A 144,179-nucleotide genomic window follows, 5' to 3' on the forward strand; every position below is an offset into this window, starting at 1 on the left:
ATAACAAAAAATGCTCAGATGCTATTATGAGACTTTGATGGCCCAAGGTCCTCCAGGAGGCAGTGGGAGTCTGAGAGCTGGCTGAGCTGAAGAGCCCACGCTCCATCCATCACCTTCACAGCAGCATCCTGGGCAGGAGCGCTTCCCCGGTGGGCTCCACGGGCAAACAGGCCTGCCATTTGCATTTCTTTGTTGAGCTGTTTGCATTTTGCACTTTACCACCTGTCTACCCAAAGGTAGAAGTTCATTAAAATATTCTCCAGCCTGCACAGTCTTCCTTCTCAGGAGATAGGGTTTCCCTTTCCCACAGGGCTCTCCTCCCGGGCAAGGCCTAACCTCAGGGAAGCTCAGTCAGCACTTTCCTTCAAGACAAAGAAACTTTTCCTTCAGAAGCTTCTCTTTTGTTTTCTAACCCCCTTCCTCTTCTCATTTTTATCAGTAGTTCATGCCTCCTCACGTGTGCCTACGCACTCTAAAAAGGCTCCCTTGACTGTGCATTAGAGGGAGTTAGCCCTTGATGATCGTCACTTAAACATTCAGATGGACAGTGGGTCTGACTCGACGGACCGGACCGTGTGAGCAAACCAACACAACTCCCCAGACACAAGCCCCGCGCCTGCAAGCCCAGCATCTTTGTTCCCAGAGGCATCTTTCTGGAGGCAATGAGCACTGACTCCCGCGGAGCGGAGTATTTTTCTTTAATATTTCTATGTCATCTCTAGCTACTTCTGGACCTATCCACAGATGGCACCCCACGAAGGCAAGCCCCTCACATAGTTCCCAGAATGTTTGGATGAGTTTTTTAAACTTTTCTTAAAGGCTACTTGGCTGTGTTTACCAAATTCTATTGATCTGCCACCTACAACTAGGATAAAAGTGAAACAAATTGTAATCGCTGTTCCATAATGATACCTGTGACCTTTAACATATTTTGAACTAGAACATTTTCCATAGGAATGGTGACAGCATTTTCTGAAACAAACATCACGATGCAAACTCTGACAAAATGGCAAGATGTTTAGAAATGGTTTTGTTAGAGAATATCTGAGATGTGTGTGATTACAACACAAATGTTCTCATAAAAGATGTTTTAACCTGTCTCAGTCCCAACTCCTAAAAAAATATAAACAACATTCCTTTTTTCAAAATTAATTGTAAAGTTTCCATTTAATTTAGCAGAAAGTTCAATATGTTCTAAAACTCTCGTGCAAACTACTTAAACTCTCTGCATCTCAGTGTTTTCCCTTTGAAATTTGGGAATAATGATGATGCCTTCCTTACCAGGACTTGGGGACCAAATCAGATAATATGTGAAAGTGCTTTGCAATACAATATTTGATAGTGATTCATTTCCTTGGAATCATTGTGTGGGAAGGAGAGAATCGCCATAACTAGACTTCGTTATACTCTGCCATCAAGCAAAGTATTCATGTCTTGAGTTTATAGGTATTTAATGGAGTTGCACTTTTCCTAAGAAATCTGGTAAGATGTGTGTAAAGCTTCCTTCAGAAGCTTTCATTTTACAGCCTGTTCATTTTACAACCACAAAACGAAGCTGAGTCTGAATGCTTTTATGCCTCAGACATGAAAACTTGGGAGCTAGAATGTGAACAGAGAGTATGAAGCTTATGTGGCTAAGCCATTGAATCTCCCTGGCCTTAGTTTCCTGATCTGTAAAATGACCTTGGGCTAAGCATAAACCTTCCAGACTCCAATATGGGATGATTTTTAATGACCCATTTTAGGAAGGAGGGTAATGGTAGTAAAAGCCACAGTACTGAGCACTTTCCACATGCCAAGAACTTAGCTGTTTACATGTACTGGCTCATCTGTCCTTACAACAACTCCCCTTGGCAAGTACCACTGTTGTGTTTATGTCAAGGATGAGGAAAGTAAGGCAAGAAAGGTTAGATGACTTGGCTAAGCTCGCACAGAGTAAGTGTTGAAGCCAGGGTACGAATCCTGGCAGTCTGGATTCAGAGTTGGAAATTTTAGCCACACCCTAGGCTGAGTATAAGTTATGTATCTGTCACATTTTTGTTTATTTAACTTTCTCACTGAGACTAACCTATGAGAACATTCTTATAAGAAATTAGAACTTTCCTGATAAAGCTAAAGTACTCCTTGATCAACCCCATGCCATGCCAGGCCCTTCCCAGATGTACCCACTGATAGACATTTGGTGTGAATCTTTCTAAGTCTGTTTCTACACATTTACAATAATACCTGTGTACTATGGACATATGTGCTATGTTGTGTGTGTGATAACCTGCATGTGTCATGTTTTATGAATTAGTCTACAAGTTTTCTTCACATAATTTATCTTTAAAAACATTGTTTTCCCTCTTCTTAGCATATGGGAATGAGTTAGTAAGTACAGTTTATTTATTTAACCAGTATTGGTGTCATCTCATCATTGTATGTCAGCACTGCCATGATCGCTAGTAAGGACTAGAGTCAAAATAAGGAGGGAGGTGCAATTGTATGGGGAATATCACCAAAATGAAAATGCATACATTGTGCAATGATAAAAAAAAATATAAGAATTATATAAAATAAAATATTTAAATAAAAAATAAATAAAAAGTAATGAAATATTTCAATAACAAAAAAAAGAATGAGGATCCTTTTATATGCTGAGTTAGCCTCTATAGTATTTCTTATGTGAATTAACTATTCATATTTTTTATTGGCTTGTCTTTTTCTTATTCATTTCTAGGAGCTCTTTATATATATTTCATACTAATAATTTGTTCTCTCCTAGTTTCTTGGGTGCATAATTTTAAAAATACCATTTATGAATGCTTAGTATACGCTGGGCCTTGGCATATATTGTTAACGGTACTCACAGCCCTGCAAACTCACAGTTACTGTCTTCTTTAGTTTTATAGGAGAGGAACAAGAGATGCAAAGGATTAAGCACCTTACCACAAGTCACACATAAATGGCACAGTCAGAATTTGAAGCCAGATCTAGTCTTTTCTACCTCTCTTGACTTTGTCTATTGTAGCAGACCCACCTAGCCAATGCTAGGATTGTTCTTTTAAACTTCAGGTCATTCTTAGACAATGAATATAAACTCTTTAACTCAGTTCTTATGTTCTCACTTACCTTCCATTTATGACATTTGATGAACAAGCAGATCCAGGAAGTATAAATCAAACTACAAACCCTTCAAAGGGTGGAGCCAAGTGTTGTTATTGTGTTACTCCAGAGCCCACTGCAGTGCCATGGAGCTGTGGGGAATTGATGAAGTGAAAGAGTATGTCTCTAGCAGACTTCTACTTGCCTGTTTCAACCATCGAAGGATTTGTTTTCTTCAATGTCCATGGGGAGATCTTTCCAACAGTGCATCCCTACCCAGTCCCTGGGCTGAGTGCTATGTGACTAGATCCTGCCCTGTAATGGATTTCCTCTTCCTTTCCATTCACAGGTACTCCTCAACTCCAGCAGAGTAAGCGCAGTCCACTGGCCAGCCTGGAACACCAGAGAAGCTTCGATTCAGTTCATGACCATAAGGTAACAGAACAAAGGAGAAGTGAACCCTAGAACTGAGTTTATCTTAAAGTGCCCTCTTCTAGAACATGACCCAACCACCTCCTTCCCAGGTCCATTCAGAATTTCAGGGGAGAAATTCACCTGAATGGAAATTCCATTCATCATTGCCATTTGTTGCCATCAATTCCTGTTCGCCCCTGCTCCTTTCTGCATTGGTCTTCAGGCTCTCCCAGTACTTCACTGCTTTACCTATGCACAATTAAGATCAACCCTTGCTAGATGAACATATAGTTTCCCCTGGAGGTTGGTTCATGCACTTTGGGGTTTTCTTTCATTGCTTATATTTCTACTCCCCCAAGGCCCCCCGCAGTTGCTATCCTAGAGGGAATTTTCAGGTTAAGTGGATTTTGAGCTTTGGACAGTCTTCTGATTCTTCTCCCTGTTTGCCACTGGGTAAATAAAAAGTGCCTGAAGGGTAGTAGGTGACATATTAAGTTATTATGTTCTTACTTTCTTATCCCTGCCCTATCTTTACTCTTCTAAAATCTTTTTTAGAAGCAAAAGCTGTTTTGAAAAAAACCCTCAAATTCACCTTCTCTATAAAATGCCCCCCCAAACTCACCTCAGCCCCTGCTTCCCTGTCAGAATGTATCACTTTCTTTTTCTGTCTTGCCACTGCACTGCAGCTCTTCTACCCGCACAGCACTCCTGGTGATATTGCAGGGATTTCTCTCTCTCGCCCATGTTAGAGTGTGAACTCGGGATGACACTTCTCACGACTAGGTAGTCCCAGGACCCAGGACAGTGACTTATACCGAGCCTGGGGGGGTCACCTTGTGGAAAGTATGAGTGAATGACAGAAGGAAAGGACTTCAGGGGAGGGGGATTAGGCTCTGGGGAGAACGAGCTGGTGCCAGTGACCGGAGGGAGATTGAGAATGATGACAAAGGCATGAGTTGGGGTTTGAGGAGGAGATGAGTGCAAAGTTGGGGGTGGCAGTAGGGAGGCTGGGATCTCCTCACCCCTGCTCATGCCAATGAACAGCTTGTTGCTCCACGCCCAATGCCTGGAGAAGGACTGGACTCTGATTCCTGCATTGTGGCTTCTGAGTTCTGTCAAAATCTCACTGTCATCCATGAAATGTACTTCCTTGTGCCTCTCACTCAAGGTAGTGATAGTGATGAGATTTAAGTGGAACGATGTGATGTGAAGAAATTACGCAAAAGAGAAACTGATTTGTGGAAGGAGGATGTGGGCCGAGGACATGAGGACAGCTCGCAGCTGGGCCCAGAACCAGGTGCCTGGACTTCTTGTCAGGGCCCCTCCCACCACATTGGGCTGCCCCCCCCCGCCCCCCAGCTCCAGAGCCAGGAACATTTTGGATTTTAAGTAATGGAAAGGAATTCCTTGTATGCTCACACACAAAGCCCATACTCATTGGCAGCTCCGAGGCGAACCAATTGGATGCTGAGAAACAGGAAACAACCAAGCTATGAAGAAAACTGATCCAAGTGTTGAAAAGATAATTTGTCTAAGAACAGACCCCTGGTGAAGCTTCATTGTGTTATTTATTAGCTAAAGGCAGGAATATGTGGAAATGAGGGGTTGCTGGGACCATTCCTACAAGAGCTTTAAGGCCATTACTGACTCAAATATCAGGAATGAAGGCTCTTTACTCTCTAGAATTTCCAGTTCCTTCTCCGGGAAGCTTTTTCAGATATGAAATAAGTCAACTTTGGGAAATAGTCCCTGTGTTTAAATTTAACTTTGATGTCACAAGGACAGAGAGGCAGGGAAGCAGTAATACCCAAGATGGGGACTTGGGGAGCACATTTTTTAGCTTTTTAAATTTTCTTTTGGGGTACCTGAGGGTCCTGTGGTCACTCGCCCAGCAATCCCAAAGTGACTGTGGTTGTTGGAGCTCTGAGCTCAGGAGAGGTCCTTTCCTGGCTCAGTTCCACGACAAGCGCAGAATCCAGCTCTCCACTCTGTGGGAAAAGAGAGAGTCCCAGGCAGCCATTGCCTTCAGGACGACAGTGACAACAGCAAACACAGGCAGGGGGCTTGGGACATGCCAAGCATAGAGTGAAGAGCGCCAGATATTATATATTGTATAGCAAAGCGTTTCCCAACACTCTGTGAGGCCTGGCACTTTTCTGTCTCTAAGCCTCAGCCTCCCTCATCTCCCCAGCTTGAGGAGACTCTACAGCAGGGACCCTATGTGCCTGTCCTGAGCTGCACCACAGTCACTTGGACTACTTGTCAAAAATGTCAATGACATCTTTGGAAAGGTACCAAGAAACTGATACTGGATTTGCTTCTGGAAAGAGTGCTGAGGATTGAGAACCAGGCAGCGGAAAGGAATCTTCCAATATACTAACACTCTTTTTTTTTGTTGGGGGGGGTGTTGAATTTTAAACCTGCATATAATTAGCTATTAGAAATAATTAAAACAATTAATTTTTAGACTAAGATAGACCACAGATTTCCAGCCCTCACCCTAGTTCAATCAAATCAGAATCCTGGGAGGAAACAGGGCAGCTGTTTCTATCCAATTTTCCAAAATGACTCTGATGCCAAATTGTTCAAGGATGACTTTTCCTTCCCTTCCAACAGCCCCTATTTTACAGGTAAGAAAACTGATCTCTGAGCGGGACAGGGATGGGGCAAAGTCAAAGAGTTGCTTAGAAACAGAAAAGCAAGTAAAATCTGGGTTTCCGGTGCCCATGATGCTCCTCATCTTTACCCCACTGTGGACTCCACCAGCCCCTCTCAATCCTGCTTCTCTACATAGGAAAGATTTTTCTTGTTCCAGACCCCTTGTGTTCTTCAAACCCTGTGATCCTCAAGCTAATTTGGTAAACTAAGTAATGATGTGTTTAGTGGGTTCTTCAGGGCTCAAGTGCTTTATTGAAAGATACTACATGGGATTCCCTGGTAATGTAGGGGGTAAGTCTCAGCATTATCACTGCTACGGCCTGAGTTAGATCCCTGGCCAGGGAGCCCACATGGCATAGCAGACCTCTACAGTCTCGCCCACTGCTCCCCTTAGCACTGTATTTCAGTACATCCACCTGTTCTGCTCCCCACTCTTTCTCTGGTGAATCTTCTCACACCCCCCAGCCACACCTTTGGCCTACTCCCAGGTCTTCTATGCAAAAAAAAAAAAAAACCAAAAAAAAAAACCACACCGCATGAACTCTTGTAGAAACAGGATATTAGTGACTCTTTTACTTCTGTAAAGTAATATGGGTTCTTCAGTTAAGCAATTTCACCAAAACTCTATCCCTGAAGAAAAGAGTGTTGGATTTAAGACCCAAGACCTGGGTTGAAAGGTTTACCGTGAAGAAACCATTTCTTTTTTGGCTCATTTTCTACATCTATAAAATGAGGGCATTAGACTGAATAATCCCAAAGGTCCCTTTGAACTTTTAAAGTTTTATTATATAACCCCCATCTATATCTTTCTTTTCCATTTATATTTGCAACAATAGGCACAGGAAGATATAATTGTCCTTTTGAAAAACAATTCACAGTAACACTGATATTTTTGCAGCTCCCAGCTCTGGCAGTGTGATGTCAGCCACATTGGGATTTGGTGGTCAGCAAAGGGGAGTATCTAGTGCAAATGACAGCCTCCATCGTGAGGAAGACCAGCTTGGGATTCGATGAAAGAAAGAGAAACCGAACAAAAATCAAAAATGGAAAGCAGCCTGCTGGAATTGGAGAAGGCCCAGCCTGGGAAGGTATGTGTTGACATGGATGTGCCCGACCTCTAGTGATCGCTGTTCCTGAACGGGGAGGGAAGCGAGGCAGAGTCCGAGAAAGGGACTGTCAAGAAGAGATGCTTTACTGTCCATTCCTCAAAGGAGCCTTGATTTCTGTCCTGCTGAAATGCAAATGTCCAGAGACAGCAATACTTTGTCTTATCAACACACCCTCCCGAGCACATAGGAATTTATCAAGTCTCTATATGAGCATGGTTTTTGTTAATGTGGTAAAATATACATAACATAATGTGTACTATTTAAACCACTTTAAATGTATAGTTCTGTATGTGACACTATGTATATTCATTATTGTACAACCAACCCCACTATCCATCTCCACAATGCTTTCATCCTCACCAACTGAAACTCCGAACCCATTAAACTACATCTCCCTCCCTCTTTCCCAAACCCCAACCACTATTTTCTACTTTTTCTCTCTATGGATATGACTATTCTAATCCTATTATATAAATGGAATCATCCAGTGGTATCTTTTATGTCTGGCTTGTTTCACTAAACATAATGTCATCAAGGTTTATCCATGTTGGAGCATATGTCAGAACTAACTACCTTTTTATGGCCAAATAATATTCCATCATATGTACATACCACTTCTTGTTTTTTATTCATCCTTCAATGGACACCTGAGTTGCTTCCATCACTATTGTAAATGTTGCTGCTGTGTCTATGGGTGCATAAATATCTATTCCAGTCCTGCTATGAATACTTTGATAGATATAGGAGAACCATACCTGGCAGGTTGGGATATTGAGGACCAACTCACTACTCCAGTGATTTTCACTCTTCCCGTAGGGCAGATCCCTGCTCCACTTCCTCACTTTGGGTCTGTTCACACCCTGGTTCCCGCCCACCTGTAAGGCTGCCCTAGTGGGCAGCTGTGCCCAACACCTCCAGGTTCTCCTTCCTGACAAGGGAGTGCTTGGCTTGACACAGTTTGGTAGCTCTTGGGAATGTTTCCTCACAAGTGTGGGCCTTCGGGCCTCCTCAGCTGAGCACACGGATGCATGATTCAAAGCCATGACTGAGCATATCTCCCAAAGTCTTACTGACCTTCAAAATAGGAAAGAATTTAATTGGAGAGTATGGGAACCTCTCTCCTAGAAAAGGGCTTTAAAGGTTACCAAAACATTTCTGAACAATGTGTTGAATAGACAAGACTAAAACTGTGGTTTAGTTTCCTGAAAAGAATTCCTGACAAGCTTATTTATTACAAAGCCCTTGATATTGCTGAGGGTAAGTGGAAAAAAAAAAAAATGACAAGTGTTTCCAATATGTATGTGGCTTTGCGCATTAATTTATTTGTTATCTTTGAGAGGGAAAGGAAAAAGAACAGATCAGAATCCTGGGTCATCATGCCCCAAGCTGAGCCCTTGGGATTGAGTGAATTTCCAGGGTGGGTTTATTTTTCCCCAGGTTTTTTAAGGTTGTCGATTCTTTCTTGTAACTAGTTTGTAAGAATAACAGTTTCTTGTGGGAATGAAACAGAACAAAGAGGCATCAGAGAATGTATTCTGGGTATTTTTCAGTTTTGCTCTCTGCTGTCCTTTGGGCTGGCTGATTTTATGTAGGTCCCTGCTTGGGAGAGGGTTCCTGCGTTCACCATCTGGGCCAGAGCAGCCCCCCTCTTCTGAAAGGGCCAGTGGCTTGGGAGAGTCAGACTTTGTAGCTCTGGGGAGAGGAGATACCTTTTCAGAGATGCTGCTCGTCCTGAGATGTTACCATCCCCTTCCTGAGAGTCTCTGCTGGGCTTCAACTTAAGTATTCAAACCAGACTAGTGAATCCCTCCACTACCTTCCCCTCCAGGCAAGAATGTTCCTTGAGCTAGGTAACAAAAACAATAATAATAACCTCAACATCATTAATGCTTATTCAATACAACATGGCAAAACCTTCTAAGTTAGCTTTTATCTCCTTCACCATTGTGCCGTTTCTTGCCATCCATACTTTTAAGCAAATGTTAGCCAGACATTTGCTTAATACTCCGTGTTAAGAGTATCTAGAACTCAATGACTTGGCAGGCTGAGCAGAATGGACCAGGCACATGTGAATTTTAAATGACCATGATTGGGTCAACCTGCCAGCATTCACCAGTGTTCCCGTTCCCGTCCCCTAGTTCAAGGCCACCTCAGCGTAGTTGTCCTCCTGCCTGTCTTCTGCATAGGAACCCAAAGCCATGGGTGTGCAAGACCAATATCCCCAGGGAATGTGAGATTTACAACCTCTTTGGGAATACAGCTTTAGTGAATATTGACTGATTAACTCATTTTTTAAACTACTTTTTTGGGGCTCTTTAAGTGGGTACTTCTTGAGCATGTTACGCTACCCTCATGAACTATGAGCTAGGCAATTTTATGACCCCATTTTCCAGGAAAGGAAACTGAGGATTCAGATGGTTAACTAATTTTCCAAGAGTGCACAGCTAGTAAGTAGTGGAACATTTTAAACTTTCCTTTTGGCCACTGTGTGTGTGTGGGGTTGGGGGAGCTCTTTATGTTACTAGACTTCCCTTTCTGGTATTAGTACGTGTCAAGTCTGAACTTAAGAGACTGCACACATGATGGGTGGACAGTTCTTTCCATGCATGTGCCCCAAACACTTTGTCCCCAGCCTGTGACCACAGGCCCTGTCCCCAGCTCCCCTTGGCGGGGCTGGCATTTCTTGTAGCGCACACAATTAGGAGCTGGGAGTGGGCATGGCTGCAGGATCTGAGAGTGTTTGTGGGCATTACACCTCCCTCAGGGCCACCAGGGAGCATGAGCTAATTGTATTAACAAGTGGCATCTGGAATTTATTCAATTTTACATGAATCCTGTGTTGTTTATGAATGAACCTAACTTGGGAAATGGAGACTGAGATCTCAGCTGTTTAACAAACAGACCCTGCCCTTGGGGATGCTGAGTTCTGGCAAGCTAGAGAGCACCATGGGTTCTTGTCGTTTGCCACTCAACAACAAGGGGGTCTTGAGACTTATCACTCTAGGTTACCACCAGGAGGAACGAGGGAAGGCTCTACCATAACTTTCCATGAATTGGGTTATCTGCTCAGAATCAGAAAGACTAAGGTCTTCCCAGGGCCCTGGAATCCCTGCACTGGACTCCAGTGGACTCCAATCCCTGCATTGGCCCTGGAATCCCTGCATTTGGACTCTCTGATTCTCTATAAGAATCATAGAGGTCACTATTTTTGCAGCTCAGGCATGCTTGCTTGGTGTAACTTTTACCCTGCTCAGAATATAAAGTTTGAAATCAGTAGTGACTCTGAAAAAAAGAGCAAGGAGACTATGTTGTAAAATAAATCAGGCAACGCAAGTCCACTTGATAAATAACATCCACTTCATGAGAAGGAGAAGGACAGGGACCTGCTCTTGAGAAACAAACAGAAAGCAAGCAAGGTCAAAAGACCTTGAAACCATTAAGAGGCACTCGTGTTCCAGCAGGACTGGGGTCCAGGCCAGGCTGGTTTCAGGTTCCTTCTTGCTACATAGATAAATGTCCAAAGGAAACATTATCCAAGCAGTTTCACATCAAAGGCTAAATGGCAAGCTGATCTTCCTTTTAATCTGGCCAATAACCAAGTGAGAATTAGACAATGTACATGTTTAGGAAGAGGGCTTCATGCCGCTCCAGAGTGGACTTTCCCATGCTCTCAGCCCAGCCGGTTCCCATTGAGGAGCAGTTGTTGTGTAAGCGATTCGGGGTGGCACCGGCAGCCCCGGCAGCGCCTGCGGGTCTTATAATCACCCTACAGCGTGACTGAACAATGTGTTTTGTATCCGGGACCCAAACTCGGGAAATAGAGCTGCATGCATCCCTCCTGCCCCGTGCTGGCTTGAGGAAGTCAGATGAGGTCGGCCTCCAGGCAGGCCTCCCTGGAAAGCCACAGGAAATCTCTCCTGGAGTCAGGACCTACAAGGTAGCTTCAAAATTGGATTAGAAACGATGAAGGAGTTCTGTTGCTCCAGGCACTGATAGCAAAGCAGCCAGGAGTCATTTTGTCTTAACTTTCTGTAGTCGTTTAGTTGTGTGTGCAACCTGATGTCTCAGAACAACTGAAGAGTATTACCACCCGTGAGAATGTTTAACCTCACACAACTTTGTGAGATGGAAGGGACCACCCGCCAAGGGACCTGGGAAGGTTCTGTGTTATCCTTTCATAAACTGATTTAAGTGCCAGGTGAGGAGTTATAGTGAGAGAGCAAAGAAAGCCACTGAATCTTGGCTGAGTTAGCACATTAGGTGCTGAGCTCTACAAAGATGGTGGCCATGAGCCGAAGCCAGCGCCCGGGGGGCAGGCGGAGGGGCAGAACAAGGGTTAGTTTCTTAGGATCATTTATTGCCGTCTCAACTCTTCTCACCAGATAACAGGGACCCCTAAGAAGGGTGACAGAACTTTGTGCAGTATGTGTTTTCCAGAATCATTCTGGCTTCATTTGTTCCCTACCTTTGTTTTGTTATTTACTCCTACTTTTAATCCATGGGAGTTTGTTGTTCCAGTTAAAACATTTTTGTGACTGACTTTAAATATTTCTGGGATATCAGACAACCAAAACAACTAGAAAAATAAATAAGACTATATAAATACATCCAGCTGGCGAGGAGCATTTCTGTTCTGGTTGTGCCTGCACCCTCCCCTTGCCAAGAATGCAGCCTATGTGCAGTAAGAGTCCATGTTGGGTTCTCTCTCACAGTCTTGCTATCCCTCCTCTTTACACCTCTCCCAATTCTACTCGTCCTTTAACACCTATTCCGTGGCCAGTGTCCTCCTGACCTCAGCCAGTAAGCTAGCTCTAGTTTCTTCTGTTAATGTGGCATGCGTCAACCTTGTGCTATGTCATCTCTTTCTATGGGGATCCGAGCCCCGCCAAGAGTGTGGAACAGAGCAGGTAGAGCAGGTGCTCTGTCTACACTGGCTTTCTGATAACAAACCTGCACTTGGCTCCGGAGAGGCCTGGGGATGGTGGTGGCTGCCCCTGAGTAAGGGCTGCCCCTGTCTCTCCATGTAAAGGGCACATGACCTGCCCTGCTCCTCATCTCCCTCAGTGAATGACACTTCCCTACTTCAGAAGTGAAGAGAGCAATTTAAAATTCTCCAAGCCCCCCAAACCATCCTTCAGCTCTCAGCCTCTCTTCCTGTCCTTGAGCTGTCTCCTCTGTATTTCCCCTATTTCTTCTCCATGCAGTCGCCATTTCTCTTCCTGCTTTCTGACTCCGGTTTGGTCTTTCTTTCATTCCTTGTACACAGAACTGATTCTTGTTATGTTCATGCCATGGTCCAGCCACCTGAGAGAAGTTCCAATTCTTATCTCCAATTACCTGCTGGAGATTTTTGTCTAGACATCCCCTCCTCACCATCAGACTAACATGTCCAAAGCCTGAAGTCAAGATCTTTCCCCAACATTTTGTTCTGTTTCAGCTTCTGTGGCAGTGGCAATGCTGTTTCCTTACTCAACTAGGGTTAAAAACTTATCTTGGGCCTCCCCGGTGGTGCAGCGGTTGAGCGCTGGGTTGCGAAGCTGCCCGCAGCCTCTGCGGCGCCGGTTCGATCCCCAGCTGCTCCCCGGCCACCGGAGGAGGGTCCCACATGGCGCGCAGACCTCTCCTGCCGCCCGCTGCTCCCCTCAGCAGTGTCCTTCGGTCCTTCTGCCTGCTCTGCTCCCCGCTCTGGCTCTGGTGAATTCTCTCACCCTCCCGCGCTTCTGACTCTACCCAGTGCATGTATAAACAAAACAAACAAATAAATAAATAAAACATGCCTCTATAAAAAAACAAACAAACAAACAAAAAAACTTATCTTTCTGTCCTTTTATACTCACTCGCCAGTTTCTGGTGACCTCTCCACTCATGTGTTTCCTTCTCCATCCATATGACCCAAGCCAGTGTCACACCAAGTTCATCTTGCCATCAGGCTTGACTTTCCTCCCATCCACTCTGCGCCAGACCAGTATGCTCTCACCACCGCTTCATCACTCTGCGGCTCTCAAAAACCACTGGGGACTCAGTTTTCTATGCCAGTTCCATAGCACTGGCTGGCCATGACACCCTTGGCAACTTGACCAGTTGTCAGCACTTGGAATCTCTCTTGCTAGTTCATCCCCTCTTTCTCATGTAAGGATGTCTCTGCAGGATACTCCTTTTACCAGGTACACCTTCCTCTTGTTCCTCAGTTTATTGTGGTGCTGATGTACTGACACAAATGACCAGTGAACTGTCGGTGTTAGTCTCATAAATGACATTTGTTTTGCTGTCTTAATCTGTCCTGATTTCAGGATCATAAAGACATGAGGTTTGAGACACTTTAGGCTTTGAAGAACCATGAAATTATTTCTATCTTACCCTTATTATGCTACCTATAAACTGCAATGGCACCTTTCCAGAGAGGTTTAAATTGATTACTCTATGCCCATTCTCATTCTCATTTTCTTCCTGATGGCTCAGGATACTGAAAATGAGGTAGATTTGAAGGCAGCTCACATCAGAGTTCAACCCAGCATCCCGGGGACTGCACTCTCCCACGCCCAGTTTAGTTCTCTGAGGGACAAGATGTCAGCAATCTGAGCAATGAACCCCACTGCAGAGCAACACATCTCTCCCCAAACCCGATTCCTTCTGCGGCCCTCTTCCCCGTCAGGGAAATGCAAATCAAAACCACAGTGAGATAACATCTCATTTTTGTTTCTATCTCACTTGACCAGGACTTGAGTGGAGATTCCAAGGTTTGGAGGGGGATATGCAGGTCTAAAGAGTAGAAACCAATCCTTAAAAGCTCATCTCTGAGAATGCAGGAAGAGCAACAAGCTATAGCTGGTCTTACAGTCACCATTTACAGCCTCGTTTTTACAGCTGCAAAAATATTGCATCAGGTTTTGAGCTTTTGACTTCATTTCACTTTGGTAAATGAAAATAAAGCTACTGCTAAATGCCATCCACACCGGGAGCGCCTGTCGTGTGGTCTGTGTTGTGGGAACCAGACCCTAAAATCTCCTCTACATTTCAGTTTTCACGGAGGATATTTTTGAATGAAGATTGTCATTTCATGTATCCCCATACATGCTTGTAGCTGTTTTCCCCACCTAACTGTGTGTACACGTGGATTTTTAAATAGTGTCAGAGAATCAGGAACCAGAGAGCAAAACCCAAGAGCTGAGAGAAGGGCCCAAATGTACCAAAAATCACAAAGATGTATAAACACAGCCAAGTAATCCCAAGGAGTACACAATATAAATGCTTTATTGCTAGCACAGAGGTTTCTTTTTAAGTAAATTAAAAGAAATAAATCTTCATTTTCACAGTCTATATTGCAGTTCAAAGGTAACTAGCTGGTTAATGGGTATGTTCACTTGGACACACGCTACAGAAGGAGAGCATGGCATTCACATGAAAGGACTCAGAAATGTGGCATCTCTCGAGGCATCAGGCCACTGAATGCACTGTCATTTGTAAGTAACAGCAAGTAGAGATTTCTTTAAACATCATAGACAAGGGTTATAAATAGAAAACTGGTATGGTTAGAAGCAGAAAACTGTTAAATACAGCAGGCTATATATGTGTTCCCTTACTTCTTATACTCTAGGTTATGTCTGGTACTTTTAAATATATGGTCTTCATCTAGGTTAGAGAGTGAATTGGATTAGGCAGCTGGAAAGGGGGAAGAAGGAGAAGAAGCCAACATTGCCCTCATGAAGCTGGTGGATTCACTGGAAAGCAAAAGAGGTGGGAGTGGCCGAGAGGAAAGAGAGGTGGCAACTCCAGGGCCCCCGCGGCAGGTGAGAGGCAGGACGCTGTGACCGCCCCTGGGCTTGCTGGGGGAGCCTGGGTGGAGCACGGTGATGGGGCTGCTGGACTCTGCAGCTGGAAAAGGAAACCTCTAGGCTTGGTTAGACTTTCCAAGGTTACTGCCAAGGGATTTAGGGCACATTGGAGCACAATAAGCCAAAGTCATCCCCCAAAACACTGAAAATAGCAGGTGTTGCTGGGGAACAGGAAAGTTATAAAGCTAATTGCAAAGATAATTCACTTAGTAAGAATTGTCAGGAATCATTTCTGCAAGGAACCCAGCATTACTGTTTTCAAATTCTTGAGGCTACTTAGATTGTTTTTTGGTTGCTCTTAAAGATAAACTTTGGAAAAGATCTTATCAATCTATGAAAAACAATCCATCCCCTGCTTTATTCCAGAATAACCAAGAAAAATTAAATGTACATGTACACACACACACACACACACACACACACACCTCTCCCAAAACCATGCAGCAAGTTCAGAAGCTATGACCTACACATGATGATCTCCATCTTCCTGGTCTTTCACTCACTGATGGATGTAAGAAAACCAGATTGGGTCAGGAATATCCCAAGTTCTTACTTCTTAGTAAATCTGCAGTGTACCAGCTCCTGGCATTTTCAGTCTGGTCTGGCTCTAACTAAAACCATTTCATGTTTTGCTTTGAAGAAATGGATAACATGAAACGGTAATTTGGCTGCAAAACCTTGGAAAATTGTTCCCGGCCCAAACATCTGCCCCAAATGAGTTTAGCTAGATCTTCTTGGAGGAGCAGGAGGGGTGGGTGAGCCTAGAGAGCCTGGAAGGGGGAAAATGAAGACAATGGAGAGGCTACCTTTCCTCAAAAGGAAAGTTCTTTGTGACAAAAGGCATCAAATAATAGGGCTCCCTTATTCAACCCCTCAGTCTGGACACTGAATGTGCCCAAGAGCTACTCCTCTTTCCTTCACCCCACTTTCCCGAATATTTGGTATCTTTAAGGTGATCCCATACAGAGTGCCAAGAAACCCTGTCCAGCTGGTTTGCTTTAGTAATGCAGTGACCGGCCTGGCCTACATGTTATCATTTAAATCTTTAAATAAGAACCGAGTATCGACTTTGGATTCCTGAGAGCTGGGCTCCACAGGGAAAGCAGAGGGAAAGTCATGTAGGCTGGCTTTCACGATCCTTCTTGGTCTTCTTAAGAGTTCTTCTGGGGGATCTTTACTGTCACAGTCTTGACTTCAGAGTATTCTCGCAAACCAAATTCTCCCCTGAAAATAGAAACAGGCAGCATCAGAGACCAGAGGTCCAGGCGGGTGGGCTTCTGTTGGTCAGTCTTGAGAAGGTGCAGTTTGTCATCTGCTAACACTAGAGGCTGAACTTTTATGTAAAAATTCCTATGAAAAATTCCAGCCTGCCTTTGCCGGGCAGAGAAGCTGCAATGTCATGAGTAGTTAATGTTTTTTCAAAGGTAAGAGATGATTTTGTCTTCACATTATTGCACAGAGAGGCAACAATCCCCCCAACTACTTGGAGAAACATACCTGGGGGTTAGCCTGGGCTAGCTGTGGGGGCCATAGCCTGGCTGTGCCTCTGGCTGGGCAGGGTGAACAGCAGGAGACCCAGGTCCTAGGTCTCTAATGCCAATGCTGTATTTCTACCCCAATGTGGCACTTGCTCTTCAAGGCAACTTTGTATCTTTCTCTCTGAAGACCCTATTCTTAAATGTAACCAAATGGGGGAAAGTATTCGTGCATGTGCATCATATATCTAACAAGAGACTAATATCCAAGACCTACAAAGAACTCATACAAATCAAAAACAAGAAAACAACCCAACCAAAAAAATAGGCAGAAGAGCTAAATAAATACTTCTTCAAATGAGACACGCAGATGGCCAAGGGCACGTGAAATAAATGCTCATTGTCACTCATCAGCAGGAAATGCCAATTAAAACTACAATGAGATACCATCTCATGCCCGCAAGAATGGCCTATGTCAAAAAGACCAGAAACAATGGGTGTTGGTGAGTTGTGCACTGTTGGTGGAAATGTAGACTGATCTAGCCTCCATGGAAAATAATATCAACATTAAAATAGATCTGCCATATGCTCCAGCAATCCCAATCCTAGTACCTGCTCAAAGAATGCAAAAACACCAACTTGAAGGGATATATGCACGCCTGTGTTCATTACTGCACTATAAGCTTACAATAGCCAAGCTATTGGAAACACTCTAAGTGCCCCATGACAGGTGAGTGGATTAAGTGACGGTATATAGACACAGTGGAATACGACTCAGAAAAAAAAAAAAAAAGATGACTTCTTGCCATTTGTGACAACATAGATGGATCTGGAAGGGATTATGCTAAGCAAAATAAGTTAGAAGGAAAAATACTGGATGATTTCACTCATACATGGAATATAAAGAAATAAAGCAAACAGAGCAAAGTGGGTCAGGGCCCAATGGACTGCAGTGGAGGATTATGAGTGCTCTGGTGGTGGGTGTGATGTGGTAACATACATTTGAAGAGGTGTGGACCTGCCTACCCATAAAACATCAGTATTGTAAATCAATGTTACCTTAATAAAAATGATAAAAACTGAAACAAATAAAACCATTACGGGACACTTTTGATGTGTCTGTGTTCTCATCACTCTACTAGCTTCTAGTCCACTTTAATTGAAGGAAAACTGAGGTTTCCAGCTAGGATTCTCTCAGTATGGTATAAACGGTTATCCAAAGGCTTGCCACAGAAAAACACAAATCACCTGAAAAGTCTTAAAAACATAATCCTGAGCCCCCAGAGTTGAGGCAAAGAGTTAGGAAATCAAAACCACCAATTAACAAAGAAATGGGAAGCGGTAGTAAGCTGTCCCCAAGACTCCTTTGGCCACTTCCTTCCTGGCTCAGAGTCCTCTGGATCAAGGATTGTCATTCATTTGGTTTAAGCCAACATTTTTGAGCTTCCTCCGGGGGAGCACTGTGCTGGATGGAATGGAGAAAATAAAGAATTGGAGGTGTTTGCAGGTAGCAGAGGGGAGTGGGTGGGGGCTGGGTCACCTGTTCAGGAGTGATTGGGCAGGCCTTATCCTGCCCGATGGGCACTTGGGTCATTTTCCAGCCCTGCTCTCAGGGTGCCAGGGTGAGAGGTGAAGGACCACGCCTCCTCACTAACACAGCTCCTAACCCCCCCCCACCTTCTCTTCCTTAGTCACTTCTCATTTTAATCTCCTTTTAATTGTCTTCCTCCCCTTTCGCTATTTCATTGTAAAACCAAGCATATACCCCAAGGTTTTTTCTTTAAAATATTTGAAGTTTTTTCTTTCTATTCTTTTTAAAGTCACACCTCTTGTGAAGCATTTCCTGACACTTGGCAGAAGGCTCTCCCCCGATAGCCCCCCATTCTGGTACACACCTCCAGCACAGCGCTGCCACTGAGGGGGACTGGGGTGGGGGGGAGCTGCCGGGGCCTCTCTGTCTCCCCCTCTGGAGTGGTGTCTTGCTAATCTTGCTCTCTGCCCTCCACCAAACCTAATGTATAGCTGCGAAATCAGCTTTAAAAAGGTACCTGGGAACTATGGAAGGGAGAGCTTCTTCCTCTCCTCCCTGCCCACCATTTTACCCTGTTGCCAGATCATCCCTTCCAGAAAAAAAAGGAGAAATATACTTAAATAAGGATTAAGAATTTCTTTTAAAAGTCATGTATAAAAGGTACAAAGTTCCTGTGTCTGGGTTTGCAATGGAGACCTGCTGTAAATGAGTTATTTTGCTTCCTTCCAAGAATTCTCAGAGCGAGCCCTACACAAAACTCATCTGAAACTCAAGGACACCTGATGTCCCCTTCACTCCCCAGGGACATCAGAGGGCAGAGGCTGAGGCAGCAGGCCATTCGCTCATGTGCACTGGCCACTTTGCTTACAGGAATGAGAGAATAGGCTTAGGCCTGTCCCACACAGGGTATGGTTCCCTCATTAGCTCCTTTGAGGCTCTGAGGCTCTTCATTACCCTCATTAGCTCCGTTCAGGCTCTGAGGCTCTGGCGCTCTCTGGCCTTTTTCCTGCCCTTGGGCAATTCTGAATATGTCTCTTCATCACAGACATCATCTGCCTCCTGTTTGAAGTGAGGTTCCTCCCTTCTTGTTTCCTGGCTTGTGCACGCACTCGGGACAGACCTTGAACCACTTTCCTCCCACTCAGATCTCTCACTAGGCTGTGAGAAATGTAAGGCAGTCTACAGAGTCAGAGAGCTTGCAGTACTGGTGCTTTCAAGTCTGCCTGCTGGAGCCCATAATCTTTAGTTGCAAGATGCAGGAGAAAGTTTTGCAGGACCTGAGGGACTCCTCTCCCAGGTCCAAGGCCACTGTGTGCTGCCAGCGTCCACACAGCACCTGCACACAACCAAGACAGAGGAGACCTCAAATCCACCACAGACGTGCTACCCTTGAGCCCAGGGAAGGACAGCCGGTGAGATGTGTGAGGGCAGTGCTTGGGGCAGAGAAACAACAGTGCTGGGGTCAGCAGACAGAAGCGCCAACGGGGCTATGGTGGTGTGACTGCAGCTAATCACCCCCATTGTCTTGGTCCCCAGTCCTTTCTCAGGCAGCAGGTCTAGAGCTTCTGCACACGTAACACCCAGGGAGTTTGCTCAAACTGTAGATTCCTGACAACACCCCCCCCCACCTCCCACCTGCACCAAAGCCTCTGTTTCAGTAGGGCTGTGGAGGAACTCAGGAGACTCTGAGAGAGGCCTATCCTTTGAGAAACACTGCTGTGAGGTCCCTGAAAGCCCAGAAGTTTGAATTCTGTAATTATTTCACCTTCTCATTCTAGGGTCTTTCTCTCAAGTCTACTTAACCCAGTTAAATTCTGTAGTTTCGGAGATAAAGAAATTCATGCCTCGAGGCAGACATGCCAATACTGATGTGCCCCAATCAATCTTTTTGTACAGTCACCGTCATCCCTGGACAGTGTGTCAGGGCGCTGGCACATTTAGACGCCTGTATTAGAAGCCACACTAGGTTACATTTCTTAAGATGAAAACACTTGGCGTATTTCATAAGTAAGGTAAGATATGAGAATATGGTGCTTCTCAGGCAGATGTTTTAGGAAATCACTCAGACTTACCTATAAAATAAATATGATTCCTGTTTAGGGCGTATATTTTCCTGTCTTTTTCTGTGGCTTATGGCAGCATTTTCTCAAAGTCAAGTCCCAGACCACCTGCATCAGAGTCATTCCAGAAGCTTGTTCAAGATGCAGATCCTGGGTCCTAGCCCAGATCTACTAAGTCAGAATCTCTGTGCAGACCCCCAGCTAGGCATGCTAAACCAGCCCTTTCCCTTCCTCGGGCTAAGGTGACTTCTGTGCACGTGTGTGCTGTGTAGGTAAATACATGCACACATGCACACGTGCACGCACAAACATGAGAGTCCCTCAGTAAGAGTATCCTAATAATGCTGCTCATCTTCAAAGCCCGTGTCTTTTAGTTTTTAAAATGCTGGGGGCTACAGTTTCCTTCCATCTCCTCCATTTGTGACATATATTTTATAGCTTGGGCTCTAGGACCCTTTGTCTCAGGGGGACCTGAAATGAAGCTGAGGAAAAAGACAGGAAGAGTGAAACACACAGACAGGCAGAACCCAGAGAAAGTCGGGTCTCTGACCCGGGAGTTAGCAGCCAGCCCGTCAGGTGACCTGTAGAGGGCAGCCCTCTCCACGGCTCGCTGTGGGGGAGAACCTGGGCTCCCAGAGCTCTCCTAGAGTTCATTTCCAGGAAGTGCTACCTCTCTTCTCTGTTCCTCTTAGAAGGGGGCAAGGAGGTGTCAGAGGCCAAAGCTGCATGGAGTTAGTACGTCATGAGATAAATAATTCTGTCCAGATGAAGGATTAAGTGGAATTTATGCGACTGTATTACATAGGGGAAAAAAAAAAGCAGGGGACCACAACAGGTCCTTTTATTTGAATCATTTCCTACCACTCCAGAACACTGAAGAAAGAGAAAACATGTTTTAGGAGCAACTCGGGACAAAGAACCATGTAATTTAGACAAGATGAAGTGAGTCTCATCAAAGAGCACCGTTTCCTAATCATTTTTCAGCGGCACTGGAAGGCCAAATCACAAAAGTACCTACAAGACAAGTCGCGAGACGCTGTTCTTCAGACTCGGGTCACTGCTCTGTGTGGTTCTGACAAGTCTGTCTCCTAGACCAGCTTTCCAGGCAAGGGGAACATTTCTGATAGGAACAGAATGGAGCTGGACAATGTCACCAGCCTGAATCCCAGGCAGGAGGGCTGGCCGTGATGAGAGTTCAGGGTTGTTAGCCTGGTTTAGGCACCATCCAGCAGCAATTATTTGTTAGCATATTTTATGCCCATGATTCACTCTGCTAATGATCTGTAACAGGAGTCAATGTGAGCAGCATTCCCAGAACCAGTGATTTCCCCAACATCTCAGAGACCAAGCAAGCAGGAACACAGAGACAGGAAATGAAATAACAAGTCGAATGCATCTTGAAAAGTAGAAGCAGAAAGTTAAGGCCATATGCAAGTTAAGAAGGGATACCTGGAGTACATGAAGACTTCATAACAGCTGAAGGATACCAATAAAGAGGAAACAGGATCCAGATTGGTTATGTGTTCTGGCTATAAAGTAAGTGAGAAAAGAAGCAAAGCTTCAAGCAGAAGTGGATTCTCCTGGGCATTACCAGACACAGAGCATAAACTAGTGATACTAACTGGAATTTAGGAAGAATTCTGGCATATTTCTAAAAAATACATCTATTTTGATTAAAAAGGATCACAAACATAATACTCATTTACTTGATTAATAATGATGATAGCAGCTAATATTTTCTGAGTGTCCCAGATAGTCTACTGGGAGTTTGGCTTACTTAATCCTAGCATTTGATCCTCACAGCAACCCTTTGGAGGATGGTATTATAATTATTCCCATTTTATGGATGAAGAAACTGAGGCTTAATGAGATTTAGTAATTCATCCAACGCTGCGTAGGTGGTAAGTGGCAGAGTCCAAGTACCAAGCTGAGCAGTGTGATTCCAGAAATTCTGTTCTTAGTCTCAAAGCTATACCTACTTTAGGGTTAAAAGACAATGGGCTAGAAATTACCAGTGAAAGTGTCTGAAGAATGCAAATCCTCTGAGCTGGTCTTATGGGTTCCCTGCATTTCCCTCAAGCACCATGCTTATTCCTCCCACAATGCTTTTTACTCACTCTTCCCCACTGCTATTTTGTTTTGCCCATCAACCCTGCAAAAACATCCCTCTCTTGCCATCTACCCCAAACATTCCTCTCCTTTAAAAGTTAATTCAAATCCCCATTTTAGGTCATATCTAAAGGTTTCCAGAACTTTCGAAGCTCACAATCATCTCCCCTAACCCTGAATTCCTCTATCACTTCACAGTCTTCTCTGGAATTCTTCTGACTCTTTTAGTGTTGTAAATTTCATTTAACAAAATTTTAAGTGTCTTAATGAGTTGCATCTTCCTCCCCCCCCCCCCGCCCCACCAAGGACAGTGTTTTGCACAGAGTAGATGCTTAATACTTGTTTATAGTTTGATTGTGAACTAAGTGCTCAAAAAAAAGAATGCTTTCGGAAATGACAGAGGCACTGGGCATGGAAGATGTTTCACTCATGGGTCACAGGAATTAGAAAACATGAGAGAAAATGGGCTTTTTTTGGGGGGTGGGGATGGAAAACCCTGGCTACCAATCATCTTCTGAATGTCCCTCGAAAATACATTTGTATATATTAAGGATGCAAATTAAATCCCTCTGAAGTCTAGTTTTCCTCTGCTATAATCACAACTGTCAGGTCCTTAACATCCCAGGAGGACTTGGTCCAACTCTGATTCAGTCCCTAAGAAGTCCTGGAGCTTGGCCCCTTTGTTTCCTTGCCTGAGTGTCATGGGAACTAAGGGCATTCAGAGCTACTAATACCTAGGTTCAAATCTTAGATTGCCAAGTGGCTGGCCAGTGACTCAGGCAAGTTACTTAACCATTCTAAATACCAGTTCCTCATCTGAAACATCTGCAATATCAAGCTAAATGTGTCTATCTCATTTAGTAATTGTGAAAGTCAAATGAGACAGAGCAGGAATTTAATTAATGATATCTACTAATGTTTTTGTAAAAGCCTTCCAACATGTCTTCTTCCTTCAGCCTCTATCAAGACACCCTCTATATGCCAGAAATCTTGGCTTTAAAAAACATTGGTATCTCCTCTGCTCCCACCCATTGGCCTTTAAGAACCCTTTGAGAATGAGTTTAAACCAATCTTTCCACTTGTATTTTCAGCAAGTTTCCTCTATTCAGTCCCAGAGTCAAAGAATCTATTGGGCAGGTGACAGAAACAGTAAGCTGGGTGTGTACGAGGCAAATAATCACTGATATTCATCCCAGGAGCATCAGGAGTGGTAGGGAACATGGCAAACTGCAGTGCTCAAAACAGTAGCAACTTTGCTATGGGAGAATGAAAATAAACAAGAAATCTAGATTTTATGTAAAACTTCCTCATTTTCAAATGCCCATTAAAAATTTTTAAATGTGAAGCAAAACATTTCTACAGCCACATTTGGCCATTGGGCTGGCAATTAGGGACTGCTGTTTTGAACACAACACCCTCCATTTTGTTTTCAACTCGTGTATATTCACAGTGACTTCACACCTTTGCTCTTATTATTCTTTCCATATGGAGTGCCTGCTCCTAAAAACTGAAATGTAATTTTACTCTGTGAAGTCTCCTCTGGCCTCATTAGGCAAAACTGATTTTTTTCTCTGTACTTATAAACGCCCATATTATATGGAATTACTGGTACATTAATTGTTCTCTATTCCCATTTAAAGTGAGAGAACTGAGCTTTAGTCATCTTGGTAATAGTACTCAGATTCAAAGAGCAGGTGCTCAACAAAATGTTTAATGAATGGATGAGAGTAAGAGTTAAATAGTTGTGTAAGTACTCCTCTATGCAGACAGTCTCAACTATGCTGGTGTCTTTGTAGACACCAGCAATTTTGAACACTCACATTTCTCTCCCATTTCCAGACATCTTGAATCCCCCAAAGGGGCTTTGGGCATTCAAGGCATTGTAACAATTGATCCTAAAAAAAGGAAACACAGAACTGTTAGTGTGAGCTCTGCTTGCAAAGAAATAATCCCACTGGTATATTTCTTTTACCATTTTATTTTTTAATTCCCCTTTTCTAGATGAAAAATATATAATTTAAGGTTTACTTTGATATCCTGATTTTGCCAGTCAGGAGTATATCCCTTCTCAGGGTGAAGGCTGGTTGCCTTTGGCTTCCCCATCCCTCCAGAGGCTATGTGTTTCTTTTACCCAGACTCAGGAGAATTACAAGGCCCCTATGCCACCAGTGGAATGTGTAATGGCAGAACAATGAGACTGACTGATCTTACCAAACAGTCCCAGCTTGCATGGCAGAAGATACTGTGAGGGCTTTGTTGATGTCATTAGTGAAGACAGCTGCTACGAGTCCAAACTCTGAGTTATTGGCCCTTTCAATAACTTCATCCATGGTCTTAAACCTCAGAATTTCCTGAACAGGGCCAAAGATCTGCAAAAAACAGTGCAACCCAATATGGTCACTTTGGCATCTTGTACGTGCTCTCTACATTTCAAAGTCAGTTTATTCTGCCTTCTTATTTAAATGACATTTAAGTTTAGTGGCACAAAACTAAATATCCAACTTTCCCATAATAAGATTACATAAGACTCTACCGTTAGAATTGAACACCCCTGTCCTCCACCTCTCTCTCATCACTTGACTTCACTGTGTGACTAATGCAGCTTTCTCCGTGAGCCCAGACACTGCTCCAGAGTGAAGAACTACTGCTCTGGATTGTTGGGTCACCTGCATCTGGTCCCTCTACGGCACAAACATGAGGATGCTTGGATGCCTTCTCTTTCTTGGTAATGGCCCAGGGGCAAAGTGGACTATTGGGGAAACTGGACTATTGGGGAAACTGAACTGTTGCTAGTGTAATCTTGTGGCCAAACATTAGCTATTACAACTGTTCTGTTAGCTAATAATAGTTGTAATCATGTCACCTGGACTCCATCTACTTGCTTGCTTTTTGTTTAACATATTTTGAAAGTAGGGTTTTCATAGCCATGTTTATTGCCCTTACAGAGTGTATATAAAATATAAAGAGCTAAAACTCTAATCATCTACTGGAAGTGCCCTGGAAACCATCCCAAGGATGGTATGTCTTTTGTTAGAACCCCAAACTATACCTCCTCCTTGGCAATCCGCATGTCATCAGTGACGTTGGAAAACACTGTGGGCTCAATGAAAAATCCCTTTCGACCCAGTCCTTTGCCTCCACACTCCAGCTTGGCACCCTCAGCCACTCCACTCTGGATGAGCTCCAGGATCTTGTTGTACTGTTTCTTATCAATCTATAGAAGAAATTACCTAATGACTTCATTGTAAAATCTTTTATGAAAACGGAAATAAGCATGTTCTCAAGAATCTTTCATCTTTCATTTTTTTTCAAATCATCTGGAATTGCTGTTAACCATTACTGACACATGAAAAATCTCAATTTTGTATGATTCAAACTAATATACTAAGAATTCCAATAAACATCTTGCTCTAATGATACTGCTGAAGCAGAAGTGCCAGTTGAAGATTTAGGCAATGTTTCTGCATTTTGAGCCACGAAGACAGAGTGAAGCATAAGGAGGCGGCAGAAAAACAGAGCTACTACTATGCTTGCCAGGATTAAGTGAAGAAAGGAATGATGATGATTTCCCTACCTGGGGTCCTTGCTCAGTGGTAGGGTCAAAAGGACTCCCCACTATGCGTCTCTTGGCCCGCTCCACGCTCCGTCTCACAAACTCCTCGTAGATGGACTCCTCCACAAAGATGCGAGACCCCGCGGTGCAGCACTGGCCTTGGTTGAAGAACACACCTTGGTGAGCCTGCTCCACAGCATAGTCCACTGCAAGAGGAAATAGCCACATTCTCAACACTGCTGCACCGCAGAGCAGCCTGTCAACAGAGCCTCCAAAACCTTCCCTCTCCAAAACCTTCCCACAGAGCATGCCATGAGTAGCTTAGTGAAAAACACTAAGTTGAGAATGCAACTTGGTTCTCGTTCTAACTAGACCCCCACATGACTTGCTATGCGAACCTGGACAACTTCACTTCTTGGTGTCTCTTTCTTCTTCTGTAAAAAGGGATTGGACCATGTCACCTGTAACAGAAGTCTCAAACCCCAATATGCCAAGGGGCTGGAGATAATGTGATGGTATGAATCGAGCAGTAAAAGGATGTGGTGAGACTTAGAATGCCATTATGTTTGGCTGTTGTGATGCAGAATATAAGCCAATGGCAAGTATTTACAATTTTTTAAAAAAGAAATCAGTATTTTTAATGTGCAGTTTTGTTTTTTTAAAGTACAGTTTAATATTAAGACAGGCAATCTAAATTTGGCCAGTGCCGTAGCAGTTTGCAGCTCCTAAGGGCCTGGACCTATAGGGCTTCATAGCTGCATGTTTAGTTAGTATTTTGGTGAATTAAAGTCCATGGCTGGTGAGCCATGGACATCTCTGAAAACACTACCTTTCCTCTATATTTACATAGAGTTGCAAAATAGCATATAATTCTTTCATTTTCCTCTTATTCTTCAAGATAGCACTAATGAATCCAATATATGCCAGTTGCTAAATGACTAAATGTCCTGCCAGTGGAGTGCCTACTCCTCAAGAGGAATTCAGATAGAAGGATTCTGATTCTCTTGACAGCTAAGATAAAGCTGAAGCTGAACTCTTTTGCAAATTCCAAGCTGAAGCCGAAATTCAGGCAATCTATTTTCTGATCTCTCCAGCATCGAAACTGGAAAAGCCACTCTGCCTGGCAGGATGTGAAGAAGAAAAAGGACGTTTGAAAGAGATTCTGGAATTTCATTCCCCGGAATGGCATCCTGCCTGGAGACACGGGATTCCCTAGGTCACTGCTCCAAGTCTCTGTGGAGCTCCACGGCTGAAGCATAACCACCTCCGATGCAAGTCTCTTCACACAGAACTACCCAAAGTGCACCGTCATCCTGACAGGAAGTCAGGGGAGCAACAGAAAGAGGTTGGCAAGAAAAAACCCAGAAGGGGACGTGAACTTGGGAAAATGTTGGCTGGGCTAATAAAACGGAAGTTTAAAAAATGATCTGCAGGAGGAGGGCGGAGCAACATGGCGGCGAGGAGACGCTGCGAGTAAGATCTCCCATTAAAAAAAGTTAATAGGGAGGAAAAGCGGCAGGTCCCAGTGAGAACCGGGACACGGAAGATAAACGGACGACGCCAGCAAACTGCCCGAAGAAGAAAGTGGCCATAAAAGAGGACGAGAAGGGAGGGAAGCGCAGAACCCTGCTCCCCTCCCCCGCCCACAAAGTCGGCACTCTCCGACCGGCAGAAAGGAGGGAAACAACAAACCAAAACGGCCAACAAGAAAAACGGACGCAGCAAGTGGGACTGTGAGTGGAAAGGAACTATTGCAGCCACCACACCCCGTGAACGGGAGAGGCGAACCCTGCAGGATCCGCCGCGGAGGTGAGCTCCAGGCGCCATTAAAGAGAGCCACGCCCCCCAGGAGGAGACCAGCACCAGCACACAGCCCCGGCCGCCCGGTAAGGTTGCGTGCGGAAAGCGGCGCGGATCCGGACCGGATCGCAGCTGCCCAGGTCCCCGCGCCTGCGACCTAGGCTTGCGGGGAGACGGTGGAGGCCCTCCCTGAGTGAGCAGGAACAAGGCGCCCAGGCAGGGGAGCGGGATTCAAAAGGCGCCATTCCCGCGCCACTGATCTGGGCTACAGCCTGCGTCCTGGAACTGAGGGCTTTGGAACTGAGACCCGGGGCACGAAATTAGGGGGAGACTGCGGAGGCCCTCCCTGAGTGAGCAGGAACAAGGCGCCCAGGCAGGGGAGCGGGATTCAAAAGGCGCCATTCCCGCGCCACTGATCTGGGCTACAGCCCGCGTCCTGGAACTGAGGGCTTTGGAACTGAGACCCGGGGCACGAAATTAGGGGGAGACTGCGGAGGCCCTCCCTGAGTGAGCAGGAACAAGGCGCCCAGGCAAGGGAGCTGGATTCAAAAGGCACCATTCCCGCGCCACTGATCTGGGCTACAGCCTGCGTCCTGGAACTGAGGGCTTTGGAACTGAGACCCGGGGCACGAAATTAGGGGAAGACTGCGGAGGCCCTCCCTGAGTGAGCAGGAACAAGGCGCCCAGGCAAGGGAGCTGGACTCAAAAGGCGCCATTCCCGCGCCACTGATCTGGGCTACAGCCCGCATCCTGGAACTGAGGGCTTTGGAACTGAGACCTGGGCACGAAATTAGGGGGAGACAGCGGAGGCCCATCCTGAGTGAGCAGGAACAAGGCGCCCAGGCAGGGGAGCAGGATTCAAAAGGCGCCATTCCCGCCCCACTGATCTGGGCTACAGCCCGCGTCCTGGAACTGAGGGCTTTGGAACAGAGACCCGGGGCACGAAATTAGGGGCGTGGGTTCCCCACGACGGTGGGGCACAAGGCAGACACAGCACCCCAAAGCCGTTGAGGTGTACCCTACCATCCCCGCTCTGCTCCCTGTCCCACGGGGTGGAAAATCAGCTCCCCAAGGGCTCTAGGAGAGATCTCTGGCACCACCTAGCGACTTGAAGCCAGCAGAGGCTCCTGAAGGAGCTAGTGGCCAGCTGGGGAGTTTGCCCACACCGGGCCCCTTCCGAACAAGTAGTCTGAGCCCACAGGGAGAGCGAGCACCCACAGCCGGGGCAGACCAGGTGCGCAGAAGAGTGTGCCTGAGACCAGACACGCAGGGAGTGTGTCCCACATCACCATTTTAGAACAGGGACATTTCTTCAGTAAAGACTACCTGCAGAAGGCTTCCTCAGGAGCCAGAGGTGAGCGGGGGAAGTTCGCCCACGCCAGACCCCCTCTGGCCTGCAGTCCAAGCCCAGAGGGGAGCAGGAACCCACCGCCGGGGCAGACCAGGCGCACAGGGGAGTGTGTCCCTACATCGGCATTTTAGAACAGGGACCTTTCTCCAGTAAAGACTGCTTGAAACTGACAGATGACTCCTGGAAGAACCAGAGGGGAACAGAGAAGCCCACCCAAGATGCCGGCCAGTCCCAACTACACAGTGTCCCAACGCATACGGCAAATTAGAAAACAGACAGTAGGGAAGAGAAGAACCACACGCAACCTAGCAACTCTCCAGAGAAAAAGCACACCACAAAAAGAAAGCCAGCCCCCAGATTGCAAAGACAATAACTTGGAAGAATTTCTGAGCCTTCCAGAAAGAGAATTTAAAATTGCCGTGATTAAAAAACTAACAGAAGTCATAAAGGAAAACAATGATAAGGGAAAAATAATCAATGATCAGAAGAATGCAATTGAGTCCCTAGAGAGGGAAAACAATGGTCAGAAGAAAGAAATTGAGTCCCTAAAGAGGGAAGTAAAAGAAATGCAGGAGATCAAAGAATTAATGGAAGAACTAAAGAATTCTGGGAAAAGCAATGAAAGCAGAATAGATGAAATGGAAGAACGAATAAGTAATCTTGAAGACATAGAAATAAAAAGAACCAAAACAGAAAAGGAAAGAGAAGTACGAAGGAAAAAGAACGAAGAAAGACTTCGGGAACTATCTGACTCCATGAGGAAAGGAAATATAAGAGTTATAGGAATACCAGAAGGAGAGGAGAGAGATGTAGGAACAGAGAAAATATTCAAAGAGATAATTGAAGAGAACTTCCCAAATGTGAAGAAGGAGCTGAAAATTGATATACAAGAAGCAAGAAGAACACCAAACTTCCACGACGAAAGGAAAAATACAGCAAGACACATAATAGTAAAGCTCCCAAGAATCCAGGACAAGGAAAAAATAATGAAGCTGGCAAGAGGGAAGAAACAGATAACATTCAAAGGAAAACCAATCAGGCTGACATCAGACTTCTCCGAAGAAACACTACGGGCAAGGAGAGAGTGGAGGGACATAGTCAACAGACTCCAAGAAAACAGATGCCAACCAAGAATACTCTATCCCGCAAAGCTCTCCTTCCTCTTTGAAGAAAGAATATGGACCTTTCCAGACAAACAGAAACTCCGGAATTTCATTGCAACTAAACCCCCACTCCAAAAAATACTACAAGGAGTCCTAAAGCCAGAACCTCAGAGGGACGAATAACAACGAAAGAAGGCCAAAAAAAAAAGTTATTAAAAGAATAAATAAATAAAATCAAAGGAAAGACAAACACAATGGCAAATACAGATGTTAACATATCAATAATAACTCTGAATGTAAATGGACTAAACTCTTCAATAAAAAGACACAGAGTTGCAGCCTGGATTAAGAAACAAAACCCAACCTTTTGCTGTCTCCAGGAAACACATTTAGCTACAAAAGATAAAAATAGGCTCAAAGTTAAAGGATGGAAAACAATCCTACAAGCAAATGGACCAAAAAAGAAAGCAGGAACAGCTATACTTATATCAGATAAAACAGATTTCAAACTCAAAAAGATAAAAAGAGACCCCAAGGGTCACTACATTATGATCAAGGGGACAATACTTCAAGAAGAAATAACACTCATTAACATATACTCACCAAACGAAGGAGCACCAAAATATATCAGACAACTGTTGTCCTCTCTGAAAACAGACATCAGAGAAAACACATACGTAGTGGGAGACTTCAACACACCACTATCAACAATGGATAGATCAACAAGACAAAAAATAAGTAAAGAAACTAAAGCTCTAAATAAGGACCTAGAGCAATTGGGCTTAACAGACATCTATAGAACACTAAACCCCAAAAAAACGGAGTACACATTTTTCTCAAGCGCACACGGATCATTCTCCAGGATCGATCACATACTGGGGCACAAGACAAACATCAACAGATACACCAAGATTGAAATCATATCAACCATCTTTTCTGACCATGAAGGCATCAAACTAGAAATAAACCATAAAAAGAAGGCAAGGAACTTTCCTACCTCATGGAGATTAAAAACCACACTACTGGAAGACCATTGGACTAATGAGGAGATCAAAGAAGAAATTAAAAAATTTTTTGAATTGAACGACAAGGAGGACACCAATATCCTAAATGTATGGGATGCAGCAAAAGCAGTAATAAGAGGAAAATATATAGCAATAGAAGCTCACATCAAGAAACAAGAAAGAACGCAAAGAAACAACCTAATCTCGAAGCTCAAAGATCTAGAAAAAGAACAACAAAAAAACCCCAAAACCAGTAGAAGAAAAGAAATAATAAAAACCAAAGCAGAAATAAATGAAATTGAAACTAAAAAAACAATCCAAAAGATCAATGAAACCAAGAGCTGGTTCTTTGAAAAAATCAATAAAATAGACAAACCCCTAGCCAGGCTCACAAAGGAAAAAAGGGAGAAAGCACAAATAAACAGGATCATCAATGAAAGAGGAGAAATCACAACGGACACAGCAGAAATCAAAAGAATAATCAGTAACTACTATGAACAGTTATATGGAAACAAGTTCAACAATCTAGAGGAGATGGACAAATTCCTACAACTCTACAATCACCCAAAGCTAGATAAAGAAGAAATAGAACACCTAAACAGACCAATTACAATTAGCGAAATTGAAATGGTAATAAAAAACCTCCCCAAAAACAAAAGCCCAGGACCTGATGGATTTACAAATGAATTCTACCAAACATTCAGAGACGAATTAGTGCCTATCCTTCACAAACTCTTCCAAAAAATTGAGAAGGAAGGGACAATACCAAACACGTTTTATGAAGCCAACATTACACTAATACCAAAAGCGAACAAGGACAACACAAAAAAGGAAAACTACAGGCCAATCTCCCTAATGAACACTGATGCAAAAATCCTCAATAAAATTTTAGCTATCAGAATCCAACAATGTATCCATAAGATAATTCACCACGACCAAGTTGGATTCATTCCAGGGGCACAAGGATGGTTTAACATCCGAAAATCAATCAACGTTATCCAACACATCAACAAAAAGAAATATAAAAACCATATGATAATATCAATAGATGCTGAGAAAGCTTTCGACAAAGTGCAACACCCATTCATGATAAAAGCCCTTGAAATTCTTGGGATACAAGGAACATACCTCAACATCATAAAGGCCATCTATGACAAGCCAACAGCCAGTATCATTCTCAATGGTGAAAAGCTGAAAGCAATTCCATTAAGATCTGGAACAAGACAAGGATGTCCACTCTCACCATTGCTTTTCAATATAATACTGGAAGTCCTAGCCAGGGCAATAAGACAAGAGAAAGACATCCAAGGAATCCAAATAGGAAAAGAAGAAGTCAAACTATCACTATTTGCAGACGATATGATATTATATATAGAGAACCCCAAAAACTCCACAGAAAAGCTAATTCAACTCATCAATCAGTTCAGTAAAGTGGCAGGATACAAAATCAACACGCAAAAGTCAGTAGCCTTCCTATACACAAACAATAAATCCGAAGAAGAAGAAATCAAAAAGACCATCCCTTTTGTTATTGAAACAAAAAAAATCAAATATTTGGGAATAAATCTAACAAAAGAGGTAAAGGACCTATACAAAGAAAACTATAAAACGCTGTTAAAAGAAATAGAAGAAGACACAAAGAAATGGAGAGACATCCCCTGCTCATGGATTGGAAGAATAAACATTATTAAAATGGCCATCCTTCCAAAAGCAATATACAGATTCAATGCTATTCCAATCAAAATTTCAATGTCATTCTTCAAAGAAATAGAACAATTATTGATGAAATTCATATGGAATCACAAAAAACCCCGAATAGCCAAAGCTCTCCTGAAAAAAAAAGAAGGGAATGGAGGCATCACACTCCCAGACTTCAAACTATACTACAAAGCCATAATCATCAAAACTGCATGGTATTGGAACAAGAACAGACATACAGACCAATGGAATCGAATAGAAAATCCAGAAATAAACCCACAGATTTATGGTCAACTAATCTTTGACAAAGGAGCAAAGACTATGCATTGGAGCAAAGAAAGTTTGTTCAATAAATGGTGCTGGGAAAACTGGGTCGCTACATGCAAAAGAATGAAGCTTGACCACCACCTCACACCATACACAAAAATCAACTCAAAATGGATTAAAGAACTAGACATAAGACCTGAAACCATAAAATATATAGAAGGAAATATAGGCGAAACACTACGTGATTTGCACATCAAAGACATCTTTACAGACACATCACCCAAAGCAGTGATAGTGAAGGCAAAGATAAACAGCTGGGACTACATCAAATTAAAGAGCTTTTGCACAGCAAAAGAGACAATAACAAAAACAAAGAGAAACCCCACCAACTGGGAGAACATTTTTGCACCCAACACTAATGATAAAGGACTGATCACAAAAATCTGCAAAGAGCTGATGAGACTCAACAACAACAAAGAAAATAATCCAGTCAAAAAATGGGCAGAAGAGCTTAAAAGAAACTTCTCTGAAGAGGAAATGCAAATGGCCAACAGGCATATGAAAAAATGTTCAACATCACTTGTCATCAGGGAAATGCAAATCAAAACTACCATGAGATACCATCTTACACCAGTGAGAATGGCACATATTAAAAAAACTAGCAACAACAAATGTTGGCGAGGGTGTGGAGAAAAAGGAACTCTTCTGCACTGTTGGTGGGAGTGCAAACTGGTCCAACCACTGTGGAAAGCTGTGTGGAGATTTCTGGACCTACTAAACATAGAGCTTCCATATGATCCAGCAATTCCACTCCTAGGTATTTACCCAAAGGACACAGAAACATCAATTCCAAAGAACACCTGCACCCCTATGTTTATAGCAGCACTGTTTACAATAGCTAAGCTTTGGAAACAACCCAAATGCCCAAAAATAGATGACTGGATCAAGAAGATGTGGTACATATATACCATGGAATATTACTCAGCATTCAAAAAAGATAAACACATGCAATTTGCAGCAACATGGATGGCGCTGGAAGGGATCATGCTCAGCGAAATAAGCCAAAAAGAAAAAGAAAAATACCGGATGGTCTCACTCATAGCAGGAATCTAGAAAACTTAAATAAGGGACCAGGAAAATGAATAACTATAAGATAGTGAAAATCAAAATCAACAAAAAACTATGAACCAGAGACACTTTTAGGGGGGCGGGAGGGGAGGGATTGGGGTCAGAATGGGGGGGCTGCAATTGTATGGGGAATATAACAATAAAATTTATTTAAAAAAAAAAAAAAATTCCTAAGAAAAAAAAAAAAAAAAAAAAATGATCTGCAGAGGTGTAGGCCATTTCTCTTTTCACTATATGGCACAGACCAAGCCTTCTCATCTTTTAGCCTGTTCTACATCACTAAGCCAATATGACTCATAGGTATCTAGAAAACAAACTGTTCAGTTGTCAACTACTAAGTGCTGTTTTCCAAAATTAAACTATTTTCTCCTTAGGACAAAGGCTTCAGGTTTTTGTCTTTGCATGTCTTTTAGCTTCAAAGATCTTTTTCTTAGTGTGCCATGAAAAGTGGAGATACAAACGAGAGCATCAAAAGGCAGGATGGCAGACATGGATGAGATCTGTGGTTGACTTACAATCAGCATCTGCAAAAATAATATTGGGACTTTTCCCTCCAAGTTCTAGAGTTACTCGCTTCAAATTACTTCTTCCAGCTGCTTCTTGGATAAGCTTTCCAACCTGAAAGAAAGGAAATGGAGACAAGGATTGCACACTGTGCAGTTGAGATGTTCAGTCGTCAAAGCCAGCTCTGGTAACGGTGGGCTGCAGCAATTAAGGATCATGCCAGGCAAACTCAGGAACAACTCCTGTGGTCAGCTTGTGTGGATAAGATGTAAGTGACTTTGGGTGCCCTATAATGTCTATGTTGAATCAATCTGGAAGACTTTTTTGTACTATGATGCTTGCAGAAGGAAGGAAAAGGAGGTTGAATCTAGAATCTTAATCATGGAAAGATTTTATTAAAGACAACTGGGAAGGTAAATGTGATTAGAGGATTTTCTCATCACTTCATGGTGGCTTTTAGCTTTGGACTCTGGCCTCCAGGAAAAAAAAAATCAACTAGCTTCACTTGAAATAAACTCTTCGTGTATTCCAAAAATGCTAGGTATGACTCTAAGCACAGAACCCAGAGAAACTATAGACATTATACCTTCGCTGTGCCTCCAGAGAGCTGAAAATCTGTCTTTAGTTGTGCATTTCCTAGTTATTGAGAATCCAAGCAGAGCACAGGCTGAGTCTGGAGAAAGCATGTACTATTGTGTGGACTCACATTTACAATGAAATGGAAAGTGTCAAAATGGAAAGAGAGAAGCACCACCTGGAGACCTCTGCCAAGAAAGAATACATTCCCAGTGACGAGGAACATTGTCAGCTTTTTAGAGGCTGCCTCAGCTGACACCTTCCCCGAGTGGCCCACATCCACTGACTGATAATGGTCGTGAGAATAAAAGCCCTTTTGGCCAAAACAACATGCTCCACCACATTATGGTTCGACTTCTCCTCGTGCCCACTCCCCTCTAGCCAGGCTCCCTAATAAGTAATCCGCATACCATGCCATCTCAGAGATTGCTTCCAGAGGAAGCACTGCCAATTTCTCTGGAATTTCTTTCAGAGAAATGTACTGCCCTGTAACGGGTGCTGCTCTACTAGTGGCAGAGTTCAAATTATGGAAAATGTTGAGCCACCATATGGCCCATATAGACAGTTTGCCCTTTTTTAAATTGAAGTAACATTACGTAAGCTCCAGGGGTTCTTCAACATGTGTAAATACTACACTGAATTCACTGCTGAAAGTTCTAACCTTCACGATACCATTGGCAGCTGTGTGCTTGTTGAGATGAAAAAATGCTACTTGTGCCTGGAACCCTACTGAGAGTTGATTTTTTTTTAAAAAAAGAGAAATTCTAAATTTACATTTCACTCCTTAGACCCTTTGTTGAGATCTTCAAATAGGACAAACTACTCGTTAGGCAGTATAGAGCCCTAATTAAAAGACTCCAGAACCTATATTTTTTACTGATTCTGTCACTTACCAATTGTTTCACCTGGAAAATTATTTAAACTTTCCTAAGCCTTGGTTCTTTTCTTTGTAAATAGGTTAGAAACAGTATCCACTTCATAATTTAATGCTCCTGAGGAGGGAGTGATTTAAGATATATGGCCCTGAGAAACCAGCCAGGCATACAGTCAGTGCCCACACAGTTAACCGCCCGCAGGTGTGAGAAGCTACAGCCCCCTTTGTCTGTGCTCAGTGCAGAGAAACGGAGGGGACTGTAAGTGGGAGTGGGGGCTAATGGTAGACCTTCAAAAACAGAGCCTCCCCAAACTGTCTATGAACACTAGCTGCTTCAGGGAGCCCCTCTGTCTTCTCCCCAGGCTTTGATATTACTCATTAACTTGATTAAATGATTTTTTACTTTTATTATTATTTTACCTCGAGGCAAAAACATTTAGAAAATATACTCTCGGGCCTCCCCAGTGGCGCAGGCGGTTGAGCGCAGTGTTGTGAAGCTATGCAGCCTCTGCAGTGCCGGTTCAATCCCTGCTGGCTGCAGAGATACCCACATGGCAGGGCAGACCTCTTCTGTCTCGCCTGCTGCTCCCCTCCGCAGTGTATTTCAGTCCGTCTGCCTGTTGTGTTCCCCACTCTGTCTCTGGTGAGTCCTCTCACCCTCCTGCACATCTGGCCTGTTTACCCCAGTTCTTGTATAAATAAATCTTTAAAATATATATATATATATATATATATATATATACTCTCATTCTGAGGGGATCTAATCTTGGGGGGGGAAATAGTGACATCTTTAAAAGAAGTAGAATTAGAGTTTCTTAGTTTGCAGACAAATGTCACCTATGAAAGTATTAAGAAACAGGAACATCTGGCCCTAAAGATTAATGGGCAGAAGTGAGACCACCATATTGTCTTTTCCCTGCTGGGCCAAGTCTTCTCTCTTCTATCTCAAAATAAACTCCCTGTAGGATGGGCTAATAGAGGCCCTGGTCATAGGCAAACATGTTCTCTCTCCTTCAAGAAGAAAATATGTATATACAAAGGAAAGGAGAACCTGGTCTGCTGTTCTGACAAGAAACCAGGAGTCAGGTGACAATTGTGACTGAAGTCTAAGACCTTAGAGCTTAGGCCTAGGGAGACACCCAGGCCTAAGGGCAATTTGGGCAATAGCAACCCTTCAATTTCATGCCAGCACGAGGGGGAGTCCAGGAGGCGGCCATAGTCTGTAACTGCCCTTTCTGAGGAATGTTAGAGTACTTGGCTCTAATGCATTGGGAAATCATATTAATTGATAGAACTATCTTAAAGTCCAGGTTGATAAAGGACAAGTGCTTTCTCAAAGAGAATCACTGGAATTCAGAACATTAGTACTGATTGTATTTTTAAAACTAACATTTAGTGAGTCTGTGTCGGACATTTAATGTATTGACTCATTTACGCTCAAAAACCTTACAAAGTAGGTGTTCTCTCATTTTAAAGATGATCAAACTCAAGAGCTAGAAGCTGATGGGTGTTACAGGTCACCTAGCAGAGACTGGCAGCACCCAGGGGACTTCCCAAGGCTCACTGTGCCTCCTTCCTTCCTCCCAGCATCCTGCCCCTTCTGCCTCCCTCTCTCTGTTTGCCAAGCACTTAGGTGTGACACAGACCCCCAAGCCTTATCTCTGATTCCAAAATGATTTTAAAGTGGGCAGGAACATCACCTTTGTAGACACAAATGATGATCACAAATCATCAGTTACAAAATTACATTCAGTCTTTAGATTCACATTTAAAAATAAGGAAAAGCAAGGGAAAATCATGGGTTTTACAGAGTAAGACAATTAAATGATCATTTGGGGTTTTAAGGAGAGTGCTTGTCTGCCTGGCATTATATGCTTGTCAGCTGTACTCCCTGGCATTTATCAAACTGCTTTATGGGTTGATGTTTTCTGCCACTAGGAATGTTGTCCAGTGGTTATTTTCATGGCTACAGTAACTACACAAAAATCTTGCTCAGTCTGTGATCCCCCAAAACAACCTAAGAGTAACTTTTTCTCTGCCAGTGCTTTGCCAACTTTTCGTCAGAAACCAGATTTGTGCTAAACATTGCAAGGCAAATCTCAGATGAATAATGCCTTTCTTCTTCATCTTTGGAAGGTCAAGTTGCAGCCCAGCCTCAAGATAAAGCTGGATGTGTTAGACCATGCAGAAACCACTTCCATCTGCAGTGGACTCAGGAACAGGACATTCTGAAAAGCCCTGGTGTTCACCAATCTCCTTCATTTAACACATATTCATGGATCGTTACTGTGTGCCACGTGCAGTGTTGGACACAATCCCTTACTGGCAAGAGACTCACAGCTAAAACAACTCCCAGGTAAACCTAACAGGTGCTCTATAAAAGTAGCTTTGCAGCCCACTTAGAGAAGAATCTGGATCTTATTTAAGATTAGATCTAAGCAGATCACACTATGATTCTGCAATACTTTGTTCTATCTGAGTCACATCACTCTGTTCCTTACACCTAGAATTGGGCTAGGATGCAACATTAATTACAAGCCCAGGCATTCGATGCCTTCCCACGACACTCTCAGTTTCCACGTCAGATCTTCCTTGGAAAGTCTATTACCACTCATGCGTTCTCCCAAGTGAAGGAAGGTTAAATGACCCCAAACAGGACCCCATTACCATGAGGGGGAAAGAGGCAATGGTAAGAAGAACAGATGCACCTTTAAAGCAGGGATTCTTCATAGTAGCGTGTTAAAAACAAAGAGTCCAAATGTGAACTCAACTGTGACTGTTTTCAAAATATGACAGGTCCTGGGCAAACTAGCCTAAAATATTACCTGTAGAAAACCCATATAAAGGTTTTCAAAATAAAAACGATGGGGTTAGACAGCCTAGGAAAGAACATATTACAGACTTTGAACAAAAACCTGGGATGAAATGGCCCTTCTTAGATATAAAAGTAGACCTAACAGGCTTCCTTGGGGATGTGGGTCACACTGGTCCCATGGTGGCACAGACGTGGGAGTGCACTGTGAGCTCAATGGGGCTGCAAAGATGCACAGGTCCTCCGAGTGATGAAGGTCAAGTCAATAGAGGTGAAGTAAGACAGTCAGTGAGATAGAAAAATGTTTGTTTTGAGAAATAAAATTCTGTATGTGAATACAGATAGGCACAGATACCAAATTTTAAGTTCTTCATTTTTTTTTTTTTTCCAATCAGAAGAGATTTTACAACATACTCTTATTCTGTTTCCTATGAGATTGCTGGCAACCTAATTGCAATCCTATTCAGGTTTATGGACAGTTTGGCCCACAGGAGTCAGAAGACCTAAGAACTACAAACTCTACTATGGCTTCTAACAAACATTCCATTTAGGAAAGCCACTTTCCTCGTTGGGCCTGTTTCTTTACCTGCCAAAGGAAGGCACAAACCAAGCACTTAATCTGTCCCTTAGTACTCTACGTAGTTGAAAATGATGAAAAAAAAAAACACACACACACATAAGGTTCCTGGAGTCCTTGCTCATTCTGAGAGTCTGTAATTCTGCAATTTTTTTGCTTATGGAGCAGAAGTACTTTTTCATGAAAGTAATATACTACACTGAATGGTAGAAAACCTGATCTTTCTTTTAGTTTCTTGCACAGAGCTCATTATGAAAGGGTAAGTGATAGCATTCCTATCATGTGAATTCTTAACTTTGTACACTCTGCTGAGTCTCTCAGCTGTATCTGTGTACCCCAACAGATAAGGGCGGGTAACTGAGGGCTCCCACACACATAATGGTACTGGGCTAATTCTCAGCAGGAATGTTGGCACGAATCAACTCTGACTCCCCTTCTTGTTTTGAATAGGCTTCAAGATTGATATCAGGAGTATCCCCTGGAAGAGCCACAGTGTCCCGGAATCATGTTCTCAGCAATGTAGCAGGGTAAGGAAATGCAATTTGGTGCTTTGCGAGAAAAATAATTTGTTATACAGGACTAAAAAAGAAGGTGTCGGGCCTTCCCTCTTTATTCAAGGCTGTTTCTTTCAGAACAGAGTTTTTTGGATTGGCAAAATTTTCCTTTTTACTAATTAGTTAGTTATCCATATTAATATAGGTTCCTTCTCAGAGATATTTCTTTTCATTGATCAGTTAATTATACCTAGGAGTGGATTCATTCTCAGAGCTATGCCACTGTTTCATTGTTGTTGTTGTTTTTAATAGAAAAATCTCTACTAGAGATCTCAGGAAAATGGTTGAAGAAGCCTCCTTTTCGCAGTATATTTTTATTTCTTGTTTCTTATCTCCTGCCCTTTCTCGGTTTTCACTGTTGTGCTTACTGGTTCCAACTCTGGTGGAAACAGAAATGTCCCCAAAATATGTACAATTGGATATTTCCTGGCCTTCTGAAATATCCAAACATAAGAGGCCAAATCAATCTGTTCAGATTTCCATCAGAAATAGGACCAGAACCATTTAAATAGCTCCTTCAAGTGAAAACAGCAATTTCAAATCTTTATTTGGGAAATTCAGATTATGAAACCCAATAGAGCCACTACAGTCCCACCACTTTCCTACCTTCTCATCATCACACACCCATCGCTGGGGCCACATGAAACCACTTGCCCTTCCTGTAACTTGCCTTTGTGTCTACGTATAAGCTGACTCATCTGCCGTATAAGATGCCCCATTCTCTCTCATAACTCAGTTTTCCAGAGCTAACTTTGCCACCTCCTCCAAGAAGCGATCTTACTGGGCCTTCCCTCCCAAGCGGGGTTGATGTTCCTTCTCTGAGAGAGCCCATATAACTCTCTCACTATTTTTAAAAGTTCACAAGAACATTCTAATATGCCTCTAGGGTTAGAGACTAAAGAATCTTTAATGGCATTTATCTCATACTGGTTTCTAACCTTTTATCATTGGTTCTGTATTCCAACTATTTGACATTATCCCTTATTGAGCACATATTCTGTGCTGCTTGTTCTCACAAACATTATTTAATCTTATGACAATCCAGGGAGGCAAGACTTATTAGCCCATTTTATAGTTGGAGAAAAAGCCCACAACTGAGGTCAAGAAATGATGTGCTGACAGGCACCCACTGAGTGGCCTGCAAGAACTGGCCTCTGAAGGCCCACACCAAGCCTAGGGCACTTTTTGCTCCACTATAACTTCTCTTTTCCAGATGTTCTCCTAGGAATTAGGTCCCTTTTAGTATGCGAAGAATTCTAACAGTTAAAGATCCTATCTACAACTAACAGAGAGTCCAGGTTGAATGTCCTTTTGTTATGTAAGTCCCCTTTCCTTTTTTGGATAAATGAAAAAAATTACAATTTTGTTTTGGTCTGCTTTGATAGAAAATAGTTTGGTGTATTCAGGTCAGAGGTGCCTCATGTCCCAGTAAATAGGTGAACCAAAGGGAAGGGCATCTTAGAACACTGTTCACACGTAGTCTGAGTTCTGAGGAGAGATACCGCCTGCAGAATAAGTCAAAGAAACTCAGTTAGCAGTACTCAAGTTTTGATTTAAGTAGTACAGATGGAAAGGAAAAAAATTAGTAACTTAATACATACGTATCCAAAACCAAAACGTTGTCTTTTGGATTCAAAGGCTGGATGACTCACTAGTAGACACACAACCTTCAAAAGGGGCCTATGAGCTGTTTCAAAAAATAGACAAAAGTGTAGCAAGTCACTTCCCCCACCTACAAAGAAGGGTGAGGCTGCCCAGAGGAAAGAGCTGACCTGATTCATGGCTCCAGAGCAGAGAGGGTGTCTGTGTCGTGCACCATGACATTCATCTCACTTAGGAAATGAAAGAGGCACCCCGGCTGCGTAAATTAGAATCAGTGATAGTACAGCTGTTAGCTGCAAACATTTGTTTGGCATGAATCAATCTGGACTCTCCCGTAGTTTGCTTTGATGGTCTCTCTACTATCTTGTTGACTAATGATGAAATCATGGTTTGTTAATCTTACAGGATAAAGAAAACACCATACCAAGCAAAATGCGAACTATTTTCCCGTACTTTATTGAGGTTGTTTATTGACTCTGTGTTTATAAGAGGCTTTCATATTCACTTATTAAATATTTATATGCATTGCTCATATATTTCACTACAAAAGGAGAAATTAATCCTATTGTTAGTCTAAGTAACTTTGCTTTTTAACTGCCTTTTGCTAAAGTAAAATGGAAAGCAGCCACCTCAAATAATCTTATTACTGACTGTTCTCAGTCGTTTTGTGATGTACCAGCAGGTCCCCTTTTCTCTAATCACAATAGGAGCCACTGAAATCCACATGCTCCCTCTGGAAGAACCTACACACTATCTTAAATAATTTACAAACTTCAGAAAAGACAGATGAATAAAGAAATAAAAGATACAAGCTGGAAAGGGGTTTGGGAATCAAGACGTCACTTGGTTCACCTGTAAAACTTCTCTACCTGCACCATTAACATGGCCAATTATAAACTGGCTTTCCTATTCTAGACAAATGCTTCTCAGGGCCTCTATTGTCTGTCCACGATATCACTCCAGAGAAGAACTAGAAGATATTCTGGAGGCCACTGGATTTGTTTCCCTCCAGGTGAATGTAAGCCTCTTCGGAGAGAGAAAAACATAGACTCAGGGCCACCATCCCCCTCATTCTCTTTCCTAAATTCTCTCTTCTCTCTCTCTCCCATTGAACACATTGAAAATCTGCATCTTTGAAGATTACATATGCAGTTTTTAATGTTCTTTCTGTGAGGATAAGGAATGCCCTGTTCTATAAAGCTATAGAAGTCAAATGAGTGGAACTCTGGGAGGGGACAGACATAGATCAGTGGAATAAAACAGAATCTTGAAGAAATACTTGAAATACGAATATGGAGAAGTGATGCCTGAGAAACGCACAAAGGGAATTCCCTAGAAAAGGACAGATGGTGCTGGAATCATGGTCATCTATATTTTTTCTAAAAAGGAAGAGCTTATTTCCCTACCTTACAACACAAACAAAAATTAAAATGGATCATAGGTCTGAAAGTTAAATACAAAACTACATTTCTAGAAGGAAACAGGAAAAAATCTTTGTGATGTTAATTTAGGTAAAGATTGCCTAGGCATGACAAAAAGGCCTGATCCATACAGAAAAATAATAATAAACTGAGGTCATCAAAATTAAGAATGCCTGTTCTTCAACAGACATTGTGAGAGTATTGAAAGAAAAGTTCAGATTAGGAAAAAATATTGCAAAGGATTTATATTCAGAACTCACAAAGAATTTTCAAAATTGAACAATAAAAATAAATAAGAAATGGGTAAAGATTAAAATACACTTCACCAAAGGAGATATACAGTGGAACATATACAAATTAAAAGATGTTCTAAAGTAGAGAAGTGGAAATTAAAACCACACTGAGATAGGGCTATATACCTTATTGACTGGCCAAAATCAATAAGACTGACCATACCAAATGCTGGTGAGGACATGAAGGAGCTGGAAGTTTGACACATTGCTGGGAGGAATGCAAAATGGTATAAGTACTTTGGAAATCAGTTTGGGAGTTTCTTAACCTACCATAAAATAGCTATTCCATTCCTAGGTGCATATGTCTTGACATACTGATGAATATAAAGTCTATATATACATGAAATGTTCACATCATCTTTTATTTGTAGCCATCCCAAACTGGAAACAACCTAAATATCTACCAATAAGTGAATTGGATAAACAAATTGTAACATATACACGAAATAGGACTCAGCAAAAAGTAGTAATGGAGTATTTGCAATATATATGGATCTCAAAATACCCGTGCTTAGTAAAAATAGCCAGACAAAAGAGTATATACTAAATGTTTCTCTTTATAGAAAATTCTAGAACATGCAAACAACCTACAGTGGGGAAAAGGAGATTAATGCCTGGGAATGTGGGGGTGGAGGTGGACGGAAAGATAAGAGAATTTGAAAAGGGGCAGTAGGAAACTTTTGAGGGTGATGGGTGTATTTACTATCTGAACCTTGGTGGAGGTTTTATAGGCAGATATACGTATCTCAAATGGTACACTCTAAATAAGTGCAATTCATTATAAATCAATTATACCTCAATAAACCCTTTAATAAAATAGTTAAGCAATAAAAATGTTAGCATATTTGAACAACTATGTCATATATCTTTGTTGTCCTTTGTGGACCTTTGGTGGGGAAACTATATTGAATCTAATTTAAAATATGATTCAATGGTTTTAATTAAAGTAAATGTATAAGAATAAATTAAGTTTTAAATTAGAGCTTGAAAGGGAAAAAGAACAGGAGGAAAAATTTTAAAAAAGCAAAAGTGGGGCCTTCCCTGGTGGCGCAGCAGTTGAGCGCTGGGCTGCAAAGCTGCCCACAGCCTCTGCAGCACCCGTTCGTTCCCTGGCCACTGGCGAGGGTCCCACAAAAAAAAAAAAAAAAAAAAAAAAAAAAAACCCCAAAAGCAAAAGTGGTGAAAAGAACAGATCAGAATCCAATAAGAGAAATGATGTAGACTGTAAGTAAAAGGGGGCAACATTTGAAGTTCCAAGTATTAATAAGAATAAAGCATCAGACTCAACACAAAAGCTGACCAATTATCTACACAGAGGGGAGAATAAAATTATTGAGTTAGGATTCACTGTATAAACAAGGGAAGGGAGCTGATTTCTAACAGAAGAAATGGCATGCAGGGTTGCACTATGGTCCCAGGGTGCATAATGGTGTGATGCCAGGGCAGTGGGGCTGTCTCAACCTGCGAGATCCTCTGGGGACCAGGCCTCGAACACAGAAGATACAGACAAGAGAAGGAGCAACGAGTTCATGAAGAACTTCAGTAATTTTACCCAGAATCAGTTCTGTGCACTGTATACTGGATGAACCCCAGGGTTTCTTTATTTGTAAAATAAGAAATGACTTAAAGGCATCTGTACCAGTGCCTGGAATACAGTCGAAAATCAAAATGGCCACTGGGTGGAAGAGATTATCAATCATCTCTTTTGCAGCTAGACAGCTGCAGGAATGAGGGCGAATGTCTGACGTGGCATAGGCATAGCTATGTTTGTTTATGATGTGCAGCTTATAGAAATACCTTATCACTTTATAGTTTACTGTATGAGCTACAGCTTTTTTTCTGAGAAATAAATTCAAAGCAATGCTCCGCTCAAATAGCCAGTAGTTCCCCTGCTTTCTGTCAGTGATTCTTGCAGATCACCAATACTAAATAGTTTTATAGTAAGTATGAACTTTAGGAATATTTGCAAATTTCTAATAAATGTTGGCGTTTTTCGTTGTTTTTGTTTCTTTGTTGAGAAATTCATGGGTACACGGAATGCTCTGGTTACGTCCTTGCTTCACTAAACTAATTTAGAATTCATTTTTTCCCCTTCAGGCACTGGTTGCATAGAACTACGAACATAGCAGACAATGTGAGTGATACATGTCAGTTTATACAAGCATTTTATTTTAGCACAAGTTAACAAATTCAGAGTCATAGTTTTGTTTTTGCTTTTGTTTTTCTGGACCTGGGAACATGTTCTGGAGTATGATTCAAGTTATATGTAAACTCTTGGTTCTTGAATGTTAATGAATATATTAATCACTAGAAAAGCTTATTGCAATGAGAATTCCTGGACTACATTTCCAAATGTTCTAATTTAGAAGATCTTGGGTGGTTGCCCAGGAATATGCATTCAAACAAGTCCCTCCTCACACCCCTGTACTCTTCCCTCCCAGCACTGTGGGTGAGGTGACTTGAAGGACTACTGCAAACAAAGAAACTACAGTATACTTTTCTGCAAAGACATTTCTCCCTGTAACAGCAGTCAGTTCTGGCAAACTTAGGTTGGAGGAATGGCCCCCAGAATTATAATTCCACCATAGTGGAATCATAAATGAGTTCTTAATGGATACCAAGTGTCCTCCTCCAGCACTACTCTTTAAATTGAGTATAGTATTGCACTTACAAAGAAAAAGGATTCAAAATTAGTTTATCCAAACAAGCACCCAGGCAATATTCCCAAAAAGTGAAACAGAACAGCAAAAAAACAAAAAAAAAAACAAAATAAACATTAGACAAAAATATTTGTAAAAAATTTATAAAGGCATAAAACAAAAGGAAAGTAAAACTGCCAGAAGAGAGCAGGAATTAATTTTTGAGAGTCATATTATTTGCAAATGGAAGTTTCAGATTCAAATAATATTTACTGAGTCCTTACAATGTGCCAAGCAACAGAACTCAAACTTTCAAATATCTTACTTCAATTAATCCACAAATAAACCTGTCAGGAGTTATCCACAGTCCCTCTTAATAGAGGAAGAAATGAGAGATCAGAAAGACTAAATAATTTGCCAAAGTCCAAACAGTCAGAAAGCTGGGATTTGATCCAAGATTGGTTGGATCCCTTCTATTATACCACACTTTCCCAAATATAAATTGTTTTATAAATTTCATTTTTAAAAATAAATAGAAAATACTGGTAGCTAATTTTGCTGACACTTTACTAAGAACATGTCCCTGTGCTAAGCACCTTAAATATATTAGAGTATTTCATCCCCACAATCCATGTAGGCACAATCATTCTTATAGACAAGAAATTTGAGGCCTGGACAGATTAAATAATAACTGTAAATAGATCCACACAACAATTATAGAGGTTTAAGTTATGTCTAACTTCTCTTACATGGATCTGACTTATTTAATCTTGATTGCTTTTAGCATGACTTGATGATTATATTTGGAATTTCTTACTGAAAAAAGTGGTGATTTCCTCTAGGTTTTAGAGATGCAAAGTACATTCTTGTGACATAGTGTTGTTTCAAGCTCTCATTTTAGTAAAACAATTTAGTCTTTTATTTTCCTTTAAGAGACTCTAAGTAAAGAATTTTAAGAATTTTCAGCAAAATATGTATCAGACTTCTTGAAAGTGCTGGTCCTTAATACCAGACATGGGAAATGATTCTGAGAACTGAACGATACCAGTATTTGTTGATTAACTGCCAATATCAAGCAACATATTACTCACAAAGGTCCCCACAGCTGGTGTTTCTTTCCTCCAAGTCCTTTTTGTACTACAGTTCCCATGCCATACATACAGTTTCATTTTCTCCAAAGAGAAAAGGAAGTTAGACTTAAATTTTCCTCACTTCTAATACTAACAAGTCAACTGTGAATTAAAGAGTGAAATTATCTTCTTAGTATTATCTTTAAATGAAGGAGCTTTACATTTAAATTTAAATACCTTGAAGTAATCACATTACTTCTTAACACACAGATAAGTAAAAAGTAAATTAATCAAGATAATTAATTTCTAGCCTTGATCTTAGAAAGTATCTTAAAATAAAATTTTAAGCAGAATGGTATAGAATTATTCTTCTCTCCCTCCATACTCCCATACCAGCACACTGTATTAATTACACATTGAGATTGAATATGCAACTGGAATAGATTGAATTGCACAAGTTCTTTAAGGTCTAGCTTAGTACTTGACATTTAGTAAGTACTTGATACATGTTTATGGAATTGACTTGAGATAGTTTGGGTTTAAAACTTCAAGTCCTATATCAGAGTGTTAGATATAAGTCCTATAAAACATCAAATGAGATCTAAGGAGGCTAAAGATGCAATTTTAAACAAAATTTCAGAGAAAAAAAAAAGAACTGAGTTACAGCAGAGTTTATGACCTCTCAAAATAAGATACCTTTGACCAGGCTTTCAAGAAAACATATTCCACTGAGAGGTTATCCTTCGTAAATACCCGCTTCGATAAGCCATTCCTCATTTTTAATGGCTTCACCCTCCTGTGAGATGGTTTACAGCCCCTTAGCCAGAGAGGCAGTTAGCACTGTGATTTGGAGTGTAGACTCTGGGTATGATTCTCAGAACTACAACTTATTAGCATGTGACCACTACCAGGTAATTTAACATCTCCCAGGTATGCTTTACCCACCTGTCCTGGGGTTGAAGTGATGATATAGTGAGATGATATATGCAAAGCACTTAGGAGGTACCAATTTCCCCTTATATCCAGAAACAGAAGTACCTATGAAACCTTTTGATTAATTGTGATATTGTTTGTTTTTTAAAGACTATTTTTTATTACAATGACATGTATTTCTAGGATGGAAGTTTTTCTGCTTATATTATCATTATTGATGTGTTTTGCTTACTGAGATAATATAGTAATTACAATTGGATCACATAATAGTACTATGTAAATTTCAAGAATCTACCATATTTTTAAAAAAGCACAAAAGATAGTTGATTTTTTAAAACAAGAAAAATATCAATGTACTATGAGGTATATAATGTGATAGTAAATTGTAGGAGGTAATAGCAGAAAGTAGAGGATGAGAAATGAAAGAATTCTGTTGTGTGCCTGTCATATTATAAATGACCATATCAATAATACACTAAATATCAACAACCCTACCAAAGTGGTTACAGAAAAGTGCATATTATAATATTCCATTTATGTGAAATTCTCAAATAGGCAAAATTAATAAAAAGGATCTGTGGTTTCCTGGGGCCAAGAGTGTTTAGACATAAGGTATGAGGTATCCTTGATTTGAGCAGTAGTTACATGAGTGTATTCATTAAATGGGTGCATTTTCTTATATTTTAATTATGCTTCTTAAAAGTCTTCAATTTTTTTTTTAATCTTAAAAGGCAAAACAGAGATTTGCACCCAAGCAGCCTAGGTACAAGCACTATTTTCTTACTGATTTACTATATATCTCTTTTTGTCTGTCCTGAAAGATTTGGTCATTCATTTAACACAACATTCCAATATTTGATACTGTGACTTCAAACAACAACAACAAAAAGATGCTCAATATTTAGGCTGAAATAGTCTTAGGTAAAGATTTTACATGCCTAGAAATTAATTTATCTATTAGTACCAAAGATCTATATGATGGCCTAAGTGATAAACAAATAAGTGAAAAGATTTATACCATGTTTCCAGATGAGAGGTTAGTGCTTAGAGAAAGCACTTTCCCCAGTTTAACAGAGTTATGAAATGTATAGGCAATCAAAATGCCAATGAAAGTTTTGGGGAAGACAGTAAGGTGCTTTGAAACTGATCTGAAATTTTATCTGAAAAAATGGAGAACAGTCAAAAGGTTTTAAAAAAACAAATAAGGCACCTACCATATTGCAACCCACCTTATAAAACTTAGCAATTAAAGCATCTGGCAGGAGTGAAATAATAGACAAATATAATTTTGAGTCCTGAGACAGAAATATGTACCAATGAAAATTTATCATATAATGTTATGTCCTATTCAAATAAGCTACAAAGAGAGAGATTGCTTAATAAATGGTGTCAAAATAAGTGAACACTCATTTATTAAAAAAATAATTTTAGGCATTTTCTTTCATTATACATGAAAATAAATTCCAACAAGATTTAAAATTTAAACAACAACAAGAAAACTATAAAGGTACTGAAAAAAAGGTTAAGAACCACTTGAATTAAGGTTAAGAATCTTGAAGGGTTTTTTTTTAAAGATTACAGGAAACCCAGAAGCCATTAAAAGAAAGACTGAAAGATATGACTACATTTAAATATGAAACTTGAACATAGCAAATAATTCTATTTTAATAAAACTGGGAGCAAATTGGGAATCCTATCAAAAACAAAATTAACACACTTAATACATAAAGAAACCCTATAAATGAAATCACAGTTTTATTGGTAATAAACAAGTTAAAATATAAATACCCCTTTATTTTGCAATTTCATTTCTAAGATGTGCTTATCAGAATATCTGTATCTGAAATATACACGTATAGAGAGGGAAAAAATCTTTCTTGGATCTCAAAGACTTTATTTCAAGAATCTGCGTGATTTGGAAAAGAAATCTGAAGTGTACATGAATGGAGGATTAAATCAGTAAGTTATGACACTAATGCTGAGAGTATTCTACCCGGTTATTAAAAAATATGAAGACCACATAGAAGTACTGATATGTAAGTTATTATATATCATTTTACATATTGTGATCTTATTATTAAAAAAACTATACCTCTGATATGATACCCAAAATCATAAACAGTGTTGAAAACAAATGTTACCACAATAAAAAAAATACAATTAAAATATATACAGTAGACGCTTCTTAACTGATTTAATCAGGACCTACTTGTTAGTTAATTGAAAAATAGGTTAGAGCAGGGAAAGATATTTTAAATATTTCATTTTATTTATTTATTTTTTTTTGTATAGAGGTATGCTTTATTTATTTGTTTGCTGGTCTGTTTGTTTGTTTTGTTTATACATGCACTGGGTACAGTCAGAAGCGCGGGAGGGTGAGAGAATTCACCAGAGCCAGAGCAGGGAGCAGAGCAGGCAGAAGGACCGAAGTACACTGCTGAGGGGAGCAGCGGGCGGCAGGAGAGGTCTGCGCGCCATGTGGGACCCTCCTCCGGTGGCCGGGGAGCAGCCAGGGATCGAACCGGCGCCGCAGAGGCCGCGGGCAGCTTCGCAACCCAGCGCTCAACCGCTGCGCCACCGGGGAGGCCCTAAATATTTCATTTTAATTTGAAAAATATGTACACTGATTCTGCAGCCTTTGGATAGAGGGCCAAGGACTTTTCTTTAATTATGAGTCCACCTGTCCTTTCTGATTAAAGCATACCCCTAAAATTGTTTAAGATTGCCGGTTTCAATTTCTTTAAAGTGAAGACTTAAAAACATTTGCAAAGCAAGCCAGGTGCACACTCTATCTAGATTTATGTTTTTCCTCAACCTTTTACCATTGTCTTGTGCCCACTCCTAATTGACTGCAGCTTTTCTTAACATGTAGCCCTTAGCAAATCTTTTCAAAGCATTAGATTTAGTTTCAATAAGGAACAATAGTTGATAATTCCCTGTCACACTCACATCTTGATTTCTATATTTCATTAAACTACAAAACTACTATAACAAGTAAACTAGAATAAAAGGTTTGGAAACAAACAAGATGAACTCTTGACAAACAAAAACTAAAATAATCTCTAAATGTAAATTAACACTCAGCTTTCTTATACTTGCATGAATCTTTAACATGAGCAGAGTAGCTAAGTGTCATTGATTGTATCACCTGAGGTAATCAAGTCCCTGACCTGTGCTGTCCAATACCAGCCACACCCGTGGCCATGGAACACTGAAAAAGAGGCTAACCTGGATTGAGATATGCTTAAATGTAAAATATTTATCATATTTTAAAGACTTCGTATGAGAGGATATAAAATATTATATGACTTTTATATTGATTGTAAATTGAAATGATATTTTAGAAGTAAAGTAAGTATATTATTAAAATTAATTTTATTTGTATTTTTTAATGTGGCTAATAGTGAAATTTAGATTACAAATGTTGTTCTCAGTGTTCCAGACCAGCAAACATCCTTTGTTCACCGGTGATATTACCTGTGAGGTTCTACTCGATAAAAATCATTCAGACTCTACCTTTTCTCTTTCTGTTACCTGAATCAAATGTATTTTGAAGTAGTATTTCATGAGAAATCTCTTTAAACAGACTTGTACCTCTGTATCAGGGGTTGATAAACTATTGCCCATAGGCAAATTTGACCTGTTGGCTATTATAATGTGGCCTGTGAACGAAGAACAGATTTTGTTGTTGCTTTATTGTTGTAAACAGTTGTGGTGTTTTTTTTTTTTTTTAAGGTTGGTTTAAAAAAAAGATTAGTATTTTGAGAAAAATTATATGAAATGTGCTCAGTTATACATTACCTGTGCCCACCTTATGCTTATTACTTTATTTTATAAAGGTGTAGGTCAGTTGCAGTAGAGACTATATTGCCTGCAAAGTCTACAGTATTTCCTACCTTTTGGTTTTTTTTTTTAGCAAAAAAAGTGTGCTGACCCCTGCTATCATCCCTTATGGCTCACGGGGCATGGCTAGTTACCAATTTCATCTTTGGAGCTAATGAAATCATGAGACAGGAAAGCTCTTTTTCCATTTTAAACTCTAGCAAAGACTAGATTTCCAGCTTCTGCCATTATTGTTTGTGACTGAAAGAGTATCTAGAACCCCAGCTTCTGAGACAGTTTCTTCTGGGATAGTTTTATCTGTTTGTTCACTTTTGCTGCTGATATCTGTGTTTCTTTAATTTCAAAATACAATGAGGTACTGTTTTTCTGAGACCAGTTTTACCCAGATGGCATTACAAAACACTCAGAGATCTGTGGCACCAAATGGTCAGTGTGTTCCTTTTGATATTCAGCAGTGCTCTAGCTGTGATGCCCGTGCAGCCCTCTAAGGGCTTGGTACTTATGGCTCTTTCAGTGTCCAGCCTATAGGTGACATTCTCAGTTTGCTTCTAAGCCCTCAGGGCTGCTCCTCAATCCATGGTTTCTCAAGTACCTACCTCAGTCGACCCAGTGAATGCAATCTTGTCTATGCCAATGTGAGAAGCGATTGCTGCCCCAGCCGTTGGCCCGTATCCTGGCAAAATATTGATGACTCCCGGTGGAAAGCCAGCCTACCAAAACAGAATAGGAGGAAACATGGTTTGTGAAAGCTGAAGAAGCACGATAAATGGGATGTGCTCCAGTAGGCCCCAAACTGTAAGGGGAGTCTGAGCGACTCCTGAAGGTGGTTTCTCTTACCTCCTTGATGAGGGCTCCCATGTAAAGCGCGCTGAGCGGTGTTTGTTCTGCTGGTTTAATAACTACTGTATTGCCACAGCATAGAGCTGGAGCAATTTTCCAGGCAAACATCAGCAGGGGGAAGTTCCACTGAAAGAAAAAAAAAATCTCAAAGGTTGATAAATGGAAAAATATTCCTCTACTACTTTGTTTTCAAGCTGTGACTTCTCAGATTTCTCAGACTAGTCCTCAACATAAATCTTGTCCACCACAAAGTATAGATGTTTGGATTTTTTAATTACTTCATTAAGAACTGAATAGGACTGACCTTGGAAATCTTTCCTTTTCTCTCTGTTCAGCAAATTACTGTATTTCAACTACCCACGAAAGGAAATCTCATGGTGAAAAGTGAGTCTTTGTTTTGTTTTTTCAATGTTGTTATTTTATGTTTTTAAGACTTCAATTCCAGCAAAATCTTGTCTATGAAAATTTCTGCTCGTATTTGGGAATTTTACACCAGGATTTCCATTCTGGTATGAAAGTTCTTCATTGGGGAAGAACTAGAGGAGAAAATCCCAGCTAAAAATTATATTTAGGTCGCTCTGCCTTTCAAGGTAGCGCCTTTTCTCTGCATATATGTATCATTACAAAATGCATATGATTACAAAAAATAAAATGCATTACTGATGAGTATGTAAAAATTTTAATTTGTCTTCTTTCCTCTGCAAAATAAGCTGATGGAGACTAACCGATATATGTGAGTATCTGAACTTGGGGCCTAAAATGGTTTAAAATGATTTTAAAAGGATATTAGGATTGCATTGTCATAAGCAGAGGCATAAGCCTCAGTACTATCAGGTGTTGCTGATAATTTCATTAAGAAAGAAAACAGAAATTCTGGCCCTCTGGCTTCAGACCCTGACCACAATGAGTTTCTGCCTGAAGCATCTCAGCTGCCATCCTTGAAAGATTCTCACTGGCCCTGGCAAGCTTGCAAAAATATACAAGTGTCTTGCCTTCACCAAACACCCAATTTCTTTTCCCCTTAGTTGTTTATAAACTTGGGAGTCCACAGTGATGTTTTAATTCCATCTACAGTATATAAATCTTGGAGTGCAGTAATTGAGCCGGAGCTGGCTGACAAGCAGCTCTTGTCCTGTCAGTGAAAGCTGTAGCTCCCAGTATGGGAAGGGAAAGAAGAGCAGGTTTGAGTTCTTGCAATTAAGGTGACAGACTTCACCCCTGTTCTGATCCAACTACGATTTCCCTGGATGGTTAGGAGAAAAAGAACTTAACCTAAGCCTCTCATTTTCTGTTTTCATCCTCTAATAAATTTCATAGTAACTCAGAGCTTATAGATCATTTAAAAATATTAATGCCACTGAAAATATTTGGCCCCTAAAGCCAAAGATCATCTTGAATTACTCTCCTATATAATGACAAGAAAAAGCTTCTCGTCTATACTGTAAGAGTTTAATCTGAGCCTCCCCTGAAATCTTTGCCAGAACGATTAGCTCTACAGTTAAAAGATTCAATGATGTTTTGTACAGTGCCAAGGCTGTGTATGAGAGGAAAAAAAAAATGTTTAATGTTCCAATCCAAACACTAAGCACTACATCTATTTCCCTTTACAAGACATACAACAGCCCGGCATGGTTTCAATTATGACCGTGACGTTAATTGTACTGCTGTGTCTTCTGTAGTCTTCTATCTAGATTCTTGTGAAAAGAAACAGTGGGAAAGAATGGGATTAAAAGACCATATAAAACAATATGCCTGGAAAGATGGTGAGTCACAGTTCTAAAAAATAAACAAGCAAATATAACAAAGCATTAATTTTCCATAAGCAGAATAGACATCCATAACCAAGGGCAGGTTATTAATACACTGGGCTTTGCTTTGCTTATTTTAATCATGAGAATTCCATGACTTGAGAACTCAACTCCTGGTAACGGAGCTGAAACCCTATTAACCTGTTCAAATAAGCATTTGCAGGGAGGCTGTTAAAGATATGTCAACAACATGAGCTCAGTTTTTTTCCCCCTCAGTAATGGAAAACACACATCACTGAGGCCCATGTTTTATGTATCTTTAAGAGAACTGGTTCAAATGAAAATAAATCAGAGGTTCGAGGAGATGCACTCACTGGGATGATCTGTCCACACACTCCAATGGGCTCGTGTCTTGTAAAGGTAAAATAGTCTCCATCTGAAAGAAATGAGTATGGTCATGCCCAGAAGATTCAGATTAGAAGGAAAAAATGCAGGAGAACTTTGATGACAGTAAAAAGCAGAAATTAAGTTGAAAAAACATCCTACTCAATCGACTGTCCATGAATGCTGATAGAAGAGCAATCACTTGGCATGAGGTATCTCCAGATAAAGTTCCTAAGCACCCCAAAAGAGCACTGAGCAGAGGACCCGAAGGCAAAGTGGGCAATAAGTTTATGGCAGGGAAAAGTTCTTTCGAGTTAGGGTGTAGATGGGGAGAGAAGGGAAACTGAAAAATGTTAAATACTAAACTTTATATTAAATACTGAAATGACACTTTATGAAGATCCATTATTTGACTAAAAAACTGAGTTACCTAAAAAATTTAAATAACTTTCTGAGATACTTTTTAAAAGAAAACTAAAATGCTATTGGGTAAATTATAAATATTAGGCAACTGGAAAAAGTGAGGAGTAAAAAAAAGTCTATTTCACGTCTCAATGCAGATGTCAAAATGTACTTCCTGGGCACTAGCACTATTTCCAGAAGGCAAAAGTCCACTTCAAAGAAGGTTCCAACAACAACCCAAAGCCTCTGCCCTCAAACTAGTCAGTACTGGAAAAGGAGATCATTTATAGGAACAATAAACATTAGAATAATTACTCAAAAGGCCCAAACCAAATTCTTCTTGAGCAAAATGCCATTAAGTTTATACAAATTACCTTAAATGGCTAATTGAAAGAACCAAAGAATGACTCATGTTCACATATAACTTGTAATTTCTGGTATTGGGCTATCTTTGATTTTGCCTCAATGGACAACTGTTTGGTCACTTCAGTGATACTTGTTTTCTCCGTCAAAAAGCATCCCCCAACAGAAAGGAGAGACCCTTAGTTAACATTCATGAAGACCAATAATAAGATGGAGACAAGAGGAGTGTGCGAGTTGGCGGAAGAGAAATGATGCAATTGTTTATGCTTGTCTCTGATGTATCTGGATCACTAATACTTATCACCCAGGATTGTTTTAATTAAATTAAAAATTTTACATTTAAAAATAATTGAAGTTCTTTCTCTCCCTCTCTCTCTCTTCTAGACATCTTATCTCTAGTTCCTCTTTCCAGAATGAACAGTTATCTGTAGCTGGTGCATCTTTTCTAAGAAGTTCTTCTCACATTTAAATATATGTAGCATCCTTCACCATCTCGCCCCTTTAAATACAACTAGGATGCTATTCAGGTTCTTCTATATTTAGGAGTTTTCTCACCTTTTTCATATAAAGTAGCCATTTTTTAATGGTTGCATATTATCCCACTAGCTCAATAAATAACGGTGCGACTGTAAGCTCTCCTGAGGGACATAAAGATTGCTTTTAGTTTAGGCTATTCAAAATAATGCTGCAATGGCTATCAATGGAATTCTTGGTCAAAGTGCATGTGCATCTCACATTTTAATAAATATACCAAATCACCTTTCAAAGAAGTTACATAATTCTAACTATTTTCCTACCCTTTAACACTTGGGTTTCTCAATCCTTGTAATTTCATTCAACCTGACAGGTAAAAATGATTTATGTTTAATGATAGTGGGGTGTCAGAAAAGTCATGACATATTTTTTCTGTTTTCTATTCAAAAATGGGTCATGACTTTTCCAGCAACCCAATATATTGGCAGTAAATATCTTTTCATGCTTACTGGCCATTTTTTCCCTACAGTTTTATATCCTTCGCCATTTTCATTTTTTTTTTTTTTAGAATTATTCAAATGAACATTTTATTTTATTTTTTTTTTATTTTTTTATTTTTTGCAAGCTCTGTCTGTCAGCGTTGCAGAGCAATGTATTTAGTGTAAGAATCTTCAAACTACTAATCTATCAAAATTTTCCATTTCTTCATTTTAAGTATATTCTTTTTTTTTTTTTTATAAATTTTATTGTTATATTCCCCATACAATTGCAGCCCCCCATTCTGACCCCAATCCCTCCCCTCCCGCCCCCGCCCCCCTAAAAGTGTCTCTGGTTCATAGTTTTTTGTTGATTTTGATTTTCACTTTCTTATAGTTATTCATTTTCCTGGTCCCTTATTTAAGTTTTCTAGATTCCTGCTATGAGTGAGACCATCCGGTATTTTTCTTTTTCTTTTTGGCTTATTTCGCTGAGCATGATCCCTTCCAGCGCCATCCATGTTGCAGCAAATTGCATGTGTTTATCTTTTTTGAATGCTGAGCATTTTCATTTTTTAATCATTTGAAGAGCTCTGTACATACATATATATACATGCAGTTTTTCACCAATATGCTATTTGTCTCCAAACTTTGTTTAATGTATACTATTTAAATGGAAGGAATTAGACTGTAGGCAGGGTTCAGTAACTATACAAAGAATACTAGATTTGTATATATCACCAGTAAAGCAACAAAAAATAACCAAAATGTGGAAACTGTCCATGTAACAATAAGTCTGAGTAATGTTTTAAAAATCAAGTATAGACAATGCAGGACAGTTTTCACAGATATTTTTTACAACAGTACAAGTTACCACCACTCTTCTTCAATTTATAAATCTTCAGAAAGGTTGTTGTGTGTGTTTTTTTTTTTTTTAAGTAAATACTTTTCAATGTCTCTCATTGCTTTCTTTCAGAAGATATGAGTGTGATGAGGTCAGACTCTTTTCTTCCTGTCAAGATTTTTCACAAAAAGCAATAACACTGATAGGTAGCCTATAGAGTTTCATATGCAAAGAAATCCTCTCCAAATAAACTCTGTAATTTGGCTATGATGGAATCACAGACCACAGAACAGAGTGTAATGTCTAAATGGAGTGCAAAGCTGAGGGGGAAAAAAATGGGGAAGATGAATTGAAGAAGAATATAGGTGTTTATTTTAGCAGCACATGTGGGAAACTGGAATTGTTCAGAGAAAATTCACAAGGTACCTGCACAAGCACAGCACAATAATTCATATAGCATCACCCTCCCCCCACCTGAAATGCTTAAGAATTTAATTGTATTACTTATACAATTTTGAAAGTTACTGAAAAGGTGAGAGAAGAAAAATAAGATAGTTCAAAATCTTCAAAAGTTGACCATGTGAGGAATTGAACTCTAATTGTGTCCCAAGAGAAAGTGAGTTACGGGGAATGAAAACTTTCTTGGATAAACTGTTCACAGATTTGAGAGTTAGCTAAAGACTGACATAAGGAAAAAGACTGAGGAATCTTCTGACCCTACATTTCCTCTAAGTATTAAATAAGAAAATAAAGGGTACTTTGGTACTTGACTTCTTCCCAAAAGAGAACTGAATGAGAAACAGATAAAGGGTACAACTCAGGTCCCACCCACTGCCCCAGTTTCTTCTTGGCTCAGTCTGTATTCCCATCTGGTTAGTGGAAGTTGTCTCTGCACACACACAGTCAGAGCTGGGGTGCCATACAAATAAGAAAATAAAAAAAAAAATACCACTATTGCTTTTTATTTTAATTTTTTAAAATATTTTATTTATGCATACAAGAACTGGGTGTAGGCCAGAGGTGCAGGAGGTGAGAGGAATCACCAGAGAGAGTGGGAAGCAGAACAGGTGTATCTACTGAAATACACTGCTGAGGGGAGCGGCAGGTAAGGCAGGTTATGTGGGTTAGCTCCCTGGCCAGGGATCGAACTCTTGCTGCAGTGGCTGGTGACAGCTTGATAGCACTGAGACTAAACCCCTGTACCACCAGGGAGGCCCAGCTATTGCTATTTAAATAAATTTATTTTGGGCCTCCCTGGTGGCGCAGTGGGTTGAGCACCGCACTGTGAAGCTGTCTACACCCTCTGCAGTGCAGGTTCGATTCCCAGCCGGCCAAGGAAAAAAACCACATGGCGCGGCAGACCTCTCCTGCCTCACCCGCTACTCCCCTCAGTAGTGTTTTCTGTCTGACTGCCTGTTCTGCTCCCTGCTCTGTCTCTGGTGAATTCTCTCACCCTCCCATGCCTCTGACTATACCCCAGTTCTTGTATAAATGTTACTGAATATATGTATACTGGGCCATTTCCAGAAATATATTTTTAAAGCGTTTGTCCCTAGAGATGAGTAACAGAATAAGCCTCTCCTGTTCTGTGAAATGTTCAGCCACTGTTAAATGTTCTTTGATGGGGGCTTGTCAAGTGGCATAGGCTAGATAGCAGTTATTTAGCTAATTAAAAGTTTCATTATTTGAGTAATTCCTCCAGGAAAAAAAAAATACATATTAAAGAGGATTTCACAGTTCTATGAAAAAATTTTGACACAATTTTTATTCTCATAATATTATCTGAGATTAGTACAGTCTAAACTAGATAATGATTAGGCAATGCTTAGTTAATAATACCAGGAAAATCTGAAATGTGCCAGAAATTGAAGAGAAATTTATCAATACGGGCCTGAAGAAAAGGTTCCCAGTTATATATAATACTAGGAGTATTCAAGAACTGCAGCCAATTTTATAGACCTAGTAACTGTAGAAATGACTCTATTTAATGCCATAAAAATATGCAACACAATTCAGTCAATAGCAGTTCATCTTCAACCTGTAATCTGTGTACAGAATTACCTATGGAGGAGCTAGTAGCCCTTTTGATGACCCCGGTATTAAACGAGACCAACTACACTGAACTATCTCATTATGGCCCCATACAGATTCCTGTGTATTCTGACACTGAACAGACCTCACTGAACATTTTACAGCTACAGTGATAATCTCTATAAATGTCTATACAAACACTGAGACTTTATGTTACTATACAGTTAAGCTAATACTATTCTTCCCAGGAGTCTGCTGGTAGCTTTTCAGAAGTTAGATCGCATGTCCCTGAGTCTGACATGAAGATATCTTAGCCCCACCATTACTTCATCATGTGGTCTTGAAAAAAAGGTTAGTTTATTCTCTGGACCTCAGTTTCTTTGTCTTTAAATTAAGAGTATGGCCCTAGGGAATCCTTGAGGTTCTTTTCAGCCTGAACCTTTTAAGAGAGATCACTGTGAAGCAGACGGCACCACCTCCTGTCACCACCAATTTAGGTTCCACTCATACCCCAGTTTCTTTTTAGGTGGGCAGAGCAAACCGCACCTCTATCTCATTCTGGTGAACAACAAATTTCACCTTCTGCATCCTCTGTTGACAATACTAACCTAGAAGGAGCTGACTGAATGGAAAACATTTGGGTCTGAGTCACTTATCTTTGTACATTTTTAGCCTACTCTTTAAGAGGTAAAATGGGAAGGGAGTGAACTAGACAAATAATTTTATATTACCTGGGCAATTTTTCCCTAACCTCTTCTATATGCTGATATATTATAAGGTCACATAGAATTTATGTAGAATTTGGCTTTAAGCACAAACTGTATTTTCTCTGCTCAAACATCACAAAGTTGACACATTACAGAGAAAAATCCAAAGTAATGCAAATCAATTAACCTCAATTAATTAACCTTAATTAATCCATTTCTCCCTCAGTAAACTGAAACCAAGTTTTAATCTGTTCTCTATCAAAAGAAGTCTGTGGACATGAGAGGAGCAGAAGATACTGAAATAGGTAAAAATAATCAAAATAGAGAAAATAATACTTCCCCTGCTGCTAGCACTGCTATTAGATTAGAGATAATATAAGGGGCACAAAGAAAGTGTTCAATAAATCATAGTAATGGTTACTATTTATCATCATAATTAGGAGTTTCCATAGTAGAAGGGTCAAAGCGTGGGATTTATGGTCAGAGAAAATGGCTCCATTGAGTATCATGACAGGAAATAATGGCGAGGGTTGTGAAGGGTACAACATCGAGACCCCTGTAAATTCAACTGATATCGCATGATTTTGCAATAACATCCAACTGTGGGCCTTGAGTGAGACAGAATAGAAAGGAGTGGGAGAGGGAGAAATAGCTGCCCAATGGCTAGCTCAAAAGAGGCCATGAAATAACCCTTTTCTTCTCTTCCCAGATATTCTAGAGGGAGGCTATCCTTCAGAGGGAGAAAAACAAAGCAGATCCTGGCTCTGTCTAGGTAATTATCCACTATATAGTCAAAGTGTTCTTTCCAAAATGCAATTTTGATCAAAGCACTCATCTATTTAAAATAATTCAACGACTCACCATTGCTGTGAAATTAATCTTGTAGCATGGTTTACTCAGGCCCAGAGTCCCACTGTCTTTCTTATCTGGCTATACTTTCAGATCCACTACCACACTGTACTCTCCTCCCTTCATGCCTTGCACAGACTATTACCTCCACCTGTGATAGCTCTATCTCCATCTTCATTTACCTGCCCTTTAGGTATCATCTTGTACATCTTACCTCCTTTCCCAAGGAAGCCTTAGTACTAGGTGAGAGGTCTCTCTTATAGAGTCCCATCAAAATTCATGATTCCTTATCTAAATAAGCCACTCTACACTGCAATGCTTGTCTATTTGCTTGTTTTCCTTTTTGTTCTATGAGCATCTTACTTACTCACCTTGTATCCCCAGTGCTTAACACCTAGAATGTGAAATATAACAGGTGTTCCAAAAAAAAAATCTGTTGAATAAATGAATGTATGTAGAAATGGGTGAATACTGAGAAGCTAAAGCTGATGCCTAGCAGAGGAGGTGAGGAAAGTGCTCTTCCCATTATATGTAGATTCCTTGGCCTTCCTAAATGTGAAGTGAAGAGAAGACAGCATAATTTTAAGCACTTTTTTTCCCATTCTTATCAGATAGTTTCAGAGAAACTAAGCTGGCTGAGCATGTTGCATGATTAAGTGTAGCAAAGCATCCATATTAAAAACAAAACAAAACCTTTTAGGTTTAATTTTTATGGGTGACTAGACTAAACTGTACTTTTCATCCCTGATGCTCACTGTGAAAGCCACCCTCACCCATATCATCTAGGCAGAGAGTTCCACAGTTTGTTGTATCAAGGAGACCAAGCTCTAGATACAGTTGATCCTCAATTGTTGATCCACAATTTCCTTATCTGTAGTCCCCAAATCAATAGTTATTCAAGAAATGAATGAACAGAATAGGAAAACTCCAAGTTGCCTGAGGCTTATGTTCTCAGTTAAGATCAAACAAGGTATTGCTCCGACTTCATATTTTGGTCCTCATACTATTAAAAAATCCTTACTATAAAAAGTATTATTTTTATGGTCAATTCAGTGCTCTGTTTTTCACATTTTTATGCTCATTGATGACTTCGCTGTTTAAGTGGCCCCCAGGCACAGCATTGAGTGCTACCTAGTGACCTTGTACCTAGTACAAGAAGGCAGTGATAAACCTCAGGGGAAAACGTACATTCAGTGAGCTTCATCTGGGCATGAGCTATAATGCTGTTAGCTGTGAGTTCAATGTTAATAAATCTACTATTCATTAAATAAGGCAACTTTTAGCAGAAACACATAAAACAAAGTCATGTTGTGATCAGTTGACAAAAATGTTGTGGCTAGAAGCTCACAGGGTTGTAACATTGTAATTTTTTCTCTAAACAATGGTTCAGTATTTGCTAATTCAGTGTGTATAGAACGTAACTACCATAAATAATAAGAACCTTCTGTATATTAATCTAAATATTTGCAAAGGATAAAATATTTTACCAGGGAGACTGGTCTCTTGTTCTTCCTGCCTGCTGAATTGGTCTCCATAAGAGTAAGGTCTATTAGGTCTTGGGTCTATAAGGTCTGTAAGGTTTAAATCTCAGGCTTGTTGCTTCACTAATCTGTGGACTGTTAAGACATTAAACCCTTCTTGTTCCATTTCTTACCTGTAAAATGGGTCTGACACCTTTTTAAATCTAACCTATCTCACAAAATCACAGAGATCCTCTCTCTGGTGCTGCACAGATATAAAGTACATTACTCCTTTATAATTCCAAACATAAAAGCAGCATGCACATAACGCAATAAAGAACTTATGGTTAAAGGTTAACAGCCTTCTTGTAGTCCAGATTTCATTGGGAAAAGCCAAGAATGCAGATGCAAAAATCAAGCCGATATTAAATTATGGAATTACAAATGACACATGAATACATGTGGGCTGACTGAACGAATTTGAGAATAAACAAATGAATAATAATGATGCCCCTTTCCCTGTAGTTTCCCTCTACCCAAGTTAGTCCAGCTAGATCCACTAAGCTCTAAACTAGCAAAAAGGCTTATGATGAGAATTCTCAGTAGCCTACAGAGAAGCTTGCCTGTATCTAAAGCTAGAACTGAGAAGAGAGCTGGCAAGTTCACATTTGCCTCCACCCTTCCCTTGTCTGTTTGAAGTCACCTAGCAAGAGTTCTTAGTCCCCAACCCAGTCTCTTAGGAGCTCTGCCTATTACAGCCTGAACCCCCAAAGACTCCCTCATTTTGGTGCCCCTGTAAGTGCACTTTAGGAAAAATTAGGAAAACAAAAAATTACTTAACATAAGAGAATTTCTCACTTTTTTTCTTCACAGACTGAACACCAGTGTGTGAGTAAAAATAGGATAAACTACCACTGGAAGACCAATTGCCTCTATTGCCAGACACAGGACAGTTGCTGACAGTATAGCATCAAACATTATCACAGACTCCAATAAATCTTTCTCTAATAAACCTGTATGTAGTCAGGGCCTTCTATCCAGAGGATGTTGAGGAAAAATATCAAGACATTTGTTAGACCAAACAGAGATTTATGTATATAGTCTTCTGTTTTACCTTGTTCTTAAGACAGTTGTACAAATAATTTTAAAGATTAAAATACCTGAAACATACTTATTGTTCTAATAGTGAAATAGTAGGTGAGACAGGAAACAAAAAAACTGAGGTCTTTGATTTTGTTAACTTATCTCTATGCACTGGCCAACCTTAGAGGAGAGGCCAGCCTTAAAAGGCTCACACGTGTCCCAATTTTGACAAAAATTTTAATTATCAGGCTCTCCAACAATATTCACTCTCAGATTAAGACCTTTCCACCCACTAGCTTAGTTTGGTGATTTTCCCCTCCCTGTCAAGAGACCACAGCACTGTCAGGCCAGGCCACATGAATAGTACCTAACTATAACTCTCCTGTAGAGATCTGTTTTGTGTGATTGGTTTTGTCTCCTAACCTGAATTTAAAAAAAAAAAAAAAAAAGTCAGGATGATTATTGTTTTCACTATAGGAAATACAGAAAACACAGAAAAATGTTTTTAAAAATCATCCATTATGTTACCACTATGAGACAGCAATTACTAACACTTTAAAGTATTTCCTTTTGAAATAGTAGATCTTATGTTTCCAGAGGGCAAGGACCAGGTCTTAATTTTCTTGGAATCTGCCACCATGCCCTCACCGCATTGCTGCCCCCTAACACAGCACAGCGCTAAGCACACAGCAGCTGACAAACACCTACCTGTCCTTGGCTATGGAGGTACTGTTTGAAGTGGGTTGCCCCTGCACTTACATGTGGACTGTGTACAGATAGAAATAGGATGCGGTCAGAGCAGGGACATAATTTGTCTGGTCTTTGTCCAGTCCCAGCTACTCTAAGTGTACTCATACCTGTGTTCTAGGTGACTGCCATTTGTGTCTGGTGGTGACCATGTGTTTCTGGTGGAGCCTCACGTTTCCCTTTTCAGCACACTCAGATCTTACATACCTACAGGGATGGTCATCCCGTGAATTTTATCAGCCCAGCCTGCATAATACCGAAGGGTTTTGATGACTCCCTGCAAATCCACGTAAAAAGCTTGCAGGAATGGTTTGCCACCATTTAGGGATTCCATGGTCTGTAGGAAAAGAAATGAAGAAAACTTTTCAGTGATACACTAAATAATGTCTGGAACAGAATAAAAAAAAAAAACAGAGCGAATACCAATGAATTTGAAGCTGATGTGTACCTGGTCAACTCTGACTTCTCAGACAAAAAGATTTTTAGTACTACCCACTTGATTTCTAGTAAAAACCCCAATGCATACATATGTGTGTTCTTGTGTGTGTGCATTTCCAGTAACCACTATCCCAAATATATAAACACAACATTTCTTCAACTGATGATAAAGAAATGTCCAGCTTGTTAAATCAGCTTCTGTTATATTAATGATCAGAACTGCATGGGGAATTTTTGGAGTCCACACTAGTAATCTGAATCCAAAAAGAGAAGCAAACCATGGGTTTTTATGCAACTGATGAGAATATAAAATGTTCTTCACAGCTGCCAAGACCCCTGCTGAGAAATGGAATATCCACGGTGCGCGGCGAGTTTATTTATTACCACCAAATAAACAAGATTCCCTCTAGGGAAGCTCATACTTTAACAACTTCAGGGCTGGGTTTTTTGTAAATATTTATTTTAACAATCATTATCTATTAAGAGTGAAGAATCTGGTCCATTTAATAAAAATAGGGATATTAAGCAGTTTGAGATTATAAATATTATTCCTAAACTGTAGTTAGTTAAGTCTGTGACAAAAAGAATTACAAATGAACACAATGAAATGAGAAAAGAATATTTTGACTTGAGAAATATTAAAAGTATTACAAAAGCTTAACAAGTGAAACATGTTTATAATTGCAAGTCCATCTCTATAAGGACATTTTATAACACACACTGGTATGAAAATTATTTTGGATGCTGACATAGGTAAAAGTGAAATATTATATTAATGAGCTGCTCTATTCAAGGACAATACTATTATTTACAATGAAGTTTATTCACTTACTATGAGTATAAGGTGTAATTATTTTTAAAATACCACATTATACATCACTGTATACTGATTCACCTTTATTAAATTAATAAAATTACTTCCCAGTACTTTATGTAGAGTATTTGTATGTGCACGAGGTGGTCATTTCATTCTCCAGGCAGCAAGCACAGAGCCATGTTCTATACAGCAGAATGTGAAGCAGACTCAGTAAACCAGACTCTGGGCCACCTAAATAGTCCCTAGGAGCTGTTGATGTCATCCAACTTCACCTGAGAATTACCAACCCTAGGCTGATTTTCTTCGATGCACTATCAACTTCAGTTTTCTGGTCAGGAGCAGCCCTATATTCCAGAGTCTACCTCTGATAGCTTAGGGTTGTTTAAAAGTAGAAATCTTACTTAAGTGTGAGAGAAAAGGACATGATGAGACATGTCAGAAAGAAGGATGACACTGGATTTTATGACATGAAAAGACAACTGTAGAAATGAACCAAATCATCATCTAGCACATACTAGTAATCTAATGTTGAAATCATGTACATATATATATATACATATATATGTATAAGAGAGAGAGAGAGAGAACCGAACTCAAACAATTAATGACCATCCATGTGCCTCTATCAACCACTGATGTGCCAGAAACTGTATGAGAATTACAAAACATAGAAGATACAATTTCCACTCTCAAAAGAAATCATAATCCAGTGAAGAGATACAGAATAAGCATTCCTCAAGGTAGTCTAAAGAATTCCACTTCACACAATATTGATAGGTAAGCCAGAAAAATAATGTTGAGACTCAAATAATTTTAAGAAACACCAAGTAGGGTTTTTCAGTCTTGTGAATATGTCTTGTGAATCTCTAGGAAGGAGCTCCTTCACCGGGAGACACCCTTTCTATAATATGCGTGAACACCTTACTGGAACAGTATTTCTTAGGCTACAGAGCAGAAAATGACAAATAAATAGAATGGATAGCTACAGTTCTAAATGATCTCCATAAAGGATTCATTTTTGTTTCTGAACTATGAATAGATCCTACTGGTGGGGGTGGTAGGAAGGAGGAACTTTGGTAGAAGTCACAGAGCAAGGGCACGGATGCTTTATTCTCCCGAAGCAAGGCCAGTAGTCACTTGTTTTCCTAAGTAGAGGGTAGGGTATAGGATTCATGGCTTGAATGCCCTGGCTGAACAAGGATGCCCTCCCTACACATTAACTGATCAAAAGTACATCAGTAGGCAGAGATTCCTGGTGTACAGCACAAACATTCTCAAATTGTTCATTTTCAAAAATAACTGGCTTTTATGTTAAAAACAGGAGCAACAACAAAACCACTAGGAGAGAATTTCCTTCTGTGAGCAAATAATTGTTTTAGGAAAAGAAAGTTCCTACTGTCTCTCTTTTCTATTGGTTCTAGATAGTGATAGAATTAAAAAATGAAGCAGAAAAATAAGGCAGATCTATGCTACGCACTCTGCATCTGAAGGATTCTCTTTAGTCAAGGGGTGTAAACTCTGGGCAGGTAAAAACTATTCCTGTCTGATAATCAGAATCACTTGGGATTGGTTTTCTGCAAGCAGCATAATAACTCTCCTGTGGTTTGACTGTTTTTTTGTTTTGTTTTGTTTCTTGAGGGTGAAGATGGAGGCTGTAAAGTAGAGCAGAAAGGTCCTTACCGGTCATAGGGACTTACGGTTTTGGTCTTCAAAATTCAGTAAGAAGAGATACTCAGCTCATCTTCTTTCCTATCTGAACCCCAAAGCCAAACATCTCTCCTTTCTCATTTGTAATATGCAATTATTCCCTGGTCTGCTGCATATCTCATTTTCAGAAAGATTGAGTGGTGTAAATTTCAGAGGAATGGTAAATTCAAAGTAAAAACATGACGTTTCCTTAGGCTACTTACTGCCAGAACTGTCCTGTCTCTCTCCACCAAGTCTGCAAGTTTATCCAACAGACGTCCTCTTTCTGAAGCATCTGTCCTTCTCCACACTGAACCAAGAGAGAAAGCCAGGCGGGCTGCCTGCACTGCTTTGTCTATATCTGCCTGTTAGAGAGGAAGAGGCACAAGTGAAGACATGGAACACTCTCAGTAAGGGAAGAATCACTTGTTTCCGTGAAAATCGTGGTGGTGTCTGGGGAGTGTAAGTTTGGTCTTTTGCTGTTTGACGGTAGTTATTTCATAGAGAGTCTTTTTCTAAAAAGGACATACCTTGTCTGCTTCTTGAACTTCACACACCTGTTCTCCTGTGGCCGGATTATAGACAGGGAACACTTTTCCACTCTCCGAGTTCTGCCACTCGTTGTTAATAAAAATCTAAGAGAGAAACAACAGAATGGGATTGGTGAGACAGGTAAGAGGAAGCCAGGTGAAGTGTGTGAAAGTATCATTGTATTAATACTTGTTTGATGTGTTTGCTGGTACATAATTAAAATATAGAATTGGAAGAGTTGTAAGAGGTCCTTAAACAGTATGCATTGCAGCTCCACCACTGATTCAGAAATTTCCTCTATAATATTTTTATATCGATGCCATCCAAGGTTTAAATATAATTCTTACTTTAGTGAGCCTGTCAACCAGTGAGAGTTAAAAAAGGGTGGAAGAACAGAGTGTCTCACATACTTACAAAGTACTGAGACGAAGAAAAGTATTTAGAGACAGTCCAAACTCTGGCCAATATATACAGAGGGCCAAATTGTGGATCAGCTGCTAAATCTGAAATCCTACTTTTTCTGTCAGAGGCATACATGACTTCACAAAGAAACTTGAGGAGTGCTAGAATAAGCTCCCACCAATTCATAGTCAGATGAACTAGTGAGTTAAACAACTAGTGAGTTAAACAAGCTATCATGTACATCCAAGTTAGTTTTCTTTCCCTTGGCTGGACAGACTACCTAGCTTAGTACAGGGAAAAGATCTAGAACTGTCAAATTGGTCTCTCTAGGGTTTAAGATCCTTGGTTTCCTTACCTAGGAAACAGTAAAATAAAGTATATTAAAGACTAATGGTTTAAGAAACTACTCAAGTCAATTTCTTAGGAGATTTATAAAAAGATGAATTAAAGGAGAAGGAGAAATACAGGCAAGGAAATGCTTAAATTTTTATTGATATTAAGAGAGAAATTCAAACTAATATTTTTGGACTATGACGGCTCAAAGAATAAATAATACACAAAGGTATTTAACTCTATAAAATTTATCGCATGGCAATGAAAACTTATGAGCCAAAAAGAAAGAAGAAAAAAATTAAGAGGTTAGTGTCACGAAGGACTCATTTCCAGAGTATTATCAGGTTGAAGGAAGAAGGGGTCTTGACAATATTCCTTTTCTTTTCATTATGAATTAAACTTAACTTTTATGATACCATCACAGTTCAAGTGTACTGTTTTTTTGTTGAGCAGTTCTATTTGTAAGGACTGACTTTCGTAACTTTAATTACTGCTTAGAGTTCTTCCAAAGATCAAAGGGGAAAAATACTTTTAATAGAAGAAAATGCTTTGTCTTCTATTATCATTTAGGTCTGCTGATAATTTTATAAGTCTAAGGTAAATTATAGGATCTTAGTTATCTTTTCCTATATCTTAAAACATTTTGCTATTTCATCATCTTAGGAATTATTTCATTATCCCTTGTAAATTATTTCCAACTGTGCTTTAAAAATTAAAATAATGGGGAGACAAAAAATTATAGAACTGCCTAGAAATTAATAAATACGTTACCACTATTTCATCATCCTTCAGTTTTCTTTTTGTTAACCAAGGTATTCCATCATTTTTCAAAAGGGTATATAAAAAGTTAAGTCTAGAAGCACCATCTCTGCCATATCCTTTTTACCTTTCATTGAATACTGTTAAGAATTCAGAATTCTTCATTTCCATCCATAATGGGAAAGAAAATTAACACAAAAAGGTATTTCACCTTTGTTAGATGAGTCAGAAGAAGAAGGCTCTAGAGAGTCTACTGATAAGGGTGAAATTGACTATAATAACAAAATCTTGTACCATTAGTCTTTAGGATATGTGAATTTTCTCAAACTCAACAAACAGCAAACAATATAATTTTTACAAAGATAAAAAAAGGAAATATGCTAGCCCTGTCAGTTATTCAGTGGGAAGGAATTCACTTAATATTTTATGAGAATAACACAGATCATGCCATTTTGCTTATGATATTTGCAGGTAAAAATTTACTGATAAGATTCATAAATGGACAACTGCTAATGGTAGCTGCATACACAAAGGTGCTGGATGGACAGATATTACAAAGAGATAAGGTTCACTGGACTGATCAATCTAATTTTCATTGCTACATTTCATTGCTACATTTTCATTGCTAAATATACATCAGTGCAGTTTACACTGAAACTAAAAATGAAAAGATTTTTGTAATTATAGAACAAATGATGGTCATTCTCTTCATTACAAAATTATAAGCCTTCAAACTCCTCAATAGTATTGCACTGTTATCATGCACATACAAGAGATAACGATTAGCTCTACCCTATTGGAGATGTGTTTAAAATCTGGACTCACTATTTCTGACATGAATATAGCCTATCTCATAGACGATGGCTGATGATCAGTTAGTTGAACCCATTTCAGGTACATAGACCTCTAAAACCATGAAAATATATAAGAAGACTTTGGTTTGCTATGTTTAAATTATTTTGCTGTTTCACTCTCTTTTTATTCCTGATTCTATAAGTTTATCATGCAACAACCTTAATTTAATACAGACAGTTCATCAGGTTCAGATAGTAAATGTGATGACTACTTTTCTTTATATACTAAAGGTTAAAATATTTGATATTTTTACTCTGTTTACTCTTGTAGATCTAGCCTTATAACATTTAAAATACATGTAATGACAATTTTGTTGGTACATAGGATAACAAATATCTCCACTATACTTGAAGGTTTTCAGCGTCTTATGGGCAATTTCAAGTTTTGAATGCTGACAAGAATGGTCTTCTCTGATCAGGGTTTCTTGGAAAAATAGTTTATTTCAGGACTGTGGCAAGGAAAGCATGGGATGACCCTGGAATACTGTGGTGCCATAAATCAAATATATGCTCAAAAACTGATGGGGACATAGCAAGACACAGATGCCAACACAAAGGGCTTCCCTATTGCCAATACTAGGATCTTTTAAACAACACAATAAATAATGATCATAACAGCTTATTACCATTAGAATGAAAAAGGCATCCAAGAGTCTTTAATGATACAAATTTTAAAATGGATACATAAATGAGGGATAAGGAGAACCTCTTCTTCACGTAATTCCAACTAACAGATGTGATGGAATGATGAGATTAGACAATCACCATTTGTCAAGCCCCACAGTAATAACTGCTTCGGGCAAAAATCATCAATGAGTGGTATAATTAGTGAGCAAAAGTGTAATGAAAAATGGATGTTTATGTAGTCTCAAAGTATCTCCCCTCAAGATACTTACTAATTACAAAAAGAAAAATAGTTACATTGGAAAAACTTGGCAGACAGCACCTTAATCAAGTGATCAAAGTTAACATCACCAGTAATAGGACAAATTGACATCATGTGCTCCTTACACGATGTGCAGAGAGGATCAGGCCTTCCCACATGATCACTTCTTTTTTTTTTTTAAACTTCTTTTTTTTAAGATTTTATTTATTTATACAAGAACTGGGGTACAGGTCAGAGGCGCAGGAGGGTAAGAGAATTCACCAGAGACAGAGTGGGGAACAGAACAGGCAAACTGACTGAAATACACTGCTGAGGGGAGCAGCGGGTGAGACAGGAGAGGTCTGCCGCGCCATGAGGGTTTCTCCCTGGCCGGCCGGGAATCGAACCCGCACTGCAGAGGCTGTGGAAAGCTTCACAGCGCAGCGCTCAACCTGCTGTGCCACCGGGAGCAGTGATCATTTCTATCTTACTCAAAGGCAAAATCTGAACTTAATCATGAGGAAATATCAGGCAAATCTAAATTAAAGCCCATCCTATAAAATAACTGTCCTATACCTACTAATTTTTTCAAGTGCCAAGGTCATAAAAATTACAAATTAAAAATCTGTTCTCAAACAAAGAAACACTAATGAGATATAAAAATAAATGTATAAATCAAGGTTTGGTTCAAAAAAATATATGTTATTGAAACTACTGGTGGAAATTTGAATAAGAACTTTTGATAATGTATTAATACTCGTTTCCTGACTTTTTTCTATTGATAATTACACTGAGGTTATAATTGTAAATATCTATATGGATGAAGGGTAAATAGAAATTCTTTGAACATTTTGCAAATCTGAAATTATTTCAAAATAAAAAATTAAAAGTTTAAAGATAAGTGCCACTCTCTGGTGCTTACCTTTCATAATGTAAATGCCAGAAATGAGTTTGTTAAATCAAAGAATGAGGATCCAACATCTTTTTTTTTTCCACAAAAGTTTATCCTTAAATGTGAGTTTGTGGAAAATAAAATAATTCAAGCTCTATCTTATATAATATGGGCCAATGCTGCTAAAATTATTCATTTAAAATTCAAAAATTATTTCAACTAAAATACTTAACATGTGTCTGAGATTCTAGAAAATTCTGCACTTCGTTTTGCTGTATTTGTGAATAAAAGGGAAGATGTGAACTTTTCTACCCTGGAGCTCCTTGACAGTGTAAGATATCTGAGCGTAATTAAATTACTGGACCATTGCTCAGTTTTTTCCTTTGTGAAATATACAAATAACAACATAACACTGTGTGATTCTGTGATGCTCTAATCATAAGCAAAAGAAATAGATGGTCCATAAAAGAAGGTCACGGTTTGCTTTAGCTTTCCAAGAGGATAGGATAGATTAACTCATAAACCTTTTCCATGATTGTGAAGAGCTGTCTGCTGACATTTTATGGGTTGTTGTTGGTATCAAAAAGACATAATGGATACGGCAGGCAGTTAATTAATGTTAATTGGAATGGGATGTCTGTTGGGAGAGAACATGAATCATTGTCTAACACCTTTCCTGATAAGATTAGATGCGCAAAACCTTCCAAAACAAAATAAAGTCTGAAACACACTGAAGAATGAAGAAAATATTAGGGCAGTAAAATTTCCTTTTGTTATAGTGTACTGAATATACACAAAAGAAAATAAGTAACATAAAATGTGAATTAGTATGCATTCTATTAGAGCGCATCATAAACACTATTCAAGCACTAGGAAGAATTATTATCACTGAAGCTGCTTGTCTGTTTTCTCCCTGATCCCATCATCCTGCCTGACCCACTTTGCCACTAAAGGTAACTATCATTGGAAGTTTGATTTAATTATTGTAAGACATTTTTCTTGCTTTAAAGAGCTAATTATTAGGTACAGGTTACTATGTGTATTTATTATATCAATCTTATGAAGTGCATTGTTCAGATCCTCTTGATCTTTATTAGCATTTTATCTACTTGTCCTGCCGACAACTGAGAAAGCTATATTGAAATATCCCATTTGATAGAGTTATTCATCTATTTTAGGTTATTTTATTATTATTTTATTAAGTTATGTTATTCGTGAATAAGTATGTTAACTATTAGATTCTCTTATGTTACTTAAAAAAAAAAACTGTCTTAAAGTTTTTTTTAGTAAATCTACCTAAGTTTTTCTTTAGTATTTTCCTGATATATATGTTCCCACACTTTTACTCTCAATTGTCTTTACTATTTTGATGTGTCTCCTTAACTGATGTATGGCTAGATTTTTATCTGATTTAATATGAAAATCTCTGTTTTAACTGGCAAAGTTAACATATCTATATTTATTGTGATTATATATTATATATTGTGATATTTGAATTTGACACTTTGGCCTTGTTTTATAACCTATTTACTCCTTTTTTCCCCCCTCTATTCTTTTAGCCAATTAATGTTATTGCTGTTTCAGTTTACTCCTTTCATTGGTTTAAAAGCTGTACATTATATTTCTAATTTTTCATTGGCTATCCAGGATATCTTATTCATATTTAACAACTTGTGATGTAAAGTTTACCAGTACCTTAACATTCCTCCCAAACAATTACAAGACTCTTAGAACATGAAATCTAATTCACTCTTCTCCAGGGATTTATTTGTCATAAAATTATTTAATTTAGAAAATACTTCTCATAGTTGTTAAGATTTAAATTTTTTTATCCTCATGATTCCTTAGAATTTCACTTAGTAAAGATTTATTCCAATAAACCTTCCTGTATATGTATGTATTAGTATAGCCTCATTTTCAAGATACCCCCAGAAAGCTAACAATTTCTGGTAGACAATTATTTTCTTACAATACTTTGATGATATTATTCCAATATTTTCTATCTTGTAATATTGTTTATAAGAAATCTGCCATAAATCTCTGATGATCACTTCTGTGTTGTTGATTGGCCTTTTCTCTCTGTTTTTCAGATCTCATTTTTGGTGATCTTACGTTTTCATCATAGTAAGTCTCAGTACCAATTTTGTTTTCATTTATCTTAATATTTAAGCATTGGGCTTACAATGTCTGTGAATTTTGGTCTCTTATAAGTTCTGGAATATTCTGAATCTTTAACATTTTTTTAAATATCATTCTATTTTTTCCTTCTTTCTGTGGAATATTCCAAGTGCTACATCTTTTTAGTCCATCCTCAGTGTTTGTATTCATTCATATTTTCCATCTCCTTTTTTTCTCTGTGCTGTAGTTAAGTAATTTCTTCAGATCTATTACCCTGTATTCTTTATCTGCGTCTAATATACAAATTTGGTGCTTATTTTTTATTTCTAACAGATCTGCTTTGTTCTTTTTATAATCTGCCTGGTCATTTTGCTTTCATTTTTAAAGCTAATTTAATTTTAGAATGATTTTAAATTTATAAAAATTTGAACAGAGAGTAAAACAAGTCCCATATATCCCTTATTTACCCCCTCTGTTTCTTCTATTTTTAATATCTGGCATTGGTGCAGTACATTTGTTAGCAGTGAGGGGCCAGTACTGATATTAACTAAAATCCATAATTTTCATCATAGTTTACATTAGGAATCACTCTTGTGATGCTTAATTCTATGGATTCTTTTTTAAGATTTATTTTTAACAAGAACCAGGGTACAGGCCAGATGTACGGGAGGGTGAGAGGACTCACTTACCAGAGATAGAGTAGGAAACAGAACAGGCAGACAGACCGAAATACACTGCTGAGGGGAGCAGCGGGAGAGACAGGAGAGGTCTGCCCCCCCATGTGGGTATCACAGCACTGTGCTCAACCGCCTGCGCCATCAGGGAGGCCCCCTAATTCTATGGATTTTTAAAAAATGCATGCTGCCATGTATCCACATTAGAGATAATACAGTTTACTGCACTAAATATTGTAGGCAGCTCCAATTCATCCCTCTGCCCTCCTTTAAGCTGATCTTTTTACTGATTACATAATATTTCCTTTTCCAGAGTGTCAATTTGTTGGAATAATGCAGTTGGTAACCTTTTCAGACTGGTTTCTTTCACTTAAAAATCTGCATTTAAGGCTCCTTTATGATTTTTTCATGGCTTCTGCTCATATTTCTTAATGCTGAAGAATACTCCATTTAATGGATGGGCCAGGTTTGTTTATCCATTCATCTTTTAGAGGGCATTTTGGTTTCTTCCAATTTTAGGGAATTGTGAATAAAGTTGCTCTTAATAGTTGTGTGCAAGGTTTTGTGTGATCATAAATTTTCAGTTTTCAATCACTAGGATAGTGATAGCTGGATCACAAACTAAGACAATTCCTTGTTTTATAGAAAACTGCAAAAGTGTCTTCCAAGGTGAGTGTACAATTTTGCATTTTCACCATCATGAATGAGCACTCCTGTTGCTTCACATCCCTGTCAGCATTTGGTATTGTCAGTTTTGGGGTTTAGCCATTCTAATAGCTATATAGGGGTATCTCATAATGTTTTAGTTTGAAATTCCCTAATGACATATTATGTTAAGAATTTCTTCATATACTTAACTGCTGTTGGTCTACCTTCTCTGGTGAGTATCTTAGATCTTTGGACTATTACTTGATTGAATTTTTGCTTTCCTTGCATTGAATTTTTATAATTCTTTCTATAAGTCCTTTTACCGATGTGTTTTGCAAATATATTCTCCTAATCTGTGGTTTGTATTTTTATCATCTTTATTTTACTATTTTATTTACTTATTTTTTCATTAACATAACAGTGTCTTTTGAAGATCAAGTTTTTCTTTTTAAGGAAGTCCAAAATATCAATTTTTCATTCATGATAATACCTCAGGTGTTGTACTAAAAAATTAATTTCCAGGGCCTCCCTGGTGGCACACAGGTTAAAGACACAGTGCTATCAAGCTATTGCCAGTCACTGAAACATGAATTCAATCCCCAGCCAGGGAGCTAACCTACATGGCACAGCAGACCTCTCCTGTCTCACCCACTGCTCCCCTCAGTAGTGTATTTCAGTACATCTGCCTGTTCTGCTCCTCGCTCTGAATCCTCTCACCCCCCACACCTCTGGCCTACATGCCAGTTCTTGTATGCATAAATAAATAAGTCAATTAAAAAATTAATTTTCTAACCCAAGGTTGCCTGTATTTCCTGCTATGTTATCTTCCAAAGGTTTAACAGTTTAGCATTTTAGCTTTAAGTCTATGATCCATAGGTATAAGGTTATCCATAGGTTAAAGGTATAAGGTCTGTATCTAGATTCATTTTTTTGCAAATGGATGACTAACTGTTCTAGCTCTAGTTATTTAAAATACTAACCTGTCTCTATTATTGCCTGTGCTCCTTTGTCAAGGATCAACTGGCTATATTTATGTGGGTTTATTTCTGAGCTTTCTATTCTAGTCCATTGAGACTATGGTCTATTCTTTTGCCAACAGCACACTAACTTGAGCACTACAACTTCACAGTAAGTCTTGAAGTTGGGTACTTTCTCACAACTTCAACAAAAGTCCCACAACTAAGTTTTTCAAAACTGTGTTGGCTCTTTTGGGTCTTTTGCCTTTCCATGTCAACTTTAGATTTAATTTGTTGATATTTACAGATTAATTTACCAGGATTTGGCCCAGATTGAAGTGACTCTATGATCAATTTGGAAAGAAACACCATCGTAACAATATTGAGTCTTCCATGTGGTTTATCTTATCCATTTATTTAGATATCCTTTTATTTATTTTACCAAAGTTTCAAAGTTTTCCTCATAAAGAGCTTGTACATATTTTGTTAGATTTATACTTAAATATTTCTCCTTTGTTGTAATAATATAAATGGTGTTGCTTTTATTTCAAATTTCAATTTTTCATTGCTGATATATAGGAAGTCAAATAACTCATATATTAATCCCATATCCTGCAATAATCACTTATTAGTTTCAGGAGGGGCCTTCTTTGTTGTTTTTCTAGGTTTGGGGATCAATTCTCAGGAATTCCCTACATAGACAACCATGTCATCTGTGAAAATAAAAGTTTTATTTCTTCTTTCTCAGTCTATATAATTTTCATTTCCTTTTCTTATCTTATTGTACTTTTAGTAAAGTTTTAGTAAAGGACTTTTAGTAAAGTTTGAATAGGGGTGACAAGAGGAAAACATCTTGTCCTGCTCCACTCACAGAGGGAAAGTATCTAGTTTCTCATCATTAAGTACAATGTTAGCTATAGGGTTTTTTTTTTTTTTTGGTTGTTGTTTTTTAAAGATTTATGTATTTATGCATACAAGAACTGGGGTGCAGGCCAGAGATGCTGGGGTGGGGGGGGTGAGAAGATTCATCAGGCAGACTGACCAAAATACACTGCTGAGGGGAGCAGGGGGCAACAGGAAAAGTCTGCTGCGCCATGTGGGTAGCTCCCTGGCCGGCTGGGGATTGAACTTGGGCTGCACAGGTTGCGGATAGCTTCACGGTGCTGTGCTTAACCTTTTGCGCCACCAGGGAGGCCCATTGTTTTATGTAAATATTCAACAAGTTCAGGAAGTTCCCCTCTATTCCTACTTTGCTGAGAGTTTTCAGCATAAAAGGACATTGGATTTTGTCAAATCCTATTTCTGTAAATATAGATTATTTTAAATAAATTTTCTTCATTAGCCTGTTATGTGACAGATTATAATAACTGATTTTTCAATGCTGAACTAATATCTTGTATACCTGGAATAAATCCTCCTTGGTTCTGGTGCAGAATACTTTCAATACATCATTGGATTTTATTTGCTAGTATTACCTAGGATTTTTGCATTTATGTTAATGATAGATAACTGGTTTGCAATTTTCCTTTCCTAAAATGTCTTCATTTGGTTTTGGTATTAAAGAAATGCTGCATCATAAAATGAATAGGAAGAGTTCCTCTGCTTCTATTTTCTAGAAGGATTGTAGAGAATGTTTAGTAGAAGTCATCACTAAAACCATCTGGACTTGATACTTTCCTTTTATGAAAGGTTATTAATTACTGATTCAATTTCTTAAATATTAGCTTATCTAGCCTTAGTCAATACAATTGTCCATACTCAACTTTCATCAACTATTCCTTCCCTTTGTGTCTTTTATGGTCAATCTCCTCATCGCTTGGGTTCCAACACATCTTTTCAAGTCAATCTCCATATGTAAACTAAATGACTGTTCTTGAATCCAAACATCTGGAAACAAGAAGAAGGTCATATAGTACAGCTTGTGGCCATTTAAGGATCAAATCCTGGGTCAGGTGTAGCTTTAAAAAGAACCGAGGAGGGGCAGACAAGAGTGAATATCTCAGGAATAGGTGCCAATTTGATAGGTGTTGGGATTTTTAGGTTTTATTTATGTCTTTGGTTTTAGCATCAAGGTAATGTTGGTCTCAAAGAATGATATGGGAAGTATTTTCTACCATTTCAATTTTCTGTAAAGTTTGTGTAGGGTGGCATTATTTTTTCCATAAATATCTGGTATAATTTAAAAGCATCTGGGCCTGGAGATAACTTGCAAGAAAGTCTTTTTCAGTGAAAATTTTAATTTTTTTAATAAACACAGGGATTTTTAAATTATCTATTTTTTTCTTGTATGAGTTTTGGCAGAACATGACCTTCAAGAAAGTCCTATCAGTTATCAAATTTGTCGGCACAGAATAAGTTATTCACAGTATTCATTATCCTTTAAAAAAAAAAGATTTATTTATTTATTTATTTATAAAAGAACCAGGGTACAGGCCAGATTCACAGGAGGGTGAGAGGATTCACAGAAACAGAGCGGGGAACAGAACAGGCAGACTGACAAAATATACTGCTGAGGGGAGCAGCAAGCGAGGCAGGAGAGGTCTGCTGTGCCATGTGGGATTCTCGCCCACCGGCTGGGATTGAACTGGCGCTGCAGAGGCTGTGGACAGCTTCACAGTGTGGCGCTCAACCGCCTGCGCCACCAGGGGAGGCCCTCATTATCCTTTTAATGTCCATATTAGTAACAGTAATAGCCCTTCTCTCCTTTCTAAATCAATAATTTGTGCCTTCTTTTTCTTTTGTTAACCAATTTATCTATCTTTTCAAAGAACCAACTTACAGCTTCATTGGTTTTCTCCATTGTTTTCCCATTGTTTATTTCATTGATTCCTGTTACAGTCTTTTTCTTCTTCTTGCTTTTGATTTATGTTGTTTTTCTTTTTCTAGTTTTCTAAGATAGAAACTCTGACTGCTTTCTAGTGTATATATTCAGTACTATAAAGTTTCTTTTAAACACTGCTTTTACTGCATTCCATAAATTTTTGATAAATTGTAGTTTCACTTAGTTCAAAACATTTTTAATTTCTCTTTTTACCCATGTGTTATTTAGAAATGTGTTGTCTAATCTCCAAGTATTTTAGAATTTTCCAGCTATCTTTCTGCCATTCATTTCTAACTTTCTTCCACTGCTACTCTTTCAAATCCATTCAAGTGTATTTTATGGCCCAGAATGTATAGTCTGGTCTATCTTGGTGAATGGTCCATGTAAACGTGTATTCTGCTACTGCTGGAAGGAGATTTATTTTACTATTTCTAGAACTGCTATTGGAATTTGCTTCTTAAAAAAAAAAAAAAAAACAACAAAAAACAACCTTAACAGCTCCTGGATTCATTTTCAGATCAATGTTCCTTAAATTAATCAATCACTTTAATGGATGTAAGAATAGCTGCTCTATTTGCTTAATGTAATTATAATATTTAATTTAGTACCATGTAATAAGTCAAGCAAAAGAAAAGCAAAGCAAAGGTTAAAAACAAAAATAACATTGTCTTTCTTTTTAGACAACATGATTGTGTAGGATTTCTTAAGAAACCTACAAAAAATATTGATAGACATTTATAAATGTCGCTGAATATAAGATCAATGTACTATCAAAAGTCATTACAAAATGAAATTTAAGTATAAACATTTATTGATTCACAAAGATTAATACAAAGATCTAGCTGCGTTGTGACAGACGGACCCTTTAGCGTATGTAATTCACTTTAAAACCTGAAGTGGTAATCCTGAGTATTAACTTTGGGCAACAACTTTCATCTTTTTAAATTATTCAAATTTAAAAAGAATAGTTTTTAAAAGTCTAAAGAAGAATTATGGTTGTTATGGTTGCAATGCAACCACTTCATAAAATTGAGTGACTTACAAAACTCTCACATCCATCTTCTGTGAGGTTGACAGAACAAAAAAAGTGTGAGCTGGAATTAAGAGGGAAGAGAATAACTGAGCAGCAATTTTATTTCACAGGAAAAAACTACAAAATATTTATTAAAAGGTCTATTCTAATCAAGGAGTTATCTGTAGGTACTACTGAAAGTCCACGGAAGACATGTAATTCTGCTGCCCGGGGACTTATAATCATGTTTCAAAGACAAGATTACTTTCAGGAGAGTTAAATAATGTAAGACACTCTATGATTCAGTGCTACGATGAATGGTAGAGATAAACACTGCAGGAGTTTGCTTCAGAGAGGGAGACATTGGTGTGGGCTGACATGTCATGAGAATATTTCAGGCAAACAAGAAATAATGAGGAAGTATGACCTGGGGTGGGGAATGGATAAAGTTGAAAAAAAGAGACTCCATCCCTAGTAAAATGATTCAGCTGGCCTGATCTTCTCTGACTTTCGCTCCTCTCTGAAGATTATTTGATACCCTGATTTAAGAAGTGTGACAGAGAAGAAAATCAAGTTTAGTTTCTAGCCTTCCTCCTGAAAGTCTCCTGGGCCCGACCAGTGGTGAGCAGCCCCGGGGTTCTCAGCACTAACCTCTACCCCACAACATTGTCTTCAGAGGAAGCAGGGTGCCTTTCAATGAGCAGCGCCCAGAAAATATGAAGAGCTATAGAATCAGAGTAAACAGGAGAAACTTATAAACCTAGACAGAGTCAGAGAAAGAAAACAAGTGAAAAAATTTCATAAAATGTTATAAATTAATCACACTTAGCTGTGATTAAAAAGGAGTGAAAATACTAAAAATAGGAAGAAAAGACTTTAAAAGATCAGGAAAATTAATATTGAAAATACTGTAAGAAAAAACATTACTGCAAGACCAGTCAAAAACACACACTGTCTGGGACATGCAAATAAACTGATAACTATATACTTGTGTCATCTGAAGCCTGCTAGGTGCAGACATGTATCCACGTTCTTGACTTAGGTCAATTTCTACCTTTTGCTAGTATCTCCCACAGTGGAGGAGGATTTATTCTGTAGGGGAAGCATGGTGTTCCTTGGGTAGTATAATCCTGATATTCATAATTATATGTACTTGGGTCAAAAGGTTCTTCAAAGTCAAGCAAAGAAACAAGTAAAGACAAGGAATCTCTGGCAATTCTTAGGGACTTTTTTCTTTTAAAAAATCTAGTCTAAACACAGCTGTCCTAGGGAGGATATGCCTCTTAAGATATGGGTTTCCATGGTCTCTTCCAATTAACACCCTACTTTTCCTCTTTCCTTCCTTTCTTATCTCCTTCAACAGTTTTTACTGAGTGCCTACTCTCTTCGAGGCATTGTGCTTGCTAATGTCTCCTTAGATTTCTATCCTTTCTTTTCCAGTCTGAGCACATTATGTCCTTCAGGCAAAATACATCTGCCTATTTCTAGTATAGAGTTTCAGGAGTACAAGAGGGCTAAAGGGGTTTCTGTGCCAGTCATCCCAAAGACAAAAAGCCACTACTTTCAAGTAGAATATCAAAACACATCTAAATAATTTTCTTTTTTTTTTTTTTTTTTTTTTTTTTTTACAGTAAAACACATTTATTTTCTCTCAGTTTCTGTGGAGTCTAGGTATAACTTAGTTGGAGTTCTCTGCTTCAGGGTCTCATAAGAATATAATCAAGGTGTTGGCTGAGGTGGTGAACTCATCTGAAAGCTGGATGCAGAAGATTCAGGTCTAAATATATATGCTCATTGGTTGCTAGAGGATTCTGCCAGTCTCCCTTGGTTCTTTGACACATGGATCTTTTTTTTTTTTTTTTTTTTTTTTTAAATTTTATTGTTATATTCCCCATACAATTGCAGCCCCCCATTCTGACCCCAATCCCTCCCCTCCCGCCCCCGCCCCCCTAAAAGTGTCTCTGGTTCATAGTTTTTTGTTGATTTTGATTTTCACTTTCTTATAGTCAAAAAATGGGCAGAAGAGCTTAAAAGAAACTTCTCTGAAGAGGAAATGCAAATGGCCAACAGGCATATGAAAAAATGTTCAACATCACTTGTCATCAGGGAAATGCAAATCAAAACTACCATGAGATACCATCTTACACCAGTGAGAATGGCACATATTAAAAAAACTAGCAACAACAAATGTTGGCGAGGGTGTGGAGAAAAAGGAACTCTTCTGCACTGTTGGTGGGAGTGCAAACTGGTCCAACCACTGTGGAAAGCTGTGTGGAGATTTCTGGACCTACTAAACATAGAGCTTCCATATGACCCAGCAATTCCACTCCTAGGTATTTACCCAAAGGACACAGAAACATCAATTCCAAAGAACACCTGCACCCCTATGTTTATAGCAGCACTGTTTACAATAGCTAAGCTTTGGAAACAACCCAAATGCCCAAAAATAGATGACTGGATCAAGAAGATGTGGTACATATATACCATGGAATATTACTCAGCATTCAAAAAAGATAAACACATGCAATTTGCTGCAACATGGATGGCGCTGGAAGGGATCATGCTCAGCGAAATAAGCCAAAAAGAAAAAGAAAAATACCGGATGGTCTCACTCATAGCAGGAATCTAGAAAACTTAAATAAGGGACCAGGAAAATGAATAACTATAAATAATTTTCTTTAAGAGAGAAAAACATATATCTACTATGACTGATTCATTCGTAGAAAACAGACTTGGCTAGAACAGGCTCAATTAAGTGTAATCAGGAAACTACCCTATCCTTCTGTCCTATGATTTTCATATCTGAGAATGTTGTTAACATCTGTTTTGGGAAAAATAACAAGAAACAGTCAACTAGTCTGAGAAGCCTTGAGAGTCACATTGAATTAGAGCATTTGTTCCTCTGTTGAAGCAACATGGCATTAAAACCAAATACACACCAATGTCAGTTGTGACATATTCCCAAATTGGAAGAAACTATATTTGCCATCAGTGTTGTGGTAAAAGGCAATGGGAATTGCTACTGGTAATGGTTAATGTTCATTTCTTCCTGTTCCACTTTCTATAAACAAGGTAATGCCTATACAAGCTCATTACTGTAAACTGAGCACATTTAAATTGGCAGTAAAACCAGAGTATTTACTCTAGTGCACATATAAAGTGCCTCATCCAATGTTTTGGAAATGTTTCAAGTTTTGAAACCAAGCAGCTGGCAGCTTTACAAGCCAAACCTTACACTTAAATCACTCACTCTAGAAAGTTTTTTGGTGTCCCGTGTCAGGTAGTACCACTCAGCAGACATTCAGTCCCCCACCCCTTGGATTCTTTTGCAATAAATTTGCATTCACAGGGCTCTTATAACTCTTCCAGCACCACAGACTCCAATGACTGCTGACTCAATGTATATATCCTGTGCATTTAATCTGACTTTCATTATGGCCACTTCGTAAAAACGCCACAGACTGGACAAGCGATGACACATACCAAGAACCTGGAATCCCTGCAAAGCCTCAGATTAGGTTTTTTTTTCCTCCTTCTTTATTAATAGTGACCATTTTGTGGCCTTGCTCTAAATCAGCAAAAGTATTTGACAGCAAATGTTCCTATCTATGGATTATATATAACCCATCCTAAGCACCAGATGAAAAAGGGATAACCCCGGAAAAGGAAGGGCGTGCTTCCATGTAAATCATGTTACAAATTGGACAACACCCAGAGAGTTCATTGTTCACCTTCAATTGTGAAAGCCATTCCCATTTACTATCCCCCTAGAATCGATGTTAATTAAGGCAGACTGAGACCATAAATCAGTCTGGTTGCTTTACAATGTAACTCAGCATTAAGCATATATATTTAAATTAAAGGTAACTGATTAACCACTAGAGTTTTCCAGAAGTTGCTGAGGCCATTTCTTTATAATGAAGACATGTCATCTTTCATTTCTGTGAAGTAAGGAAATAAAAGAAATATTATCTTCTAAAAAAGTAAATTAAGGCTAGTAAGAGTCTCCCAACACTGGTTATTGAGAGGAAAGGAGGAGCTGAAAAGAGAGAGGGAAGAAAAGAAAGGGAGGAGAGTTCATGTGAAAGGAGAGGCAGTGGCATCTTTTTGTCCTGTCTCTCCTAAAGTCATTAATTCTTCACTGAAGCATAATCATTTATTATGTACCTACTATACATCAGGCACTGTGCTAGGCACTAGGGGATAAGAAATAATAAAGAATCAGTCCCTGCCCTGGAAATAAGTGTTCAGCACCACAGTGGGAAAGACCCACATAGTAACACCTCCAAAAATATGACCTGGCAGCAACATTCAAAAGTATTTACTGAATGCCTACTAGGAACAGACTCCAAAGGTCATATATTTTATAGTATAATCTCATAAAACACTAGACAGGCGATTTGTGTGCTTCAGAGAAATCCAACCAAAGAAACAGACCTGCCGGAGAAGATCCTCCTGGGGAGAGAACTTGGACTTGATCAGAGAAAGCACTGGCTCTCTAAATCACAGTTCCAGAAACAACATCGTTTGATGATTAAGTCCTTCTTCAAAGGGTAGTTAGCAGAGCACATCTACACATGCGCAATGAGTAGTCCATGAATACTCCAACAACATGCAGAGGGGGGATCTAGAGAGAGGGATTTGTTTTAACCCAAAGTACATGGATGATACACAGTCAATAAATAATTCAAGTTATTAACATTATTAGGTGCCCACCATATACTAAGCATTTTCACCATTTTCACATTTATGACAATTATGAGATATAGATATTATTTTCCTTCCAGATGATTAAACCTTATGATGCAAATCCAAATTTATACTGCTAAGTGGAGAGCTTTTCTATTTCTCTCAAAATTATTGGTTTCTGCATCTCTTCTCTGCTTAACTACAACTTTAAATTAAAGATCTATGCTCAATTAGGCCAAAGACAGCCAAGAGAATATAAATGGGACATTGACTATAAAGTCAGAATTGAAAAACCAAATAAATCAAAAGAATGAAGAAAGTTAACACTTGAGCGCTATTCTAGACAATTTACATTCTAGATCTTTACATGACTTAACTCATTTGATGCTCAAAATTCTTATATAAGGTAGGTACTATTATTATCACCATTTTATAGATGAGGAAACTGAAGCTCAGAGATGTAAAGGTCTTTGGTAAGGGTAGGAAGCTGTGGAGTTGGGACTCAAAACCTACAGTGTCTGGCACCCTCACCCCTCAGACTAAATACAAGTATTTGTAATAGACTAATGCCCTGGTGTGATTTCCTTCATGCTGCATAACCTTCAGGTGCCTGTTTAAAAATCAATTAATTAAACATGTTTCTTTCTCCATGTAGGTTCCTTCATCTTCTGAACCCCAAACAATCTTTCTAGTCTCATCTCTGGCCATTCTCACCGAATATCTAAGTCAGCATAACATCCACAGCACAATACCATTTGTGTAAATGGAAGAGAGACAAAATAACTCTGTATTTTCTCCTAATGTCCACATCGAAATCCAAATTGGAATGGGTGTATGAGAGGAGAAAAGAGAGGCTTAAATGGACCAATGTCTTATGACATGCCATCAATTACAAAGCATAATTTAAAACTTACAGATCTACGTTTCCCCTTGCACCTTCCTAAATTCCATACTAAAACCACACCGATTTCTAAATATGTTATAAACTTTTATGAGTAAGAATCTTTGAACACGCTGTTCTTCCCTCCTTTCTCTACCTGAAAAAACAATAGAAACTTAGCCATCTTTCAAAACTTAGTTCAAATACAACCTCTTGGTAAAATCTTCCCAAATCCCTTCAGGCAAAGCAAACTGCTGGTCTCTGACATCTGCCTACATACATGTACTGTAATATTTTACCAGTGTCCCCTAACAAATGGTTTGCCCCTTGAGAACAAATACTAAGTCACTATGTCATCTTTATTTTGTATCTTCCTAGAAAAGGAACAGTGCAATAGTAGTTGTTCAATAACTATTTGACATGTATTGTCATTATTGTACTTCTTTCCAACAGAATCATAACAAAGTATGTTTTGAATTCCTGGGTGCAGGGTTCTTGGAATCTTAGGACCAGCATGAATCTCCACAGAATCATCTCATTGTTATTGCATGCTTTCTACTTTTTCTCCTCTGAATTGAGGATAACTGATTTTCTAAACCCTGGGATTATAACCGCAGAACTGAGGTTACCAGAGGGAGGGACGGAGTAGCAGTGGAGGGTGCAGGGGGTCTAAGGGACGGTGGTGGAGGGTTATTGGTGCTTTGGCGGTGGGCCTGGTGCGCTAATACACATTTCAAGACATGTGAACATATACTCCTAAAACATACACAGTATTGTAAACCAATGTTGTTTAAATAAAAATGAAAAAGACAATAGTTTCTATCTACAACACGACTTTGGACAGACACTGTAACCATCAAGACAAAGGAGTTATGTGCTTACCTAAAAAAAGATTACTGTGAAATCCTTTATTAGAGTAAGGTGGCTCAAAAGGAACCACTTTTCTCTGGGTCACTGAACCCTAATGCTGGCGTTTCCTTTCGTGATCTGCAACCTGGAAGGCCAAAATGGAATTGCAGTCTCTTCATTTGACCACCACCAATTATGTAGTGTAGCCATTTTGCAGTTCATGATTTAAGATGACTATGCCCATGGGCTGACGTACAAGGGGATATATTTTAATGATTTTATTTTCTTCTACAGGAGGAAGAACTGGAATGCTTGTGTTTAAATCTTGGCTTCACACTAAGGGACATTGGGCAAGTCTCCCAGCATCCCCAGTCCTCAGTGTCTTTGTCGATAAGACTACCACATGTGGCAACCTAAGGTAGGCTAATGTGCGGTGCTTCAATACAAATCTGTACAGAGCTTTGACAGACATTGATAATTGACCAAGATGCTTTCCAGCTGAACTTTTGAATACTTTTTCAACATGGCACTTTAAAAAAATTGATTTCTTGAATGAAAGCTGTCAATTATTTATAAAGCTGCTAATGCCATCCTTAACAACTTCTCATTCTCTGTATAATAATCCTAGATACTGGATAAAGAACACATGTGGCCACCAGTGGGCGCTCAATAAAGTTTATCAGAAGTTTATTAGACAAAGTAGGTTTATCTTCTGCCTCCACTAAGCGCATATTAATGTGTCATAATGACTTGAATCACCTATCTGTGTGTCGGAAGTAGGAGCCATCCTCTGGTTTTAAACACACCTACCTCCTTTTCCAACAATGTCTACTGCTTGAACAGGCAACTAATGTACTAGAAAGAAAGCAACTGAAAAATGAATTTTAGGTGGAATTTTAGGAATTTTAGGTGGAGTCCTACAACAGTTTAAAATCTATGTGAAGTCATCACCAAAAAGAATTGGGAACCTCCCAACTCCTAAAAAAAACTGTTTTGGTTTTCTCATTGTGAAACTATGCAGTATGGCAAGATTATACTTTATCAGCCAAGTCTTATTAAAACACTATTTAAAAATGCATTGGTGAAGAAGTATTTTTTTCTTGGTCTAAATATAGTAGAGGATGCTTTCGTTAGGAAGAGATAACAGAGATGAAAGGGACCTTAGATATAATCTACACAAATGAAAATGTTATATAAACTTGTCAAAAGAAGCCCAATAACTTGCCCAGTGCCACATAACTTGTTATTGGCAAAATAAGGATGGAACCCCCAAATCCTGATCCCCATCCCAGCACTTTTTCTCAATTTTTGCTGATGTCTTCTAGAAAACAGATGTGATGGCTGGCCAGGGAATATAAGCAATTCTCACTGCATCTCTTTCACAATGTCTCATAAAAATTATTCAATTTGAAGAATTTTGTTTGAGTCCCCTTTTTCTTCAGCATAGTCAACACAGGTGACAGTAAAATAATTTTTCATTTCCTTTCTTTTTTTTTTCTTTTTTTTTCTTTTTTTTTTTTTTAATAGAGGCATGTTTTTTATTTATTTGTTTGTTTGTTTTTTGTTTATACATGCACTGGGTACAGTCAGAAGCAGGGGAGGGTGAGAGAATTCACCAGAGCCAGAGCAGGGAGCAGAGCAGGCAGAAGGACCGAAGTACACTGCTGAGGGGAGCAGCGGGCGGCAGGAGAGATCTGCGTGCCATGTGGGACCCTCCTCTGGTGGCCGGGGAGCAGCCGGGGATCGAACCGGCGCCGCAGAGGCTGCGGGCAGCTTCGCAACCCAGCGCTCAACCGCTGCGCCACCGGGGAGGCCCTCATTTCCTTTCTTGAAAGCAAAATGTGTTAGGAAAACAGAGGTGATTTACATTCCTGATGGGATTCTGGTTAGAAATGAGGTCCTGGGACATTTTCTGTAGTCTCCCCAGGTGCAGAAGCAGGAATTCAGCCAGAGGCGAGACAGCACGCAAACTATTGTGATCCTCAGATAGGGAAAATTTTTCCGCATTTTATTAAAGGACATTTTTGTACTCTGCAACTATAGGCAATTTTTTGAGGGTCCAGAAAGGGGACTTCAAAAACCAATCCCTATCCTAGTAACTTGCCTCAGGAGGGCTGGTTTTGGATGAGCAGAGGAAAGAAGGAACTAGCCAACCTTGACTGATTTAGGAGCTGGTTACAATTTCACTGTATCAAAGTGATTCTTTTTTCATATGTTATTTTCTCTATAGAATCTAGGTATCCAAGGTTGACTAAGAAAAGGGCATCAAATGCCAAAGTCTTTATAAAATCGCCACAGCTGTTTGGCTCAGTTACTTCTTCCAGCTAAGGGAATTAAAATAAAAATTCATAATGGCACTTTATTAGGGACACTCTACACAGGCATTTTAAAAAATGAGTAAGTACAATATCCTTCCATAAATATTTCATAGCGTCTTAGACTGGGCACCTGGGCAGGAAATGTTATATTATTTCCCCATCTCAGAAATTGTATCCCCTTCCCAGTGCAATGCTTTTAAGAACTCTAACAAGGACAACACTCCACTACAATAGTATTTCCAGCAAACAGAAGGAAGTGTCCCTTCCCAAACCTGAAAGGAATAGATATCTCATAGTGTTCAAGAGGGGTGGTCTGGGACACAGATGGAGTACATGGTTGTGTATCTGGATTAAAATGATAAAGATCATAAAGGTTGACTTTTTGAAAGCCAATTCACAGTGACTGGACTGGCTTATACAATTTTTTTCCCCAAAAGTGACCATCAGGATATAACAAGGTAACACATAAGTCTGTTTTCCCCCAAGTCAAGTGTAGCTGCTAGATTTAAACATAAGTGCCACATCTATATGTGTAAAACAAAGTAGAGAAATAAGGAAATTCTTTAAGGATTGATGTGATTCATCCTGCATGTATTTGTTTATACAGCTACACTGTGTGCCCTCCCCCCAGCATTTGCATTTAACATGTAGTCAGTGTTCAAAAGATATAACAAATCATGTTACTGGGGAAAGTACTGAAGATGGGATAAGGGATTCAGATTGGCTGTCAACAGGGATTCAATTCATCTAAAAGTTGCTTTCAGTTGTTTTATAAATCTCAGCAGTTGCTTGGATAAAGATTAAAAACAGTGAAGTTTAGTCATACAAGCCAATCCACATCACTTGGCCACTTTTGCAGCAAGAAGATAATCAAGGACCAACCAGGCTAACCACATTTCCCAGCCCACAGCCAAGTGGCTGTGCTACAGAGATACACTATAGAGAATGAGGTTGCCATGAATTTTCTAATTGGAGAATCCAACTCCCTGAGGAATTTTCAAAGCAGCAGGCATTAATAGGAGGTAGGTGTAAATAATTACCTATCCTCAGTGATTCTTGGACATAAAGCTGCCATGTTTTATTTCAGTAATAAAATGTTTTGTATTTTTTAATGGTAACTGCTTTAAATGGTTTTTATTCAACCCTGCAGTAGATTGTGCCTTGGAGACTTAAAATTTCCTCAGCTTGCCACAAAACAGCTTTTGCTTCATCAAAAGAGAGTACCAGAAAGCAAATTAATAGACTCATCTATCTGTATGAAAAAGTTTAGTTACTTTTAATTAAGCAGTGCAAAGAAGAAGTTTGAAGACTTGTCATATGTTAGTTATCTCCCTTTACACGACTGTTGTTTTGTTTCTATTGATATATTTGAAAGAGATTTATGGACAATAAAGAACAGAGCAATATCATTCAACTACATAAAATTAAAGCTCTATTGTCCTATTACAAACAAAGTTGTATTGACGATCGTCTCAGTATGGCAGCTTGTGAAGTCAGTGGCCTTTCTGATTTAACTTTAATGAAAAAAATCCCCACAATATTTTACTTCGAATAAGGAGTCCATTTATGTACAGTAAAATAAAGAAACAAATGTTCATATCATCTTTGTGAGGAAGTTAGAGCAAACCTGGTTTTGTTGACTTCCATTCTTCACTTCGCTTCACGCCAAAACATCTGGCTAAAAAAGTGAAAAAACACCCAAATGGCTTTGTATAGGAAAACACCTAGATGATTGATTGTATTTTTCACTTTAAAGTCAATGTTTTCATATTATAGAGACGTGGCCTTTGTTCAATAGGTGTAATCTTTTACTGGCAAAAGGCCTGGTTTTACAAAGCATGCTCTGACAAGGCCAAATTTATCAATTCTAATTTTAAATCAATGAAAACTTTTAAATCGTGGGTCCAATAGTGTATGTGCTGAACCACACTTAGCCTGAGTTCTAGGCTGAAAGGCAGGAAAAAGTTGAAAAGCCTTCACTAAGAAGAATGCAAGCTAGACTTTCAAAATGTGCAGATAGCAAGAGGTCAAAAGAAATGGAAAACCAGAGGCAACCATTTTAAAACAACTTTAAAATATTACTCTGAAGTGACTGCCAGAGTGTTTTAAAATAAATGTCGTATGCCAAACCCACAGGTTACACTAATGTGCAGTGATTACACAAATTATGTTAATGTTGTAAACAAAAATGTTGGGACATTAGCAGTTAGGTAGCAAAGATCAGCCCGGCTTCTAACATATCCAATCTAACCTCAAGGTCTGTTTCTGAAAGTGAAAGGACACTGATGAGCCCACAGAGACAAAAGGTCATTAGTTATGTTCCCCAGAGGACAGTTCAGTTTGGTCAGCCTTCAGGAGACAAGACTGGATCAGAATGAACTGGGAGGCGAGGTAAGGGATGTAGGGGGAGGGTGGCCTCTTTCTCAGAATAAGGCTACTTAGATTATTCACATTAAAGGGTTCTGGGGATATTTCCAGGGTCCTGAGATACAGATTAGGGAAGACAGAGTGTTCCATTTGATTCAAGATTCTAAGGGTTATAGCAGGATTGCTCGACAATAAATCAAACTTTTTGGTTTTCTTTAACCACATCAATGGACAAGGTGTCCTACCTAAAATCAAGTCCTTCCTCCCCAGTGCTCCCACAATATTTCTTAAGAGCCAAATTCCTATAAAGATGATGATTGTAGATGGTGTGACCTAGGTGTGTCATTTAAACTTTCTGTGGCTCAATTTTGTTATCTGTAAAATAAGGTAATAAAATCACCTCATGCCTTGGTTATAAGGATTAATAAGGTATTGGATTACTGAAAGCCTGGCCTAGCGTGCCTTCAAACTTCAGACTGATTCTGAATGTAACAGTCAATTCAAAGCAATTTATTAGTGTTCTTAAAATGCTAGTCACTCTTATATTTGCTTAGTTATTCATTCTTGGCTCCACTGCTAGCTACTAAGACTCCTTTGCCAGTCAGATAGGGCAAAATCCAACACATTATCTAGTCCCCCAGAATTTGCTACCCTTTTTTGAATGCCATGAAGACAAGCTGGTTCAAAAATATTAGGGTTGCCTATATTAGGGTGAGAGATGTGCTTTGAGGAGAGGAAACTCAGCGAAAGGGATTTAGTACCCTCCTGTCAGTCTTGAGAAAGAGAAATTTAACATGATTTCTTTTTGTCTTCTGCTTGGAAACAAATGTTCCCTTGCCTATCTTCCCTAGGTTTAATTAGTCTTCTGTCCTTCTCAGAATTCAGCCTGTTCATTTGCAAATGGAAGACATCAGAAAGGCTAGTAAGTGTGGGTGTGGGTGTGTGTGGTGCCGGTGGGGGGAGGCTGAAGTGTTTATTTTCAAAGCCACAGGGGTCCCCATTTGAAAAAGCACCCAGCTTATCTCAATGTTTTTGTTTGTATGATTTTGAATTAAAAGGCTGAAGCAATTCATTTAGGAGATTAAGCTGTCTTTACAATGGGCCTAGTTGCCCTATTTATTCACTAGTATTACTAGGGTTAAAGAAAGTCTTTCTATTACGCTCTTATTCATTAGATGAGGGCAACAATTTTAAAGGGTTCCTTTGGTCTTTGATTTTACTGGTAATTAATTTTACATTAAAATGTTATTATTTCCTTGTCACAGATAAAAATCACAAACCATGGGTATAATAGTTAACGTGCCATCTTAGCAAATAAAAACATATAAACAAATAAATAAAAAATAATAATAAAAAATAAAATAAATAAAATAAATAAAATAAATAAAATAAAAAAATAAAAAAATAATATAAACAAATAAAAAGCAGTTCAATATATTTTTCAGAAAAACAATGCATAAAATTTCTATGTAAGTAATCCCAAATAATTAGCAAATTATGTGGCATAAATTACATAAAAATATGTTATTTACTTAGATATTAAATTCAACTAAATGTGTCATAAATCTGGCAAAACTGCCAGATTTTCATGAATATTGTAGATGACCTAAGTAAACTAAGTGAAAAGTAGGAAAAATTCCATTTCATTATTATTTATACTTAAACTTACACTCTGCAAAGCTCAAGTACTTCGCCAGTCAGAATAATAATCCCCAGCCTATTTACAGATAAAGTGATACCTCAGGAAATCAACTGAATTTTGACTACAATATAAAGACCTAGGACTAACCACTAAAGCTTATTCCATTTATGGTAATTTTTCTCATTAAGAAAAAAAGTAAAACACCAAAGGGACAACTGGTATCTGCAGTTGAATTAGAAGTTAGTGTCACAATGACAATATCATCTTTTATTTATGTTACAAAGAAAACATTCTGCGCAGAGGGGTTGAAGCTCTTCAAATCAATAAATGAGAGCTTTTTCCACAGGAGACTAAACATTTGCTTGTGATTGTAAACAAAAAGCAAGCTGAATTCTATGCATAATCATCTTCATGTATCTGCCCCTATAAAAAAATAGAGGGATTACTGAATTTTGTCTTTTGATTAAAATTTTAAAAATTGCCTTTGACTCTAGTCTTAGCAAGTACTTTACAATATATTACATCTATTTTGTAATTAAATGATTAAATTCTTCCTCTTTTCTCTTGGCCATTACAAATGTGCACAAAAGTTCTGTGTGATGCCTCCCCTACTCCAGGAATTGCATTCTAATATTAACTGTAGTAATTCATTCCTAAATTCCTGCATTAATAAAATGTGATGATAAACTGGTAAGCCTAATTTTGCCCAGCTATTCACAGAGTCAATTTCATCACCTTAAAACCACAGCTAGTATTCAGGAAGAAAGGTTTTTGTTTTGTTTTGTTTTGTGTTCTATTGTAGACTTCAAAGCACTTTTTCTTCCTTTTTTAAATATGCATTTTCTGAGAAAAAGGAAATAAAAGGAAAGGAGACATCAACTGAAAAGCCCAAATTTACCTTCAGTTATTTGATGAAGAAGCCCCTATTTGTGATTTAAATAATTTTTTTAAATCTTACTAAAACTTATTTTGAAATAAACCTCATGTTGGAGGTAAGTCTTGTGAAGAAATGCCACTGAAAGCTGCCACTTGACCCGGAATTCCTCTACAAGAAAAACTAGCCATAACTACATGAGAGACCTATATGAGAAACTGCCGGAATGTCAACTTCATTTGCAGTGGCCCCATATGGCCTGATCATTCTCCCTGGCATGATAAATCACTGGCAGAATCCTTACCTTCCTACGTTTGATCTCTGCTCAGCAAGATGTGGTTTTGATGTGAAGAACTCCAGATCTCTTAGGTCAGAGACAAATAGCAGTGGCACTGACCTGCAAAGTGCTAAGTCTCTATTAGACTCAAGTGAAAAGCCTTAAGATTCTGACAAGTTCCCTCTCTACAGAGTTTACCTGACCCACTGAGGTTTTCATGAGCTTAGGCTGACAGAAAAACTGCTGGAATGGTTTGGAGGAAATGTGCCAACAAACCTTTTCTTTTACCAATGTTACCAAGTACTGAAACCAAGTTTCCATAAGATTTAAAGAAAGAATTTGCTTGGGTAGCATTGCTCTAATTTCCAGTACTATAAGTCTTTAGCAAACACAAAACATTTCATTTCCAGTGGACACTTGCAATCACTCATTTACATAAGACAAATCATTAACAGACATCTTTTTGGTAATTAAAAGGACACCCTTGGGAAAATATTTTAAACGGTACTGTTTTGAGTACAAATTTTGGGTCTCGGAAATACTGCAACTAGATATATGATTTTGGTATTTTCCTTCTGACCCTCACAACCCTCATTCTTGGCCCAGGAAATTAAAGTGTTTTAAAGAGTCAGAATGGGGTAAAGATATCTTACAGCTCTTCCAATCCAGTTCTTTTTTTTTTTTTTTTAAGTGGGGTGTAGTAGTACTCTTGTATGCATTCTTTTTTTTTTAAGATTTATTTATTTATTTATACAAGCATTGGGTACAGTCAGAAGCGCGGGAGGGTGAGAGAATTCACCAGAGCGGGGAGCAGAGCAGGCAGAAGGACCGAAGTACACTGCTGAGGGGAGCAGCGGGCGGCAGGAGAGGTCTGCGCGCCATGTGGGACCCTCCTCTGGTGGCCGGGGAGCAGCCGGGGATCGAACAGGCGCTGCAGAGGCCACGGGCAGCTTCGCAACCCAGCGCTCAACCGCTGCGCCACAGGGGAGGCCCCCAATCCAATTATTTTTATAGGTAGGTGGACTAGTAAATAATCATCTATTTGGACTTTATCATGTTATAAATGATAAAACTGCTGTCCACGTAATTTAAGTAACTTACGCAGTATCACAAAGCATTTTTACATTCCAGAGCAAGTATTCAATTAGTGATCAAATAGTTTGTTTATTCATTAATTCAGTGAATATTTAGTGTGTGGCATCATGTATAAGGAACTGTTAAATGAGCATACATTAATGGCAGAGTTGGCACAGAAACACAGGTCTTCTAATTCCTGGTCTAATGCCTGTTCACTGCTGTGCAATGCACTCTCAGGTTGTTCTACTTCAAAGGAAGGGTATGTGAGTGGGAGTAGAAGAGGGGCGTTTCCCCCCCTAAGGAGTGTATGCATGTGAGTATGCTTTCCCTAAAGGATGAAAACTAATCATTTCAAAACACTTTATCCTGGATATCATTATGTCGATTAGTAACTCTGCAAATGGGATAAGTAATTTTCTTTTCTAGTATAAATCCATTTATTCATTCATTCAAACATAAAGATGTGACCGCTCTATTGTCAAGGCCACCATGATACCAGCTTCCACAAATACTTGAGTTCAGGAAAAAAACTAGTCTAGGCGTTTACGTAATACTTGGTTCCCGTGGTGTGACATTATCAAACACACAATTTACTCAATAGTAATATTAAGAATAAAGATCTGAGATAATTCTAAACAATCACGTTTGAAAATTTCTTGCAAGAGATTCTTCTGTTTTCAGAATTCATCTGTCAGTATAAAAATAACAGCAGAATCACTCCAAATCTGCAAGACTAAAGTTGGTGAAAAAGTGTTAGTTGGCTGAAATGATGAGGAGTTCGGAGAAAGCAGAAAGCATGCTATCATTTTAACAGCTGCATTATTTCAATAGCCCTCCCCTTTAAACCACTCACAATTAGAGACACCCATAAATAAACCCCTCCTTAGCTCTCTGTAGAACTACGTTAGCGACTCTAAAAGTGTTCATTAGAAGCAAACCGTTTGGCTTCTTTTTAGCTAAATGTAGCTTACGTACCCATATTTGTGCATATATGTCTATACTAAATGTTGAGCAATAATCCTCCTCCTCAGTTCAGATCATCAAGAGTTCCAAAAATCACTGTTTTGTGTACTTCACTTCTAAGCCTTCTCTTTTGCTCTGCTGGAATTCCTGGTAATGATACCAGAATGTGGGCAAACCTCATTAGTCTCCCTGCTGTTTACAAGACAGGATTTATGCTCAATGTGCTGAACACAATGACACACATCACGAAACGCTAGAACTACCACCCAGGCTCTAATCTGAGAAATTTTTCACTCAGTACAAATACCTATCAGCATGGAGAGACATGGAAGAGCAATTACAGCCAACACATGTAGTCTTTTAAGGAGTACACCAATAAATACCCATTTGTGGAGGTTAATTTAATGCAACCCAGGCTGTTATCTAGAATAGTATATGTCGCCAATACAATCCATTAAGTAATTACTAAATTCTCAGGAGGGCTCACAGAAGTCAAATGTGGTTATTCCAGGTTCACTGCTTCCAGTCTCCCTAAGGACCATTTAGGCCAACAGCTGGAATAGCTGACTACAAAGGCATGCCAAACCATAACTAACCATTTTATGAACACAGGTAAGTGAGTCTACCCAGGGAATGACAGACCCCAGGAGGGTCTGTCCTGAGACATACTAAAGGAAGAAAAAACAAGGCCAAGTGTGTAAGAATGAAAAAGGACATGGAAAAGGTAAGAAGAGGAGGTAAGTCTGACTGGGAAGTAAAGGAGAAAGAGAAATGGGTTCTCCCTAAAAGTGAAGACAGAGAAATCTGGAGACTATAACATGTGGCTTAAAGGAGAAACCCCATCAGCAGAATCTTTAGATAGGATTTCTTAGTCATTTACAGCATAAGATGGTACATTCCATGATGAAATGCTACTGAAATTTGGATATTGCATTAATTTCTGGGGCCCACTCTCTATTTCTCTATTCTACAGCCCCACTGGGGTTACATGTACTAGATGGAAGTAGTAATAGTTTAGCCTTAGTGAAAAATGATTATTCATAAAAGGCAAGATAAAACACCTCTACCCATGTGTAAGGGCAGGAATGGACACAGTGCAGGTTTTCTGACCAGCAGACCGGGTAAAGGAGGAGTCAGAGTCCTCAGTGGCTTTTTACAGGCTTTTAGTGGGGTTTACCAGGTACATGGCGGGCAGGGGTGCTGGGGGGCTGGGAGACTGGCAGTCCTCCCAGCCCCCAGCAAATCCTCACTCTGTCTGGGCTCTCTGGTGTTCTCTGCTTCTCTTCTTCTTGGCTTCTCTGCTTCTTTCTCAGGTTCTTCTCGGCTTCTGCGGCTGGCGTCCCTGTGACGCCACCCTTAAAAGCCCAGTCTTAGCCCAGGTGAATCCCATCTACCTATGCCCACACCCTACTCCAGGTGCTGCCACCATCAGGCATGCATTCGGGACCACAAGGATCCATCATCTATCCTGAGGGTGGGAGGGCAGAAAAGTCTGACATTTTTCCTTAACCTACACCATGCAACTCTGACCAATGTTCTTTTCCATACAGATCATAGTCAAGTTACAGAAAATGATGGTCTATGGGAGGAAACGAAGCATTGTGAAGGATGTAAAATATTTTCACTTTCAATCGTCTTATCCATCCTCACTCCCAGGTGAATATGAATAACCATAACAAAGAAAAGCACTTTTTGAATGAAAAAACTAACAAGCAGGTGTTACTAATTGCTGTGTGTTATTACCCAACCAGTGAGAATTCAAAATTTTACCATGGCCTAAGAAATGACACCTACCCAGATGATTCATAACTAAAGTGTTAATAGTATCAATTCCCTCCAGCCCACCTTTTTTTTTGGTTGGCTTGTGTGTTTGAATGTGCACGCTCATCTTTATGTCAGGTTGAAATTGTTGCTAATGACAGCTGCACACAATGCCGACTAACATTAAATTTGAGATTTGTAGTCAAAGAACTGTGATTGGGGTTATCGTGTAAAACACTCAGCAAAGCTTTAGGCAATCAGTTCAAACTTTATTACCTGTTTTGTAGTTCTTGCGATTGTTCTTATTTAAGCAGGGAAGAAGGAAAAGATTATTTGAGTCCTAGAAGTGCCACCTAGTAACTACTGTGCCTGGAAAAATTATTTAACTTTATTATGCTTGATTTCTCCCTTGTAAATTAAGAACACTAATATAATATCCACTTCACAGTGCTGCCACAATAACTGAATGTAACTACATGTGAAAAAGCACTTTGCAAATTGTATTGATAAAAGCTGTAGCTATTACTATTAATGACAATAAAATCTAACAAGTATTCATTCAACAAACATTGCCTAAGCATTTACACTGTTAGAGACCAAGATAGAAGCTTCAGAAATACCCACATGAATAGAAGTTTATAATCTAGCACAGTTTAAGAGTAGGGCATTAACACAGAAAAATGTAATACAAACCAAAAATTACACCTCTCAGGAGTAGTGCAAACCAGTAATATGGGTGTTCAGAGAATATAGGTCCATCCTAAAAAAACCTAATATCTGGCCAACTCTGTTAGGTTTTACATAAATAACAGACCACATTCTAAGGTTGGAGAATTTCAACTTTCTTCAGTAGCTTCTTCAGAATAGGAAGCACACATGCATGTATCCAATGACTTATAAAATCTAAACACAAAGGTGAATGTGTAACACCCACTTTGAATTTAAAACAGGATGAGTTAAGACATTAACAAAATACAAAGTAATGTTATTTTTCAGCCAGGTTCTAAGGTACAATTTAATTTCTCTAACCTAACTCGATGAATACAGTATTGAATCAGTTATTCAGAAAAAGGTCTATTAGAAATTCTTTTTCACATTATATTGCCACCTCTCTGGTTTTTCTCTGGTACTATAACCAAATAACATACAGTGAAAAATTCATCTATCTACCAAGTAAGGGCCCTTCAGATATGAATGTTGTAAAAGAAAGCAATGCTATTTAACATTTGCACACACATTCTTTTCCAGGTAATAGCAAAGTTGTTTATGACAAAACAAAAGTTATAATGATCATGTTATCCTAGAGTTTCGTTTCATACAATGACTCCTCTTAAAGGCAGGTTTATAGGAAGCATTACTCTTTTTAGTTTAGGGGAACCAATTTGTACTAAAATTATCTATCAAAGTAGAATTAGTTTCTGGTATTTTCCCATTATGCAGAAGGACAAGCTTAGAGAAAACCATACATCTTTCTGAACCTCTGAATCTTACCTCAAAATTGCATAAAATACAACTTTGAATAAGTGCACATGAATTTTGACTCTCCTCTTTAAGGTTTGTCTATGTCTGTATACATAAGCAAATACCGATTACAAGTATGTTAAGACACAACTGCAAAAGATAAAAATTTTAATAATAAAAATAAACTTTGAGGAGACTATATAGAAAAATATCTTGAAAAATCTGGAATAAGAATGGATTTTTTAAACAAGATACCAAAAATACTAAAACAAAAGAAAAAATGGAACTTCTTTCCAGTTGCATTTAAAAGTATATAACAAATATACCAAAAAGAACAAAAAGGGAAATAAAATGTTTGTGTAAGATATAACTCTCAAAGTACTATAACCCCAAATATATAAAAAATTGCTACAAATCAGTAAAAACACACAAGTCCTCAAACAGAAACAAATGATATGCTTGCCAATTCACAAAGAAGGCCAAATGGCCAATAAACATGAAAAGATTCTCAATCTCACAAGAAATCATGAAAATGCAAGTTAAAACAGTAATCAGATACCATTTCACACTGTCAGGTTGGCAAAACTTAATTATAATTAGTATGAGAATTCTTAAGTGTAGGTTAAGGATATAGAGTATTGGGGACTTTGATAGAGGTGGAAACTAGTACAACCACGTTGGGCAGAAATTTGGCAATCCCTAATTAAGTTGTAAATAAGAAACCCCATGAACCAGCAATCACTCCTAAGTGCCTAGAAGGCATATAAGGAAACACATTCAGAAATGTTTAATGCATTGTTGTAGTTGCAAAATACTGGCAGCATCTTAAACAGCAATAGAATAACTGTGATATATTTACAGAATGGAATACTATGCAACAATGACAATGAACTGCGGGTATTTTCAACAGTAGGGAGGCATCTTGAAAATACTATGCTAAGCAAACAAAGCAAATTGAAGAAGGAGATACACAGCCTAGCACCATTTGTGTAAAAAGTTTTAGCATGCAAAGCAACAGGATATATTGTTTATCAATACATAAACATGTATGGATACATATATCTATGGGGGGAAAAGAAATTCCTCTGAGGGGAAGAGAAATTCATTATTTAAAAAAAAAAAGAGAAGCAAATATTGCTAAATGTTAAGAACTAACAAATCTGGGTAGAAAAATACATAGATTCATCTATATATTTAGCATTTTCAATCATGCACCAAGTAATTTATGTACATGTCCTCACTCCTTTCCACTCACTTTGGGGGCATAGGACAGGGTCCATTTATGTACCTTTTTGTGGCCAACAGTGAAAAACAATGCTCTGTATACAAGAAGCCCTAATAAATGTTAAGTGAGTAAACTAATGAATAAATTCAGAGAAGCAAAAAAGAAGCTCTGACTGCAGTTAAAATAAAAAAATAATGCAATTAGATAGCATTCCCTGTGAGCATCAAGTTATATCGGTGCTTTGGATATCAGACTCTTAAATACAGATGAGACAAAATTCACAGGTTGCATGTTTGCTGGAGAATATACCAAATAGTCTAGTACTAACTCCTGATCTCCCAATAAAGGAATTAGTGAGGAAGTCGAATTTTCACAAGTAGGGAATTAAGACTTCAAGTTCGCCTCTGTAAATTGAATAGACATTTTGTAATTTTGTCATCCCAAGCAAAGCCTTCATATTTCCCTGGTCATTGCCCCTATAAACCCTCTAACATGACACATATTTCAGTCTACAGCTTGGGTGGCATGAGTATTGGTGATAGAAATGGGGGAGGAAGGAACGAGGGTATGTTTGCCTATTAGTTTACTAAATCTACACTATTTTGCCAGATCTGCTTACTTGAGGAAAGGCCCCATTCTGTGGCAAACGCCACAAGACTTATATTTTTTGACTCAGTTTAATCTTAAGAAATCCTTAGAAATGAGACGAGGGATCCAAAACCTTAAGTCACTGGACTTCAAAATCAGAAGACTTAGGATAGATGAATATAAATGATATGAGAAGTCATCAAAACAATCTTTTAATTATTTTGGAAATATACTTTATTTATTTAGCATATATTTTATAATCAGGAATAGAAAGGGTTTTGCTATCCAAAATATCCTTATTCCTTTCTATATAACAGACAGGTATTTGCAGTTTCAACTAGAGAGACAAAAAAGCTTTATATCTCTCCAGATAACTAAGGAGAAAGAAACTGCTACTCTAGGTCTCCAAAGGAAGGAGAGGAAATGGAGGCTATAAGCCTTTAGCTATAAGCTAAAGGAAAGTAAAAGCTTATTGGAAGCTTCTTTCTATAATAAAAATTAGAATGTTCATTCACAGACATTCTCACTTTTAACCACATTCTACAGAAGTCAATAAACCCCTGTGTTTAGCCCCAGGGAAGTTTTGTTGAAATCCCAGCAAAAGTTGAGTTGGTAAAAGCACCCAATTATTATTCCAGCTGGAATTTTTCAATGGCTGGATGTGTTTTCAAATCATGTGATCCAACAGAGAGTTGAGGTAAACAAACTTTAAATGTTAAGATTTTGAAGGGCAACAATTAAAACATAACTCCATTTTAAAGGCAAAGAGAAATGCCAAAAAAAAAAAGAAATTCCCAATTTGGAAAATCTCAGTATCTGAAAGATAATATGAAATAGAGCTCAAAGGTGTCTAAAGGAAATTAAAAATCAACCAAGGTGCCATTAGGACAACCACGTCTATGTACATTAAATTTGGTGTTTGAGGGGAAATGACTGCCTTTGAAATAACTTATCACAAAGAAATTTTTTTTAAATACAAAGAGGACCTTCAAAAATAGTCACTATGTGGTCAATTTTTTTACTTGTTGAAAGGTGAAGTGCCCTCAAACTGGATGGGCAGGGTCAAAACTGAAAATCTTTTCAGACTTTAATTATATAAGCTAAGACACGTTTCCATTTCTAAAATCTTCTGAGAATGTCTGCATATATCACCAGATTTATGTACCAATGATTCTGCCCAAATTACTTAAAATACCAGAAACAGCTGCTTGCAACATGAGGCTCAGTCAGTTGGGTATACTGAGGCATATTAATGTTGGATTTTGGTATAAGTATCAGATTTCCAATTTGATTATTGAAATACTGGCTGGGAAACTGATTTAGTGACTTTTTAGCAAAGACAAAACCTTGGTAAGAAAACCCTCAAAGAATCCCATTCAATGAAACTCCTACACAAACATATTAATATTCCATAATTACCCAGAACATTAAACCCAAAATAGTAAATAATGGCCTGTTTTGTAAGGCTATTAATCATGCAATTCTGGTCTTTCTCAAAATGGGTTTCATATTAAACTGGAACTACAAATATAATGGCCACTTTGCAAAAATAAAAGAGAATTAGCATCATCTGTTACTATATGCCACTTAATTTCACAAACTTGCATTATTTAGTCCTACAACTCCTAAAGTAGGTATTATTATCTCAATGTGGACTAATACAGAAATTGACCCTGAATGAATAAACTACTTGAGAGGAGACACCATACATACCTTGTTTACTATTGCATTTCTAGAACTTGGCACTGCAGCTGACATTGTGTGGTGAATAAATGTTAACTGCTAGTAAGTACATATCAACTAAGATTTGAACACAGGCCTAATTTGACTCCAAGGTCTTTCTTTTTTCTAAGGCCTATAAACTTTTTCTTCTAAAATTCAGGTCATATGGTCTCTGCTGCAAACATGTGACTCTGCCATTGTTGTCCCAAAGCAGCTGTAGACAATATGTAATCAAAAGGGTGTGTTCCAATAAAACTTTATTTACAAAATCAGCCAGAACTTTTGTAGTTTGCTGACCCCTGTAAGCTATCACTGAGATAATGAGAAAGACAAAGATATAGATCAGTACTTCTATTTCATTATCCAACTAGTATTTGAGATGTTTTTGGGTGTGATCATGGTGTTTCTCCTATGCAACAGAGAACTAACTGTGCATGCATGGCTTTTCTTAAGATCGGCTTGAAGGAAGTTAGACTTCACAGATCAGGCTTCTTAGAGAATCTTCTACCCACAAACAGAAAAGCTACCATTCCTTATTTTATAATAATAAAGGACAGGAGGACCTCCACAAATGATGATTCCATATGGTAACTAAAGCCAGTACAGTAGAAGGCATCAGGAAAAGACCCCAGGAGAATGATCTAAAGTCCTGTGATGAGGTTGTTTAGTTTCCCTGGGATAAATGTTAAATGAAGATATATAAACATGATAGAAACATAAAAAGGCTGTACAAGCATGCAAATTTATTTTTTAAAAAGCTGAGGTTTTCTATTAGCATGCAGTTTGATTAACAATTTATCATCAAGACCATCTTGAGTAGAGGTCTATAAATAACCAGTTCCATACCATCTTTTAAGAAATAATCTCTGGGACAGACAAAAATCTTGCCCCAGACCTAAAGAAAAAACAAAATATCCCATAAAACATCAACATAGTAACTCAAGGTCAAAATATCAAAAGCAGCAAAAGTTGACCAGTTCATAATTTTTCCATGCCTGCAACAGGGACAACACAAAAAATAAAGATTTAAACTCTTCATCCTTCCCTCTCTTGGGGGGAGAAAAAGGTCTGTGACTGCTTGGAGCTGCAAAACATATGATGAAGAATGTCCTATCAATTTTTTCCCAAGTCAAGACTAAAGATCTTCCTTATCAACTATTCCTACTTCTTCTCACTTCCTGTAGCCAGGTTCTCCCCTTTAAAAGATTTTGCAATGATCAAGTAAGTGCTATTATAAGTATAATTATCATTTTTGTTATTATATTGATCAACTGAATATTTTTTTGTTGTTATTACATGAACACCAGAAAGACCACAGTGCTGATAGCCTGTTTTGGGCATTTGATCTTCTACCAAGTCCTAAGCTCCTAGGAGGCAGATGCTCCCACAGTTTAACTGGCATAAAAGAAAGTAGCATATCAGAAACAGGACCATTTAAATGTCCTTTGAACCAAAATGAAATTGACCCCAGAAAACAGATGTTCAACTTAAGTTGATAAATGAATAAATAAAAGAATAAATAAAAGTTAGCCAATACACTTGAACTGAGCTCTGATTTTTAGTTAACTGCTCTTTATTTTTTCTCTCCTAGTTTAGCAGGTCAGTACTCAATAAATGTCCCTACCCACCCTCCCTTCTCTCCAGCTCCCAACAGTATCAGATGCTAGAAGAAAACACAGCCCTTTATGTTACCTAATGTGGGCATAAATCCTCACTGAAAAATCGATCAACAGAGAGATAACACAATGTGTGTGTGGGGGGGGGGTGTGTGTAGGGGGAGGGAAAAACTGGTAGACCCAGAAGAGATGACAGGGTCAGCAGAGAAGGTAGAAGTGGGGTAACGACAGAAAGTTCCCAAAGACCTTCTGGGAATCTGGAAGAGGTATCTCCTGCACTTAGGCAGTCAGTGAAGTGCTAGCTCTGGTTTTACAACGCGTATACACCTATAATGTATTCAATGACACAAACCTGTAAAAAACACTGATAGAAAAAATTCAGAAAACCTAATCCAGAAAGACACAATTTACCAAATGACTTAATTCTTAAAAGTTTAATTAAAAGCAATCAGATTCCCATGCTAGCTGTTAACCAGTCTTAGAATACAAGCAAGAAAGTATGCATTCTCTTGGCCCCAAAGTGGTCCCCTCGCTGCTTCACATTGGAGTTATCACTCTTCCTTGACCAACACCTAGTCTGTGTGCATGCCTGCCTGCGTGTTTCTCTCTCTCTCTCTCTCCATATTCCTTACTAAGTATCATTTATTTTTAAAACTTGAGGTCTAGCTTGCTTTATTAGGGAATAAATTAGATATATACCAAAGATGGCACTGCCATTGGATCATTAGTCTAAAATGGTTATTGGAGAAAGGTAAACTGAATTTAAAAAGTAAATGTGGTTGTCTGAAAGTTGATACAAAACCCCTAGTTTCACCCTTTTAGCATCCTTGGGGATTAGACACTGTTGGTGCATGTTCACTGGACTTGTGACAGACAAAGGCAATAACTTGTTTCTGACCATCTCTTCTGCTCCTCTTTTACAAATCAGAGAATGGTGAAAGAAAGAGAAAAATACACATTCACACGTGCAAAGGATTCCAAGTGCATGGTACTCGAAATTCTCGTAATCTCATGAACTAGACATAAGTAGCGACTTTATCTTGATCCCCAAATCGTATCCAAAAAATTTATCCCGCTATCCTTCCCCATAGATGTATTCATTTAAAGACAAAAACAACTGAGTGAGGATACACGCATGTCCCTCTCATACTCTTTTCTGACACAAAAACTACATTTCTTTGCTATGTGTCAACTAACAAGCCCTTCCCAACATAATGCTTTTTTAGTTATTGCCCTTTAAAAACTCCTAATGAATGTGGTATCACTGCTCTAAAGGACTCATTCTTCTGTTTAAAACTGCAAAGATAATTTCCCTTACTGATCATACATTACCCTCGGCTACTTAAAGAGCAGCTTCTGCTGCTCCTGTTCGAAAAGCTACTTGCCCACAAAGTTTCTCTCAGAAAACTGAAAAGTCTCACTAAAGAGCTGAGGAGGAAAGCTGCTGAGAAGGTTCACAGATACCTAATTTTACAAGGTTTTGTGAAAAGAGCCTGCCTTTAGATTAGTATTATTACTCCTTGTTTATGAGGGTTGTTTGTCAAGCCAGAAATAAGGTGCCTCCTCCCCACAAATTAAAGAATCAAGTTACAATCCATTATTTCGTTTCTGATTGTTTTTCTTTGTAATAAGTGGGAAAGTGGATACTGGATAAAAGTCTCCCCTGAGCTAAAAGACTCCACATTAAAGGCTTCAATTAGCTATAAATCAGTTGTCTTTTCTACTAGGGGAACAAGAGAAAAAAGAGTGGGGGTTAGAGGAAAAGAGAACTGGAAGAGCTTCCAAATTAAATTCTGAGACATCCACTGCATACCTAAACTTCTTTCGTGGGTCGTTAGGTAAATCCACTCAAAAGTGAGACTAAAATCCAATCCACCCAAATGTGAGCGTTGGTTCCTCTCTGCCGTACACATCACCTTAAAATAGAACTTGAAGAGGTGAGGGGCCCTCATGAAACAGAACTTGTATGCTGCAGGCTTTTTCTGTGAGTTCCTACACCCCGAGACCTGCCACACATTGGCACTATTGTGATGCAGATAAAGCCTAAATGGCTGTAACTATTAATGACCTCTCATTAAAATGGCTTTCAAAAATTTGTCACACTATCTAAAGAACCTAGCAGGTACATCAAATCCATCCAGACGCTCAAAAATACGAAGCACCCTGATCTGTACTCTAAAACCCAAGTAAAATTTCAACACTCTGATGATTTTTTTTTTGTATTTCTCCTAAGTCAGAACCAAACAATTTACTTCCCCACAAAATTTAGTTTATCTTATACTAAGCATAATGGAAAACAACTTTAACCGTATTTTGTGTACAGTATGTGTTTAAGTCAATCTGGAGAAGTTTGGAATAGAAATCAACGGAAAGGAACAGAAGAAAACTGTAAAAGAACGCAAGTAAACGTGATTTTAAACCCCCTCTATCTCTAATCCTCTCGATCTCCGAAATCGGCTATAACATTCTAATTCCCCTTCTATGTAAATAATTGAAAATGTCTATCTCGATGTTGTGGAATGTAAATTCAATTTACTTTAGGTAGTGAACGCATATTCTTTTGAATGTCGTGCAACAAAAAAATTCCTGCTTGGCAAACCCAAGATGTCAGAGTTAGTTATCAGTGTATTTGTGTGTGTGTGTGTGTGTGTGTGTGTGAGTTTTCAGTTCGAAAGCGAACCCGTTCATTTGCACAAATTTAAAGGCTTTTCAAATTTTCCAGGAAAACCGCCACTGCCGACCAAATTCGATGGAAACGCTGGCATTGGATCTGCTGCGCGGAGCGCCCAGGTTTCCACGAAATCTCTTAGGGCGGCCGCAGCGCCGCGCGTCCCGACCAGGTCCCCGGCAGAGGCGCTCGGCACCGTCCGGGCGCCCCCCGAGCGGCCCCTCAGGCGGCGCGCCCCGCGGAGGACCCGGCGGGGCTGCGGGCCGCGCGGGCGGGGAGCCCGTCCTCCCGCCTCGGGGGAGAGAAGCGGCGCCGACGCCTTCCCCGGCGGCAGCGGGTTCCTCAGACCCGGAGCGGCAGGCGGCGGCCGGAGCGGCGTGGGGAAGGAGCCGTTGACGGGGACCCTCGGCGCGGGCGTTTCAGGTGGGCGCGAGCCCCCCGAGGCGTCCTAAAGCCGTGGCGGGACCTCAAAAGTTCCAACCCCGGGGACGGGGCGTCCCGGCTCCGCGCGGGCCCCCCCCCACCCCGGCCAGCCCCGGGCCAGGCCCTCGCCCCCATCGCGCCTGCCGCCCTCGCCCCCTCACACCGCCTGGAGAGCGAGGAAGGTTCTAGAAAGTCGCCGCGAACGGACGGCAGGCGCTTACCTTGGTGTACTTGATTTCGAGGTTGGGCGTGGGCGACGGCAAGAGGTGCAGGGACGCCATGAGGGCGGCAGGGTCGGCCTTCACCTCGCCGGGCATCTCGATCTTACTGGAAGTCATGGTGGCGGGCGGGGTCTCGCTCGCCCGCGGCGTGGGCTGTGCGGGCTGTGCGCGCGGTCCGCGGGCCGGGGGCGCGCTCGCCTGTATATAGGCAGGTGTCAAGCTGGGGCTCTTCTTATTGGACGTGAGGCCCGCGGCGCGGGGGGTGGGCCATCCTACCTAGGATGCCGGGCGCAGCCCAGATTCCCTCAGAGCCCGCCGCGCGGCCGGGACGCTCGGCGCCCACGGTCAAGTGCGCGCGGCGGGCCCCCTCCCGCCATCCGCGCCCCGCCGGCGCCCACGCCGGTGTCCTCGACGGCTGGAGCGCGGCCCTGCGCTGCGCCCGGGCGGGGCTCGGTGGACGCGGCCGGATCGCACTCCCTCAGGGTCGGCGCCGGCGAGGCCTCGGCGCACCTTGGCTTAAGTCGGGCGCGGGTCGTGGCCCCGAAAGCGGAGCAGGCGGGGGCGCCAAGCCGCGGGGCTGGCGCGGTGCCGAGAGCCGGGCGCGCGGTGTCGGCGGGGGAAGCGCAGGGGGCGGCTTCCGGACCGCCCGGGGGGGCGGGGGGCAGTTGAGGATCAGGCGGGGGATGCTGGTGCGGACTTGGAGAACCCCCCTCCAGCCCCCGGCCCCGGCCCGCCGAACCCCGGCTCCCCTTCTTTTCCGAGGACGCGGGGGGCTCCCTCGGCTCTCGGTTTCCAGGCAGGGACGCCTGGCTCTGCGGTTACTCCCTCCCCCGCCGCCCACCCCCTCGGCCTGAGGGGTGCTGTGGCCAGAGGGTCGGGTACCGTAGTGGGGAGTGCGAGTCCCTCACCCTGCCTCACTCAAAACGAATCCCCGCGAGCCGGTCCACGCCGCGCGCCCCTCGCCGGGCTTCTCCCGCCCAGCTGCTGCCCTCTGCCGGCCGGGACCTCCCCAGACGGCTAGTTGCGGGCCTGGGACCTCCTCTGCTGCTAGGAGCTGCCCATTTCGTTGGCCCCTTTCTTCTGAAATCCTTCCAGCGCTTTCCCTTCCGTACCCCAAAACATACATGGACTGTTTTACTTTATTTTTCATGCTCACCGCTATCATCTGGCCAGGCTTTGGGCTTCTCACTTGATTGCTCCTTTGAAAAGGAGCTAGCATATCTGTACCCCCTAATTTAAATGTTTTCAACTCCAACTCCGTTTCTTTTAGTTTGTGGGACCCCAGAGGTCAGCATATGGGTATTCCACGGGAACCCAGCGATCTGATCCCAGAATGGACTTTGGACTACATGGGCTAAATATGCAGCCTAAATAAAAGACCTTTGTGGATTCTCTTCCTTCTTACTCCCACTCTAATCCTGTCAGAAACCTACTGATGTTCCTGGTAAATGCCATTTTCAGAGTATTGGAACACCATTTTTTTTGCAAGACCAGAAAAGCTCTTGCATTAGATACTGACAGTAACAAAAACTACATGATGCTCCATGTGTGGGTGCTAAACAATAGTAGAAATAAGCAAAAAAAAAAATTCATTTTAATATTAGGTCTATAGAAATAACTTCTGGTATCTTAGAACCCAACGTAGTTATCGCGGTTACTTGAGTGAGTTGTTCTCCTGGAGGGCCCATGGGCCCTCACTTAGGAGGCTTAGGGATCTCAGTTGCAAAAAATTGTGCCTTAATCACAGTATGTGTTCATGGAGTACAGTTTCATTAAGCCTTAGAGAGTTAGAGATAAACTTGAAGAATAAAAATATAAGGTTCCAGAGTTTGTTGGATAGAAAGGGAGACGGTAACAGCAAAGGAAGCTTGTGGAACCATTCTGTAATCATGTTTTGTGTGCCTTCCCATGGAAGGCATAGTGCTAGAGACTGAGTTACACACCAGAAAGACAGCCCCTTACTTCAGTGAGCTTTCATTACTTCCCTACAGAGAGGTCGATCACCTACAGGGAGAGAGACTGTGAGGAAAAGTTATTTACAAATGAACATCAACTCCCTTGGCTCCGTGCTCCACCAAAGAAGAGCTCAGCCTTTGGTGAAAGCTGACCCTTGAACTAGGCATTGTAAGAGAGGTGAGGCTTCAATAAGAGGTGGAAGGACCTCATAGACTGAAGAGTCCATGAGAGTGAAGGCACAGTGGTGTGGGAATACTTTTCAGGGATAAGGAGCAGATGAGGCTGGCAAGGCAGTGAACTCTTCTTGCTTGGTAACTCCAGTCCCATCATAGCAGCATGAAAAATCTCACCCAACAAAGGAACAGTGTCCAAGACTTTTCCTCACAGTCTCTGTCCCTGTCAGGACATACTAGCAATTGTTACATGGTGAAGTAGGACAAACAAGAGATTCCCTTCTTCTCCAGTTAAGAAAAGACCTCTTGGCTGCTTCTCGTAAACATCTCCAGGTCTAGCACAGTGACAGAGGACAAACTGGCTCGGATGCCCCTTGATGGCTTCTTTTGCGTGAAACTTCATTCTCCAACTAGACAGTGAAATGATCTGCGCAGGGACTGTTTTCTAATCATTTGTGCCTTCCTCAATTCCTAAACCAGTAGGGAGCGCATAGTAACTATTGAATCAGAATTTTTTTAAGTGATTGAGCAAAAGACAAAAAACATTCCTTAAGGCAGTGCTAAGTCAACTGTAAGTGGAAGTATCGCTCCCAACGCTCTCTGATTAAGGAACATTTTCTCTTCTTCATCTCATCTTTTACTTTAAACATGTCTATTCACAGGTTTTCCTCATCCTTTACTTTGAACTTACATGCTCATAGATTTCTAAAAATATTTTTTTCTTCATATACTTTTCCTCTAGAAAAGCAAATGTTTATCCATCATCAACTCGTGATTGCAGGCACTTTGATGCCCCAGCTTCTTACTCCAAAGGGAAACAAGATTTAGCAGGAGAGAGCAATGAATTAGAACTCCTTCTGTGTACATCTTCCTGATTTTTGTTCTTAGGGCTTAATGTTATGTTGCTTACTCTTAAGATTGCCTTAACATCTCTTTTCACATTCTTAGTCTTTCCCTCTTCTTTCTTTTATTAGTTTATTTTATTATCTTCTCATTTCCTTCATAGATTTTCCTGATTGGTTAAAGTAACAGTTTTCCCCCCAACTCTTGAAATTTCGAATATTTTGAATTTCAGTCTTTTCCCTGATATGGTTAAGAAACATTTTTTCCCACCCTTATAATGTTTCCTTCACCCACCCTCCCCCATCAGTAATTATTTATTGTTTAGAATACATCTTGTTTAAAACCCTCTGCACAAGGGAACATAAGCTACAGCATGGTCTATTTATTTCCTTGTGAAAACAATTTATTAGGCCTGGTGGAGCCAATATCCTGGAGTTGTGGAGGAGAAAAATAAATTCTTGCCTCATATTTCCTCACCTAAATAATAGAATGCAAAGTTGTAATTTTAAGGCATCAGCTGTATGTGAAGTTTAAGTTTAAGTAAGAAACCACAGCAATTTAGGCTTCTTTTTTGTTTGCATTTAAAAGGGGAGGGGGACACTTGTTAACTTGAAAACCATGCTTAAAAATCAATGCGGAAAATGGAATGGAACACAGATTCCTCCCAGTCCAGGAACGCTTCTGCTTTTGACAATAACCGAATGTCCAGCTTGAACTTCAAGCTTCCATCTTCAGGGCTATTTCAGCCTCAGGTGGCCCTGCTTAATTGCCTTCCTATTCCCATTACTAACCACGATGACAACCTACCTTTTCTAACAGATACACTTGCATTTTAATTTATCTGCAAAAATAAATCACATATTATAGCATTCACTTCTTCTGGGTTAATTGAATCAGTTCCTTAAATGTCTCTAAGTCTAATGATTTGAAAGGGGCACGTTGTTTGAAATATTTAAAAAATTAGGGCCCTTGGGTTGTATGCAGAATGATCTCAGTGCTTATTTCAGATATAAGTGTTTCCTAATGATCTCATTCATCTCAGACGGGATATGCCTGGCTCCTTTGCTAGAAATGTTTCCTGAAAACTCTAGCAGGAGAGCTTAATGCAAGGTATATTTCTAGAGAAATGGTATTTAATTTATTAACAAAAGATTATAAAGATTATAATCTTTTATAAAGATTATAAAAATTTACATATTTTTATCCAGAAATGCTTAATCAAGTATTTTGGACCCATTATGAAAACTTCTATAAAATAGATTCACTTATATTTTTAATGTGAATCTTAATTTTTTATTTGGGATCTAACTGCCCTTTTAATTATACTTCTCCTTCCAACATCTAGAAGAAAAGAGATTGAGATTGTGGCATTTATTAGTCATAAAAATTCTCTACGTATTAAGTCCCTTGTGCCTTCATGTGGCCTCCGGTCACTGTATTCTATGAAAGGGGATATCTGTAGTTTGCCGGGGGTAAATTCCTAAATGGTTTTGACTCCAAAATTTGTGTTTTGCTACAAAACATAATTCTCTAAAACTATGTCCTTCAACTTTCGGGAACCTTGGGAGACTAGAGCAGAACCTCAGTCATCTTTGTTGTAAAGTCCATTTCCACTTCACATATGTTTTAGAGGCTTCAATTTAGGTGCAGAGATGAGCTCAGTATCTTATCCTTATCAATAACCACACTTATGAGGCATAGGGGAAATTAAAATTTCCAGCTATGCAGCTTTTTCTGTATGGCCTGAGGAAAAGGCATTAGCTCCCTCTGCAGTTCATGGTACGTATGTGCAAGTAAATATTGTCATTCAAAAGCAATAGTTTGGACTTAAATACCGAAGAGAAGTCGTTGGAGATGTTACAGCTTTAATTTGAAGGAAAAAAATCTCAGAACACAGGCAAACTTTAGACTACAGTTAGTTTAGGAGAGGTGCTTTCATTCAAAGACCTTTTAACTTTTGGGAAAAGAATAATGTGTTCGCAGGGCAAATTTACCATAGAAGTGAAATACTCAGACCTTACAGTCTGACTCATGTGGTAGCTAAAGACTTGAAATATCCCACAGGCAGCCGTATATTATAAGTGTCTCAGATTGGAAGCAACTATTTTTATCATGGTGAGTAAGGAAGAATTACTAATGGGCAAGCTGCAGAATTTTCTTTTTCTCATCCAGATACGTGCTTGGCATTTGCTGCTTTGTTTTCCTCATGGTCATTAGTTTGCATTTTTCTTTTTTACTTTTAAAATTCTTCCCTCCTACCCGTAACTCTTAACTGTTACTACTTACTCAGGACTCTCCCTTTCTTAAACATAAGCTTCTGTTCCTACTCCTCTGCCCTTATGCAGTCATTTGCTAAGAGGAACACTGGGCTTGTGAAATTCTCATATGAGCTTTGATAATATCTGGAAAGGGATCCACATTCAGCTTCACTAGAAAACAAGGCTAACTGAACAGCTATTGTTTCTCTCTCACATGCTAGAATGACCTACAGGAAAGACAGGGACTACTCTACTTGCCTTGACACAACAGAGGGGGATGCCAGCATTTTCCTTCTCAACCACACAATTCAGTCTGTGCAAGACTCATGACGAAAAGGGGAGGATTTTGAAGCTGGGATTCAGGTATCCAATTTGATATCTAGTACCAAACAACAGAAGGGTACCCGCTTGCTTCTGGCATATACATTTCCCCTTTAGGAGCATCTGTGATTTTCTGATTGCTCTTGCAAAACCTGATTTTTTTCCTGTCAATTAAATAACTTTAAGTGAGCAAATATTCATTGATGATATATTATAAATCGAGGACTAACATAGAGTCTATGAGGAATTTAAAAAAAAGAGTGTGTGGGATGAAAATAACTGTTAGTGAAGCTATTCAAAGGCCACACAAAAGAGGTCAGACTAGATAAGACAGAATGAAACTAAAAGAGGATGTCAGAAAGGAGACATCCTAGTCACAAATATTCTTGTAGGGAAGTCCCATGGGCCTTATACTCTTCTAGGTGCTATGGGGGACATAAGACAAAGGAATAGATTATACTTCTCAAAACAAAAATTCCTTTGACATCTTTTTAGTGTAAAGGCGCCAATGTTAGTAAGTTAACAATTTGTAAAATTAGAATTCCCAAAAGCAAATCCTTAGAGCCCAGCTTGCCTCCCACTTTCCAAGTCCGAGTTAAATGTTCTCAAGTGTGAGATCCTTTGATGCAGACATAGTCAGGAGGAGAACTTGAGGAGGAACCAAGGGTATCTTAGTTTTTCTCTACTTAGGAAGAAATGAGGGTAATAAGTATGGCACTATGTCACGCTTCCAGTGCTTACATATCTATTACAGATAGATGTCACCACCTTACTCCTGCTTAGTTGGAGTGTCAGACATTCATGGAATTGTCCAGTGGTTTTCAACCCAGGTTCCTATTATAATCATTTAGATAACTTTAAAAAACATGAATACCTGGCCCTACCTCCAGAGATTTCAGTTAGTCTATGGCGGGACCCAAGGCCTTGATGTTTTTTTACAAAGCTTCCAGGTGTCTTTAAGGTACAACCTGTATGAGAGCCACTGGTTCACCCACAGAAGGTTGAACTCTGTGGGGTGAATTGAGTCTGCTCTCCAACTTCTGGATTGGAAAAATGAATTTCATGCTTCCCACTTTGCAGTGCTCTTTGATTTGCTATTTTTAATTTACTATTTGAAAAACACATCAAGCCTCAAATGGATTGACCTTTCTGCTAATGTATTTCCCCTAAATTAACAGAGGCAATTAACTAATTTATATTGGAATTGTGCACTTTCCAGTTCACATTTATCAACTCTTAGAAATGCTTGATCTGGTGTTACAGTTTAAATTTTTTATTATTACCCTTTAAATCTGAAGAAATGTCTTACATCTAATTAGCCAAACTTACATATTCAATTAATAGATTCATTATGGGCTAATGAATATGGAGGCAGCACTAGGGCAACATCTGCTTGCCAGTTGAAAGGACTCAAAGTTTTCTATTCTGCAAAAAGGAAAGAGTCTGTTATAGAACTAAAACTTTTGGTTTTAACAATTCTGGGTACCATAATGGTCTTAAGGAGTTTTATGGACCTGCTAACATAGGAAAGACAGTATGTTGTCTGAAGACAAATGCCATTCCAGAGAAATATGGGAATCAGAATTGCAAAAGAAACCTACATCTGAAGATACTTCTAAATATAAAAATGTATGGGTGTAGATTTTCATCTGAAATTATTGTTTCTCATAAAAGATGCTTAAGAAAACAAACTCAATGGGAACATATCATAAATTAAACAAAATCTTTAACTTACTATAATATACTTTATAGTAAGGATTATCCCAAACTCACGTATTTTATCTATTTAAAGATGTGGTCAGACATTATTTTGGAACAGGATGGCCTAGGAGTCCGTTATATTTGGAATAGAGATAATTCAGAGATCTAAAGTGAATTTCCACAATATTTCAGTCATTAAAATTTTGACTTTTTATTTCTCTGGCTATGAAAAGATAGACATTTTTAGAAACTATGAAAAAGTTATGGGTTCCAGAAAGGCAGGTGAGGGCTAGAATTCACTTGAAAAACTGTGTTTAGAGGTAACACGACTGTGAGGAATATAATCAGAACTCACTTCCAAAATATGTGATATATTTCAAAGCAAGAATTGAACAACTGACTTTAGACCTAAGTCTGCAGTGTGATGTAAGAATATTTCAGGATGTGTGCTTGCTACTCTATTGGACACTGAAAATCTTTTTCTTTTTCATTTTACACACCTTACATTCATGCTGACACTTGGATTATTAAAAAATCACATTTCCTACCTCATTTATACCAATGCAAATGCCAATATCCTTGCCAGTATCAAAATTCAAAAAATGAATTATTACAATATTCATGTCTAATATTGATGGCCTCTTATGTGGCCAGCACTGGCCAGACTCCATGGGGGTATCCAAAAGAAAATGATAAGTTCTGGTCAGAACTCAAAGAATTCATAATTTGATCCTCATAAAGAAAATCTTCATAACTAATTATAAATACACATGGGGCCACAAGACTCAATGTGTTTCAAGGGTGTCTAAAAAGAGGTACCAAGGTGAGAAAATCTTCTCCATGCTGCTCTCAGTAGAAGGAAGTGGAAAAACAGGGATAGTGGAAAAACGGTGGAAAAACAGTTCCAGCTCTGGAACTGGAAGGAGAATATATAAGCAATACCTGAGTTGAATGAATGTCTGCCCTCGTACTCACATTGTGGAGGGTCCTGTAGTTACAAGTATATGAAAAGTAAATTTAGTCAACAGTACACAAGTGTCTCTGTAATTCAGGGTCTGATTCTCAGTGCCAGGGACCCTAAATACCCAGTGTCATGACTAACACCATCCAGGTCTCAAGGAAATGCTCTTCCTCATGTCTTGTCCTGTGTCCTGGAAATAAAATACAACATTTGAATGCTACCCGATTTGTGTGTTGAGTGGCTATCATCACTAGAGCGCAGGGAGGAGATGAGCAGTGCAAGCATGGAGAGAAAAGATGAATTAACTTATCACATCCTTCCATTCCACTCAGCAGGAAATGCAATAGATTCTTCAAGAGTGAAAATATGGTTTTCCAGCACCCACCATCCATTTTCTTACTTTCTTTGTGTTCCAACTGAATAGTTTTGGAGGCAGTCACAAATTAACATGGTATTGTTAGCAGTTCTCTGTAGTAACTGAGGAATCTTTTGCAATATTAAATAATTTATATAATACTCTTAAAACTGTAAATATGTATGCCAAGACATAACCTGCATTAAGATATTGTCTACCTTGGCATCTTGAAGGCCTTCAAACTCTAGCAATGCTAATCATTTTATTTTTATAAAATATTTTCTAAAATGTAATTATGTTTTTAAAGGCTGAATAATTTTATCGTCTAAGTGTGATACTCATCAATTTCAATTTCTATTTCTTCTTTTAATTTTAGTAGACAGTCAGTCTGCACTGCTTTCCTTTGTCGACTGTCCTGTGATAATCCTCCTGCATATTTTTTTTAAGTTTTCTCTGAAAAGGCACAGAGTATTTCTAGAAACATTGCTTGAATTTAAATTCTACATGTTAATTCACTTTTCATGTTGAAGTGGTTTTCATGCATTGTTAACAGGTTGAGTCAATAATTGGGTTTTTCTCTATTTCTTAATACTCTTTTGTTTGATAACCTTATTTCAATAGGGCACTGAGTCAGGATTCAGGAAACCCAAATTCTATTCCTGATTCTTCTTCTACTCACTGTATTGGGCCACTGAAAATGTTCCTTACTTCTTGCAATAGAAAATGCCATTGCTGGCCTCCCTCATGGTCTAGGGGTTAAGTCTCAGCACTATCACACTACGGCCTGAGCTTGACCCCAGGCCAGGGAATTCACCCAAATATGGAGCAGCAGGTCTCTCCTGCTCCCCTCAGCAGTGTATTTCAGTACATTTGCCTGTTCTGTTCCCCACTCTGTCTCTGGTGAGTCCTCTCACCCCCGTACACCTCTGGCCTGCACCCCAGTTCTTCCACGCAAAAATAAAATAAATTAAAAATCTTAAAAAAAAAAAAAAAAGGCCAGTGCTGAATGTGAGTATATCTTCACAAGAATGTGCCAAAGCTTATGTTAGGAGATCTGTGTTATTTTTTTTAGCTGCAAGAGGAGAAAAATTCCAACTTCTATCTATGTGAGAAAGCTGTTCTCAAACATGTGGAATAAAGAATTAGGGAAGATTTGACCAAACAAGTTGTGGTATACATGAAATGTGATCATCACAGCTCCATAATCCAGCAAAACAACCATAGCACTGTTAGGAACTGGGGACATGAAGATGTGTAAGCCGTCGTCACACACCGAGGAGCTCTGTGCTCAGGCCAGCAGGGAGCATAGTGGTGCCATTGTGCTCGAATAGGTGTGCAGTGCTGTGGAGCCCAAAAGAGAAAGTGGTTCTACATGAAACTCAGAAGAATGGCATTTGAGCTGCACCAACTCATAGGAGGCACATAGGTAAGACTAGCTCGGTGTCAGGAAGACTGGAGCAAATTCTGGAAAAGCAAAGCAAAGCATAACATATCTGTGGAGAAATGCCTAGGACATAAACCTAGATGATAAGCTAAGACATTAATGTAGTGGAATAGGGAGCTAGAGTGTCGGTGCACATTTTCTCATGTGTTTGCGTTCTCTCTCTCTCTCTCTCTCTCTCTCTCTCTCTCTCTCTCTCTCTCTCTCTATCTCTCTCTCTCTTTCACCTTTTTATACTGGGATATTATGGGGTTACATGGCAGCAAACCTAGAGAAGTCTGATGTGTACATTATTGCCACCAAATATTGTAAATCAGCAAAAGCAGAGAAAGGTCCAAATGTTCAGTGCAGAAATCAAAGGATCTGCAGGTGTGAGAGAAATTCCTGGGGCAGTAGGAGGAAGAGGAGGCAAAGTGATGACAAGGAAAGGGCCATGAAGTGCTGGAAGGTGCTGCAAGAAAGCGATCAGAACTCACTCTCATACCGCTGGCTACAGAATTTTGTAAGGTGCAAAACTGATCTCAGTGTTTAAACTTTCTTCTTCAAGTTCTGTGTCTTCTGTCTCACTGCACCTGTCCTGCCACTTCCCTCATGGTGGGCTGCATCTCTTCAATAGCCGTATACTGTTCTACACTGATGAGAATGAATTTCAATTACAGATAAAATTTTCCAATCAGCACTTGTGCGGTGTAGGGCACAGGAAAGCAGGGTCACTTACGTAAGAGGAGGCTGTCTGGACCATTGTAACCACTTGTATGGTCTGGTACCACCCTTCACACTGATCAGGAGGTCTTTTGACATCTCAAATATGATCATGCTACTGTTTCCCTTAATGGTTTCTGATTGCCTATAGGGTGAAGCCAAAACTTCTTGTTATGCTATAACCCGATCAGAACTGTGACTGATTGGTGGTGATATGGAAATAGGATATGGGAAAGAAGTCTGGAGACCATTACAGTTATTTGGGCCAATGAAATTGGTAGCATAGGAAAATAATTTTCATTTTTAGGACAACTTTCTTAATTTTATTTGGTTTAGGAACTCTCTACTTTCATTTACTCAAAAGCTGAGATCTAGTAAGAAAAAATACTTGAACGCATTCTCTCCCATCTCACCTGCTCTAACCTTTTCCTCTGCCTCCTTAAATCCAGATCCTAGATTTTAACAGTCTGTTTTCGTTGGTACCTGTAACCTTTCCTAGTGATGTTTAATGGCTAACAACATATTTCTCCTAGAAGCTGTCTTCTTCTGCCGTTTTTCCCAGTATGAGAGTCATGGTGCCAGTTTTATAACTTAGAGTTCCTATGCCTCTAGCTTACCAGTTTCTGGGGTCAGAGGAAATTATATTTCCAGGGTTTTGTAGGAGGCACAGGATAATTTTTTTAAGAGAAAGAGGAACTCAATTGCTGGGGAGGTAAATTCTGGCCTTTTATTTATTTATTTTTTGGGGGGGCAAAGATATCCTTTTTATTGCAGAGCCTATATGAAGTCATTTTAGCATTTTTTAGTATTTTATTTTATAAAATTCTTACATCATTTTTCATCTTTGCACAATGTATGTATTTTCATTTTGGTTATATTCCCCATACAATTGCACACCCCCCCTTATTTTGACTCTAGTCCTTTCTCTCCCTGCCCCTCTCCCCCCACCGTAGTGTGTCTCTGGTTTATAGTTGCTTGTTGCTTGTTGATTTTTATTTTGTTGATTAGTCTTTTTCCTGGTCTCTTATTTAGGTTTTCTAAATTCCTGCTATGAGTGAGGTTTCTTGACCTACTAAACATAGAGCTTCCATATGATCCAGCAATTCCACTCCTAGGTATTTACCCAAAGGACACAGAAACATTAATTCCAAAGGGCACCTGCATCCCTATGTTTATAGCAGCACTATTTACAATAGCTAAGCTATGGAAACAACCCAAATGCCCAAAAATAGATGACTGGATCAAGAAGATGTGGTACATATACACCATGGAATATTACTCAGCAATCACAAAAGATAAATACTTGCAGTTTGCAGCAACATGGATGGAGCTAGAAGGGATCATGCTCAGCGAAATAAGTCAGAAAGAAAAAGAAAAATATTGGATAGTCTCACTCGTAGCAGGAATTCTGACCTTTTAAAAATAACATATGTATATAATAATGGTGATCACTAGAAGTATCTGATTTAGACAGTTGCTTACTATTTGGACAGTTGCTTACTATTTTGACACTAAAGATACTTGAACTGATTATCTCCCAATCTCTCCTACTCTAAGCTTTTTCTCTGCCCCCTTAAATCCATTACTAGACTTACAGAGTCTGTTTTCATTGGTACTCTTAACCCTTTCTAGTGACGTTTAATGACTTATGGGATGTGGGGATTGTAAATATTGAAAGAATAGCTCTGTTGTTTATTAATGCAAATAATTTGGTTGTTTAGTATAAACGGTATAATACCATTCACTACTTAGGGCAAGTCTCTGTTTCCAATGGTCTAGAATGTGTGATAGAATGCACATATAATGCATATATGTAAAATACGTTTAGGGAAACTTGCAGTCCAAAAAAAACTAATAATTTTCCTTCATTTATGCTTCATTCTTCCTGCTACATATTAGGCTTATCTCCTTTTAATTTTTTTAAGAGGAAAAATCTATGAGGAGAGAATTCTGTGAGAAGAAAAAAAAGTGTGAGAAGAAAAGTCTGAAGAGAAGAAAAGTCTGACAAAAAAAAAAAAAAAACCTGGCAAAAGTCTATGAGGAGAATAGTCTGTGAGGAGTGAATTATTTGAGAAATTAGCCTATGTGAAGAGAATTCTGTGAACAAAAATTCTATGAGGAAAGAAGTCTGAGAACAGATCAACATTGGAGGAGATCAATCTACAAGGGGAGAAGTCTGTGAAAAAAAAAAGCCTATGAGGAGAGAATTCTTAAGGAAAGGCTTATGAGAAGAAAAGTCTATGAGAATTCAAATCTGAGGAGAAAATTCATGAAAAGACTGAGGACCAAGAAGACTATAAAGAAGAAAATTCTGTAGAGAGATAAAGAATCTGAGAGAAGAGAAAAGTCTGTGAGGAGAAAAAAAGTTTATGAGAAGAGAATTGTGTGAGGAAAAATCCTATGAGACAAAAATATCTAAAAGGAGGGAAATGCTGAGGACCAGTTTTGTGAGAGAAGAGTCTGTAGTTAGTCTGAGAAGAAAAGCTATGAAAAGACCAAGGGGGGAAGTCGAAGGAGAAAAATCTGAGGACCAATATCTGAGGAGAAAAGTCTGTGAAGAGAATTGTTTGAGGAATTAAACCTCTGAGGAAGAAATCTGTGAAAAGTCTGTAAGGAGAGAATTGTCTAAGGAAAAAGTCTATGAGAAGAAAAACCTGAGCAGAAAATTCTATGAGGAAAAAGCCTCTAAGGAAGAGAGAATTCTGTGAGGAAACAATTTCTGAGAAAAACCTACAATGAGATTAGATTCATTTCTTTTTTTTTTTTAAATATTTATTTTATTTATACAAGCACTGGGTACAGTCAGAAGTGCAGGAGGGTGAACAAATTCACCTGAGCCAGAGCGAGGAGCAGAGCAGGCAGAAGGACTGAAGTACACTGCTGAGGGGAGCAGCTGGTGGCAGGAGAGGTGTGCACGCCATGTGGGACCCTCCTCCAGAGGCCGGGAAGCAGACAGGGATCGAACCGGTGCTGCAGAGGCTGCGGGCAGCTTCACAGCCCAGCTCTCAACTGCTGCGCCACCAGGGAGGCCCAGATTCATTTCTTGATTCAATTTTTTCAAGATTACTTTATGAGCATTTTCTCTCTGCCAGAATCTTTCATATTCAGTATTTCACTCAATCCTCATATCAAGTCCACAAAGTAATATTTTCATTTTCACTTGACAGTTAAAAAAACATTAAACAGATAAATATTTTTTTAAAAATAAGTGACATACTTAGTTAACTGGCTGCAGTGATAAAGCAGGACCTGGAGGTTATGTAATTTAGTTTTCAAATATAGAATTCTTTTTACCCTGTGCCTGAAAGTATGGGAGACTTATGCCATATCTTTAGAAGAGTAGTAATCAAAAACAAATTGTATTTGTCAATTATAGTAATTTAATTTTTTTTTAAAGATTTATTTATTTATTTACACAAGCACTGGGTACAGTCAGAAGCGCGGGAGGGTGAGAGAATTCACCAGAGCCAGAGCGGGGAGCAGAGCAGGCAGAAGGACCGAAGTACACTGCTGAGGGGAGCAGCGGGCGGCAGGAGAGGTCTGCGCGTCATGTGGGACCCTCCTCCAGTGGCCGGGGAGCAGCCGGGGATCGAACCAGCGCTGCAGAGGCTGCGGGCAGCTTCGCAACCCAGTGCTCAACCGCTGCGCCACCAGGGAGGCCCCATTTAATTTGTTTTTATTCATACAGTTTAAACAGATGGATCATACCCAAATGGTTGAGTGCACTTCAGACCTTAGCTGCTAAGTCTTTTAATATTTGCAAGTTTGTACTAACCCTGTTAGTGTCTCCACCAGCACCTCACTCATTCTCTATTACATTATGAGAACCTGGCAGGTAGTTATGGTGCCTGAAAACCTAGATTCTGGATCCAGCTATTTGAATTCAAATTCTAACTCTGCTTCTTGTAAATTCTGTGCCTTAAGTTTCTTCACTAGTACATAAAGTACAAAGAAAATTCTCTGAAACCTAACAATTTTTAAGCATTCAAAGTCTTGTCATTGTTTATTATTATTATTATTATTATTACCACAATTCTGGGAGCCTAAAGATAGTTGATAAATAATTATGGAATCAGTATGGCACATAACACACATTTATAAATATATATATATATGGATATGTTCTATATAGCTTAGTTGTTTTTCTTTCATTGTCTTAATTTTTCAACCAAGATTTAATGATTCCGTTATCTGGTACTGGAAAAATCTCTCTTCAATGTTCACAGTAACTACATAAAATAAGTGATGACATTAATTTACTAGGGCTGGCATAGCAAACTACTGACTTACACAACAGAAATTTATTTTCCCACAGCTCTGGATGCTGGAAGTCCAAGATCGAGACATCAGCATCTTGATTTGCTTTCTCCTGAGCCCTCTTTCCATGGCTGCAGGTAACCCTCTTGTTGACTCTTCACATAGCCTTTCCTCTGTGCATACACATCCCGGGTATCTCTTTGCGGGTCCACATTTCCTTTTAGAAGAACAGTCAGATTGGATTAGGGCCCATCCTAAAGTCTTCATTTTAACTTAAAACACCTCTGCAAAGGCCTTATCTCCACATTTGTTTAATTCTGAGTAAGGTGAAGGGGAGTAAGACTTCAACATATGAAATGGGGGAGGGGGCAATTATATCACAATTCAAATACTACAGATAGACCTACTTTTAAAAGTTCAAATGACACTATTTCGCTTTTAAAACCGATCTACACCAGTATCTGCTTTCCGTAATGGAGAATGAGATCCAAAGGAGATTTTCGCTTTTACAACTTGTCGAAAATCAAAACCAGCGTTGGCGTTTCTTTGCGGCAGCTGCGCTCTGGTAGCAGCTGCATCTCAGGAGCGTCAAGAACGGCCACACTGAATCCTTCTCTGGGAACTAATTTATACAGACCATAGGTATGTATCACATCATTCCTGCTTTTAACTATATGTTAGTCTTTTTTTAGGGCTTAACATGCTATTTGGTATGACTTGGCAGATTTTAAGGGGTCGGGGAGTGCTCAAAACTGTTTCCATATAAATGAATGGCAATGGCTACTGCACACTATTTTTGCTTGTGAAAGGTTTCGTAGGAGCACTCTACTTTGGGAATGCAGGAGAAAACTGCATTTTGATTATTTTTATGTTGACATACCTCCTGGATAGGAGCTGTGGTCCCTCACTAGCATTATTTAAAGCCCCATTATTTCCCCAAGCCTATTGGCCGCGGGCAGTAGAAAATATGCATAGACCCTTAGTTGAAATATGATCGCTTGTAAAATCCTCTTGGACTTTCAGCTGGATTGCTGAGTTCTACCGAAATGTATGTGAGAAGTAAAGTGACCCCTGTGCACACTGTCATGGGCCTAAGGTGCTGCTATGCATATATGTGGCCTAGTACCTGGTGGGACCCAGGAAGTGCCTCTCCTGGAAGATACCAAAATTGATGAGAATATTTTCTATGATTTTACTTCAAAGGTTTCTGATCATTTAACTTGAAAATAGATATAACCTGGCAATCATGAACAAAACAAAAGGGGGTGAGACTGGAAATGAGCATGCCATGTGATGGCAGAGCTAGAAAAGCGTATATGAGTACACATCTTGTACCTCACTTAACCCGGGTACTAGAAAGTTTCTTGAGGAACAGACTCCTGCAATGAGTTTAATTAGATATCTCTAATTATCCTATTAGTCATCCTTTTGTCTGTCATAACAGGGCTTGATTCTCCTTGGTAGCAGCAAATAGCAGGGTAAAACAATCAAGGCAGTTGGTTACCTTTGCTTATTATTTATTAATGATGAAAGCTAGCAAAAGGAAGTTATAATCAGTTATTAATAAGTAAGTTCTGTCACAACAGGGCTTGATTCTCCTTGGTAGCAGCAAACAGCAGGGTAAACAATCAAGGCAGTTGGTTACCTTTGCTTATTAATTATTAATGATGAAAGCTAGCAAAAGGAAATTATTATCAGTTGTTAATAAATAAATTCAAGGAGTGCTATACCAGGAGAAGTTTCAGCAATGGAATTTCTTCCTAAGCAGTCAGGGCTTATTTTTAGCTGACGGGGCAGGAAGTATTCACAAGTGTTGTACATTGATTATGATTGCACCAATGGAAGATACAAGTCATTCTCAAGTCTTCCACATAATATTAGTTAGACTTACAATCTAAATCCATCTTCCTGTGATCTCACCTTTTGTCCACTGCAACAAAATTTGAAATGCCTCCTTATACCTGCCCCAAGGCAAAGGAAGTTTGATGGCCTGTTGCTAGGCCCCTCACTTGCAAATGACTTTTCTTACTATGACATCATTATCATAGGGGAGGGTCCTGTAACCAAGGCAACAGGGAATGGAATCTGTGCAGTTAATATCAGCAATCTTTAAAATTATCTTATCTGATTTTCTCAGTGTTTCCCTAGAATTCACTGACTTCACACATTCTTGGCCTATTATTTAACTTAAAATATTTCCCTCTCCTAAAGTAGACTTGTTTTTGATCAAGATTACAATTTGTTTCCTCACCTTTTATTTCTAAGATTGTATCCCTTTTTAGAAAGAAATGGTCCTCTGAATTTTTCCATAGCCTTCTCTTCTGATCTGTCTTCCCATCTTAACATAAGACTGATCAGTTTACCTGGCTACAATGATGTTAAAATGATTGATAAGATTATGAATTAACTGGATATAGTTGTGAAAGAGTTTTGAATTTAGTCGTAGAATCTGGATTTGTATTTGCTTCCTCTTTTACCAGTTCTGTAAGCCCAAATCAGTTCTTTAATCTCTCTGAGCCTCTGTATCCTCATATATAAAATGGAGAGATTAATACCTACTTTCTCAGTTTTATACTGAGATTATATCAGATAAAGATTTTGAGAGTGTTATGCTAGTACAGGGCCTTACCAGAGGACATACCTGGCATTGGATTTTGGTTAAATCCAAATTTATTATACTAGTAATTGTATGAAAACCTTTATATTATGGAAATTTTCAAACATGTGCAAAAGGGGAGGGAGAATTATAATAAATCCCAAATTACCTATTACCCAGTGTGCAATATGTGTCAATGGTTTCTCAAACTTGCTTTACCTGTCAACACTTTTTTCTCCTGAAATATTCTAAAGCAAATCTTGCACACTGTTATATCACACATAAATACTTTTTATGCACCTCTAACTTATTACCATAATATTACTATACCTAACAGAAGTCATTCCTTGATACTGTATCATCTGTAACCCAATCAATACGTAAATGTTCTTCATTATCTTAGAGGTGTTTTTAATAGTCAATTTGTTGAAGTAATGACCCAAACAAGACCCACATATAATTTTTATTGTCTCAAGTTTTTTTTTTTTACTTTAAAATAGTGCTCAATCCTTTGTATTTTTTACTTCATGCCATTGATTTGTTAAAAACAAATAAACAAAAAGCATGTTATTTGTGCTATGGAATGATTTACACTCTGAATTTAGCTGTTGCTATTGTTCTGGATCCATGGTCTTGTTTAACTGGCTCCCTGAACTCCTGCATTGTCTGTAAACTGGTAGTTGAATCTTGAAGCTTAAGTAGAGTCATGCCTAAATTTCATAAGCAGAATAAGTGGTGCTGGAGTTAGCAATCTTTGAGGATGACTTAATGATTTATTTTTTAACTATTTACAACTCAGTCTCACAAATCTTTCTCTGCCACAAACCCAGGCAAATCTGGCCGTTGGTGGTAGCTCCATTCAGTTAACTACAGAATTCCTTTAGCTTACGTTGCCATTAGAGGTGGCTGTAATGGTTTTCTGTTGCTTTTATAAATGGCTATAATTTCATTTGGAAACTATGATACCTCCAAAGTCTAGTTAATCAACTAATTTTTAAAGTCACTCACCATTTGTTACATATACATAGAACTATATTTAGAATTAGTGTTGAGTCACTCCCACACACATGCTATGATAGGAATTATTCAGAAAACAACAATCATCTTTGTGGTCATGACTTACAATTAAAGATAACTGAAGTTCTTGATCTTGGATAATTCAGAATCCAAAATATCTGTCCCCCAATTATCTAGTTATTCTTTTCACATGTGGAGTCAAATTTACATGTTCCCACCAAGTAGTTTTACAAATAAATATTTATTGAGCCCCTACTTTGAATAAATCATGTGTGCTACACCCATGCACAGATGAGGTATGATTCCTGTCCTGTGGTACAAATTTGGTAGGAAAGATAATGAATACATACATATTACATAATAAAGTATGTGACATAAGAATTACAAAAACAAAGCATGAAAATTTTAGTTTAGGAGTATTATGGAAAAGCCTTTGGTGGCATTTGAGATGAACCTTGAAGAGTGACTTCAGCAAGAATGAATAAAGGAAAAAGTATCTAAATATCCACAGGTTTGAAATCCTTGAATATAGTTTGCTTCTAGTTAAGGGAATGAGATAGAATATAGAGATAGAAAAGCAAATCAATAGCATAGAGATTACTGATTATCCGGCTGGTCTATTTCTCTCCCTCCCTTCTCTCCCTCCTTTCATGCCTCCCTACCTTCCTAGCTTCTTTCCTTCCTTCATCTTTTCTCTCTCTCTTGCAACAGAAAACCATGAATGTAAGATCACAAAGAGTCATGTCAACACCAAAGGAAAGAGGAATTTTTAAAAATATTTTTACTTTTTTATTTTATTTATTTTTTTTAAAAGATTTATTTGTTTATTTATTTACACAAGCACTGGGTACAGTCAGAAGCGCGGGAGGGTGAGAGAATTCACCAGAGCCAGAGCGGGGAGCAGAGCAGGCAGAAGGACCAAAGTACACTGCTGAGGGGAGCAGTGGGCGGCAGGAGAGGTCTGCTTGCCATGTGGGACCCTCCTCCGGTGGCCGGGGAAGCAGCCGGGGATCGAACCAGCGCTGCAGAGGCTGCGGGCAGCTTTGCAACCCAGCGCTCAACCGCTGTGCCACTGGGGAGGCCCTATTTTTACTTTTTTAAAACGATTTATTTATGCATACAAGAACTGGGGTACAGGCCAGAGGTGAGAGTACTCACCAGAGACAGAGTGGGGAGCAGAACAGCAGACTGACTTAAATACACTGCTGAAGGGAGCAGCAAGTGAGTCAGGAGAGGACTCCAGCGCCATGTGGGTAGCTCCCTGGCTGGAGATCGAACTTGTGCTGCAGAGGCTGCGGATAGCTTCATAGGTTGTGTCTTAACTTACACTTGCACCACCAGGGAGGCCCAGGAAAGAGGAATTTTAAGTTGAAGGGAAATAATATTATTCACAATGACCTAAGAGTGAAAACAAATCAAATATTCATTAGTTAGTGAATCAATAAACAAATGTGGGGTATCTGTGTGAAGGAATATTACTCAACTGTAATAAGCAATGAGGGACTGACACTTGTTACAACTTGGATGAACCTCAAAAACGTACTAAATGAAAGAAGTCAGTCATAAAGGACTACATATATGATTCCATTTATATAAAATGTATCAAACAGACAAATATAGAGAGTTGGAAAGCATATTAGTGATTGCCTAGGACTGGGGAGGAGAAAGGTAGAGGAGTTAGGGATGAGAGCTAAGGAGAGTGCCGTTTCTTTGAAGGTTTTTAAATGTATATTCAAATGGATTGTTATGATAACTGCACCTCTCTGAAAGTATTAAAAGCTATTGGATTATACATTTTGGCCTCTGAAACTCCAGTCAAACATACAGTACACCTTCACATTCTAGGGTCCATGTTTCCTTACCTCTTTATGACTTTCTATCTTTTTGTCTTACTGAACAATATCCTAAAATTTTTCTTTGAATCTATTCAAGTTCACTTGTGATATATTAATCCATGCCTAATCTATTTTTAACATATCAATTTTTAAAATTTTACTTTCAGCTTTTGTATTTGTCTTCTGTAGAATTTTTATTTGACCTTTTCTCAAGTCTCTTTGGTTGTTTTTTTATAGTCTCAAAGATAGATGCGTAGAAGGTGGATGGGTGGGTAGATAGATAGATAGATAGATATGCTCATATATACATAGCCTCTATACACTCACAGGGAGTCTCCTTTTCACTGCTTAAAAATGTCAAACACAATATATTTTGTATTTTGGGTAAGTTCCAATATCTGAAGTCTTTATGGTTCTAATTCTAGTATGCACTGTTTCTGCTGACTCTTCCTTATAACTTATTTTCTTTTGTTTTATGAATTTAACTCTGAATTTATAAGTGCGAATTCTTTGAGACTCAGGCTATAGTTGTTTTCCTTCTTAAGGACTTCTGTGCACTTCTGTAGGTTGTTGGGAGACCTTTCCAGGAGCATTTTATTGTTTATCTCATAAAACCTATATTTATATTTTTGAAACAATCTCAAATTTACAAAAAAGTTACAAGAAAATTATTCCTGAACCATTTGACAGCAAGTTGCCAAAATGATGCTTCATCATTTCCATTTACTCTAGTAAATGGACTTTGTCATACAGATATAATATAATCCTCGAAACCAGAAAGTGAAGATTAATATTATTACTATTACTAGCTACTACTTAGCTAACCCTCAAACCCCATTCAAGTTTCAGCAATTAACCCAATAATTTTTTTTTTTATAACAAAATGAGGTCAAGCCTGGAATCAGGTGTTACATCTAGTTATTATACTAATTTAGTCTCTTTCAGTCAGGGAGTTCCTCAGTTTTTTAAACATTACAGACCAGTTTGGAAACTGGCCCTCACTTTGGATTTGTCTGATGTTTCTTCACGATTCATTTGAGAAGGAATGCAATAAATCAGCCAAGATTCTGGTACTGAAAATCAAAAGTGAGTTCAATAATTCAAATGGAGATGCAAACCCAAGCCCAAAAGAATGGTTTTCTTTACAAATAATTAATATCCATAAGGAGATTTTAAAAAATAAATGTTGAAACTGAGTAGGGGAAGTTGCGAGAGTTCATGTCCTACGGCCTCACCCTCCATGCCTTCACTTCCTTCTCACCCACTCACATCTCCCACCACTTGAGAGAAGAAATTCCCTTTTAAAAGGTCACCAATGAGTGTTTGATCATCAAATCCTATAGCTTTTTCTCAATATTCATCCTCCATGACCTTCCAGTAAAAACTAAAGCTATGGACCACTCCCTTCCTCATTTTTTTCTTAAACAGACATACTGAGATATAATTCACAAAGCAGGAATTCAGTATTGGAAGAATAGTGACTAAAATTTCCTCAAAATTGTTGAAAGATAATCAATTATTGTCAAAAAATTATAAAACATAATTAGGCAAACAAAAAATATAAACCTTTTTTCCCCCGATATTAGTTATCATACAAAATTGACTGTAAGGAAAAAAAAAAAAAACCTAGAGTAAAAGAAAGTAAAAGAATATAACCAATAAGCAGTTCATTTCACCAGGAAAATAACTTTTCCACAGTAATATGCATTAATAAAGTCTCAAAATACATATTGTAAAAATTGGCAAAGCCGCAAGAAGAAATAGACAAATTCATGGTGAGAAAGTTTTAGCACGACTCTCTATTATCAATCTCTTAGTGTGACATAGCAAGGAGAAAAATATAATTAAACTATGTAGAGACTATACATTGATGATTTCACCAATTTAAATGAGAGGTATCATGAAAATCATATATTTTAACCAGAGTATAATTCATTTTTGTAATTAATACAGATGTCTAGAAATATTCCTTACATTTCAACATTTAGAACACCTCTGTAATTGATCAAAGAAAAAGTCATAATGGAAAATAGAAACCAATAGAATCAACCTATAACAAAAAAAATCTTATCCAAAATGTTTTAATGAAGCTAAAACTGTACTTGAAATGAAGTTTATGACCTTTAAGTCTACCAGTTGTCAAGATTTATTGTAAACAGTTCTGAAGATATTATGGTATTGGTACAAGGAAAGACAAATAGAGCAAAAAAAGAGGAGAATGATCTATTTATAAACAGATAGATATGTATATGTACATATATGTATATATGGATTCATTGCTTTATGACAAAGCAATAAGGAAACTTCTTTTTCAATAAATGGTGCTGTATAAAATGCATATCCATATGGGACAAAAAAGGATCTGACATTACACATAAAATCAAGTCTAGGTGTAGATTTAAACATAAAAGATTAAAAAAGTGTTGCAAATTAATATTACCTCAATAAAAGAGAAAAAAGTAGATAAAAGGTAAATTGATAATTAATAAAACTTTCAGAAGATAATATAAAAACTGTCTTCATGACTTTAAGGTTTGGAAAGATTATTAAACAAGGAAAAAAGCATTAACCACAAAGTAAAGATAAATAAATAGGACTATATTAATACCAAGAAATTTCCATCAATATTTAATATTCTAATACAGGAACATGGCATGTCTTTTTATTTATTCAGGTCTTCAGTTTCTGGATGCTATTGTAAATGAAACTGTTTACTTAATTTTCAGAGTGTTCATTGCTAGTGTGTAGAAATGCAACTATTTTTGTATCCTTGTCTTGTATCCTTCAAACTAGCTGAACTCATTTAATCCTAATGGGTGTTTTGTGTGTAATTCATAGGATTTCTATTGATATTATACAAAATCATGTTATCTGAGAAATGAGAGCTTTGCATTTCCTTTTATAATCTCTATGACTTTCATTTCTTTTTCTTGCCTAATTACTTTGATTAGACCCTTCAGAACAGTGTTGAATAGAAGATATGAGAGTGCACATCTTTGTTTTGTTCCTCATCTTGGAGGGAAACCTTTCAGTCTTTCACCAGTAAGTTTGATGTTAGCTGTGTTTTTTTAGTAGATTCCCTTTATCAAATTGAGTAATTTTCCTCCTATTCCTAGTCTATTGATTCTATTGAGTGTTTTTTGGTCATGAATGGATGTTGGATTTTGCCAAATCCTTTTTCTGCATTTGTTGAGATAATCACATGTTTTTGTCTTTTATCTACTAAATAAATTATTACATATGTTCATTTTCATATGTGAGCCTCTCTTGCATTCCTAGCAAAATTTCACATGGCCATGGGCATAATAGTTCTTTTTATATGTTGCTGAATCTAGTGTGCTAGCACTTTGGGAAATATTTATGTCAAAATTCATAATGGATGTTAATCCATGGATTATAGTTTTCTGAGTATAGTTATTTTTTTATAATTTAATTTAATATATATTTTGCATCATTCTTTCTTTTCATACAATGCATGCTTTCTCCTTTCAGGTGTAGTCCTCACAAAATTCTATCAGCAGTTCACCCATGCACCATCACCATAGTCCCTTGTGTAAGAACACACTCCTTCCCCTGTTTTGATCCCTCTCCCCCTCCTTCACAGAGTGTCTCTGATTAATAGTTGCCTGTTAATTTTTTTAATTTATTATAATTTTTTTCCTGGTCCCCCTACATTCCTCTTGTAAGTGAAACCATCCTATATTTTTCTTTTCCTTCTGGCATATTTCCCTGAGCATGATCCCTTCCAGTTCCGTCTATGTTGCTGTCAATGGCATGAATTTATCTTTTTTGATTGCTGAATAGTATTCCATTGTGTATATATACCACATCTTCTTGATCCAGTCATCTGTTTTTGGGCATTTTGGTTGTTTCCATAGCTTACCTATTGTAAATAGTGCTGCAATAAACATAGGGGTGCAGGTGTCCTTTTGAATTAATGTTTTTGTGTCCTTTGGGTAGATTCCTAGGAGTAAAATTGTTGGGTCATATAGACGCTCCATATTTAGTAGTTTGAGGAACCTCCACACAGCTTTTCATAGTGGTTGGACCAGTTTGCATTCCTACCAGCAGTAGGAGAGTTCCTTTTTCACCACTTCCTCGGCAACATTTGTTGTTTCCTGTTTTTTTAATATGTGCCATTCTTACTGGTAACTGCTTAAAGTCCAAATCTATCCTTCTCCATACCATTGTCCCCGTTTTTCCACTTCTTGATGGATTTGGCTTACTTTACTGGGGTTGGAATTACTATCTAGTGTCGTTTCATTTTCATACGTAAGATTTACATTAGTATTTCTTGTAGGTCTGATCTTCTAGCCACAAATTCTTGATTTTTTTCTTCAAAAATGAAAAATAAATCCAAACATTCCCTGATAAAATTGGAAAATTTGTTGTTTCAAGAAATAGTTGGCCTACAAGAAACTAAGTGATTCCTACAGCAGAAAGGCAGTGGAGTAACATATTAAAGTGTTGAAAGAAGAAAATGCCTGTCAGCTAAGAATTCCTTTGACAGATGGTTTTGCAATAATTCTTAGTTTACGATGTTTTTTGCTTTCAGCCCTTTGAATATGTCTTTCCATGCCTTTGGCCTTTGTGGTTGCTGATGAGAAATCATCTGTTAATTTTGTTGTAGTTCACTTAAGTGCCATGAATCATTTCTTTCTTTCCATTTCCAAATTTTCTCTTTGTTTTTGTTTTGTAGCAGTTAGATTATGGTATGCCTTGATGTAGATGTCTTTGAGTTTATCCACATGGACTTTGATGAACTGCTTGGATACATAGGTCAATATTGAAATCAGTATTCTTCTTTATGAGCTTTAAGAAGTTTTCAGATATTATTTCTTCAGTATTCCAAAGAATATGTCAGAACCTTTCAAAGTCACTGATGAACATGCAATTCTCCAGCTTTTCTTTTTAAGTTTTTTGATTTGCCTAATGTTTGCCTCAAATGGTGTCCATCATATAAAGCATACTCAATGTTTAATAGTTGTCCCTGATTGTTTTTGACAAATGTTCCATAGGAAAAGATTGTGTGTGCTGGATGAGTTCTCAGTTCAAATGAAGATAGCCTTGAGAATGAGGTTGCCCATGATTAGAAAAATCAAATAAAAAGTTTTCTAGGAATAAGATTTTAAAGAAACTCCAAACCTGCTCTTCCTATTTCAGCCCTTTTCTGTCCCCTCCAATGTTAACCTATTTCTTTATTACCCTTCATTGAAAATCTTCTTGACAAAGTAGACTTTATGTGTGGCTCCACTTTTCTCCCTCAGTTTTCTCTCTTTAACATTTAACTCCAAGCAAATTTTGCTCCCATCTTTCCTCAAAATTTGCTTCTGTCAAAGTAAGCAGTGACATCCATGTCCTTAAATCTAGTGATCACTTCTATATCCTTAGCTTTTTTGCCCTTTCAGCAGAATTTGATCACTCCTTAAGGAAAACCTTCTTTCTCCATGATATCATGACTCCATGATATCATGCTCATCTGGTTTTCCTCACTTCCCTGGCTGCTCCTTTTTAATCCCCTTTCTTGTTTTCTTCTCCTTTTCTGATTGATTCACAAAAGACGAAGTTCCCAGATCATAGGCGTGGACACCCTACTCTACAATCTCTCCCTAGTTAATTTCATTTGACCCCTTGGATTTAAATATCCACATATATCCAGGATTTGCAAGTCTGTATATCTTCAACCATCTCTCTTCTTGTAGCTCCAGACTTACATAAACCATTGTCTTCTAGCTGTTTCTATACAAAATCTAAGATGTTAAAATAGCTCAAGTAGAACTCTTAACACATATACCCTCCCTTGCTATAGATGTTTCCTGTTTCACAAACTGCTCTGTACCACCAACCATTCCTTGCCAACTTGATAAATAACACTAACTGAAAATCTCAAAGTCTCCTTTGATTTTCTCTTTCCTCATTGCACACATCAGACTCATCAAAATGCTAAAACTTGATTTTGAAAATACATCCTGGTTCCGTATGCTTCTCCCTACATCCATCTTGTCAACTACTATTGTTTCTCAGCTGGTCTATTGCAATAGCTTCTTTTTTCCCCTTCCTTAGCTGTTTAATAATTGAAAATTCCTCTCCTAAATAGTACCACAAGCTCCTCAAGTGAAGAGAACACATTTGTTCAATTTTATTTTGAAATGCCCATAGCATCTACTATGGTTTTGTCTCAGGAGTTTTTTCTTTTTTCTTTTTTTAATTTTGAAGCACTCTTGAACTTATAGGAAAGTTGCAAGTATAGATTTGAGAAATGTTTTTCTCAAAACTTTGAAGAGTAGGTTGCAGGCATGATGCACCATATTCACCAAATATTACAGTGCATTTTGTCCTAAAATAAGGTTATTCTCCTACAGTAATGTAATACAATCATCAAAACCAGAAAGTTAATATTTAATTGTTAGACAATATTCACATTTTTATTAATTGCCCCTGATTATAGCAAAGAATTGTCCTTTCTTGCAAAATGGCCCAATTCAGAATTACATGCTGCATCTAGTATTCATGTCTTTTATTTATTTTTATATAGTCTCAGATAATCTCTCAACAATTATTTATCAATTGCAATTATAACCTTTTTTATTAAACTTTCAATTTGTTCATATTTATGTCAATATGGACTCAAAGCTTTTTTAAAGTCAGTATTTTATAGTCTGTTACTATTAGTAAATTATTTTGTTTTGATGCTCCATATGTCTCAGATTTGGCCAATAAGTATCCCTTCAAGTTAACCTCTGTGTCCCCATCATTTTTTAAGCATTTCCATACCTGCCACAACATGATATTCCAGACTCATCTTGTGTTTTCCCTGCCACAATCCTGGAATCAGCTATTTTTGGAGGGATTAGTTCCTTTTTGTAGAAAATGGTATTTAGAAACAAATATTCATGTAGTAAGAGTGCTCATTGGTACAGGGGTGTTTCTGCTCTAAGACCCTCTTAATGGACAAAGTAGGAAACATTCAATACGCACCTGCAAATCATTTACACATACTTGCATGCACATTGAGACGTAAACATACACACATTAGGTCTACATTTCTGTGTGTATCTATATCTATCAATACATTTAATTCCAATTCTTCACAGCATTCATTCTTGTTTTTTTCCTTGTCTGCATTTATACTTCTTATCTGACAGTGAGTTTTGTCTCTTATTATCCTTAATATATTTACTTATTTGGTCAATTCCCCCTATGTATAACCTATAGCCTGTTGCTATCCTTATCCTCATCCTCATATGAATGTCATTTTTGCCTTGTTGCTTGGTCAGGCTCCAGTATTTGTTGTATGTGCTAGCCTTTGTGAATGACTTCTTCACCCCAGTCAAGTTCTCACGTCTCATGCCAGGAAACCTTCCTCAGTCTGCTTCAGCTCCAAGATCCTACATAAACCCTCTCTTCATAGATGTCTTCCTCACCCCATGTAGGCTACCACCCATTTTCTGAATAGATGTCATACTTATTCTGATTTGGCTCTAACACATCACCTAGCACCACCTTTTTGCCTGGCTTTGACTTTTCCGAAAAGGAAGGGGAAGACAAGAAACAGTAGAAAGTGAAGATATGGAAACATGTGAAAATACCTACAATAGCTTCTTAACTTTTCTCTCTCACTTACTAGTGATTCCTAACAATTAGTTTTCCGTGCAGTAGTCAAATGATCATTTAAAAGCATAAATTATATATTGTTATTCTTTTACTTAAAACCTTTTGTTGCTTTTACAATAAGTGTCAAACTCCTTACCCTGGTCTACCAAACTCTTCCTACTTTCATGACTCCACTTCTTTCTCCACCACCCCCTTAGTCACACTGACTTACTTTCTGCCCATTCATTTCCTTATGTGGACTTTGAATCATCTCTCTTCTCTGTTTGAAGTTCCCCTTTTCCTGATCTTTATAGGCTTGGATTCTTCTTGTCATTCAATTCATACTTTAAAAGTCACCTCAGAGAGATTTTCTCTGAAACCCTCTAATGTAAGCTCTTTGGAACTCAGAATTACTTTTTTTAAAAAGATTTATTTACTTGCATACAATAGCTGGGGTACAGGTCAGAGGCGTGGGAGGTGAGAGGATTCACCAGAGACAGAGTGGGGAACAAAACAGGCAGATTGACTGAAATACACTGCTGAGGGGGGCAGCGGGTGAGTTAGGAGAGGTCTGCTGCACCATGTGGGTTGCTCCCTGACGGGGGATCAAACTCGTGCTGCAGAGGCTGCAGACAGCTTCACAGGTTGCGTCTTAACCCCTTGCACTACAAGGGAGGCCCCTGGAACTCAGAATTATATCACCCAGTTTTAATTACCACCTTGATTCATTATTATCTGACATTTTTCTTTTTTCTTGTTTGCTGTCTATAATATGCACGGTAACTCAGAGCACAAACCATTCCTGATCTTTTCTCTACCTCAGTGTCTAGTTCCTGACACATAGTAAGTGGTCAATTAATATGATAATGAATGACATAACTGGGCTAAGGGAGTGGTTGACCTTGTTTTTGCCACTTGGCATTTAGAGATAAATTTACTCATTTTTTAAAATAAGTAAGTCCTTGAGATTTAGGCACAAATTAAGAGGAACCCTTTCAATAAATCATATACCTGACAAGGGACTAATATCCAAGAACTACAAAGAACTCATATAACTCAACAACAAAAATGTTTAACAATCAAAACATTGTCAGAATGGACATTTCTCCAAAGACATTTAGATGGCCAGGTATAAGGAAAAAATGTTCACCATCATTTATCATCACTTATCATCACTTATCATCTGGGAAATGCCAGTCAAAACCTCAATGAGATGCCACCTCACAACTGTGAGAATGGCCCAGAAACAAGCACTGGTGAGGGGATGGAGAAAAAGGAACCCTGAAAGGTGTGAACCTACAATATATACAGTATTGATAAATCAACATTACCTCAATAAGCACAATTTCAAAAATAAATTGTATTACTTTTATATATACAGTTTAATGATTACATGGATATACATGATTACCACAATAAATTTGGTCAACATCCGTCACTATAAAAGACAGAGTAGCAGTGCTTTGCAATCCCCAATGGATTAAGGGACCTAGGCACTAGGGAACAATAGCTGCTCACACAAAAGAAAGAGTAAAATGTAGACATCATATACCTCTTGATGAGAAAAGCATATCATTTATAGTTTTGCCAACAAGTTTAAACTTGAGTGGGCCATTCTTTGGGTCCAGCTGCCAATTCGCAGAAAATATAGAAGACAGAAACAAACTGAACTACATAGCAAGGATGTGATTTGCAAAATTCAGTCTTTTGCAATCTGTACAAGTTGAATGACCCAGGTTCTTAAACTGATAAATTATAGGGAAAAGAAAGGAAATGAGGGGAAATCTGTAGATTAAAAGAGACCTAAAAGATAAGAGCTCTTTAGATAAGAAAGATCTAAAAAAAATTCAATAAGATTACTTGGCAGTGTCTAGGGCTGTACACCTACATTACAAAATCAAAAGCAAACACAAGGAAGAATAAGTTATAAAAACCAGGATAATGAGAGGAACAGAGTGTCATCATAATGGGGCACATGGAGGGGCTTTTGGGGTGTCAGCAAATGTATTTCTTGACCTAAATAATAACGGTTTTTTCAAAGTGTTCTCTGCTTTCTTTATGTTGTTTTTTGTAACTGTGCTTTTTTTTTTCAATGGTAAAAAAAGCAAATGTTTAACAGGTGGTCATTCAATGAATGAATGTAAGAATAACTGCATGAAAGAACAGATGAGAAGCCTACCAAAGTATGAGGCCTTAGAAAGACGTTTAACCTCTCTAAGTGTCAATTCCTGCATTTGTTAAATGAAGGACTTAAAGAACTTAAGACCCTCCCACTCTAATAGCTAATCTACTAGTAGTCATTCATTCTTACCATATGCTAACTGCTTTGCACAAGTTTTCACTGAATCTTCTTAAGAGCTAGGGCTTTAAAAAGTGTGTAATTTCCTCAAAGCCTCTGAGCTAGTGACTTGAATTCAGGACCAGCAGGTCTCCAAACCTACCTTGCTAAGTTGAGATGTTGTTCTGATGGTGGTTTTTTTTGTAATCAGTTCATTCTGCCTTAATAGCAAATTCAAAGTGAAATGGTTAAGCAATCAGATTTTAGAGATTGGCATTTTGAATTCAAGTGCCAACTCCAACAATTAAAAATTGTGTGACTTTGGGCAAGTAACTTATACTTGCTGTACTTGTTTTCTTGTCTGTAAAGTGAAGATAATAATGGTAATTAACTCATGTTGTGACAATTATATATGCAAAATGCCTAACATAATACCTGGCACATATTAAGTACTGCTTACTATTATCACCAAATAACCCATTCTTATAAATTGGGATCATATATAATTGCTATTAAGTATGTCAAGTTAGTCCAGGGGTAAACTTAACTTATTGAAGAGCTAATAATTTTTATTCTTTACCTAGAGTCAAAGATATTTACAACTTTTTGTAATGCTGAGTTTTATAATGCTGGTTACTGACTCTAATCACATGGAGATATTACTTTTGGTTTTACTACTTGCTTTTCTTTTTTTTTTTTTTTAAGATATATTTATTTATTTATACAAGCACTGGGTATAGTCAGAAGCACAGGAGGGTGAGAGAATTCACCAGAGCCAGAGAGGGGAACAGAACAGGCAGACTGACGAAATATACTGCTGAGGGGAGCAGCGGGCACAGCAGGAGAGGTCTGTCGTGCCATGTGGGACCCTCGCCAGCAGCCGGGGATCGAACTGGCGCTGCAGAGGCTGCGGGCACCTTCACAGCCCAGTGCTCAACTGAGCCACTAGGGGAGGCCCACTACCTGCTTTTCTATGGAAATATTCGGTGGGGCAGTTAAATGCATAACTGTCCTTTGGCCTTCTGTTTGATTTTGAACCTGTGTTTCCTGGATGGTAAGTATTGGCATGATTAACTTAGGCCATGATCTATTTTGCCCAGCATCTAGATAACCCTTAGATTGCCTTAGGAATTTTTCAGAATTCCTAAAAATCCTTTTCTATTTGGATTCAAATTTGTTCTGCTTTTGTTATTTCTTTGGCTGTGTTTAATTGAAAGACCTATTGTAAATGTGGAGATGTTTTTGAAATTAAATCTACTGGCTTATCACTGTGGACCACAATAAGTAAAAAAGCAAATTAAACCAATTATTTGTTTATTTATTTTTAAAAAGAACTAGGGTGTAGGCCAGAGGTCCAGGATGGGAGAGCGGGGGTGGCTTGAGAGATTCACCAGACAGACCTGGGAGCAGAAGAGGCAGATCTACTGAAATACACTGCTGAGGGGAGCAACGGGAGAGACAGGAGAGGTCTGCTGCACCATATGGCTTAGCTCCCTGGCCATGCATCAAACTTATGCTGCAGTGGCTGGTGATAGCTTGATAGTGCTGAGACATTAACCCCTATGACACCAAGGAGGCCCCCTAATTTTTTATTTAAAGAAAGACCACAAAGCATTCAATTAGCAATAAACAAAAATTGTTCAGTAACTATAGCTAAAAACCTATTCTTATAACTTTATCTTTTGTACTTAATTCAGAGGATAAATTAACAAAAAATGTATTTACTTAGTTATTTCACTTTTAGTCAATGAAATATGCATTGCTACCATTTTTTTAAAATTTAATTAACATTGGTTTATAACACCGTGTATAGTGCAGAGGTATAGGATCACACATCTTCAGATGTATGTTATGTGTGTTAACCACACTACACCCACTACCAAAGCACCCATAATCCCCCACCATAGTCCGTTTGACCCCCCCTCCTTTGCTCCCAATCCTCCATCCCTTCCCCCTTCTGATAGCCTCAGTGCTCCAATTAGATTTCTTGGGTTTATTTTGGTTTAGTTTTGTGTGACTTTTGTTTTGTTTCTCCATATTCCACGATAAGTGAAATCATCCAGTATTTGTCTTTTTCCCTCTGACTTATTTCACTTAGTATAATCCCCTCCAGCTTTATCCATGTTGTCACAAGGGTAAGAGTTCATCTTTTTTTTTTTCTTTTTTTTCTTTTCAATAGCTGAGTACTGTTCCATTGTGTATATATACCATAACTTCTTTATTCAATCATCTGTCATTGGTCACTAGTTTCCACAGCTTGACTATTGTAAATAGTGCTGCAATGAACACAGGAGCGCATATATACCTTCAAATTAGTGTTTTTGTATTCTTGAAGTAAATACCCAAGAGAGGGATTGCTGGATCACATGGTAGATCTATTTTCAATGTATTGAGAAACCTCCATGTATTTTCCATATGCACTGGCCCAGTCTACATTTCCAATAACATTGTAAAGAGAGTTCCTTTTTCTCCATACCCTCACCAATACTTGTTTCTGGTCTTTTTAAATATGAGCCATTCTCAATCCCTGAGGTGGTATCTCATTGTGGTTTTGACTTGCATTTCCCTAATGGTGAGCATTTTTTCCTATGCCTGGCCCTCTGTGTGTCTTCTTTGGGGAAGTGTCCATTCTGTGAATTTTTTGATTGTGTTAAACATTTTTTGTTGTTGAGTTGTATGAGTTCTTTGTAGTTCTTGGATATTAGTCCCTTGTCAGATGTATGATGTACAAATATTTTATGCCATTCGGTAGAGGGCCTTTTCGTTTTAATGATCCTTTGCTATGCAGAAGCTTTTTAGTTTGATACAGTCCATTTATTTATTTTTGCTTTTGTTTCCCTTGTTATAGTTGAATCCCCAAAGAGATCCATGAAGTCAATATCATAGTATGTTTTGCCTATGTTTTCTTCTATGCATCTTATGAGTTCAACTCTTATATCCATGTCTTTAATCCGTTTGAGTAAATTTTATGCAGTGTGAAGTTGTTGTCTAGGCTCATTGCTTTGCATGTGTCTGTTTGGTTTTCCCAACACCATTTGTTGAAGAGTCTTTCCTTTTTCCAATGTATGTACTTGACCCTTTTCTTGTAGATTAACTGTCCATATAAGTGTGCATGTATTTCCGGACTGTCAGTTCTGTACTGTTGATCTGGGTCTATATTTATTCCAATACCATACTGTTAAATAATATAATTTGAATTCTGGGGTTTTGATACCTCTATTCTTTTTTATCAGCATTCCTTGGCTATTTGGGGTGTTTTATGGTAAATTTCAGTAATGTTTCACTGTTATCTTGAAGAAAATCATTAAATTGTGATAGAGATTATATTAAATCTGTTTGTTACTTTGGGTAAGCTGGCCATTTTAACAATGTTAATTCTTCCAATCCATGAGCATGGACTATCTTTCCAGCTCCTGTGTCTTCTTTTCTGTCCTTGACAGTATCTTGTAGGTTTGTTTGTTTTGTTTTGTTTTGTTTTTTTCTTTTTTCAGGGGTGGGGCATGGTACAGGTCTTTCACCTCTTTTTTTTTTTTTTAGAGGCATGCTTTATTTATTTGTTTTGCTGGTTTGTTTGTTTGTTTTGTTTATACATGCACTGGGTACAGTCAGAAGCGCGGGAGGGTGAGAGAATTCACCAGAGCCAGAGTGGGGAGCAGAACAGGCAGAAGGACCAAAGTACACTGCTGAGGGGAGCAGCGGGCGGCAGGAGAGGTCTGCGCGCCATGTGGGACCCTCCTCCGGTGGCCGAGGAGCAGCCGGGGATCGAACCGGCGCCGCAGAGGCCGCGGGCAGCTTCGCAACCCAGCGCTCAACCGCTGCGCCACTGGGGAGACCCTCTTTCACCTCTTTTGTTAAGTTTATTCATAGGTACTTAATTCTTTTTAATGTGGTTATAAATGGGGTTGTTTTATTGTTTTTTTTCTCTTCTGGTTCTTTGTTGCATATATATATATATGCAACAGACTTTTGTATATTGCTTTTGTAACCTGCCCTTTACTGTACTGATTTATTATTTCTAATGATTTTTTTAGTGGAGTCGCTAGTGTTTCTATGTAATTATCATGTCATCTGCAAGTGGTGATAGCTTTACTTCTTTTACATTTTAAATTCCTTTTACTTCTTTCTCTTGCCTAATTGCTCTAAGACTTCTAATACTATGTTGAATTGAAGTGGTAACAATGGAATTCTTGTCTTCTACCTGATCCTAGAGGAAATGCTTTCAGTGTTTCAATATTCAATAAGCTATTAGCAGTGTGTTTGCCATATATAACTTTTATTAGGTACAAATATGTTTCTCCATCCTCATTGTATTAAGAGTTTTTATCATAGATGGATAATGGATCTTGTCAGATGCTTTATCTGCAGCTATTGACATTATCATATGATTTTTATCTTTCCTTTTGTTGATGTGGTAAATGACATTGATTTATTTGCATATGCTGAACCAACCTTGCGTCACTGGAATAAATCCTACTTGATCATAGTATATGACCTTTTATTATAGTGTTAAATTTGTTTTCGTAAGATTTTATTGAGAACTTGTGTCTATATTCATTGGAAACATTGGTTTGTAATTTTCTTTTTTGTGTGGTATCCTTATCTACTTTTGATGTCATGGTAATATTGGTCTCATAAGCCTTCCCTCGCCTTTAAATTTTTGGAAGAGTTTGAGAAGGATAGGTTATCTTTAGTACAACTCACTAGTGAAACCATTTGGCCCTGAGCTTTTGTTTTGGGGGAGCCTATTGATTACTGTTTCAGTTTTCTTTCTTGTAACTTATGTGTTCAAAGTTTCTAGTTCTTCCTGATTCATTCTGTATTTAGTCTTGTGTGGTTCTCTGTATTGCTGTGATATATGTTATAACTGCTCCTCTTTCATTTCTAATTCTATTTGTTATAGTTTTATCCTTTATTCTTTTTTTGTAAAAGATTTATTTATTCATACAAGAACTGGGGTACAGGCCAAATGCGTGGGAGGGTGAGAGGATTCACCAGAGACAGAGTGGGGAACAGAACAGGCAGACTGACTGAAATACACTGCTGAGGGGAGCTGCAGGAGAGACAGGAGAGGTCTGCTGCACCATGTGGGCCTCTCCACGGCCAGCTGGGGATTGAACCCGCACTGCAGAGTCTGCAGACAGCTTCACAGCGTTGCGCTCAACCACCAGCGCCATCAGGGAGGCCCCTCTCTTTATTCTTAATGAAACTAGCTACACATTTGTCTATCTTATTTATTTTTTCAAAGAACCATTTTTTTCTTTGTTGATATTTATGTACTGTCTTTTTGATTTCTGTTTCATTGATTTCTCCTGTAATTTTCATTATTCCCTTACCTCTCTTGGATTTTGGGGTTTGTGTAGTTGTTCTTATTTGTTCCTATTTTTCTAGCTACTTGGGGTGTAAGTTTAGATTGCTTGAGTTATTCCTTGTTTCCTGATATAGGCCTGGTTGCTATAAACTTCTAGTACTGTTCCTACTGTGTCCTATAGGTTCTGATAGCTCATGTCTTCATTTCTGTTCTTCTCCAGGTACTTTTGAATTTTTCACTAGTCCAGTAGTCATTCAGCTGCATGCTGTTTAGTCACCATGTATTTGAGGTTTTCCCCACTTTCTTTTTGTGTTGACTTCTAGTTTGATAAGCTTGTGATCAGAAGTTTGATCTAGTTTAAAAGTTTGTGAATTTATTGACAACTTTTTTTTTATATTTATTGCACTCTTTATTTTGCAGTGTCTCAATTCAATAACTTCAACGCAATTCAATAAGCAGGTTTTTCATATTGACAACTTTTTTCATGATCCAATATGGGACCTATCCTCAAAAAAGTTACATGTACACTTGAGAAGATTGTGTTTACAGCTTTTGTGATGGAGGAAGGAAACGAGTGCCTTATAAATGTCCATTAAACACATCTGGTCTAATTCTTTGCTTAAAGCTGCCATTTCCTTGTTGATTTTCTGTCTGGTTAACCTGTCCATTTATGTAAGTGGTTGTTGAAGTATCCTACTAATATTGTGTTGCTGTCAGTACCTATTTTTAGGTTTGTTAATAGTTTCTTTTCATATTTTGATGCTCCTTCATTTGGTGTTATGTCTTCTGGATATATTGCTCATTATATAATTTCATCCCTATCTCTTGTTACCTTTTTTAGCTGTTCATCTATTTTATGTGATATTACTGCCCCT

At 38.8% G+C, this 144,179-nt stretch overlaps 1 protein-coding gene across 2 annotated transcripts; it reads right to left on the bottom strand.

The window, feature by feature from the left end:
- Positions 1–16,248: 16,248 nt before the first annotated feature.
- Positions 16,249–107,826, bottom strand: ALDH1A2 (aldehyde dehydrogenase 1 family member A2; the record flags this gene model as incomplete). 2 transcript variants are annotated; one of them, XM_084240832.1, is made up of 13 exons in its annotated part: positions 16,249–16,321; positions 24,093–24,167; positions 24,484–24,641; positions 25,322–25,486; positions 25,847–26,031; positions 34,692–34,794; positions 52,471–52,584; positions 52,712–52,840; positions 54,837–54,898; positions 64,490–64,619; positions 67,448–67,588; positions 67,754–67,858; positions 107,710–107,826. In XM_084240832.1, the coding sequence occupies 13 exons, from the start codon at positions 107,824–107,826 to the stop codon at positions 16,249–16,251; spliced, it is 1,557 nt and encodes a 518-aa protein (XP_084096958.1). The 2 variants fall into 2 exon arrangements, with proteins under 2 accessions (XP_084096958.1, XP_084096959.1); XM_084240833.1 differs by lacking the exon at positions 52,471–52,584.
- Positions 107,827–144,179: the final 36,353 nt, after the last annotated feature.

Source organism: Talpa europaea (genome assembly GCF_964194135.1).
Source record: "Talpa europaea genome assembly, chromosome: 8".
Taxonomy (NCBI): domain Eukaryota; kingdom Metazoa; phylum Chordata; class Mammalia; order Eulipotyphla; family Talpidae; genus Talpa; species Talpa europaea.